Genomic DNA, 144,179 nt, shown 5'->3' on the forward strand with positions numbered 1-144,179 from the left:
GTGCCTGTGCCATCAACAAGTTACCAGAATCAATTAACCCTCCATCGGGCGCTAAACGGAGTTTTCCTCCGTGTATTTTTTATTATTAAAAATAGTACTACTTTTCTGATGTTGACAGTCGTGTCCCGCAGTGTACTTCACGAGCATCTTTCGGGGAAGCGAAACAATAGCCTCCCGCTTATCTTTGTCAAAATCTGACAGTATGAGGTCTACTTCCGTGCAAGACTGGACGATTCCTCCGTGAGCGCCCGATGTCGTGTTTGTAGTCCTTGGACGAAATCTCCGTGAGCGCCTTATAGTGTTTAATTTTTATGGAGTAATAATCCGTGTGCGTCTAAATGTGTGACCTGTGATTGTTTCTTTTTAAGTTTTACAATATATTTTATTTGAATTTTGTGAAATGGAGAATGAAGACGAGAGACTGTCAGTACAGTACCCGTGTGCTAGGGAACATTTCAGTACTGTTTATGGAGTGAACATTGTCGTTATAAGAACCAGAAGGAAAATGTTTTGAAACTTTGTGTAGTGTTAAAAAATTTTTAGTAAAGAATAAATTTTTGATTTTAGAATAATAATTGACATCACAATTGTATAATATCTCAAGAATTGAAGTAAGTTGTTTTTGTAAGAAGTTAAAAACTAAGTTAATTTCCATATATTATTACAGAAGGTTAAACATTTTTACAATTAATTGCATTATTCCTTAAAATAAATCATGTTGTTGTAACTATACAATAACATTTTTTGAAATTTCGAAATTCTTATTTGGAAAATTCATTACATAAGAGAGTAATTTTTATTTAAATTCTAAAAATGAATATATATTACATTGTAATTAAATCAGTATGAATATTTAAACAAATAAAAACAGTTTAAACGACTATAATATCCATTATTCACTAACCTGGAGGAAACCTCCGTGAGCGCCTGATGGTGTTTCTAATTTTAAGCGCCCGATGGAGGGTTAAAAATGCCTCAACCCCCTTGGTGTTAAAAGTTTTTAGGGTCCAAAGCATTTAATAGTGCTCACGAATTAATGGCATATATCTGAGTTACTGTATAATCAAGACTGGTAACTAGCACTGGAAGTAGGAAAATTGGCTAGAATTAATGTGTTATGAGTGAAAGTGCATTACGTTTCATTGGTGTTTTAAAATTTTGAATTGTGAACTGGGCAATTGCTATACATTTTATAATGTTCTAGCAATGGTTTGATTAGTTGGTCCACTTCACCGTGGTTAAAATCACGCTTGTGTTTGCTTTGCCACATTGTAGTTCTTTAACAAATGCATGCAATCAAAAGTTCCAGATCCATTTTACAAGAGCCATAAATAACGAGACAGGATGTAGACAATGATAGCGTTTTGGCAATACTGGATCCCCCATCTCGAAAAATAAACTGGTTTGTCTCAAAATAAATGCTAGTCTATGCTCCCACATGGTAGCTGTGTGTGCTCATGCTAAGTCGATAACACGTATTTGATCGTGTCACCCCTCTTTGCTCTTTGCTATGCTTTGCTCCACTTGTCTCCGCTGTTTGTGTATTGGGAGTGTTGATGGCCGAGCGTTAAGAAATCAGACTTTGTAGGCGTTCAAAAGAGAAACAGTCTCTCTCTCTCTTGATAAAAATTGGAAAATCATTCTCAGAACATTTTTACTCCCACGGCCAGTGGTTTATGAGGATAGCAGAATAAGGCTTAAAAGAGGAACGGTTTCTCTCGTTTGATTACAATTGGAAAATCATTCTGGGAACCTTTCTACTCCCAAGCTCATTGGTTCATAAGAATGGGCAGAATAAGGCTTAAAAGAGCAACGGTCTCTCCCTTGAGAAAAATGGAAAAATCATTCTGGAAACTTTTTTATACTACCTTGTATACAGTCTACTACTTTCAAAATAGTTTTATGTAAAAGCCATAAAAACAAATTTAACACTAATAATTCAAATAACATAAAAAGTATTTACAAGTATAGAAGTTAGTATTTATAAGTTAATACAAAACCTAAACTATCAACACTAGACTTTCATGGTACATAAGAAAGTGGATTGTAATTATCTTCAAGAGCGCAGTCAAATGGTTGAGGTTCAAATAGCAGAAAAAGGGAAAGAAATTAACATTCAGGTCCAAGCCATCATTAGGGAGCAGAGGGGTGCCCCAGGGCTCAGTTTTGGGTCTCTTCTTTTTTCTAATGTTTACAAATGACCTCTCAATGTACCTTGGAAACAATAACATAGAGACCGTTATGTATGCAGATTACACAACACTTGTTCTGGTAAATGATAATACACAAGACCTGTACTCATAATTGCTATCCTCAACCAACAAAGCAATTCAGTACTGTCTGTAGAACAATGTAGCTATAACTCCTTTAAGACCCATGCATAAAGATTTTAGTAGAAAACATAATAACATAATCTTGTACTAGAAGGCATAGATACTCTCCCAGAGCAACAAGCAAACAATGAGCAACTGGGTATAACAATCGACAGCGAACTCACTTGGACAGCACACATACAGTACATAATCTGTACAGGAATTTATGTTGTCTGTAAATAAAACGAACAAAATTCTTGTCCTACAAAAAAAGGCCATCAGGATTCTAGCAGATCTGAATTTACAAGACAGCTGAAGAGGAGCCTTTAAGTCTCTAAATATGATAACCATTGTAGGTTTGTACGTCCTCTGAGTTGTAATAAATGGAGACAACCTGGCAAAAAAGAGATGTGAGAACATGCACACAACACCAGGAAGGCCATAGACTTCATTCTTCCTCCACACCACACTACAAAATTAGGCAAGAAGCCATTATACAAAGGATGCAAGATGTACAATGCGTTGCCGCAGGATCTGAAAAGACTCAGTGAGATGCAAGATGTACAATGCGTTGCCGCAGGATCTGAAAAAAACTCAGTGAGATGCAAGATGTACAATGCGTTGCCGCAGGATCTGAAAAGACTCAGTGAGATGCAAGATGTACAATGCGTTACCGCAGGATCTGAGAAGACTCAGTGAGATGAAAGATTTACAATGCGTTACCGCAGGATCTGAAAAGACTCAGTGAGATGCAAGATGTACAATGCGTTGCCGCAGGATCTGAAAAGACTCAGTGAGATGTAAGATGTACAATGCGTTGCCGCAGGATCTGAAAAGACTCAGTGAGATGCAAGATGTACAATGCGTTACCGCAGGATCTGGAAAGACTCAATGCGAAAAATGTCAAGAGAAGTATTCAGGACTAGTTAGTGTAACGACCTCTATATTCAGTGCAAGAGTTATTATTAACTTACAAAACCAAATTTTGTAAAGCAAGAGACATGAAGACGTACTTCCTTCTAAAATTCTCTTTGGACGCCACTACATGTCTAATGATACTGTAAATAAAGAGATTCTGATTCTGGCAAGTATACTAGAGTCAGGTTAATCAGAAATAAGAAATTAACGTTCAGTTTGTATTAAAAAACATTCCAGATGCATATCACAGCCAATTAATTGTGATTATCTTTAACTGAATAACAATAAAAAACCTTCAAAGATGAAATTTTCAAATTTTAAGGTATGGTATTTAATTTGGCTCTTTGTTACTGAAAATATAATGGATACTCCAAGACCCTTTTTCACTCCATTTTGTGATATATCTGTTCCCTTTAAAAAGGAGCACATCTTTAGTCATTAAATTGTAATAAATATTTTCCATATACAATTTTTTTACAGATAAATGTTTTTTGAAAAATATCTATAATACTTGAATAGGACCTCTTTGTGGTAATCAGTGGTTATCTGCCTAGAGAACAAGTGCTAACTCATTCACTTTTTTGTAAGTATTGATGATTGAAATATCGTTTGAAACTTGAGGAGATATCACTACGTTAGCTATCTTTTACTTCTTTTTTGGTTTTTTATATTGTGATGTCATTATCTGTTGAAATACGACTTTATTTTGCAAGTCCATCTATCAAAGCCACTTAAAGAGCTTCTTCTGGGATGCTTTTAAAAAGCCTCTAATGATCTCGTTATCCGACGACCATACTACGCCATTGGAAAATTCCTGAACCAAGAGTTAAGGCCGTGGGAAATCAAGGATCATTCATGAATTTTATGCAGAAATGGGTATTAGTATACTAACAAAGTTTATGTAATTTCTTGACTCTATTGCTGTTCTCGATGATTATGTAATAAAGAAGGTTGTCTATTCTCCTAGTCATCCATTTTGGCAGATTGTTTACTTGGCTAACAAATAAAAATTGCATTGTTTTTATTCAGTACTTTATGGTGTAATATCGTAATGTATTAGTGTTGAGGTCTATTACTTTTGATTAGTACTTTAGTGCTTGTGAATAAAAATTAACAGGTAAAATATTTGTTTTAATGAAATTTCAGTTATAATATTTTAATTTAGACTATTAATACTTTTTGTTTAGACTAGCCCATTGATTAAAATCATAGCATGTAAATTTCACTAAATGTCAAATATTAGTAATGTATGGCAATTCATTGAGAAAAAAAAAGAAAATATACATATACAGGGTATTCCGTAACTCTGGACAAAGGAGAGCTGCCGTTTATTCAGTTTTTGTATTGTTGGCTATTTGCTGAGAACTTCAACCTGGACCATGTCTTGTCACAGTAAATCTGCTCTAAATCAGTTATTTATTATTTGATTATTATTCGATAATTTTGGTGTCATTAGATTTGTGAAAAAACCCCTCTAAAAACTGCCATTCTTGAGAAAATGTTAATTTTTAAGATATTCAAAAGTTTAAAAGTTTTAATGGGCGCCATTTAAAAAAAGGTAATTTCATGGTATTCGTTTCAGTAACTGTCTTTGTTATTATAAACAATTTAGCCAAATTTGGCATAATTTAATTTATTGGTTTTTGAGATATTGTAATAAAAAACACATACAGACAGACAGCCAGATAGAAAACTAAGGATTGGAAACCCATGTTCATGTGGTGAAGTATGTTTGTCTTAACCTGAGCAATAATGTGGTATACCTTTGCCCAGAGAGTTACGGGACACTCTGTATTTAATAACATGATATGTACTTTATACAACTTGACCACATTTATATTTGTAACTTTTGCATCATTCTACAAAATGCAACGAATCATTTGCAAACCAATGGGTATCTCAGATTTTCTGTTTTTTCCAACATTAGTGCAATTTCAAAGCATAATCCCACTCTCTTTTTCATAAACTAATAAACAAACAATAAAAATTAATATACAAGTTTTTTATAAATAATTTATTTTTACATAGTAAAATTATCCATATTTTTCTGAAAAATATATATACAAAATTATGTATGTTAATATAAATTCATATTTTTTTGTAATTGTTCAATACAAAACAATCAAAAAGACCTGTCAATAAGGAGTCTAATGACTGCCACAAGGAGGGTTAAAAGGTTACTTTTATCACGATCTATGGCTGAGCAGTTAATTACGTTATCTCTGTGAAGGAGATAGTCTAACAGTCTTAACCACCAATGATCGTACTGGAGATTTATTCAATGGACTTTTGATTTGAAAACTGGTATTGCAGGATTTCTTGAGCAAATCTCCATTCCAGTTGCATCATGCTCTGCAATGTTTCTCTTCTCTTCCGCTCTGTTTTGGTTAATGTCATTGTTAAACATAAACCTTCTCTAGGTGTACCCCACTATATCCATCACTAATTAATATCAGTGAGTAAATCATTGTACAATTTTTTGTGTTAATACATTTTACTATTGATTATTTTACCATCTGAGGTATTTGAAGGTAAAATTAAATTAGGCCTAATTATGGGAATATGTGTTGCAATTCACTAGTGGTATTAAATCTGAGATATTTTTTATTCATAGTTAAGGGTATTTATTAACTTATTGAGCTGCTAGTGCTTTATGCTAAAAAATATTTTTGTTAAAATAAATTTTTAATCGTCATCATGATAATATGATGATAACACGGTCTTTGTCAATAAATTGTGATGTTAGAGTGAAGTTAGAACTGTAGTTATATTTTACCACTTAAAGTTGATAAAAATGTGATTGGGTAAACAACTGGTTTTTACCAAGTGAACAAATTGTAATTAAATTTGTAATTATCAATATATCTTGATTTGGTTTTAAACCATTTTTCATTGTTACCGTTTAGATAAAACATGTTGGAATTGGCTTTTTCACCCGTAGAAGAAGTAATAATTTGGACTAAAAGATGTAGTGTTTTGTTTTACAAGGGTTTGCAAAAACCAGTTCAGCTTAAAAAATCATACATGATTATTTACTCCTCGTATGTGTAAATTGTATTATTTCCAAAAGTGTGATTGTAGGATAGGGTTCTATTATGAGTTTTAATAAACTTTTTTTAATTATTTAGTTTTTTATTATATAATTAAAATATTGTAATATTTTCCTGAAATGTAAATCACTTAACAGAGTTTACTTCAAAATATATCTTTACTATAAATAATCCTTGTTTTTCATGCCTGTAAGCTTAGGCAGATTTCGATTTGCTGCTATCAAATAATTCGTGAAATCATAAAGCTAATGGGAGGAGATTTTAGAGTTCATAAAGATCTTTCCAATGGTATTCCATATATCTTGATTCTAACAATTGAGGTTCTCAGCGAATAGCCAACAATGCAAAACTAAATTAACGGCAGCTATCAATGTGGGACCTATCTTGTCACAGTAAAACTGCTTTAGATCAGTTATTTATTATTCAATTTAAATAATTTTGGTGTCGTTAGATTTGTGATAAAATCCTCTAATAAATTCTATTCATGTAATATTTTCATACAGACAGACAGATGGGGAACTAAACATTGGAGACCCATGTTCATATGGTGAAATATGTTTGTCTTGACCAGAGCAAGAACATGGTATACCTTTCAGAGAGTTTTGGTTTTTTCAGAGAGTTACGGACATCCTATATATAATACAAGGTGGTTAAAAAATATATTCACTGTTTTATAGTATATATTTTAAGAGTTATAAAATGTATAATTGTTACTTATTAAATTTTATCATTGTAGTATGTTTGAAATGACCAACAATAATATTTTTATGCACAATGTTAATGAAATTAAGTAAGTTTAAGCTTTTTATTTTTTTTTAATTATTGAGTTGTAGACAGTGAGAACATTTTTTTGAACTACTAAAAAACGCATACAAATAGATGAGTTACATGAATGGAAGATGGTAGAGTAATTCAAAACTTTAAAATGAAATATTAATAAAAGTAAATTAATATACTTTTATTATGAGCTGACAGGTCCTTCTTAAAACTGTGTTCTTATTTTTTCTTGTCTGTGAGTCTGTGTGATTACTCTTAGTAGAAAGACCCTAAAGATTTAAAATGGATAAATAGGTTCTGTGGTCTAATGAAGAACTCCATTGATTTTGGGATCAAAAGGTCAAAAAGCAGCTAAGTTAGTTACCTTTGGGAAGACAGCATATAACTTCGATATATTATTCTATATGTTTTAGCTGTATCTATATTTTACCATATGGATATAGTTACAATGTTTATATGTATACATCGGTTCAAGATTCAAAGGGTTGCAAAGTTGCCACTACAGTCAGTTTGAGAGAGACAATGTTCTGTCAGATTATTCAATACTTATTTGTATGGTTAGTCTTATTGGCTGAGCGTTAGTGAAGTCTATCACTCAAGGGACTAGAAAAATATAATATCTGTCTGTCTGTACGATATCTCGAAAATGAACTGAACTATATACTTCAAATTTTGCTTGAAACTATATTTCTATTTGGGTAACACTGAGTTCGATGATGGTGCATGTCACTCCATTGAATTCGCCTGAGCTTTAGTTAATATTTTAACATTGATCTTATAGGTAATCATGATTTAAATGAGAAAATAGCAGGGTAAATAAGTTTGTAAACTAACACAGTATAATGATATGAGATTTTAATATGTGGCTTTTATACATAGCGTAAAATAAAAAACATAATAGAATGGAAAGTCAAGGATAAAATTCGGTGACAAGATTTGATTTCTGAGCACTCTTGCATTGTTGTACCCTCCCTAGCTCACTAGAACTTTTCATTATTCGAACACTGCTATGAAACCTAATTTAAGGAAAAAATGTGAACGTATCATGCGGAAAGTTATCTTGAGAAAGATTTCATCTGTAGACTTTCAATTTTGTAGCAATATTCATTTCTAGATAGACAAGAACGGGTTCTAGAATGGTGCATGTCTAACCATGGGAATTTGGATGAGCATAATTGAGACCTATCACTCAGAAGCTTGATATAATTTTTCTTTTTGTTTGTTGGGGGAATGTAAAAGTTTCTTTTCTGTGCGAGTGTCTGTCTGTCAGTCTGTCTGCAGGACATCCCGAGAGGGAAATGAACTATAGCCTTGAAATTTTGCAAGGTTCCTCGGTGAAGCCTGTTATGCTACGTGTGGTGTGGCATACTCGTACTTTGTCACAAAGATCAATATGTCTATCTATATTCTAACACCTTAATCGGTGCAAAAATCATTGTCTACTACTTGAGAAAGGAAAATAATTTAATTTAATAATGCCTGTAATTTTATGTCCGGTTCAGTGAACCCAGAAACATGTTTCACTAAAACCATCCCAATTTCTCAGACTTGGTATGGCAATAAACATTATTCTTTATTTATACAATTATAGAGAACGGTATTGGCATCAAAACAGAACTAAATAAAAACGAAGTTGTCATGTCTCACTTAGTAATTATTTCTGTCCAGGAATTCTTTTTCAAAGCAAAAGAATTGATCTTCAATCTAACGAAGGAGTTAGTACTTAAAGATCATTCCTGTATATTGCTGAATGTGGTCTGACAGGTTGTTAAAATAAGCTCGTTTCTAAATTGGTTTCCATTCGAAAAACTTAGGTGATGGAAAGGAATTGGAAAGGATGAGGCGTTTTGCTGTCTTTTGATGAAAAGGAATTGGAAAAGATGAGGCATTTTGCTGTCTCTTGATGGAAAGGAATTAGAAAGGATGAGGCATTTTGCTGTCTTTTGATGGAAAGGAAATGGAAAGGATGAGGCATTTTACTGTCTTATTGTGGTAACCTGTAAGTTTTGGTTTGTTTGAAAAGATGTTTATTGCCGTGGTAATGTACAGTGTTGTTTAGTAAGTATTTTGTGTTTCTGGAACATTACTAAGCAGCTGCCTTAAGATCCAAAGCCCATTGAAGCTTTCTTCTGAAATAATAAGACTCCATGTTGGAGTTAGTTAATTCATACCAGGCTGCAATCTAAGACATTCCTCGATAAAGCAAATTAATAGTCAATTTGAGCAGCCGATGTTGATAAACTGACTTGTCTTTTTTTTACTTCACTGGATTGAAAATTGCTGTCATAGCTGTCAAAAGTACATGTCTTTTGTATTGAACCTTAATATGCATGTAAATTGATGGGACTATTTGTGTGTGTAATCAGGAGAAAATTGTAATAAAAACAATTGAAGAAAGTTTCAGTTAAATTGTTTATTATAAGTATACTACTCGATTAATGAACCTGTTTATCTAGTATCAGGTTTTTCAAGTAGGCTAAACATAATTTACATAATCTAAATGTGTCTATCCATTTAAATTAATGCTAAAATGTGGATGTTTCTTATTCTTATCATGTAATGTAAACATAGTTTAGATTATTTTGACGACAAAAAATCATTGTAAACATTGGACCCTTCCAATTAAAAGTTTGTACTGAAATCTGTTTTTAGAAATTAAATAACAGTAACGAAAATGATAATCTTTATTTTCTCCTTTTTAACACACTTTTACAATGTACAAGCACAACTTTTCACATAATGTAGGAATCGGGATACAAGTGTAGCCTTGAACTATGTAACTGAAACTTGAACTGGTATAGCAAACATATTTAAATAATCTAGTAACAATAATGTTTTTCTCAAAGAGTATTCCTCCAAGGCAAAGTCTGATAGGAGAAAACGTTCTTGAAATAAAAACAATCAGGGCTGACAAAGCTAAAATACTACAAGTGAAATAGTACAGAATTAACACTTTGACAATGTGCTTAAACTGTACAGTTAACAGATCCAGTAATTAAACAACACAACAATGCAAAGTTCACCTCTATTGACAGACCCAGCTTCAGATGCCAATACCCCTCCCACCCTCCCCCCCCCCCCACCTCTCAACAATGTTAACAGAGCTGTTCTAGACCGTAATGAGGGGAAAGTAGTAGATAGCATCCTTGAACCTGTCCACAACCAATCAGACCTGTCAGTAATTGTTTTGTGTTGTGCATTTTAAACAAGCGTTGGTTTAAACACAGGAGTAATGTTTTATTGTTACATGTGCGTTTATTATTTCTGAAAGTAAAAGGTAACTGTTACATAGAGGTGTGATTAAAAGGTTTAACTATATTAGGTTTAGTATTTTGTCAAAGTTAAATAACTTTGTAATTTAACTTTGTAATAATAGTGATATTAAATAATATCACTATTATCAATAATAATTGTTCTTATTAACCCTTTGTGTATTATATCGGACTAGTCACATTTTTCCAGCACTTACAACAATCTAAATGTTTTGAAATTCGGTAAAACAAATCTGTATTAAGTATATGCTACATGAGAAAATTAGTTATTAATTGATATATTTCATATGTATTGTTGGTGGTATATGAGCCTAGCTAATATAATAATTTTCTTATTACTAGAAATCCTATTTAATTATCTATACGTTAAAGAAAAAGATTATTTGACTTATTTTACTGTATGTGAAACTAGTGAGAGACAGAGAAAGATAATAACTTAGTTCAAAATCATTACCATTTGTAAGGCTTCAAAAAATACTAATCATCACATTTTTACAGGAAAAAAGGTACATTAAATATAAAATTTGTGGTTAAATATACCTTGGCAGTCTTAGCTAACTATCCAAATAAATTATGAGTACTAATAGTGGTTATATTAGATAATTCGTAAACTATCATACAGCCATTTTGTACTTAAGATGAAACCTCTGTAAAACCATTAAGAACGTAGTTTTTTAAACATGTTTTTTGCAGATTCTATGTACAATTTGTAAAAAAAAAATGATTGGCTAATTAATATGTAGTATAGCACTAATCTGGAATTACATAGTTGTGTTGTTAACAATTTATGTAACTTATAATTTTCAGTCACCTTCTTTATAGAGTTTTACTAATCCCCCCACGCAGGCCCACAGCAATTGGAGCACGTAAAAGGAAATGTAATGTGTTACAAGAAATAGTTGTCACCAGAAAGTTAGAAAATATGTTTAGACAACGTAACCTGTACAATTCAAATATTAGAAAGAGATCGTTTAAATCTTAATTGAAATAAGTAAAAGTTATCTTGTCACAAAGAGCTATTAAAAAAGGTGCAATGTAGGAAACGGACTAGGAAGGGATGTTACCAAAGTCACTTTAATGTGTCATCCAGATTTGAATCAACATATTAAATACAAGAATAACACATTTATTTCTAATATGTACATTTGTGTTCCTCCGATATATAGGCATGCATGTTTTCAATAAATTGTCAAAGATTAACAAAAGATTAACTGAACAGACATTCAACAACAAGTCACAATCAACAACAAGTCACATTCAACAACAAAGTCATTACAAACATATTTTAATGTTTGGTAAACAATGTTTGTCTTCTTTCAGTAGTATGAATAGAACAAAACAATCTATGGTTGAAGGAATCTGTACCACTAAGTTAGTTTACAGTGCAACATTTAAGAACAGTACGTGTGTAAAGCATGTTAAAGTCACATAGTTACTCTTGAAGAGTGTTTTAACGTTAAGTTATTTTGATATAGTGCATTAGTTGTGAAGTTGACTCATTTGAATGATTGGGTACATCACTGGACTTAGGTGCTTGTGTGTTTATTAAAATTAGTAATTAGCAATTTTTATACTAAGTGGATTAATAAGAAATGGCACAGCAAATACTTTTATAATTTTATGTTATGCCAATAAAATTTTCCACCAATTGCTGTCAATAGGTCAGTACTAACAATAATATAGGGTGAGGCAGACCATTCATCTGCGGTATATATAGTGGCGGAACTGAGAAACCTTCATTCTTCGGTTGAATGAAAACTCCTCATATTTTGACCCCAAAGAATTCGGGAAAATAGTTTTTAACACCCCGAAATTGCACTTGGGGATTGGGCAGGCAGCGACGTAACTAGGGGGGGGCAACGCGGGGCATGTGCCCCCGGGCGCAAGTTGTTGGGGGGGCCGCCAACACGGTCCCCACAGATTTTTCTAATAAAAATTGTTGAAAAATATTTTTTAATGCGAGGTGTGTTGCAAAAGAAAATCATTATATTTATTATTTTTATTTGATTTAAGTCTAAGAAAATGCAAAGTGAAATGATGAATGCTATCTGACTATTTACGAATCATGTTTACGGTCTGCATGAACTTGTACAGAACGAGTATGGGCACACTGTGTTATCTGTGGAATGACTCACTAGGACGGCGCGGCGTCAGACACTTCCTTCCCCTCCCGGCTCCCACCCGCAGCTCCCCCATCCCTCTCACCGCACCACACATGCCACATTGCCACAAACACAACACATCGATGCTCGCTGGCCTGACCTTGACTAACAGACTAACTGCGTATGTTGTGCAGTTGTGCACTACTATTGTTGACAAATAGTTTCATACTTCTACTTCATTATATACATCATCAGTGGTTTCGGTTTCACGTAAAGTGGTTGCGGGAGCTGTTTCTTTGAGTGTTTACTAGCAATAATATTTTCGTGTTTTGTGAATATTAGTCATGTCGAAAAAAACTGTCTGGTGCGGAAAATCGCAAAAGAGCTAAAGAGAGAAAAAAAGAAGCACATCAATCCTCGTCTCTTCTATCATCATGGCTAAATGAAACAAACAGTAAAGGTAGGTAAGATAGATATACAGTACTTTGTTACTTTGTATTTATTAACTAATACAGATTAATGATTAACTTATTGAAACCTTAAAAATATATCATAATTAACTTTTCTGTAACTGTAGCAGCGTACTATTGATATGAATCTGTGTTTAAAAAATATATAATTGAACACAGGGTTTAAGCTTTCTTCTTCTTAAGCTATTTCTTAGAAACGCTAACAAGCAGCAAATCTAGTCATCGTCACACTTGAAGACGACATTTCGCTTTAACCAAGAACTAAGAACGTCATAATTTATTTAAAAAAAAATAGTATAGTAGGAGATGCTTTGTCGGCAGTATTGTTTAATTTAGCGTTAAAACTATGTGCTTTTAGATAAATACGGCACAATTTAAACAGCTAAGTTCTACCACAAATTGACAAATATACCAATAATATTATTTTATCGAATGAAGGTAACTCTCGAATTTTTTATTTTTTCAGATGAAATCAGCTGTAGTACAAGTACGACTTTTGAAGATGGAGGGTCATCAGCTGATGCAGTCCAAGACGTGTTTTCAACTAATGCTAATCTTTGGTACGGAAAATCTTCAGCTGGAAGAACTTCCAGTTGTACCAACGGTCACCCCAGGATGACGTCGAGGGTGAAGAAGATCGAGATGTTTCAACCGGAGCAAAAGTATAATAATTGGTACGATCTACGGAGTTTGACAACTGATCCAACCCTCCATGGTGAGTCTACTAAATCTATTGATCTAAAAGATCCGGGGAAGTGGCCTAATACCATTTCGGATGCAGACAGATGTTTTCTCGTATCGAGATTATTGAATGAAGGGAAAATAGAACCTGATCTTAACAATACTTTAAGAGATGGGAGACAGTTGACTAAAAGGAGTGGTTTACAAAAAATTATGCCTAATGGCTTAAAAAGTACATCGAACATGGCTAGTCTATAGCAAAATCAAACAATTCCTTGTATTGTATCCCATGCAAACTTTTTTCGCACACTGAACATCAACATCCACATAAGATTTCTGCTTTAGCCAAAGATTGAAGGGTTCACTCAGTGGAAGAAATTGAGTGAACGGATTCCTGAGCATGAGAACTCCTTAAATCACAAACAGTGCTTTTGTGCTTGGAAAAATTTAGAATCTAGTTTAAGTAAACGTTCTGGCATTGACAAAGAACTACAAGACATGATTGCACTTGAAGAGGCACACTGGAAGGGTGTTTTGTATGCTATCATTGATGTAATCTTACACCTAGCAAAAGATGGCAGCCCATTACGAGGCTCCAATGAAAACCTGGATTTCAGTGACCCTAGATGCGGTAGGTTTTTGAACACTATTGAACTAGGTATCTCATTACCATGCACCTCTGAAAGAGCACATTCTTCGCCATATAAAAAGGCCAAGTCAGTTACTTTTCGCCGCTCATCCAGAATGAATTTTTTTTAGACATTATTGCAGGAAAAGTCAGAGAAAACATATTTTGTGACATCAAGGCTTCAAAAATACTTTTCAATTATGTTTGACTGTACTCCCGACGTAAGTCATTTGGAGCAAATGTCTCAAGTCCTTCGTTATGTGAAAATCACCGAACAGGGTCCGGAGGTAGTGGAGAGTTTTTATTGATTTTGTAAAAGTTGGTGAAAAAACTGGATTGGGTCCTTTCGCAAGAAATTTCAGAGAAAATCAAAAAAGATGGCTTAGATTTGAAGAACTGCCGGGGCCAGTTGCTATGACAATGGTTCGAATATGGCTGGCAAATACAAAGGCGTCCAATCTAGGATTCTTGCCGAAAAACAACCTGGCTTATTTTGTGCCTTGCGCGGGCTCATTCCTTAAATTTAGTAGGTGCAAATGCTGCTAGTAATGTCAGGGGAGGTACAGGTCATACTTTGGAACTCTTAACTGCTTGTACAATTTTTTTGCTTCCTCGACCAATAGATGGGAGGTTTTATTAAAACATGTCCCTCTATCTCTAAAACTACAAAGTAACACCAGATGGTCGACTAAGAGGGAAGCTGTACAAGTTATATACAAGCATCTAGGTAAAATTATAAATGCTTTAAATGACCTCAGAAACCAGCCTAACTACCTCAGATGAAACAAAAACTGAAGCAGCTAATCTTTTGAAAAATGTCAAGCAGTTTGAGTTTATAGTTCTCTCCTGTTTTTTGGTAACAAGCAATTGGACCCGCATTGACATTGTGAACAAGCTCCTACAAGTGGAGAATATCACCATACATAGATCGGCCAAACACAATCAGTCGATTGATTCTCTGAACTAGACTCGGAAAAGGGCAAACTATTCAAACGCTGCAATGAAAGAAGCCAAAGAAATGGCAACAAATCTTGGCCTTGATCCTCATTTCAAAGTAGTTCGAAAGAGAGAAGAAAAAAGCGCATGTTTGATGAGAATGCCGAAGATGAAGCACCTGAATTCTCAGAAGAGAAGAAATTTCAACAGCAGCTATTAGAAATCGTCGATCGCATTCTTTGTGAACTCAGAGAAAGATTCAACTCTATTCAAAACATAAATCATTTGTTTGGTTTTCTCAACGGAGCTAGCTTTGGAACAATGAGTGGGGATGACCTAAAGGCTAAAGCAATTGAATTAGCCTCCAAATATAAAGAAGACTTGGACAAAGACGAATTGGCAAACTGAAGTGGAAAGTTTCAAATACCATGGTTTGGATTTAGTACCAAATATCCAAACAGCCAATTCGATTGATCTTCTGAAATTGTTGTGTGTGAACAAAATGGAGGATGTATATCCAAAACATAATGACTGCCTTACGGAATCTTCTTGACAATTCCGGTTTCAGTGGCTTTCGAATGAAAGAAGTTTTAGTAAACTTAAAATAATAAAAAATTATTTACGGAATTTGACAGGGCAACAGAGGCTGACAAACCTAGGGATTATTTCCATTGAGCACCAGGTAGCCTCAAAACTATGCTTCAGTGAGATTGTCAGTACATTTGCTCCCCCCCCACCCCCCCCCCCCCCCACCCCCCCCCCCCCCCACCCCCCCCCCCCCCCACCCCCCCCCCCCCCCACCCCCCCCCCCCCCCACCCCCCCCCCATGCGTATATGACGATGACGTGTTCGCCGCGGCCCCGCTGTCCTAGAAACCCTCCTCCTCTTACAACCCCCCCCACTCTCCAACCACACCTGACCTCATTCCGCACTTACCACGCCATTGGTCTGCTGTTGTCTAAAGTGCGTCATCAACCCGGTGGTGACATTTTAAGTGCTGTATGCATATGTGCTTGTGATTGGTAGTGACTGTTATCTAGTGATATGTTTTGTTTTATGTTCGCGTTATTTTAAAACTTGATTATGATTACTTTATTAGTTGACAGTTTACGTCTAGTGAAGTACATAGGCTACAATATAACATTTAAATTGATAGAAGACAGAGTTCGATTCAAGCTTTTTTTTTCGTGAAGATAAAAAAACGTGTAGTTGCGTCTGAAGAGCGATCGACGAGCCAGACATCGTTTTGAAATAAAACCGAGTCCCTCACACATGTGCTACATCAACTGGCTGCGTTGTTAGAGTATCAAGGATCACACAGGTGAAATTGAATAACATAATCCTTAACGAGAGTAATCACACTTTGTTAGTTCACAATATCAATTGATATTGGTCATTACTGCTACCTCCAACTTCCTTTATCACTTACAAAATGAAGAGAGAATAATTTTTCAACTATTATTGAGACACTTGTTGGAAGCCTCAAACGTAGTTTAACGAATTTCCTATAAGTTGAAAATAACAGCCTAAGCTTTTCAATATAAGTGGGTTGGAAAAGACTTCAAGATGGTTAGCTTATTCGGGAAGACACAAAAGGAAGGGGCCCCCTGTTGTAAAATATTGTGGTTTTTTTTCTCCTCACACAACACAGGTGGGAAAGGAAAACCATCAGAGTTTAGGAGTAATAGTATCAAAAACACTTACCTACAAAGCTTAAGAAAGCTACGGAGGTTTTTCATGCATACATGAAAATAAACAATATCATAAAACTGCAAACAATGTGTTTAATGGCTGAATGGACCGTAAAATCCTTAGTACATGGAAAATAAACAGAGTAAAGTGTGATAAACAGTATCAACAATGCAGAGAAAAATGAATGTTCAGGAAATAACAAAAATAGAATCTATACCGATAATCCAGACAATTAGATTTTGTTGGAAGGGCAACAAAATTGCTCTTAGAGGGCCATCCGTGATGGTGGAAGAGTGGATCTTGACGAGCCTATACAAAATGATTGGTAATTTTCCCGCCTCTTTATTAAGGTACATGGCTAAATTACGCGCCGGTGACAATAAATCTTAAAAACACAGCTTAGAAAACTGGTGGTGGCATAAAACTATGTACTACTAGTTCTGTTATCCAAAATGGAAATTATAGGTATTTTTTGGTTCCCAAATTACAGTTCAAAAATTTCGTATCCAACGTGAGAAAATCTGTATTTTATTCATGTATTAGCAGATAGGGACAACCAGACATTAGCACAAATTGAACAATTTTCCCTCTGTGTCCGATATGTTGGGACGAGGAATTGTTTTAAAATTAGGGAAGATTTTTCGGCTTTTGTACCCGTGTATGATGTAACAGGTCAAGGTTTAGGACACAATTACATTAATGTTCAAGTTCCTAACCAGTCTCGGACTTGATTTAAACAATTTACGTGCGTCAAGGATATGGATGGGGGCTTCTGTCATGAGTGGCCAGTTCAGTGTGGTGACAAGCATACATAAGTGAAAAAAGTACCCTCAGCCATATACACACCATTGTTTCCTCTCACTCTACTTAACCTTTATGGTCCTATCTGGATGCATCAAAAATCCCTACTGATAAGCGAATTGTAATGGGGTGTCATTCCAGTGATGGAGGTGTGTAGTTTCTTGTTCACAACGTTCAGCTAAGAGAACTGCTGATACTTAAGTCAAAGTATTTCTTGAATGCTGCCCCTGAGATGAAGAAGAAAAAAAAAACTTATATGTCTGTGGAGGACTTCCGATGGGTGCAACGCCACCAGATTCAAGGGTGTATAATGTTTTAAAGAAGCTTTGGAGCCTATAATTACCGCTCTTATCAACTATTGAAGAAGAATAGATATCGAACTGCAGAAAGCTTTCTGTAAATAGCACACACACTAATTGCCTTCCGTGGACCAGTTTTTCCCAGTTTTGTTGCATGTCTTTTTTATTTTGAACAACTATTGCTTTTCTTTGGACTATCCGCCTTTCAGAGATGCTCCAAAAGAAAGATATAGATCTTGCTCAAGCCAACAAACAGATTTCCAATGTATTGGACATTGGAACTAGTAAAGGAAAGGCGAAGCAAAGCAGAAGAGACATTCCAGGCTTTGTTTCAGTGAGCTAAAAGTAAGCACTGACAAATTAGGTATCAAAGAGGAAACCCCCCGTACATGTCGCAAGCAAACTAATCGCTGCAATACTCTTATAACAAACGTGGAAGAATACTACCGGCGTGTAGTGTATATACCATACCTTGACGATTTCTGCTGTTCACTTCAGGAGCGTTTTAAAAACCACAGGGAAGTAATCGACTCACTACAGAATGTTCTTCCTGAGCACTGCATTTAAAACGGAATTTTCATCCCTGGAACCTGCCCTGACGTTTTATGAAAAAGATCTATCTTTCAGAGATGAGGTACGAAGTGAATTTCTACTGTGGAAACAAAAGTGGAATCGTGAAGAAAAAGAAAGTTTGCCAAAAACTGCAATTTCTGCTCTTGAAAAATGTGATAAAGACTATTTCCCAAACATGTTTAATATTTTGAAATTGTTAGCGGTTTTACCCGTTCCAGTGGCTTCTGCAGAAAGGAGCTTTTCATCTCTCCGAAGACTTAAAACGTATCTGAGAAACACAACTTCGGAAAACAGGTTGAATGGTCTTGCACTTTTATCTATTCATAGAGACATTACCATAACTGATGAGGAAGTTTTAAAACAATTTTCACTGAAGTCTAGAAATTTGGATTTTGTTTTGTAAAATGACAATAAACAGTGTTTCATGAATACTTTTAGCTATATTTCATTTTCTTCCCTTGTAACAGTTCATAAAGTAGGCCTACAATAACTGGTTATTGTAGCTTGGAAGGCTGTTTGAGATTTTAGTTTTTTAACGATATAAATATTTGAATTGTGTGCATACTGAAATTACTATTCTGATTTCATTAAGGTAAAATTAAAAAAAACTAAAATAACAATTCAATTGCTAAAATAAATATAGTATATAGTCAACATTTATTAGTTTCAAACTTATAATATTTGTGGTGTGTTGTGTTTTAGATACGTAGGACAATATATTTCTTTGTATAACAACTATTTTAAACCAAAGATTTTAAAAATAGGACTTTATAGCCTCTATTATTTTCTATTTTAACAACTGAAAACTACCAAACTAGCAGACACTTAAGTTTTGAATTTTAATTTTTATACAAAAATAATATACAAAGGATACAGGTCCTTCTATATAAACATAATAACGCTAAAATGGAAAAGTGAAAACCTGCTCGAAAAGAAGGAAACTCGCCATGGAAAAACTTAAAAATCTCTCCGAAAGAGTGATTTTCATTCTTTCCATTTTAGCGTTTATACATGCCAAAAACCTTAAACCTGTGTTTTTAAGACTTAAATTGGCAAAATTTTCCCGGGGGAGGACCCCCGGACCCCCCTTCTCATTCCATACCCCCCAGACCCCCCGGTATTTCAGCCCCCCAAAATATTTTTCTATATACGCCACTGGTCGGGCGTGGAATTAATACATAAAATTAACGTCCTAACATAATTCTAAGTACCACTTTTACCTCAACCACTCAACCAGTGAAATCCAAAATCGTCAAAACTTCTCTTATCAGTAGAGTTTTTCCGGTATTATTATCCAACCGGAAGTGATTTTTTCAAATTTTCTTCGATAATTATATAGGTATCAGTCGGCGTTCAATTGATATCTAAAATCAATGTTCTATCATAATTCTAAGTACCACTTTTACCTCAACCACTCAACCAGTGAAATCCAAAATCGTAAAAACTTTAATCTTTAGAGAGCTTTTCTTCGGTATTTACCGACCGGAAGTGATTTTTTTCTCGATAATTATATAGGTAGGGCCTACAGTGTACAGTTTAATGATAACAAAAATCGTCGTCCTAACTCAATCGAAAACACCACGTTTACCTCAAACACTGAAGTCCAAATTAGTTGAAGTTCTAATCAGTAGAGTTTTTCAAGTGTATTTTCCGACCGAAAGTGATTTTATATATTTTTTTTTCGATAATTATATACACGTCTACAGTTTAATGACACCTAAAATCTACGTCGTAACTTAATTCTAAGCTGTCATTTGACGTCCCAAGACGAATTTGAATGAAGTGATCGCTAATTTAAACTGTTCACCGTGTTACGGTTCGGGTTACTTTGCGACGTCACGTGACCGCTCCCTATAGAAATAACGTGATTACACTACACTATCCGAAAGGCCGACCCCAAAAGTATAGTTTGATATTTTATGATTTTAATGTATATTTTTAACAACGGTCACTTTAATCAATTAAATCAATCAATTTAATGTTTGTAGACAAGAGTAATGATAACTCTTCTTTTTTTCTCCTGCTCTATGCTTTATTTTTTAATGTCTTAAAATTTCGGGGGGGGGGTCCGGACCCCCTGGACCCCCCCATTCGCTACGCCACTGTGTGTATTGTAACAATGATAACAATAATTGTAAGTTTGTATTGTAAGTTTTAAGGGCAGACAAACCTCTGAGGTTTTTGCACTTTTGGTTAGTTTTGCATGTAAAAATATGTATTTATCTTGTGTAAACAAATAAAACAATTACCTACTAAAAAAATGTGTGATGTTCTCAGTTTCTATGCTGTATGATAGTAATTGGCTGGTTGTGAAGGTTGAGTAAAGCTCCAGTTCACCTTCCTCTTAATGCAGCATCTAGAATCTGCCGCTGTCACAGACCTGACTTCTAGAATCTGAAGTCATATTTGTCTGAAGAGATCTAAAAAGAGTCAGTGACAAAGAAGCTCGAAATGAACACTTCACATTGTTTCAACATCAGAGACACATAGACTACAAAATTTAAAAATATAGTTTGATCTAGACGAAGAGGTATTTTTATAGTGTCTCATCAGGTAGCACAATTTATTGCACTATAATGTTTATGACACAATCTCTAAGCACGGTGGAGCAACTGAGTTTTCTACACATAACGTAGCTATGATGGGAAAGGTTGATTCAATTGAATTTTGAATTTAGCTCCAGTTCACTTTCCTGCGTCTGGAATCTGATAATTGTAAACCTGATGAGATAATGAGAATACACCTTCATCTAGATTACACTATATTTTTAAATATTGTAGTCTAGGTGTCTCTGATGTCGAAAAAATGTAAAGAGTTTGTTTTCAGGTTCTTTGTCACCTTGGACTTTTTTTTGGATCTCTTTGGGACCAAATATGACTCCAGATTCCACATGCTGCACTAAAAAGAATGTGAACTGGAGCTAAATTCAACATTCAAATTGAATCACCCCTTCCCACCAAAGCTACATTGCGGAGTTGGATGGTTGTTTTGACTTCTGTAAGTCTCATAAATAAGTCACTAATATCGGTGACTATCTTGAGATTACTCATCTGATAACGACTAGGCTGATTGGAAAGTGAATGAATCTAAAACAGTTAAATATCATTTATCCATTTGCTAATATACAGAATAAATTGTAAAGCTTCATGTTTCAGGGAATTAACAAAGAAACTTGTCCAAAGAGCAGAAAGAAGTGGATTCAAAGCACTTGTACTTACTGTTGATGCGCCAATTTTTGGAATCAGATATGCAGATGAGAGAAACAGATTTAGTCTTCCTCCACATTTAAGGTAATTTATGTTTGTTTTATATGTATAGGTGTACAAGTTAGAGCCAGTTCTTATTATTGTTTTGTTATTTTGTGATAAAACTATCTTGAACAGTTTTAATATTTTAAACTTTAGTAATGAATAGTTCTGCTGTAATTTCTTTTTCTGGTGTATTTCTCTTGCTCATTTCCAAAAATGGGATTTGGGGGGGAAAGAGGTGGCTCAAAATGTTTATATGTACTTTTAAGTTTACAATTAAAAATTTTTAACTGCCATCCATAAAGCCCTTTTTGAGAAATTATTTGCTTTTGTTTCCTGAAGGGATGTTCTCATTTTTCTATCTTCATCAATTGAAAGTTGAGCAGCTTTTAATTGAATTAATTTTAATGAACTGAACATTTTGTACTGGATTGAGATAGAAAGCTCTATTTCCCACTGTTCTATCTTTTATCAAGACTTTTCAAATGAGGTTTCACTTAATAGTTCTTTACTTTTAAAAATTTTGAGCTGCCCCCCAAAATCCCATTTTGGGGAAATGGGCCAAAGTTGTATCAGTGACTAAAAAGTTCATTTATATTTCTTAGAAAGGTATAAAACTAAACAGAGTGTATCCATACTTTTAACTAACACTGTATATATATATATATATATATATATATATATATATATATATATATATATATATATGTATAATTTGCATATGTAAAATAAAAACTAAGTTCAAATATTTGCAGCTAAGAATAACTATTTTAAGACTGATTAGTTATTATTTCAATATTGTCTTGTCACTGCATTTTTTTACCAGGCTTGCAAACTTTTCTGACGACAAGGCAACCAAAGTTACAGAGGCAAGAGATGACCAGTCAAGTTTAAACGCGTATGTGTTTTCGTTACTGGACCAAAAACTGACCTGGAAAGATATAAAGTGGCTGAAAAGGTACGAAATAAATAATTATGTGGATATTGTAATAAATAATAGTATACATCAATGATGCGACAATATTAGTGTTTAGTGGAAAAATTAATCTTATATTCACCCGAACTATGAATAGTTGTAAATTACAATTTTGTTATCATATTTCCATAGAGGAATTGTGCTTAACTTCATAGTAACACCCAAACCAAGAAGAGTGAAATTTTAGCCCCTAGAACAAAGATTATCTTTTCAAAACTTTATGTGTGTGTTTGCATGTGAACCACTTTACAATATATACTTTATCATGATTTTCATAAAATATGGCACTCAAGCTTCTTATTCTGTACTTACCTTGAATTTATTTTCCAACAAGGGCGAGAGTTTTTGACCTGGCCTTTTTTGTGGTGATAAAAATTTAATTGCATTAACATTTCAAAACAACTACTTCTTTTTTACAGCCTAACAAAACTTGATTTGAATCATTATTGCTTTGTTATCATGAAGTTTTGAGCATTTCTATCAATCACATTTTATTACTTCTACTTACTGCTTCATATTTTCTATCAGTTCCACTAGTGTTTCTGATTTGCAAGGCGTGTTGGATTTATCAAAATGTCAATGTATGCAGTGTGTTAAGCGGAAATTTCCGTTTGCCAATAGCATCACAAGGTTACCAATCGTGCTGAAGGGGGGGGATACTTACAGCTGAAGATGCAATCATAGCAGCTGACCTGGGCGTAAGAAGCGATACAGGTGTCCAACCATGGAGCTCGTCAGTTGGACACTGTTCCTGCTGCGGTAAGTTCATATCTACAGAATGGTTACTCCTCATTCATAAATACGTTCCATGTACGTTGTTGTTTACGTTACTTCTCATTCATAAATACGTTCCATGTACGTTGTTGTTTACGTTACTTCTCATTGGTAAATACGTTCCATGTACGTTGTTGTTTACGTTACTTCTCATTTCATAAATACGTTCCATGAACGTTGTTGTTTACGTTTACTTCTCATTCATTAAATACGTTCCATGTACGTTGTTGTTTACGTTACTTCTCATTGGTAAATACGTTCCATGTACGTTGTTTTTTACGTTACTTCTCATTGGTAAATATGTTTCCATGTACGTTGTTGTTTACGTTACTTCTCATTGGTAAATCTTTCCATGTATGTTGTTCTTTACGTTACTTCTCATTCATAAATACGTTCCATGTACGTTGTTTACGTTACTTCTCATTGGTAAATACGTTCCATGTACGTTGTTGTTTACGTTACTTCTCATTCATAAATACGTTCCATGAACGTTGTTGTTTAACGTTACTTCTCATTGGTAAATACGTTCCATGTACGTTGTTTACGTTACTTCTCATTGATAAGTACGTTCCATGTACGTTGTTGTTTACGTTACTTCTCATTGATAAATACGTTCCTTGTACGTTGTTGTTTACGTTATTTCTCATTAGTAAATACGTTCCCTCTCACTATAGTGGCTGTTCCGTTGGAAAATTGGAAGGAAGTGACCCTAAACCTTCTACATAACTGGAATACTTGCAACTAGAAATGGTGAAAAATAATTTTTTTTTTTTAAACTAATTGGAAGGAAGTGACCCCAAACCTTCTACATAAACCGGAATACTGCAACTAGAAATGGTGCAAAATAATTTTTTTTTTTTTATTAAATTTGAGGATTTTGCAGCGTCCTGCTCTTACAGGGTGGAGGTTTTTACTGGATACATCTCTGTAAAAGTCGAACAGTCCAAGGTGTCATAATTGTGTCTGGTAGGAGGTTAGTGTAGATTGGAGCACAACTTTTAGGGGCCATGGCTACAACAATAGCCATCTTGGAATCAGCCAACTTGGAATTTAGTAGAATTTTTCATATGCGAAGGAGATCATATAGCACATCTTGATGAAACTGGGACTCATTCCTAAGAAATAAAGATATAAGTCTGCTTTTAAGACATCTTAATTTGTGTAGCAGTTTTGGCTTCTTTGTTCAAAGTTAGTTATTGACGATGGAAGGTTTGACAGGATAACAAGATTTTCGGACTTTTTGCCATCGTTAATGTGTTACATAAGATATAACAAACCGTTTTAAGGATTGGAATCTATACTCTTTGTCAGATGGAAGAGGTATTAGTATATACAAAAATAAAGATCAGAGAGAAGGAAAGAAAGGAAAGAAAATTGGTTTAAACACTAAAAAGCTGCTTGGAGTCTAGTCCAGGCACTGTCACTGTAGAGAAAGCAAGTTCCCGAGCAGAAATCACGAGTACGAGAAATACAATCACACATCACACCAGCACGGATGAAAGTGGGTTACTAGCACGAAAATCGATGTCAGCTTTTCCTTTGGCACCGTGTCAAAGTATAACAAGTATAACTATTTATGTAGTAGTTTAGCTGCTCTTGATTTCTCACATGCATTCAATTCAGTGAATTTTGATATGTTTTTGGCTAAGCTGCATTACTACGGTTTTGATCAGGTTTCAACAATGTGGTTTCGCTCTTATCTGATCGGACAGAACTCAGGTAACCAGGGTGAATGATTGTCTTTCAGGGATTGCTCTCAAGGAGTCAGGGGTTCCTCAGGGTAGCTGCTTAGGTCCTATTATGTTTCTATTGTATACTGCGGATCTTAATCTTGAGTTATCTCCTACGCTGATGACACTCAGCTTGTGTTGTCATATCCTCCATTACAGTCTTCCTTGGCAATGCAACAGATTAATATTTGTCGAGGGTCAGGCTCTGGGCTGACGATCACGGGCTTCAGTTGAATCCAAGAAAAGTGTTCACTTGTTAATTTTTACCCCTCTTCAAATGCAAGTCTTTCTTGGTAATGGGACCCTTGGGAGTTTCCTTGGGAGGTGTTCCTTTGCAGGTTTCGGACACAGTAAAAATCCTTGGCGTTACTTTTGACAAGCAGTTAACCTTCTTGAACCATGTTCAAAATATCCAATCGTGGTGTAATGAGTGTATGTTTAAGGGGTTACTCCAGAAGGAAGTGAAACTGAAGATTGTCAACGCTGTGGTTTTCCCAGTTTAATTGTTTATGCTCTTCCTGTATTTGGGGGAAGATTGACCCTTGAGGGTGCGGTCCTGATTGATAGGTTACAGAACTCTGCTGTAAGATTTGTGTACAGCCTGGAGAAAATTTGATCACGTTAGCCATTATCGCCGTAACAGCAAGGATCCTCCCGATAAAGTACATTTTCAAACTTCAGGTGGCTTGCCTTGTTCACAAGGTGTTGCTGACGGGAAGACCCGCTTACCTCAGGGAGATGCTTACAGACCCGGGCTGAGATTAGGGACTGTCACACTCGGCAGGACGCCATGCTGGAGGTGCCCAGGGTCAGGCTGGTTGATGGGGAGGAATGGATTTCGATACTTTGGCCCCCAGATATACAACAGCGTCCCTCACCAGTCTAAACGCTTATGGATATTCCTCGTTTAAGGACAATCTCAGACTGGCTTTGGAGGAGGAGTGTTTCACCCCTAAATAGCTGTTTAATGTATTAGAGGTTAGATTAGTTTAATTTTTGTATTTCTCGGATGATGATATAGATTTGTTATGTGCCTTGATTAAAAATTTATGACTTGAGTTATTTTGAAAAAACAACAATGTAATGTTGAAAATCGCTTGAAATAAAGACGTTGTTATTATTATTATTATAAATAATCAAAAAAATAGTATTCATCATATTTTTGTATTCTGCTTTCTTAATTATCCTATTTAAATTTATTCAAGAATATTATGTAATTGTTTGTAATTGTATAAATAGTAATTACTATCCCTACAGCCAAAGCTGAGACTTATTTAAATTCTTATGTTTTTTGTAACCCAATTTATATCAGTTCAACCGATTTGATGTGAACTGAAGCTCAAAAGTCTACAGTTCCTGCTCAGAATATAAAATTCACAATATTCTCAAAGTTCTTTTTTTCAAGATCATTTTTATAAACTGTATGTGATTATTGTAATTTTCAGATTGAAGCCTTACCGGGAAATTGTGAAAGCTGTAGGTGACAGATGTGAGATTTTCTTCGACGGAGGTGTGAGAAGTGGGCACTGATGTTTTTAAAGCTGTCGCTTTGGGTGCAAAAAATGGTATGTGAGATTGTTCTTTTCTTTATTAGTACATAATTCAGCAATTTATTCTTGCATGTTTGGTGTTTGAAAAAGTTCTGACTGAAAAATGAACCGTTTTGTACTATTTCGATTTATTTGCAGAAAACTATTGATGTAATTTATTTTTTTTGTCATAACCTCATTAAAATGATGTATTCTTATTGATTACTCCAAAAATTACTGTTATAAACGTGCCGAATTTGTATGCTCTGAAAGATTATTATTTTAATTGTACAAAAACTGAAACTGAAAACTGACTATTATTCCTGGTTCTTGCTTTGAAAATGACAGAAATAGTGAACAAAAAAATCATTATTTAGAATTTCAAAAAATAATTAATTTTTCAGGGTTCTGAGCTCATAGTTAGCCATTGGTAATGCCTTTTATCGGTGTATATAAGGGGGGGGGGCTTGAGCCCCCCCAAAATTTTGAATGTGGAACATTAAAATTCACAACCAGAAGTTAGTTTTAAGCTAAAACACATTTATAAGGTCTTAATTTTTCAGAGTTTTGAGCTCATAGTTAGCCATTGGTAATGCCTTTCATCGGTGTATATAAGGGTGGACTTGAGCCCCCCAAAATTTTGAATGTGGAACATTAAAATTCACAACCAGAAGTTAGTTTTAAGCTAAAACACATTTATGAGGTCTTACAGGTCAAACAGTTTCTCGAGTCCCTATTTTTGGAGGGTATTTGCTAGGTACCTCCTTAACAACCAATGTGTCAGCTCCCAAAATGACTTTCTATATGCCAGTGATGACTGTTACAGTTTAATCATTAGATACCTGCTGTTCATACCTACAAAATTCTAATCCAATATTCTGTGTTCTCTCTGTGAAGGGTATTTGTTGGTAGACCTGCTCTGTGGGGTCTAGCACACAGTGGACAACAGGGTGTGGAGCACATTTTAAAAATCCTCAAAAAAGAACTCATAACGTCAATGACTCTTACAGGTAATTAACGTGTTACGTATGATACGTTATAATTGTGACGTAAACGTCGTATCTATTTTGACATGCGAACAAGAACGTAGCAAGGAAAAACTTTTGGGGGTGTCCAGATAACTGATATTTTCTTGTAGTGGACAGAAAGTAAAGCCCCATTTTGTTCTTTAAAAAAAATTCTTGACCGTTTCTTTGTTGAGAACGATCTTTCAGCTGTACATGTCAGTAATACTTAATTATTTAAATAGTAATAAATAGTTTATTAAAAAAGTTATTGAAAAAATTGAAAATTTAATGGGGTCTGTATCTTGGACCCTCCCCCCCTGCTGGCCATGTCCTTATGTTTAAAGTGACTGACGAAGAATATTTTTCAAAAGTGTACTACTTAAGCAAAATATCAACATACAGTAATTATTTTTAAAAATAACAAAATTTTTTTCTCTTTACATAGGTTAAATTAAAATTAAAATTCCCCCCCCCCCCACCCCCCCCCCCCCCCACCCCCCCCCCCCCCCACCCCCCCCCCCCCCCACCCCCCCCCCCCCCCACCCCCCCCCCCCCCCACCCCCCAATTAATTAAAATTCATAACTAAAACTTTATAAATAAACATGACACATACAAACTAAGTACCTATAAATAGTAAATAAAAATTATAAAATAATTTAAAAATCAGGGTATTAATATCACGTGTTAAATATTCGTCAACAGAGTAGAAAGCATCATTTTTAACCATTTACTTAACACTAACTTAAATCTGTTCATTTCTACACTAAAAGCTCTCTGAGGTAGTTTATTAAATAATTTAATCTTCTTAAAACTACTACCTACTCTTTGATTTTTCCAACCTTACTGAAACTTGATTAAGTAAGTAGTTATTCCTTGTATTGAGAGTATGAATATCTTGCCTAAATTTAAAATGGTACAAATTTTCCACATTAACTAAACAAGAATAAATATACATACTATGAAATGTCATTATTTGAAGTTCTTTAAAAATGGGCAAACATGACTCTCTTTCTGGTATAGATTTAATTGTCCTTAGAGCTTTCTTTTGTCAAATAAAAATTCTATCTGCATGACTGCTATTACCCCAAAGTGTAATTTCATACAGAAGATGAGAATTAAAAAAGGCCATAGTAGGCTGTAATCAACATGGACAAGTTAACAAAATTTTTAGTTTTCTTAACAAGTAGATAACCCTAGATAACTTTTTACAGAGACTGTTAATATGTGAGCTCCAACTTAACCTGCTGTCTAGATGAATGCCAAGTAATTTAACAGGCTTACTACTTTGAACTACTTCCCAATTCAGAGAGAAAATTATTTTTTCAGTTTTACTATTATTTACCATCAATCCATTTGATCTAAACCATTCCAGAGCCATTATGTAATTAGTCTTCTGTAAAAGTAGCCAGAATATCACTTAGGAGGTATTGTTTCTTAAGTGATGATGTGGATCACTTTGAGTGTACTCTGCTTTTGAGGCCTTTCTTCTTCTTGGAATATATTAGTTTATTATGAATATCATATTAGACTTTTTATAAGGACAACCTCCACTAGCCATAAAGAGAAAAAAGCTGTCAAGTTAAAGGTAGGCAAGGATAACTTTATTAACATTGCTATATTAATAGATAATGTAGATATAAAAGTTGTAGTTGATGAAGAGGTATATAAAGCATTATGTTGTCAGTGCAGGAATGCATCAGGCTTTTCGGTGTGGTATCTACAGTTCAAGCGTTGGATTCACTCTCAAGATCGGAGACAACTCCAAGCAGTTGGTAGTCCTCTCTGGTGTTTTCATCGGCACAGGGGAACTGTTAGGTAAATATCTTAAGAAAAATGCAATAAAACTCTAGATTTTTGTGGTTGCTTTGGAGAAATAAAATGTGAAAAATGCAGTAATATTTTGGCAATACTTTGTATACGAGTGGTCGAAATGCAAAGTGGACCTACCCAAAAATGGTCACTTTTGTGACTATCCACTGCCTTTAAAAATAATATCCATCTAATGATAAAATAAACCAGTCTGTTGCAGTTCTGTATATTGATGAAAAACTATTTGTCTGAAACAGATGTATCAGTTATTTTCTATATCAAACTGCATTAACCCTATCAACTAAAGTGTCCAATTAGGATCAACTAAAGTATCCAAATGGATCAACTAAAGTGTACAAACGGATCAATCCATATGTAATAACATTATGCAAGACAAGTTTGGGATATGAAATGCAAAATGATCCAACCAGTATAATTTAAAAAATTTGTTAGTTGTTTACTGTTTTGGAGAGCTTTGCTGAAACATCAAATAAAATTTTGGATTTGGTTCACTTTGCATTTCAATCATTGCAAAGGTCGAAATTTAATTAATGAATTTACTATTCACTAAGTATGAAGAGTAGTATTCATATGTATACTTCTATACAGTGAACTCTTAAACGCACATGGACAATAATTTCTGATAGCTGAATTTTTAGTATGTACTTTACTACTAGCAGGATTATCTGAATACTGTAATATCTAGATTACAATAGTTTGATTTAATCTATAATTGAATGTTAAATTAAAAATACCAAAACAACTTACTAAGATGTTTTTAAAGAAAAAACATTATCCAATAATTTTTTAATTTCTTACACTAGACCTTTCGACATCCAAGAGGCTTATTATTGGAGAATTCTTCGTTTCTTTTAAAGATAATAATTTGTTTTCCAATAAGAGCTCCTCCTTCAATGAAAAATATTAAGAGATTGGACAGAAAAAGTAGGTGTATCTTCATTCATTTATCAAGTGAATCTGTTTCTTCTTGAGTCAAACGTGGTATTTAAGTTTCAATAAAGGTAATTTTGTAAATAACGCACACTGTAGTTTTTCAGTTATATCAGGAGAAAGTACCGATTTGGAAATTGAAATGCATATCCAATATTTTCAAAATTCATCTAGAATTTATGAGTCCTTGGCCATCATCTTTAAATTTGTATTATATAAACTATTTTATTATAGGATATCAGTAACTTTATGAAAAATGTAATTAAAATTAATCTGTAAAATATAATAATCTGTAATCTTATCAATCTGTAAAATTAATAAGCAATTCAGAAAAAACTGAAAAATAAATGCACTATTTTAACTTCTAATCCTGTTGGGCTTGAGAGGAGGCCTTTTCCAGATCACTCTGAGCGGATTCACAGAGCGGCGGAAGTACGGGAAGTGTGTGGTGCTAGGCACCGGGCTTGTATGCCAACTCATCACCTTTACAATCATCTGCCTCAACATCCCTGCCACTGCTGTCTTCGGCAACACACTTGATGAGTCCTTCATACACCCCAGGTGGGCTACACTAAACATTTCAGAAGCATAGTCTACGAGTTCAAATAAATGTTTTTCTTCCTTTCAACGCAACTCCACAAACATGTTTTTTGGGAACTGCAGATTTCCTTAGTTAACCTACAAAGAGCATTTTACTTTTACACTCTTTTAAACGTGTATATAATTGGCTTATTCAAAAATCAATTTTGTAATATAAACAATTTTTTTAATTGCAATTTCGATTTACAAATTTAGATTATTAACTCATAACTGTTGTGGCTAATTAGTTTCACATAAATACACAAATTCATTGATTTATGCTACTGTTTTATTTAGTAGCCTGTGCTTTAAAGTTTATGTTTTCAAACTGTATATGTTTAATAATAAGAATTGTATATTTTATTTTATTTTAAGTATATTTTAAACTGTATATTCATAAATTATCAAAGTGATTGAGCTAAGTTAACTATTCTGTAATAACTACTGAGTTTTGTTTTTATTTTAACAATGTTTGGAATCAATTAAGTTTGTTTAGTTTAGAAATCTAAATTGACTTTGCCAATTTAATGTACAATTGTCAATGACAATAAAATTCTTAGTCCTTACCAAAAGCAACAAAGCAAGTATATCAATTTTGTTGTTAAAAAAAATATATTTTGGCAATCACTTGAGTAATTTTGGAAGTACTTGAGCTTCTATGTTCGTTGGAAGAAAATATATCAACGTGACCTTTAATTAACTGATCCAACAAATTTATCGAAGTATCTATATCTTTTTGTCACTTAAAAACTTAACTTCGAAAATTGAAAAACTAGATTTTATTCTTCAGTTGTAATAATATTTGTACTTCTCCAAAAATGAATTGCAATTATTAACCTCTGCAAAATTAAATAATAAAGTCTTAGGGTTTTTTTTACGAGAAAAGCTGAAATTTGTGCAAGTTTTGGATGACATAATATCCTGACATTGGATGTTCCAGAGCCTCCCTAGCCATGTTGTGTAGCATCCTCATCGGCTTCTCTGACTGCTGTTGCCACACCCAGATGTATTCCATCATGGCTGTCATGTTCCCGGAGAACAGCTCTCAAACTTGTGCAATATACAAGTTTACCAAGGTAACTGCAATCCATTGAAATGTTAAGTGATGCCCTCCCCAATATTTTTTGGAGCCTTAACACCTTCACTGCAGCTTTGTACTGAAAAATCTTGAGTTTAATCTGAACTTTGAGTCCAGCTCAATTCATCTTCTTAGTGCAGTATCTAGAATCCAGCACGTCTTCGTCACCAACTTGTTGATCTTTTCAACGACATGACTCCAGATTCCAGGAGTCAAGTCTGTGGTGGTAGTGGTGGTCAGATTTCAGACGCTGTACTAAGAATTATTTAACGAGCCAACACATTTTATCATCTGTCATAGTCAACATGGTAGAACTTATTGGAAGCAGATTGTCAGCTGAAATCTGAGTTCACAATTGGATCTATATGAGATTTCCTTTTGTATGACAATTGAAACCTACAATATTTAATGCACAATTGTATAAATACTAATGATGAATGGTAATTAAGTTAATTACTTTATGTTACAAATAATTTCAAAATAAGCATTAAATTTTAAAATTTAAGTATAACTTTTAGTTTTGTAATATGAAAATATTATATAAGTTGAGTAATTCAACCATTTGATTAATAATAATGATAGCCAATCATTACATCATTTAGAATGCGTGACTTCAGGCTTACACATTTCTTAATAAGAGACAATTACACCGTAATTTTGTCTTTACTTGAGAATTCTATTATCTAATATTAATATTGTATTGGTGGAATTAGCAGACATTATGTAAGGGATTCTACAAACTCCAATTACTTTTTTTGAGTAGAAGGTAATAAACATATCTTCTATATATATAAAAATGAATGTTTGTATGTTTGTCCTTTATGGAATCGTGAACTATTGGACCGATCATGATGAAAATTTGTACGTATATGTATTTTTTCCACGGAGAAGGTTTATAAGCTATGCCCATCCCTTTCCCGATTCAGGATTCCGCCCCACTGGTTACAGAAATACCCATAAGAAATGCATTGCAGCAAACATATGTTAACGTCTTTTCAAATTTTTAATCAGCTGTTCTTTGTAAACATATATTACACTTATAGTTTTTAAAGCATAGACTAAGCTTAAGAGAAACGACAAATTTTGTTTAAACTGTTTTTGCAATCACTGTTAAACATAGACTTTACTATCCAGATAATACAATTCAAATTTGACGTAAAAATTCACCTTTAACTGCAATATTTATTTAATATAAACCATGCTCATGCTTGATCAGAAGAGTAATGCAGATATCATAATTACTATCTTACGTTGGCTACAAATATAAAGAATGTTATAAAATCAACCTTAGTTGTTTTTTTTGACAGAAGTATGGTTCTCAAAACTCCGTGTGTACATATTCTCTCGATCGAGACAACAAAGCAAGCTCAATCGTGGCATCGGAGATATAACTAATTTAATCTAAAATTTATTATAGTAAAAAAAAAAAATTTACTAAGTAATATAAGGACTTCGGTTCTTAAGATTTGCGTGCGAAGCCGTGGGTAACAGCTAGATAGAGGCAGGAATATGGTACATACCTTCATAATACGCCCAAGAGGCTCACGATGGAACGACTATCAATTATCTCAGCAATGTTTAGAATGTGATAGAAAAAGAATAAGTGAATATAGTGTACTGTTTTCAACGGGAAATTGCGTGCGAAGCCGCGGGCAACTTTTGCAAAAAATTATTGAAATGCGCAGCAAAGCGCGCCGGGCCCGCTAGTTATATATAAAAATGAATGTGTGTGTGTTTGTCCTTTATAGACTCAGAAACTATTTGACCGATCATTATGAAAATCTGTATGTATATGTATTTTTCCACGTAGAAGGTTTATATGCTATGCCCATTGATGTAACTCACCACCAGGAGGCGCTGCAAAATATATAAGTTATCAAAGCGCCTGCACATTGTATACTACAATTACGAGATAGTTGTGTATAATAACCACACTCTATGTGAAGGCGCTAAGTTTTTATGGATATTTGTCTTTCAAATGAATTTCTGTTTGGCCTTATAGCTTGAATGTTAGACCACTTCATTATGAAGTACATGTACGTGTACAATGGCTATAAACATACACTTTTGGCAGATTTTCTTAATAGTGTCAACAAGGTAAACTCTACATTGGCGTTGACAATATAATTCACTTGAATCAGAAGTGCTCATACACGAGCAAAGCTTACAAAAAGCGTGCGAAGCCGCGGGGAACAGCTAGTATATATATATATCAAACCTGGCTGTCAATGATACGCATTATTTAAATACAGGCCTTTTGGTTCACTGAGTTTGTAAGTATATCAAGGTTTAGGATTACATCTTAAAAACACCAAAAGATACTGTTAGACGTTCAGTTACACTTCTGCTACCCACAGCATCAGTCAACTTTGAGGTGGAATAGGATCCTTCCCCAATTTTCTAACCATCCCCAGATGGTACATGCCCCACAATGCTGTATGACATTTTAAGGTGAAATAGGCACTTCCCCAATTGTTATTACAAACATAAACATTAGAAGTGATTGTTTATTCTAAATGCAGAAATATACAAGCTACATTTTAATGTAACTCCCATTATTATAGCTATAATTTTTAGTTTGCGGTTAACTTTCAAATTCAAGTATCATACTTTTTTATCCAAGAATAAGTGCCTTTTTTTACTTTGATCTCAAAGTCTATTTCTGTATACATTATAGTCTAAGAGTTTTAATGTTAGATGGAAGTTAATCATTTGTTTAAAGATTATTCATATGTGAACATATATTTTTATTACCACCATAATTTCAGTGTTATGTCAAGTATATAATTATTTTCATTACATTTTAAGTTGTTTTAATAATTATTTTGTTATTTTAATTACATAGAAAATTATCTAGTTTTTTATAAATATTTTGCATAAAATTAGGTTTTATGTTTTTTTTACAAATAGGTCTCTTAAAGTTCCCGTTTTATATTTATTTACCTAAAAAGACCCTATATATATAAAAAAAACTAAAGTCAAAAACCCTACTATTGTAACAAGTTGGTTTTTTAGTGAATATTATTCTGATATGTTGGTTGAGTAATGTGGTTTTTGATACCCTGTGATATAGGAGTCGTGGTGGTTGGATTGAGTTTTATGTGTTTTGTTGAAATTGAAAAAATTGTTTACAGGGAATAATGGTGGCGGTTACGTTTTACTGCTCGAGCTACCTGAACCTCCATCAGCAGCTCGCAGTATTGGCTCCAATGGCTCTCATCGCAAATTTAACATTTTTCAAAGTCAACAAGACTGTCATGGAAGCTGCAGAACAAGCTAAAAACGATTATAATTTAGAAAAAATTAAATATGATCTTTCTAATTCATGACAGTCATCATTGTAAATCATAGACTAAGTGTAAATATGTTGTTTTATTTTCCATTCTTATTTCTAAGATTAATATCTGTGCGTTTTTATAACGGTTTTGTATTTTTTATCGATATATAAGTAATGTTATATCAGTGTTTAGTTGTTACTTTTCCTTCATAAATTGTAATGATTAACCTGAAAGCCCCAAGTAACAATCTAGAAGATGTAAAGCATACAATGTACTGTATATCAAATCATTGACTGGAGCTCAGATTTGTAGAATTTAAGACATATAGTTAGCATTTGTATCAATTTTGTTATGGTCAATAATTCGTATGGCAGTGTTAGGAAAACTGTGAAAATACAGTACCAAAATACCTCAAAATAAGAATATTTATGTAAAAGGCATATCAATAGTCCTGATTTAAGTATTAGCATGTTGTAGAACAAATTCTACTCTTGAATTAAATATCATATTCTGTAACGCTTAGGTTGTTGTTATCGTCCCCTTTGAAGAATATTAGATACATCAAGATATATCACATTTGTCTACATTATATAGATTCAGGACGATGTAGGACACTTCTATTCACTTTACACATGTTACTCAATCCAAGCATTTCAACAGTTCCATTTTAAACAGTCAATGGATAAAAAATAAAACCTATTCATGTATGTACTTTTTATAATTGTGTTAAACACTTTTGGAGGCTATATTACTAATATACCCTGTTATAGTGCAAGACTTCAGTTTGTGAAAATTTAACTTCAAAGTATATTCAAGTTTGTGGCTAAATTTTCTGTAAACTTTTTAAGTACATACAATAAAAAAGTCAATACGATTAAGTTTTGTGTAGAGGTAATCATCTTAGTTTTTCTATAACCACTTCTGTCTTGTTTGGATTAGAAAGTATTTTATTTTAGATAAGATTATTTTTAAGAAAACAATTAGCTTATTGAATAACTTTATTTGTACATTTATAGAGTATAATAAAATTTTCTATATAAATCACCATATGGTGTATTAACACGTTTTATTTACTTTCTTACCGGAAATGTTTAAGTCAAACCAACAGAAAACTTACTGGAAATGTTTAAGTTAAACCAACAGAAAAACTCGAACACTGCTCAATGCAGTTTCGGATTAAGACCTTGTTTATAACACAATCCCTAAATATGAACTTAGCATTATCAGTTCACAATTAGTAATGCAACTTCTTAGGATGGAATTACCTCACATATTTAATATATCTCAACCTCAAAATTCTCTCATGCACTTTCATGCCCTAATTCTGTGATTAAGTTAAATAAAAGTTTTTCTCATACTAATTTCATGTTAATTTAAAAGAAGAAAGCCATAGGATCCAGTAAAACAAAATAAAAGGCTACAAACAAAAACGTTACACTATAACAAAGACAGGTGGGAAAATCCCGTTAACCGACAACTGAAAGTTTATTTGTTGAATCCAAATGTTCAAGGTCAACTGAAACTGTAACGGTGTTGGTATGCTGAAGAGGTAGAGGAGAGGTGTTCTAGACAATAACTATGTATTCTGACACAGTACAAAAAAATACATTAAAAGGTGGGAGTCCCTACCTCACCCAGTGTTAAATAAGAGCCTTGTATTCTGAGTTCTCCAAATTTCACGTTTTTAATATAATTTTTTTGTCACATCCAAATCTTAAAAATGATATGTAATTTGACGTATAGTTTTTATTTGACATTTTTCAACTTCTACTGGACTGGCCTCTTAAGAGAAAAAGAATTGATGTTAAGAGAACCACCTTAAGGGCAGATGGTATTCTGGAACTACGAGAAAGGAGGAATAGGAAGTTGATTTGAAAAGTATTTGGATTGGGAGACTTAACATAACAATAATGATTATTGTCTTTTGAAAAATATTAAAACTGCAAAAGTTGTACCGAAAGGACGAAACACGTGGGGTTGGATACCGCTGAGATCATAGTAATGAATATTCAATTTTCAAAGTTTACTTATATGTTTAATAGTGGCAAATAAGCATACAAGCACCACTTCTAGATGTTCAAAATAAAATAATGTATTGCCAATTTGCTGCCAAAATATAGTGATAAAGAACTAAATGTTATCATACGAGTGAGCCTATTGGTTCCAATGTTCTATGGGAATTTTGCATACGAACTTAATAATTATTAAAACTTCAAAATTGACCTCCTTCACGTTGATGTCGACTCACAAGTGCGGGCATCAGCATCTTGGCTCGACATTGCAGCTGAAGTTGGAAAAAGTGAAGTTAGTATATTAGAAGTTGTACTCATAGTTAAAATCAAACTCAGAATTGAAGCTGAAATCATACTCGGTTGAACTCACCTAAAACAAAATCACAACGGTATTAGGCATTTATCGAGACAATTTAAGATTCATGACAACGTGGTCTCTTCAGAAGGAATCAACACACTATTATCCATATTAATCTGCCAAATAAAACATCGACCAAGGTAAGTTACTTTACTATTTACAACTTTACTTTAGATTACATTCAAAATTAGATGTCTCGCATGAAAGGGATAATTTATAATACGAAAATATAAATTTTACTTATGGACAAGGCGTGTGAGGTGTTGCTCAGCAGTAAGAACGGCAGCTACAAAGTTCACTAGAGAAAAAATTAATACACATGCCAATAAGGTTATTAATCTGCCAAGAATTTAGTCCCAAGAGCATTGGATGTAACTTACATTAACCAGTAACAGTAACGAGTAACAGGGTTGCGAAAATATGTATTATTAAAAATACAACTAAATAACGGTACAAAGTTCACTGAAGACATTCATAAATTAGATTAACAAATAATATAGTACAAATCATATTATCTCTTTGGTCTTTCTTTTGTAGTTTCTGTAACTGCATTTGACCCAAAATGAAAAGTCAATATGTTGTAACAATCGAAACAAGAATTTTTAAAGAAATGCATTTTTCTCATTTAAATATAAAAAAGTTACCGATAATGTATAAATAAATAGGAATACAACATTAGCAATTTAATGGTTTTTATTTTAAAAGTGTGAAAAAGCTTTACAAATTTAAACTTTAAAAACACTAAAAAAGGTAACCAAAGATGCCTGTGGTTACTCTCCATGTGTTGGTTATAACCCAATAGTCATAAATCGTCATTCATAGGCATAAAAAACTTGTTTGACCCAAAAACAAAATGCACGATGTAATAGTTTCATTTATACCCACAAATTCAATTGTATTGGCCAAGAAAAAAGAAAATGAATAAGGCATTTATAAAGTCCTTTTTTGGGTTAAGGTTTTTCCAAGGATATATGAGATCAAAAAGGTCATTATGACCCTCATCAGTATCTTTGAGTGCACCAGACCTGGAAATTCGAAAACTCACATAGAGGAATCATCAGTATACTTTTTTGTTCTTTAGCACAAGAAGGTGAGACATAGCACCTAGTCCTAAAAGGATAATACTTTGCCGTGCTTCCAGAGTGACAGGATATTTTGGATGAGTAAGGTTGGGGGTAGGGACCACCTACAGTCAAAATCCATGAGTAAGGATTTTGGGCATTACTCTGTCATGTCTCTGTAAGAATGGGAAGCCAGCTATGTACCAGCCTTTCTAGTCAAAGTAGGCAGAGGTTGGTACAACACCCTTATGTCTAGGGCAGCATCAGCCTTTAACACTTAGGAAGCCTCACCAACTCCAACAGTCATCTCTTGCAGTAGACTAAACCTATCGAATTACCCTTGCACCCCAGAATTTCGACATTTGCGGTCAGCGATGTGCCGCTCCTGGACATCCATGAGGTTGCCCAGATTTAAGTGACACATCAATTTTTGCTGTAACCAGCGTAACTTCAACTGGAAGGTATAAACCAGCCAGAAGTGAACCCTCCTGGGGTGCTTTATCCTTACTTGGACAAGATTGGATGTTGGCAAGTTGCATGACTATTTATTTACACAACATCCTGTCAACAGATTCCCATTAGAGACAAGTAGGAAGATCAGGCTATAAACTAGATGCTCCCTAATAGAAAATCATTAAATTAGTACTTCATGTTGTAATAATCAGAGAGCAATCTAAGATGAGGTCTGATAAACCTTATACCATTAGTTCATTATAATCTAGAAATTTTATCCAATGGATGATCACTGAAGTGTGTGTAATATGGTTTTCTATCAGTTTGTTGTTACTACTACGCTACAGCAATGGCCATTGCCCCTATCAATGAGTAGTGAATGGAATGTTATGCAATATTTAAATAGTTTTTTAGTAGCAGTTATGAGACAAGCAAGTGGAATCAGTATGACTATATTTATACCATGGACGCGGAACAGTGGACTACCATCTATCTGGGTTGCTGCTTCATGATTTTATTTTCTGCGGAATTCACCACTTTAAATTTACAAGTAGGTAGAATTTTCTGTGTTGTATACTTATTGCAAATGAGATGGCTTTAGTATAGAAAATATTTTTATTACTACCACAAAGTTCTTATTTCAAAACTTTCACTGGATAGGGTGCATCATCAGTTAATAAACGCAGAACACATCTGTAACATAAAATAAATAAACACACCAAAAGTAGGTTTTTTAATAGAATAAAATTATTTCCTCTGAAAAGTTTCTTAAATTCTATCCCAAATTTCAATCAATCAATCAATCATTTTCTTTATTTGGAATTTCGTAGAGAAATACAAAGGCGTCAATATGTTATAAATTACTAAAAGTAACAGTAAACAATATGTCAACATAAATTTTAAAGTCATATGGATAACAGTACAGTGAAGTGTCCGTATCAGTTATTGGGTTTTAGAAACTCTGCTAGACTGTAGAAGGGTCGGTCTGTAAGCCATCTGCTCAGCTCCCTCCTCAAGTCCTGCCCTTTAAGTCCTCTAATGTTGTCGGGAAGGTGATTATGAAGCTTGCAGCCAATGTAGAGTGGTTGTCTTTCATACAAGGTGAGTCTATGTTGAGGTGTCACGAAGAAGGATGCATGCCTGGTATTGTAGTTATGTATTTTGTCATTACGTAGAGGTTCATGTTTGTCAGCATACATAATTGCCTCTTGTATATATAGATTGACTACTGTCTTGATCTTGAGATCTTTGAAGGAGTTACGGCAGGTTTCCAATGGTTGTAGATCCGCAAGAATCCGTATGGCTCGTTTCTGTAAGATCAATACTCTTTCCATGTTGCCGTGAGAGGTTCCGCCCCAGACAATTAGTCCATACCTTATGTGTGGTTCACATAGGCCAAAATATGCTGTTCTTGCAGTATTGATGTCGGCAACTTGTTTAAGTCTTCTCATAGCATAAAGGCCAGATGACAGTGTTTTGCATAAGTTATCTACATGAGGGGTCCACGTAAGTTTTCTGTCAATGGTCATACCAAGCAGTTTCACCTTATCTTGAAGAACTATGTTTTCGAGTCCCACTGTTTCAGCGTTGCTCTTCCAAAAACAGATCTGCTTTGTTTTTGTTGTGTTTGCGACTAGGTCATTGTCTTTACAATATTTATAGGCCTTATGAAGGCTCTGAGCAGAGCGTTCTTTTAAGTTGGCAGTTGTGTCTCCACTTATTATCAGTGTGGTATCATCTGCAAACATTAAACATGTGCTCAAGTCACCAAGTTGTTGTGGCATGTCGTTGGTAAAAAGAATAAATAGGATTGGTCCTAAAACCGAGCCTTGTGGCACTCCCCGGGTTATTTCCTTTGGACTAGATTTCACAAACTGAACCATGTTGTTTGCTGTGTATTTTATCTCAACCACTTGGCTACGTCCAGTTAAGTAGGATTGGAACCATGATTTAGCTGATCCTTTTATACCAAGTGCATCAAGTTTTGAAAGAATGAGGTCGTGTCCCAAGGAGTCAAAGGCCTTGCTGAAGTCCAGTAGAAGTCCAGTAACTATCTTTCCATCTTCAAGTAGATCAATTACATTTTGTATAAGACTAGTTATTGCAGTTGTGGTAGATTTTCCTTTGACAAATCCATGCTGCTTGTCGGTTAACAGATTGTTGTCTTGTAAGTGTTTTAATTTGGTAAGAGGTTCGATCATTTGTATTTCTTTACACACCAATGTCATCAACAGGCAATTAAGTTGTAACCTAGAATAGAAAAATTCAAAATTTAGCTCAAAATTGTTTGGCTGCAAATCATTTGGTCTTAAATGAATTAAATAACAAGTACTTTTATACATGGCACAAAAGAAAAATCTAATACAAATTTTCCAAAATTTCTGTGCTAAACCCTTGATCCAACACTTTGTTGGAATTAACATATAATTGACCTCAAAAAGAAAATCTCCCTGTATTTTTGCTCTGAAGCGCCTTAGTTGTGAATTAGATAAGGACAATCTCTGTTTAACAAAAAATACAGTTTTTGTCATATAAAGATCCAAACAAAGTACCGGAAATGTAGAAATAAATAGCAATATAATAGTAAAGATGGAATGGTTTTGATTTAAATAAGTGTGAAGAAATTAAAAATATAAATTTTCAAAACATTAAAAAGGTACCCAAAAACGGTCATGGTTACTTTTCCATCTGTTGGTTATAGCCCAATGGTCACAAATTGTCAAACAGGCAGGCATTAGAAAAGGTTTTCTTACTCAGGTGACCCTAAAAACAAATTGGACATTATAATATTTTCACTGATAACTGAAATTCGATTCTTTTGGTCATCACGATGTGGTCCCTATATGAAGAAAGAAATAAGGGCTGTATGAAAGTCCTTTTTTGAGTTAAGATTTTGCCAAGCATTTCTGAAATCAAAAAGGTCATTATGATCCTCACCATTACCTGTGAATGCACCACATCTAGAAATTCAAGAACTCAAAGGAATCATCAGTGTCCTTTTTATGCTATTATTACTCTCCAGCAACAGCCAGTGCCTCTATCAAGGAGTTGCTTTAAGAGTACTGAATGGAATGTTTTATGCAATATTTAAATAGTTTTATGGTTTGTTTTTCTTTTTTTCTTTTTTTTTACAAAAAGGAGAAGCTGATCTCCTAACTCCACCACTAACCATCTACTAGCTAGTGATCTAGCTAGTAGATCTCTTGCTAGATCTTTGTCTTATCTCCTTTTTGGTAGTAGTAATAAGACAAGCAAGTGGAATCAGTATGACTATGTATATCATGGACTTGGAAACTATCTACCATCAATCTATATCTGGGTTGCTGCTTCATGATTTTATTTTCTGCAGTATTCACCACTTTAAACTAATAAGTAAGTAGAATTTTCTGTGTTGTAAACTAGATGGAAGTGGTATGGTTTTAGTACAGAAGACAATTTTATTACTACCAACATTTTTATTTCAAAAGTGCTTTCGCCAGTTAGAATGATTTTTTTTTAACTGGAAAGGTAGGAGTAGGAAAATGTCACTGAAATTTACTGAAGGTTGAGAACCTCCTAAACTAAATCTTTTAAAACCATTCACTCACTTTCTAATTCATGCACTTTTAATTTTGGTTGTTTTTGTTCATGAAGATTCTTTGAAAATTACACTCACAATTTATGTAACGATCTTCTTTTATAAAATGTTTTAATTTTTATGATTTAAATTTTTCAACGTCTTCTTGTTTACATGTATAAATATATTATTTTATTCTTGTTTCTAAAGGTATTGATATTGGTTCTATATACTTTTTTTGTATATACAGTTTTAATTTGGTTAATTAACTTCTTAGATGAGTTAAAAACATTACGGATGTTTAATTTTGAATGTATTTTAACATGTAAAAGACATGTAAAAACTGTAATACAACATCAGCATCCCTGATTCTACCCACTAAACGGGATCACATCAAAACAAATGGTCAGTCACCAGGGCCTGCACCTAAAATTGCTGAACATGGTCATCAACATCAGGAGAAAATCTCAACAACTTCCAGCTTGGCAGAGGAGCTAGAAATTGGTCAGACAAAGTGTCCAAAAATATGAAGATCTAGAAGAAAACAGACATGGAACCTCTTTGACCCATAGCGGCTGAAGCTGGCAACTTCCTACTGAAGGAGAACAATAATTCAAAAGAGACATTCAGATATTGTCAAAACAAAAATCCTCATTAGAAGATACTCTTGCAGGGTTGGAGTTGAAGCTGGAAGAAATGACTGAACAAGAAAACACATTTTTGCACAAAATAGAAACCCTGCAGGAAAAATTGCATGAAACATTGGCTCAACTGGAAAAGGAAAAAAACAGCACAGATTAGAATTACAAAACTTATTTGAAGAGAATGACAGAATGCAAACCTTTTTCACTAGATGAACAAAAAGAAAAAAATACTGGATCTTGAAAAATTAAATCAACATCTGACAAAAAAACTAAACGTGATAGAACACAATAATTATACAGATTTAAAACTAAGTTTTAACAAGATTGAAAAGTCAAGATCAATTTCAAGATACTAAAATGCTCAAAGACATAGGAACTCAAACAGTCCATGAAGAAACACCTGTCATAAACTCCAGCAGCCTCGCTCTGACAGAATTAGCTCAAGTGAAGACGAGGACAAGATCGAATGGAGGACGTTGTTTAAAGAACTACAAGAACAGCTTAAGACTCTAAATTTATCTAAACTCCCCAGCGCAAGTGAATTGACTGCACCAGGAATTAACACACATATATCTGGTCCAAGAACGTCAAAAACAAGACATTTTGTGCCAAAAAAAGTTTTTTCTGATAGGAAAAAGACTGCTTTTAGCATCTCGCTTCAGGCAGCCAAATACAACACTAAAATTGACACAGTTGGAGCCAGACAAACCACTCATAAAAAACTGAATTATAACAACACCCCTTCCAGAACAACCTGACTATTCTACAGAAATTGACATAGTTGGAGCCAGGACAAACCACTTATAAAAAACTGAATGATATAACACCCCTTCCAGAACAACCTAACTGTTCTACGGGAAATTGACACAGTTGGAGCCAGACAAACCACTCATAAAAAACTGAATTATACAACACCCCTTCCAGAACAACCTGACTATTCTACAGAAATTGACATAGTTGGAGCCAGACAAACCACTTATAAAAAACTGAATGATATAACACCCCTTCCAGAACAACCTAACTGTTCTATGGAAATTGACATAGTTGGAGCCCAGACAAACCACTTATACAAAACTGAATGATATAACACCCCTTCCAGAACAACCTAACTGTTCTACGGAAATTGACATAGTTGGAGCCAGACAAACCACTCAGAAAAAACTGAACTGCACTCTTCATTTAACACAGATACAATACCCACCATCAACTGCAAAGATCCGTCCCAATGGTGAAGACATAGAAGCATTTTTTAATAGACACATAGAGTTTTACAAAAACATAAATAACAACTACTTCTATACTCTCACCAGACCACACTCCGCTCCTGAGCAAATCTCCTCCTCCCACTCAGAAGCTGATCCTGCAAACACTCTTGAAAATTAGTTTTTTAGAAACCCTCACTCCCAAAAAAAGCAGAGAAAAAACTAATCACAACCTTATTGACCAAGGAAAATCAACTAAGGATATTTCATCAAAACATAGACTGCTTAGGTGGGAAAATTAACAGATTGACACACATTCTAGAACTTCATTCACCTGACCTGGTAATCTTGTCAGAGCATGGTCTTAAAGAGTACCAGCTCTCAAGTACTAGACTGCCAGGCTACAACTTAATAGGAGGCTTCTCTCGGCATACCTGCAGAAAAGGAGGTGTAGCAATTTTTTCCAGTGAAAACACTAGGAAACCAAGTACACAATTTAACAACTGAGCTTGCTTGTGAACTTACGTGTGAAACTCACGTAGTACATGTGACTATTGGCAAAACCACAATCTATGTAATTGGAGTCTACAGACCACCAAGTGGAAACCTTGACAATGCCCTTGACATTTTATCTAGTACTCTGGACCTTATTCCAACATGGAAATGTCCTACTATAATCATGGGTGACATTAATGTAGATGGGTTGAATCATGACTATAAAAACCAAAAACTTAAAGACATGTTGGCCAGTCATAACATTCACCAGGATAGATCTCCCACCCACTAGAGTAACTCTGAACTCTAAATCATCAATTGACTTTGTCTGCTCTAACCTTGACATACAGGTAGGTAAAATTGACGCTGATTTAATTATCACTGGCCTATCAGACCACAAAGCTCAGCTCTGATCAGCTAAGTATTCCGAACAAAAAATTACCTTTGCCCATTTTAACCAATAGACATTTCTCAAAGAAAAAAACCTAGATTACTTCAAAAACCTGCTTCATTTATAGACATGGCAAAATGTATATAACTCCCCTTCTGTGGAAGAATCCTATGAATATTTTCATGAAATACTCATTCAAACTCTTAATGCAACATGTCCACACAAAAAATCCCGCCCGAAAATAAAATCAAAATTCAAAGCAACCAATGAAGAATCTGAAAGGTTGAGAAAACATTTTCTAAGATCCCTGGAAATGGAATTAACAACTGGCAGTGAGGGTGATAAAATAGAAACAGCTATCAGAAAAAAGGAACTATGACCTCTACTTGAAAAAAACTGAGGAAACAGTCAACCTCAGACTTCATTAATAACTCACATAACAAACAAAGGGCTGTTTGGGAGGTTATTAACTACGAAAAATGCAATAACAGTAAAAAGGATGAACCACTTAAACTTATAATCAATGAAAAACTGATCCAGGACCCTTTGGAAATAACTGAACACTTCAACCATTACTTTACAAAAATAGCTGACATCACTCTCTGTAACGCTAACCAGGCCATAAATAGTCAGCTAACAACATGGAAAGACTATGGCGATGTACCTGACTTCATCCCACTCTCAACCACACCGGAAGAAGTCCTTCATATACTCACATCCCTTAAATCGAAACCAGCCGCAGGTGTCGATGAAGTCTCTTCCACACTCCTAAAACACTGTAAGGATGAAATAGCAAATCCCTTATGTCACATAATTAACCAGTCGTTTTCACAAGGTGTCTTTCCTATGAAACTGAAACTTGCAAAAGTATTTCCTAAACACAAGAAAGGCAATACAACATCAGTGGAAAACTATAGACCTATATCGATTCTTCCAACGATATCAAAAGTAATTGAAAAAATCTTTCTGAATCAATTGACAGCACATCTGACTACTCAAAACATCTTGACGCCTCAACAGCATGGCTTCTTACGAGGAAGATCCACCACCACGGCTATAGTTCAACTGACAGAGTTTATTATCGACAAACTTGAAGAAGGTACAACAGTAACCGCCATGCTACTAGACTTCAGCAAGGCTTTTGATTGCCTAAACCACTCTCTACTGCTTCAAAAAGTAGGAAATATGGGCATTAGGGGAGCATCACATGACTGGCTTGCTAGCTACCTGAAAGATCGACAGCAACTAGTGGAAGTAAATTATACCAGAAACAACACATCCCATAAAGCAAGATCAACCTTACTCCCAATCACTAGAGGTGTACCTCAGGGATCTATACTTGGACCAGTGCTCTTCATATTGCTGACAAATGACCTACCAAGCTATCTTCTTGACTGGGCCCAAGCTATGTTATATGCAGATGACACCGCTCTTCTTATTGCAAAAAAAGACACAGAATCTCTTGAAATAAATTCATTTATAGCCCTGAATATGACAAAGCAATACTGCCAACATAATGACCTAGTTCTTAATGAGAGCAAAACACAACAATTAATATGGAAAGGCCGAAGAACCAATGATTACTATGGCTTACCTGAAATAATCCAAGATAATGAAGCCAAGTATCTCGGCATAACAATAGATGACAATATCTCTTGGAACTCACACATTGATGGTCTTTGCAGCAAGCTCAACTCTAGTATCTATGCTCTTAAAAGAATAAAAAGTACTTGTAACAATGATACTACCAGGACAGCATACTTCTCTCTTTTTGAATCTCATCTAAGGTACGGACTACTTGTGTGGGGCAACTCCTCAGTAAGAAACAGGGAGCGGGTTCTGGTTCTACAAAAGAAAGTAATTCGAATTCTTGCGGGACTGACTCCTCAAGACTCATGCCGTCAGGCATTTGGAGAACTAGCGATCTTGACAGCTGTCTCACTCTACATCTGCGAGACCATCTGCTTCACAATAGCTCAGAAACCTGACCAGCTAGGTGACACACACAGCTATGACACCAGAAACGCCTGTGACTATGCCCTCCCCACACACCACCTGACCCTATTTGAAAAGAAACCTACATACATGGGGAGAAAACTTTTCAATCATCTTCCAGAGGACCTCAAGAGACGCAGAGATGAGAAGTACTTCAAGACAGCACTCAAGGCCTGGCTGCTGCAGAAACCATATTACACCCTAGAAGAATTTTTAAATACCTGATTGTACAACTAAATTATATTGACACAATTCTGTACTCCATGTATACGAATAAAGATTTCTGTATTCTGTATTCTGGTTTATTACTCCGATTTTTATAGGCCATGTCTTAAAAGTGGTCTATAAATATGTTGCTTATTATTGGGCTCAGAACAAAACCCATAGCCCTGCAACTTACCTAAAAAATAAATAGATAAAAAGAGTAAAATTATAAAAAATATTTAGTCTAAAATTTGTTTTATATCTGAAAATAGTTATGCTAACACATACAGTAAGTAGTTTCAATATGCAGTTAATATATAAGGTTGTTCTCATACTGAAGCTGTTATCATTTTTAAGTAGATGTCTAATCAAACATAAAGCTTTAGGGACAGTTAAATTAGTAAACACACTATGATTTGATGATTTATCTTATATTGCTATATTAATGTTAATTGAAGTTGAGTGTGTGTGCTTGCATGTGTGTTTAACAAATTATTATTACATGTATACGGTATTCCTAGTGCTATTGGTACTATAAATGATTTACCATGTTATTCTAAATGTAAAATGGTTTGTCCATTGATAAATAAATATCTAACAAAATATTCAAAAAATCTACACAATACAACCGACAGACAAAATTTTTCTAAGTATTTCACAACTTATTTTTGAAAATAAGTTATTGCTATATATCCAAGATTGATAGATTTAAGCATTTGACTGCATTAATCATGAATATTATTGTTGAGAAAATTCTGTTGTTGTGATATGAGAAATAAAGAACTTCAGTTGTTGTCATCTTTTTTGCTTCGGTGGAAATAAACGGTTGTTAAACGTATAACAAGTAAAATGTTAAGAAAAAACAATCACTAATCAATAACAAATTAGTACTCTTAAAGGACACTGCGTTATGTAATACAATTTACGTTTTCATAGTTTTTTTTTTTTTTTTTTTTTTTTTTTTTTTTAGGGAGAGGCAGGAAAAATGCTATTACGCACACAGGTGGCCAGCCTGTAGTGTGGGACTCCCCTAAAAACGGGTTTACCCACTAAAAAAACCTCCTCTACTCTTTAGGATTCTAACCTGGGATTGTTTATCACATTACTTCAGGCTAGGCCTAAATTTGGCTTAAGCCCGTGGGGCTCGCTCCTTATCCAGCCGCTCGGTCAAGGGATCTGGGCCACTTCGCGGTCCAGATCGGGTTTCTTTTCCAGGAGGATGCCCCGGACGAACTGTGACAAACAATCCCAGTTCCCCTTATCCTCCATTATCTTTTCGCAGACCGTATCCACCGAAAAAACCCCGAGTTTTCTTGTGGCCTCCAGGCGGGGCCTTTCCCAACGCGGACAGCGGAAGAAGGTGTGTTCCGCGTCGTCGGGAACGCCCGGGCAGTAGATGCAATCCGGTGAATCGGTCTTGCCCATCCGGTTCAGGTACGACTTGAAATAGCCGTGACCTGTCAGGAACTGCGTGAGGTAGTAATCCACCTCGCCATGCCGCCTTTCGACCCACGGTTGAATCTGCTCGATGAGTCGCGCAGTCCATCGTCCTCGGGTTTCGTGCTCCCAGCTGTGTTGCCACTGCTGGAAGGTTCGGGCACGCTCTTCGGATCTTGCTGCGTCCTTGCCGATCTCGCCTTGTCTCTGATAAATCGCCTTCCTCTCCCCTGCCAAGAGCTTGACAGGGATGACTCCGGCAACCACCAGGACGGCAGTCTCGGATACTGTCCGATAGGCGGAACACACCCGGAGCGCAGCTTGACGCTGAACCCGGGCGAGTCGCAACCTATAACATTCCTTGATAAGAGCGTCTGCCCACACCTCTGCCCCATAAAGGAGTACAGACTGGACTGCGGACATCAATAACCGTCTTTTGCTGGACCGAGGACCCCCAACATTGGCCATCAGCTTACTAAGATAAGAGACCACCTTAGCAGCCTTGTCCGCCGAACGGAAGATCTGGTCTCTCCAGCTTAACTTACGGTCCACCATGACTCCGAGGTACTTGGCGGCACGCGTTGACTGGACCACTTCCCTTCCCACTCAGCGGGACGACGGTGTCAATTCTCTTCTTTGTGAGAATCACGATCTCCGTCTTGCTCAGAGCAAGCGAAAGACCGTGATCGGACATCCAGGCGTTGATGTAATAAATATTTTATAATATATATATATTATATTTTATATTATAATTATATAAATTATATAAATATATAATAAAAAACGTTTTCATAGTAATAATAATATTGATTGATTAATAATAATTACTTCTCATGTCTAAATGTAAATTGTTATCAATATTGCCATACGTTTGAGTTTGTTTCCAGAAGACGATAATTTCTAGTATCCAAGATGAGAGGCCAGAGTTCCAAGTGGAGGGATACTCGGTACATGGAGTCACATACTCGGTCACGTGTCTCAGCTTCTGGTTGGCCCCATCTATCGTCAGCGTCACGGGTCCCATTTTGGGCATGACGCTTGCAGCTCTCGGATACTCGTGAGTATCCAGATTGTGACACTTCTCTGGAGTGTTGACACGTCTTTATGTTGTTGTAAATAAACAACTTTTGACTATTGACTAGTATCAGCATATTATATACTCTAGCAAGAACGTAGCCAGGAAACAATATTGGGGGGAGGGGGCTCAAGATGACTGATATTTTCCATAGTGGACAAAAAGTAAGGAAAGTGCATTCAACCACTCATTCCCCATTTCGTTCCTTATAAGGTTCTTGACCCGTTTCAATGTTGAGCACAATATTTCAGCAGTACACGTCAGCTTTACTGAATTATTTAAATAATAATAATCGTTTGCTAAAGAAAGTAATTGAAAATTTGGGTGAGGTCTGAACCCTTTGGAACCGCTCACTGGCTACACCCTTGTACTATAGCAAAGTAAAAACATTCATACTTAGCTTCATGTGGTGGTAAGGTAGGCCTGGTATTCGTTAGAGCCTGACATGAAATTGTGCTATTATAACGTAACTAATTTATAACAGATACACGACCAGATTTGGGCGACTTTATCATATAAAAACCATATCTATGTTTATTCTGTTTAAGACTAAACTAACGCACTAGATTTCTTAATTCTACGGTTACATAGGGTAATTCCTGAAAGTAAACAGTAAATTCTAATTTATTTTATGTAAAAATAAAACATTCAGTAATGTAGAATATTTAAAATTTGGATCTTAACTTAGTGAAAAGTAACATCTCACCACTACGACACGTCCTAATGCATATTCAAAAGCTGATAAATTAACACTAATATCATATTTTCACCAAGGTAATTAGTTCTTAAAATAAAATAGGCTGGGCGAGTTAAAATTTGATGTAGAAGAGTGTACAAAGATGATGAATCTCTATTTACCTAAAGGAGAATTCCCTGGCCCATGGAAAATGTCTCTTTGGTGCTTTTGAAAAACCTGGGAAAGAGGAACAGGAGATAGCCACTTACAAACCGCTTTGCCTACTTAATGTCCTGAGAAAGCTCTTAGAACATGTACTGAGTAGATTAATAGAAAAACCACCAGGATTCTTGAAATCTCCATTTGGCTTCTGAAAAGGCCGATGAATGGTAGATGCCATATTGAAAGTCATGGAGTATGGTAAAGCAGTGAAGGAAACAACACATAGGCATTGAAAACTTCGTGTTCTTGTAGCACTGCACGTGAACAATGCCTTTAATTCAGCTCCATTGAGAGGGTTTAAAGGCCTTGACCAGAATAGGAACACCTTTATATCTGCTCCATATTATCCAGAGATCTCTCTGATAGAGGGATGTATGTGGCAGATACCAGACAAGGTCACTTGTGGTGTACCTCAGGGATCCGTATTAGATTCATACTTCTGGAATGCATACTATGACCAGTTTTTATTGACCTGGATGCCACCTGATCTAAAGCTGGTTGCATATGTTAATTTAGCGGTATTTGTATCATCAAAATCTAGGGAAGGCCTTTGATTGCAGGCAGAATGGCACTGAAACAAATTAGTTCAATGATGACAAAAATGAAACTGAAGTTGGCCCCGGAAGAAACAGAAAAAGAGCTCCTTTTTTGAAAAAGGAGAATGCCAGAGATTACTATTTGGCTGTAAGGTATGTAAATCCAAACCAAAGAAGCTGACAAGTACCTTGGGGTGTGGATCTCAAAAGACATAAAGGCAGGAACACATGTAAAGTTATAAATTGTGTTCCTATAAGTTATAATAAAAGTTATAATGTGCTGCCACATGCCCTACAGCAATTACCTAAGAAGAACTTGAAGACTGCATAAACAACATGGCTCCTTGGCTGATACATATACACAGTCAACGAGTTCCTGGACTGGAGAAGCCAATTGAACACTACTGGACTTATTATTTACATTGATTTAAAACCTTATTTAAAACTTGTTATTTTGACTTAACACTATACTCAAAGTATAATTATGTGATTAAAGAATGATTTGATTTGATAAAGAAAGTTGGGTATACAGCCGATTGAACAGTACAATCTTCTTCTTCACAAAGCTGTTAAAAAATTGTTTATCATTTGCCACCATGCCGGATGTTGCACCTCTAGATATGACAGGTTTTACTGTATTCTAATTGCTGGAAGAGTGTATAGCTCAATCAAGAGTTATTGTCTCAGAAAAAACGACACCTGTTTTGTTCATATCTAAACCCTCTGTGTCTTGAAAGGATTTGACCAAATCAACTAAACATAGTAAAAAAGATTTCAAAATTAGGGCTTAACTGAGTTATAATAATCATACGGTACAGTATTAGTTTAAAAATAAATAATTAATTAATTTTGGACATACCTAAAAGTGATGTTTCTGGACTTTCAAAGAAGTTTTAACAAAGGCTCTTGTAAATCTAGGTACATTTCCACAATTTTTCTCACATTCTAATATGTTACTATTTGCGGAACGAGTTTTCTAAAAATGATTTTAAAAATGTTGTTTGAAAAGCAATTATTTAAGCTATGGGTAACTAGAATTTCCAGAACTCATTTGCAATATGGAAATCATTCATTTTGCTTATAGTTGTAATTCATTGAACACTTACCGTAACTAATTTTAGCAGATGTCATGAATATGATGTTGAAATAAACAATCATTTATGTGTTTAACACAAAAACCCTAACTAAAAATGAATTACTGTATCTTGTCCATAAGAGTTCCTTTCTGCGTGGTTTATATCTTCAATATGAATCGATCATATAGGATATTGTTTCATTCAATTGTAAATTATGTACAAAATAATTAAAATTTTAAGTATATGTCACAGGATGTACATGCTTGCTCTAAGCTTGGAACAAACATGGTCCATCTACTGTGGAGCTGTTGTGGTAGGAGTCTCGGGTTCTATTCTCTGGACAGCCGAGGGCAAGTACTTGGTGACTAGCTCCACACCCGAGCGGTTCCCCCGCAACATTTGCATATTTTGGATGTTGTTCATGTGTGCGTATGTATCTTCAATTAACTAATAGATATAACAAAGTTTAATACATATGTGATAATTATATTTTGGGTGATCCTTTACAAAATGTATCTGGATTGAAGCATCTAGATTATCTTACTAGTGGGATGTTTAAACCCATCATTGCAAAGGATGGCAATAAACAACCGTAACATTGTTGTAACACATTCTGAAAGATTAAGAGTCTTAGGAATAATATGAAATCTTCTCTATCATTTAATAACAACACCAAATTAATGAGGTATGGATCATAAGCTCCATACTTGAGCTTCTTAACACGTTGACTGCCAACATATATGTTCACAGGATGTTCTGTATTGCCAACTTTATTCCTGAATTTTTTGTTACTAATATTGATTTTATATTGATATTCAGGTCATTTTACAATATTTTTACAAATTAGTAGTTGGGGGAGAGTAGGGTTAGTTTTAGACTGATCATATTGGCAATTTATTTTTCTCTCCTTAATTTCTCGAAAATAAATGTGCCAACCAATTCGTACTTCGTTTGACACGAACTTTACTGTTGCTGAGGTTGGCAATCATACAAGACTCACCTGATAGGTGCTGTACTCCTTTCCACTGCTCACTCTTTATCCTCTAACAGTAATTTGGCATCTTTTCATTCATTCCCCAACACTAATTATTAAACCTGACAGTCGTAGGTGGTTGGTTGATGAATGCAGACGTATTGTGACCTGTATTCTGTAGTTCAGTTTTAATAATTAGTTTTTTATTAAGTGCATTTTTTAGAGTTAGTAAAGTTGACACACAACATGTGGGTTGTGATTCCTGACTTAGGCGTCACAACACTCTTGTATGATTTGTTTAATTTAACCTAGTTTGTAATTATGTGTTAGATTAGTTATTTACCTGAAGAAGAGATCGGATTGCAGATCTCGAAACGTAGTGTTACTGATATTTTTGTTTAACTGAATGATTGAAAATGTCTGGAAAAATTCTGTTTAGCTGTTACTTGAATCAAAAGTTGTTACAGCACTTGATTTTTCAGAATGTTTCCTGGGAATTTATACGCATATTTTCAACTGGAGGGGAAGAAATACTTGGACCGAGAGACTCGGCGTAGTATCATGTATGTTCTTGCGTCGATGGCAGGACTGGCTGGTGTCCTATTCTCAAGGCTGAGGAAAACTAAAAGTTCCTCTTCCCCAGACACTGGTCCGCTGGAAGCATTGGGGAAAACCTGGACTTTGTTCACAACAAAGAATATTCTTGTTTTATGCTTTACTTTCTGTTACACAGGTATGTATTTTCTACATTTTACTTTAAATGCTGACTCAAACAACAAAAATCAGATAAAGAGCATTTTGTAAATGTGGTCGATTTCTGTTGAACGTATGTGAGCGAATTGATGATAGGCTGCCACAAACAAGTCTTTTCTGGGAAAATTACAGAGTTCATAAAGGAAATTTTTTATTCAAAATATGCAAGTATGATCCGTCCCAATTTTAGGTTTATTCATAACTCGGAAGATGGTGAATTAACTCAAGATTTATTCACCATCATGTACATTAAATTATGGTACAACTCAACATTTACATTAAATAAACCCTTCCATATCTACGATCTTTTGTATAGAAAACAGTTGCTCCACTGTGCATGTATATGGAGATGCATATACACTCCACTCCACATGCATCTCTAAAGATCATGTCTAAAACATTGTAATAACTCTGCCTTTTAAGTGGAGTTATGTTAACCCTGTTGATATTCATAACACTGTATGTAGGCTAAGTAACTCTAAGTCTGAAGATATCTTTGGATTATCCGATTTTGTTTTAAAGAAAGTTACAAAGGAAATTTTGTATCCCTTGACAATTCTTATTAATTGGATGCTCAGTGTTGGTGTTTATCCTAGATGTTTAAAAACGACTGTAACTGTGCCGATATACAAAAAAGGCGATAAATTGAATGTTAATAACTACCGACCAATTGCTTTGGTGCCTGTTGTGTCCAAGATAATCGAAAGCATTATTAAATTCCAGGTTGAACATTATTTTGAGCAGAATTGCTTACTCTCATCGGAGCAATTTGGTTTTAGACAAAACCTCTCCACTGTTAAGGCTGTAGAAAACATTGTCTCCTATATTATTAATGGTTTTGAAAACAAAGAAGAGATATGCACTTTATTGATGGACCTTAGTAAAGCTTTTGACATTGTACCTTACTCAGAACTCATTAGAAAGCTTAACCATTATTTACTCGGAGATGTTGAACTATCTCTTTTTAGTTCTTACTTGTCTGATAGGTACCAGTTTGTCAAACTAAGTGGCCAGAACTCTGATCTCAAGAGAGTGACTAGGGGGGTTCCCCAGGGCTCTGTCCTGGGCCCCTTTTTGTTCGTCGTCTTCATTAATGACCTCCCAAAATTTCTACCAAACAAGAGTATCTTATATGCTGACGACACTACTTTGATGTGTTCTTGTAAACTTCCTGAGCTTAATCTTGTTATGATGGACTATATGAAAGAGAGATCCTACCTTTGGTTTACTGCAAATAGTCTAAGAGTTAATGAGGATAAGTCAGAGGAAATAATATTTAACCTAGGTGTCAACTCTGTAAATAAGAATAAGAATAAGAATACGTTTATTTTCTCCTTTTCTCAAAAGAACACATACATTAACAATTTAAGTATAGAATACAAAAACAACACTTGCCAGGCTGCCTCCTAAACAAAATAAACTTTTACACTTATATAATGCTTAGCAGCTAAAAAAAATAAATAAATAAAGAGTAAAAATTTAAGTATCTAAACTAACATTTTAAAACATAATAAATTTTTCGAGACAATTAACTAAGGAGAAAATAAATAGGGCCCCTAAGGTTTGAAAACCTGTTTTGGGGTTCCATCATAATATTAGACAAAATAACTAAGAGAAAATCCATAGCGGCAACTAAATTGTAACAACGTTGTTTCCCTAACATTACTAAAAATCATATGAATTATAACCACACCACTACTACATATAAAAACAAGAAATGTGTGCTTAGTTGTTAAAAAGAAAATATATAGAAAATTAAAAACTATTCTGCTATAGTAAATGTACTTATAACATAACGTTACAAGATATACCACTTAAAACTAACTTAAATTGCTACTGTTAAATACCCTTAGCAGTTTTATTTTAATGTCAAAAACAGATCTTCAATGTTTTTATAATTATATAGCCATTTTTTTGTTTCCTTCAAAAACTTATTTAAACCTTCTATCTGCCTAATGGTTTTCGGTAATTTGTTAAACAATTTTGGACCTATATAGTTATATGATTTGACATAAAATGTTGTTTTAGGCTTAGATATTTGGAATTCATTAGCATTTCGTAATCTTTGCTTAAAAATGTTTAAGTTCTTTAAGTTCCTATTCCCGATAAAAAAGTTTTTTAATACTGCAAAAACGTACAAATGTCGCAAAGGAAGAATTTTTAAGTTTACAAAACAAGGGTGAGAAGGTTCTCTAATACTTTTTTTCGAGATTAATCTAACAAAATGCTTCTGAATTACAATTAAAGAGTTTAGGGAAGTTTTATAAGTTCCACCCCAACAAACAACTCCATACTGCAGTCTACTTTGAACTAATGAAAAATATAAAGAGCGCAAAGTTTGCAAGGGACACATGTTTCGTAGAAAGTAAAACAGCCTAACACCTGATATTAATTTTGCCTTTAAATATAATATATGTTTTTTCCAGTTTAGCGCATTATCTAATGTAACACCTAAATATTTTATTTCATTTTTCTCCTCTATTTCTGAACATTCAGAACACGAGCTGCTACTTACTAAACAACTTAAACAGTTATAGGTTAGCCTTATCTTCGGAGAGTCCTTCCTTTTAAGTGAAAAATTCATGTAATTAGTTTTTTCGGTACTTAACACAAGATTATTTTTTGAAAACCACCACTTTATACATTTTAAATCAAGATTCATTTGGCTTTCGATATTATTTAATATGCTACTTGAATAAAAAAAGGCAGTATCATCCGCAAATGCTGTAACTTGTCCTTTAAAATTTGCTGTGCATAAATCATTTATATATATTATAAAGAGAATTGACCCAAGAACAGAGCCTTGTGGTACCCCATATACAATTTTGCCCATGCTACTTAAAACTCCATCAATTCTGTTTTCTATCTGTCAAATAACTTTTAAACCAATCATAAGCAACTCCACGTACACCACAATTATACAACTTTTTTAAAAGAATGTTGTGATCAACAGTGTCAAATGCTTTTTTTATATCTAAAAAAAGTGCACTAACAAATAAATTATTGTTAATCCCCTCTGTGACTGAGCTTACGAGTTTTAGTAACGCGTTTTCCGTACTCTTCCCACTTCTAAAACCAAATTGGTTAATACTAAAAAACTTTGTTTTCTCTAAGAACTTCAATAGTTTTTCTTTCATAATTTTCTCTATTATTTTTGAAAAGGTAGAAATTAAGGATATTGGTCTGAACTGACTACAAAGTAATGTTGAACCTTTCTTATGAATTGGTATAACAACCGCTTGCTTTAATTTTGACGGAAAAACTCCCGTAGAAAAACTAAGATTAATTATATAAGTAAAAACATTAACAATTGTATGAGAAATGTTTTTAAGCAAAAAAGAATAGATTCCATCAATTCCAGGAGATTTTCCATTTTGTAATGAATTAATTGCTTGTAGTACATCTTCTCTTAAAACTGGCCCTATCATAATAGAACATTTCTCTTGATAAAAATTAAATACATTCTTATATGCACTATTTTCAAAGCTGACTGGTTTTGGTTGCCTATCTATAACTTCATCTACTACAGATAAAAAATATTTGTTAAACTCATTAGCAACTTCTTCTGACTTAGTAATAACTTCATTGTTTACACTTAAACAAAAAGGCTTGTTTGTGCGCTTTTCTTGGCCAGTAACCTCACCAACTATTTTCCATGTTGCCTTACTATTACCCTTACTGCTTTCAAACTTATTACTATAATACTCGCGCTTAACAAGTTCTATATCTGTTTTTAATTTGTTTCGGAATCTAATATAATAATTTTTAAATGGATCGTTTACCGGTCTATTCCTTGTTTTTTTATAAAGCTCATTTCGTTTTTTTATTCTTTTACATATATTATCATTTATCCATGGTTTGAGTTTAGTAAATTTCGAACTAACCGCTACCTCTTTTTTACATTGTTTAATATACTGTAAAAGTTTACCTTCAAACAAGTCGTAGGCAGCAGAAGCATCCTGCTGATTGTAAACAGGAGCCCAGTCAGTGTCACCTAGCAGACCGATCAGCCGGTCATAGTCAAGGCGGGTCACAGTGCACTGGTCCCCCAGCTCACTGCTCGCACACACTCCACCACAACTCAACCTCACAGCCGTCATGTAGTGATCGGTGATCTGTCTCCTGATTACTATAGCTTCTACACTAGTCATGTCTTTACATTCTACTCTGGCAAAAACATGATCAATACATGTCCGTGTCTGGTCTGTTTCGCGTGTAACTTCATGTATAAGAGACTCAAGTCCGCAACTGGCCATTAATGCTTTGTAGCTATCAATATCGTTATCTACTTTAAAAAGATCTAAATTCATGTCACCAATAATTAAAAGATTTTTTGACTCTGTTTCTTTACAAGAATTGAGTAAATATCGTCTTAATTCGTAAACAAAATTTGTAATACTATATTCATGTAATCTGTAAACTGCAATTAAAACATATTCTAAATCATATATTCTTAATCTAACTTTCAAAGTCTGCTGACTGAAATTTAATTCTTTCATAATGAAAGCTATTAAAAAAAATTGCTTTTGAAAAATATAGCAACACCACCAGATCTGTAGCTCTCATTTGAGTGTACTATTAAATCATAGTTAGATATTTGATAAAAATCTGATTCATCTATACCTATCCAAATTTCAGTTAAAATAATGATTTCTGGTAACTTTTTCCAAGAAGAAATTTCCGCTATAAATTCATCAAAATTTTTTCGCATACTACGAATATTTTGCTGAATAATACTTACACTATTTTTCCCTCCTACATTGTCAGTAAAATAACTCTCATTTAGGTTGAAATTCTGCATTTTAAACTAAAAGAAAAAGGAAAACTGTGTCAAATGTATATTGTGTATTATCTAAAAATTTACTTTTTCTTATTAATAAAATTGTTACATTATAAAGTTTTACTTTAAACCAGTTCGAGAAAGGAAAAAAAAATGCTTAAATCTACAACTTATCAAGGTCAGCCTGGGTTTTAATTTGAATTACAGCAGATCCTTCTTCCTTACGCAGCAGGATGCTGCCGTTGCGCAGCCAGATGTACTTGTAGCCGCGGTCCCTCTTGAGCATCCTCGCCTTGGCCAGCAGCTTCCTCCTCATCGGTGACAGAGACTCGTTCAAGTACACGGGAACGTCCGACGGCCTGTCAAGACTAAGGTGACGAGTGGAAAAGTCCTTCTTCCTCTCACGTCTCTTCTGCAGGAGCGCCTCCCTGTCCAGACGACGGACGAACTTCACGATGATACCTCGTGATCCTCTATAACCGCTGTCTTTCTGGCCCAATCTGTGGCAAGTGTCTATCATCTCCTCGCTGACATCCATGCCCAGTGCGCGACCAACGTCCTTGACAATATCCAGAGCATTTTCATTTTTTTCTTCGGGAATTCCTTGGATCTCCAGACAGTTCCTTCGCGAGTACTGCTCCATGTCATCCACTCTGATTTCCAGTTCATCAACCTTTTTCTTTAAGTTACCATTCTCCAACTCCAAATCGACAACTCTCTTCGAAAACTCCTCTATTTTCTGTAAAGCGCTTTGAAGTGACTGAGCGTTTTCCTCAAGTTTGACATGTAGAGCCTCATAAGAAGTGTTGAAGTCTTGCTTGGTTGCTTTTTGGTCCTCTCGGATGTCATTAAGCACCTTCATCACGTCCTCAAGTGTAAGTTTGCCATCCTGCACACTCGTCTCCAACCTCATGCTTTTCCTGCGTTCGTTGTTGCAAGAGTTACACCTCCACACTGAGTTCAGCTCCTCCAAGCAATCTACATCCGCCTGACTCATGTTCACACACCTAGCGTGAAAACTCGACTGACAATCAGCACAAACGAGTTTTAACTGACTTCTCTTAATAGCACTCAAACAAACTTTACATGAAGCCATTTTCAAAACAAAGAAAAGAAGAAAGTTTTCAAAACTAAGTATTAAAATAAAGTATAGCAATTCGGCACTAGCAATCAAGCTTATACAAGTAAGCACACATGCAGTATAGCTACGGAACGGGAACACTGATAAGAGAGCTTAGCCGCGATACGTCCGCTCCGCTTGGACTCCGACTCATTACTGAGTCTGTTAAGTTGCTAGGTCTCCATCTTGAATCAAGGCTTACATGGAGAGCACATACTGATGCCTTGTGTGCTCGTCTATGTAGAGTTATCTTTTTACTTAAGAAACTTAAACTTTGTACTAGTTGTAATTTAGTTTTAAAGGCTTATTTTGCTCTTTTCCAATCTCACCTTCTGTATGGCACCCTTCTCTGGGGTGGATCTAGTGGTGCTAAAGAGGTTTTCTTGTGCCAAAAGAGGGCTGTGGGTACAATTTTTAATATTAGCTATAGTGACACCTGTAAACCATATTTTATAGAATATGGTATACTTACGTTTCCTTCAATTTTTATCTTACAAATTTTATCGTATGTAAAAGAAAACTTACAATTATTTAATTTAAGAAGCTCAGTCCACAATCATTATACTAGAAACCAACATTCTATTGATCAGACGTTTGCTAGACTATCTAAAACACACGGTGCATATCTTTATTTAGGCGTAAAACTCTTTAATAAGTTACAATTAGTTGTAAGAGACATTTCATGTAAAGATTTTAAGAATTCAATGACTAAATGGTTAAAAGAAAAAGCTTTTTATTCTGTAGAAGAATTTTATTCCTGTAGTATAAGTGATTGCATTTTCATGTAAATTGTGCTATGTTGATTTTTATGTGTCATGTAATTTATAAACTGTTTTGTTGTAGGCTATTTTAATTTTAATTTATGTGCTCCTATATGTTGGTCATATTTATATATTTATTTAGGCCTACTAGTGCTATTCTGACGTTGTCAATACATTGTTATGTGGGATGACAATAAAGATTCTTGAAAATCATGTTAAACAATAAAAAGTAATACTGAGGTATTTTCTGTTTACACACTTTATATAAATTTCATTTTTATCTAAATTTAAAAAAGTTATACCATTGTACATATTATTTCAGAGCAAACTTATTTTGAACATATAGTTGCATTACTCATTTGGATTTATTTTAGTAATTACCAAGTAGATTTCTTAGCCTATATGAGTTTTAGTGATGAGGAAGTTATGGAATCTCCTTTATATTTGCCAACAAGTCGAAGAAGGTCGAGCTTTGTGCTCCAGTCATAGGAACTTTCTAGCTCAAAGAGGGAACACAAATTGAGCACCAAAGAGTTTTGAAGTGCTTTGTAAGGATTGTTGGCAATGGTTCCGATCAGCAACCTAATGGCTTCCTTTAAATGTTTCATGAATAGCAAACACACAGCACAGTTATTCATCACCTTCACACTGGAAGGGTCAATCAGTGAAGCTCTTTCGAAGAGTTTGTAAGCATCCTGATAATTATTGTTAGTGACAGCCATTAGTGCTTCATTCACATAGTAATCGATGTCCAAGTCCTCGGGCATAGTACTCAATGACCTTGCCAACTTGAAGCACTTATCGGCTTCCTGGATGTCTCCCAGCCGCAAATAGATACGGCCCAGGACTGAATGCAAAACTTGCTTTGCTTCATTACTTTCCTCACTATCCAGTAGGTTGTTCATCACTTCAAATGCCAACAGATAATCTTGCATTTCCACAGCAACATTGACAACAGTGATGAGGATGCGTTTTTGTCGAGCTGTCCACAACTTAAATGATTCAGCACATTCATTTTCACTTCGCTCTGACTCACTCCCATCTTCATTGCAGCCTTTGGATAGGTTCTCTAAGATTTTCTTGACAATGGATAAAATAGAAAATAGCCTCTGGAGTGCCTCAGAATGTCTTCCACAATAACTAGGGAGCACAGCTAGAAGAAGTCGCATTTGAAAAGGAACCATGGTTCCTTTCCGACCGTTGTAGAGCTCTGGATAGAACTGATAGTATAGATTTGGTCGATCACAATCCCACCAATCATCCGCCTCAATGTCTGCTGCTTGGAATTCGCCCAGCTTGACTAGTAGAGTCAGTCTTGTAAACCATAGTTGAATGGAAGATTCTGTGTGCCTGCTATGAGCATTTGTCTTTCCAACTTCCTGCCCTAGTTTGGACAGCAATCTTACTACCAGATCCAAGGCAGCTTGGTAGCTTTCAACACGGATGAGCTCACGTAGACCATGTTCATCTTCAGTGACACTTTCAATCGAGAGATTCCTACCATAAGCCATGTTGACATTTTTCAATTTATGGAAAGCGCTTCCAGTTGTCGTACTTGCTTCTGTTTTACTAACAGAAAGGCTAGGGTTAGTGGAATGCTCCTTATTGGTCATGGATGAAATTTGTACAAATGCTAGTCTTGTGCTTTCTGATGGAATCCAAGCATCGCGGTAGTACCTATAATCATCTGCTACTTCTGTTGTGTGAAATTTCAATCCAAGAATATCTTTCTCCTGTCTGAAAGTTGTTACTGAATGATTTTCGACGGTAAAAGGCATTATGTTATGATCTATTCTTGTGTGAGACATATGCGATAATGTTACAGGCTCGTATAATGTATCACAAAAACTAGAGTCAATGCTGCCAATATTTTGGATTTGATAATTGGACGCATTTTCAGGCGAGGAAAATATGCGACAAAGAGCTGGTTCCTCATGAATTGCTTGTTTATTATCAACACCACTGTCATCTTGCATTGCTATCTTCCATGATTCGGTCTCATTATTTTTTGTTATCAAAAGATCTGAGTTAAACTTAGAGCTGTTGGTTGCTTCAAATCTACTATCTTGTAATGGACATTCTCTGGAATTAACAGCACTTTTTGTTAAAGTTGGTTCATAAACATTTCCAAAATGGTTACTTTCTCTACTTGCATCTTCAGAGTAACATTTTGGAGAAACTGGAGTATTCTCCATGTTGAAATTTAGATTAATAAAGTGCAGAACTTAGCCTTAAAACAAAATATGTATACGAAATTAAAGAAAGGGAGCTAGTTCTTCAATAAAACTAGAATATAAACATGCTATTTAAGGCAATGTTTTGACTTTGTAAGGTTAATTGTTCCTCATTTCGTTGCAATGACAAACACAACACTAGACCGCCAATAGTTAAATAAATGAATATGAGGTGTTTGTCAGCTGTGGTTTTGTAGGAAACAATAGAGACAGCGACATTTGCCGGATATAATTTCACTGGAAACGAAACCGCTTCACGTTATTTACACGGTTACGTTCTAGTAAACATAGTTTCTAATTCTAATACTATAACGAGTAGGTAACAAAAAAATTTTTTTTTGCTTCCTGTATTAAATCGGATCTTCTTTTTAAGCACAAAATACACAAAAGAAAAAATTTCTATAATAAACCCTGGAACTGAACAAAAACTAATTAAATAAGAAACACAATAGTGTTTCTGTAAGGAACGTAGCCTGTTGGTACTACGTATGTTAAAAAACGCCAGATAGCAGGGATACGGTTAGCATCTGAGAGACATTCGCCCCCTTCAACCAAGGATGGTATTATCAAAACGTGGTATAATTTAATACCACAACACAACAAATAATTATTATTAAGTTTCTGCAGTTAATTATAACTTGAATTAAATAACGAGACAATAGTTTTTCATGTAACGGAACACGACATAACAATCCTGAGCGTTTGCGGACCTACGTTTGAGCGTCTGGACAGTCATCTCTCGTCAAGTTAGCCTATTTCGTTGGGACGAAACTCACAGCCCATGCCTATTACCTTGTCCAAGCTTCCAGTAAAAAAAATGCTTTAGGATAATGCAAATTGAATTATATTTTTAGTTTTTTTTACAAGAGGGCGATTGCTGGTAAATTTTGTATAGACTTATAGCCCTGTCTGTATTTTAGTGAACACTTTCTAAACGTAATCTAAATAATTAAAACTATCTTTGAGTTAGCTATTTAAAGTTGGATCAAAATTCAACAGTGTAGGTATTTAACAAGGTATATTCCAAGGTAGGTACGGATCTTGCATTGATTCCCGCAACAGCCAGCAATGCAGCACGATAAAAATTGCTTATCCTCTTCCATATTATGTGATAGTTTCTCGGGCAACTTTATTCGCCAGTTTAAACGTAGTCTTATCTGATCTCTACTGCTGAAGCACCCTTATCTCTACGGCTGATGCAGCCTTATCTTATCTCTACGGCTGTTGAGTAGAGCGTTCCAGCAACGACGCGATGAGATGTAGAGTTACTATTTCAGTTCTTTCTATCTTAGGGTGCAAATATACAAACAGCGACTTCAACTTAGAGATGGTTTATTTGTCAATAACCTATTACCAAAATAACGTGGTAACGTGGTTAGTAGGTATTACGTTCCAGTAACCTGTTGCCGTAGTAACGTTACCAGCCGATCCACGCTCGTTATTAGTATTACCAAAATAACGTGGTTAGTTGGTATTACGTTCCAGTAACCTGTTACCTTGGTAACATGTTACCAGCCGACCAACGTTCGTTATTAGTTAGCATCATGCTGTTACTGAACGGACGTTATTAAGTTGCAAGTAAACTGAGTCAGACTAAATCTACATGCGCGGGGCTATTTAGATATAGTATACGAAAATTTAACTAAATCAATGCAATGTAATTTCAGATTGTTATACTACTTATTATAAACTGGTTATTTAAAATTTTCACTGCACAATATAATTATGGTTTAGTATCCAAAAACTTAACTAACTCACTACAATGTAGGCTAATATTTAAATTAGTAGACTATTTTTAAATAGACTACTTATAATTAATGATAACTGAGAACGAACAATTGAATGACGAATAAGTTGGGTCTGTTTTAATTTTCCCAGAAACAAGTCTACGTTTCTATTTCGATAAATATATTTTATTTATTTATTATTATTTATTTCAATCTGATATTTCATTCCCTGTCCCTCCCGTACCATCCAGCTCATTCCACTTCGTTATTGGTTTCTCAATAACGTAATATCAGAAAAGCGTTACCATAACTGGTCCATTCTTAGTCTCATTGTTTGCACCATAATAGCCTCGGCTGTTACTCAGTAACCGAGTTACTGACTAGTTACCTAATATCAGAAAGACGTTATGAGAACGCCAAGGCAGTCATTCAGCCCATTTGCTACTGAAATAACAGGGTGATACTGTTAAAACGTTATCCTGGTAGTAGGTTACCACTGAATAACAATGTTACCGACACTAATACGTTATATACCGCCCATATCTACTTCAAGTACTTTTAAGCCCTTATTATTGGTCGTAGAACAAGAGATGCCTAATTTTAAGAGCTCTTTTTTTGTAAAATGTATACTTTTTGAGTATTCAAGCAAAGAAAATAAGACTTTTCTAAATAACCAATTAAAATATTGAAAAAAAACCACAAAGATTTGGATGCGTATTAATTACATCTATAAAATGAGACACCTCCTATAATTCTACGATAAAAAATAAGATCATGAAATTTTTTGAATTTTAACATTGTTCTTATGAGTCCAAAACCAAGATGGGCGCCAGTACTGCCAACTCATAAGACCAGTTTATCTTATTTTTGTGTTTTAGTTGTTACTATACTTTTAACATTTTACTATTATTGTTTACTAATGCTTGATTATTACCTGGCTTTGTTGTTTGCTTATGATTATTAAAAAAAATACAGTTGATACTTATAATAAAATTATTTGAATGCTCTTTGGCATGTTGTTGTAACATATGATTTTAATTTATTGCATGTAAAATGTTGCTTCATAATTCAATATTCACCTATTTTGTCTAATATCAAATAAAATAAATAAAATGAAATTTTTAAATGTTGAATACTCAGATAATTATGTTTCGATGCCATAAATTTGAATTGCACCAAATGTTGATTTACAGGTCTACAACAAGCTTTCATAAGTGGAATTTATGGACCATCCATTGGGTTCACTATGCAGTTTGGATCCCAATCGAAGCAGCTTGTGCCTTTAAGTGGAATATTCGTGGGAATCGGGAACTTTCTAGGTATTTCAATCAAATGAATACAAAGAAACGATTTTGTCCATTTCATTTTATCTATTACTATTCTAAGTAATAAAATTAATTGTTTGGATCCCTGAACAATTTTTAAGTTTTACAAGTACATGTGACTACATTTTCAGGAGGAGCTGGTCAATTTATGTGGAGTAATCGTATCCATAAAATTACGTATTGTCGGAGTTGGTTAATGCTGCTTGCCTTCATCTCAGGATGCTCCGCCTACATTATAGTATTTTTCAACATCCCAGACAAGGCTGTATTTGGAAACACATATGATCATGCAACAATTGAAAGTAGGTGGGTAGATATTTCCAATGTCTAACATTTTCCTATGAGTAATTTTATTTTTATGTAGACTGGGTTTCTGAAAAAGAAGTCCTACTTCAAAAGTTTTTATTCACTGGAACGCATTTGTACTACTGCAAAAAATTATGCTGTAAAAGATTTAAAATATTTATGAATCCTATTACACTTTGCAATATTGGAGCGTTATTCAGATAGGGTCTACTTCTTTCCTATATGACTCTCAACTTCTCCTCGTCTTTTTTAATAATACAAGTGTTTCTGATACTTTTGCAGTTTACAATAATTCTTTTGGATGGATGTCAATTCCATGCTTTGCTCATAGCATAGGTCAAACATGCTTTTGAAGAAAAATTCCAGAGACGATATGCATGGGCATTTGGTTCGTCATACGATAAGTTCTTTAACATAAGTAATTCTATCCACAAAAAGGAATGATGAACATTACACTTACGCTATCATAGTGGAAAATCATCATATTATTAGAATTACATTTCCTTTATCAGAATCATTTTAATTGATGACCTTAAGATGAGACCACTCTAAGATGAATACTCTCTTAAGAAACCAAGTTATGATCAACCAAGTTTTCACTCCTGCATCCAAGCAGTCTATGCTGCAGTATATAATATAACAAAATTAGTTTAGCTTACTCTGGAATTCATTTGCTCATAAGTTCTACTCACCTAATAGCATAAAACTTTAACACCTCTTCTTGAATGATGGAGATAAACCTGGAAATTCTATGTAATACATAGGATCAATGTGAATTTTCAAAACCAAGGGGAGTTTATAGTTACCCTATACGTTTCTTAAGATAATTTTTTTACAGCTTTGTAATAAATTCCAGTTTAAACTAAAATTTTTGTATCTTTTTAATTTCTTATTCTATATAAAACTACAGAATGTTGTTTAGCAAATTTTGACAAGCCTGACAGTTTGTTAATGTTGCTTTACAAATTATAATATCTAATAAAATATTAAAAAATATTGAATTTATTTGTAACGCTAGTAGTATAATAATTGTACAGTTTATAATTATAAATACCAATCATACATGATGTAACAATAGGTTGAATTAATTTATTGGTTATATATGCGTCACTCACTATACTGTATTTAGAACCCGTTTACAGTAGATAATCTGTTCAGTAAAATGGAATTTTCAGTATCTGTTATGTACGACTATGTATAAGATTATAACTTCTGATAGTTTGATAAAAGGTATAATGACAATTTTTTCTTCAAAATGTTATGGATGTGAACTGTTAATAATATCGGTCTGTATGAAAATGTAATGTTATATATAAATTTTGTGTATGCATTGTATTCCTCATATTTTAAATGGCAAACCTAGCAGGGATCACTTCTGGCTAGTTTATAACTTCCAGTTGAATCTACCACTAGGCATAGCAAAAACCGATGCGTCACTTAAATCTGGGCAACCTTATTAATGTTCAGATTCAATTATCAAATTTAATTAGCAAGACCTATCAATTATCAGGGTAATTTGTCTACTGTACCTAATGCAGGAGATAGTGAGATTTATTCCCTAAGTGTCAGAGGTTCTTGCTAGTCAAGACAAGACAATTCTTTATTTTCACATTCATCAAGAAGGAAAATGGCGTCAAATACGTATTATCTTAAAAAATTTTCTCAGGTTTGTTGTCATTAGCTGCCTAGGTCTTCACATTCTCTGCGAGTCGGCTCTCCAATTCAAGAATTCTTTTACTGAGTAAAAGGGTCTCTCTTGGAACCAGGAGTGCAGGCTTTTCTTCAACTTCCTTCCTTCCATTTTCTTCAGCTCATCAGGGAGATTATTGAAGAATTTTGCCCCAGCATAGGTTGGTTTTGTTTCAGAGAGAGTTAACTTGTGGATTGGCAAAGTAAAGTTATTGGCATACCTAGTATTGTAAGAGTGATTGTCTTGGTGCTGTTGGACATTATGAGTTGTAGCTATCGCAATACATTCTACAATATAAAGGCTGACTACTGTTGATAACCTCCACTCTTTGAATACCCCTCTACAGCTCTCTCTACATCCCAAGCCGGCCATGATTCTTAGAGCCTTTTTTTGAAGAATGAGGATTCGTTGGAGATTTCTTTCAGTTGAACCACCCCAAACCGCTAAGCCATATCTCATATGGCTTTCAAACAGAGCATGATAGGCTGTTATTGTGGCTTTTGTCGTGCTTATAGCTTTCGTTCTTTTTATGGCATAGATTGCTGAGCTAAGTTTAAGGCATAAGTTATTAATATGATTTAGCCATGAGAGTTTGTCATCAACAATGATTCCAAGATAATTAGTTGAGCTGACAGATTGAAGATTTGGTAGATCTGAAATGTCATCCTTCTTGTTCCCAAATGAAATTTGTTTCGTCTTTGATTCATTGAAACCAGGTCATTGTTTCTCAACATAAGGGTTTGCCAACCCCTGCCTGCTTTGACTGGAGAGGCTGGTACAGAGCTGGTCTACCCTTATTTCAAGGAGAAACATGACTGATATTAAAATGCCCAAAATCCTGCCCTACGGATTTTGACAGGAGGCGGCCCTTGCCACCAATCTTAGCCATCCAGAATATCCTGTCACTCCAGAAGCAGCGCAAAGGTCCTTTCATGACTAAGTGCAATTTCTCACCTTCTTGACCTAATGAACAAATATAAAAAAAGAAAATAATAGTAACAAAAGAATAGTAAAAGTCTTGTTGAAACCTAAGCTATAAAATGCGATTCACTGTGTTCCATGTTTGATGCAGCAAATGTCTAGCTGTGCTTTGTAGTTTTCTCCTGGGTCTTGGCGACTCTCTTCTGAACACCCAAAACTTCTCCATCCTGGCAGTCTTGCATCCTGACAGCAGCTCTCAGACCACTGCCATCTACATGCTCAGCAAGGTAAACATATGTTACACATTCACACTAAATATAGTGTAGTTTTCTTTGTTTCAAATTAATACAAAGCAAGCGTTCATGAAAAAACCTAAGGAACACATATTTGGGGCAGGTCACACGATCACCTTTGAATCAAGTACACAGAATCCAGTCTTTGTTAAGCTCAACTTTTGATTATTATTTGTCTTTGACTTGGAGAAGTACACAGGTTCTGTGCTTATTGAATAGATTTTAACATATGATTGCATATTATGAAACTAGATTTAGTTTATATAGACAAAGTTTGCAAAATGGGTTTGTAGGTGATGAGTATATCTCCACAGGGAGGGTCAAATTTTCAAAAATCTAGGTACCTAATTGTGTATGTGTGTAGGTTTTGATATAATGTGAACTGAAAGCTTAAGAAGTGATTGTTATGACACCGGAATCATAAGCTAAGAACTAAGATTAAAAAATTCTCTAGGAGGATTCACTTCTCTGGCTGGTTTATACCTTCCAGTTAAACCTACCCTGGGTACATGAAAAATACGTAGCAGCTGCAATATGTCATTTAAATCTGGATAATCCTATGGATGTCCAGGAATGGCTCATCACTGACAGCAAATTGTGAGAGATTGGGATGCAAGGGTAATTCGATAGCTCTAGTCTGCGGGAAATGAGTGTTGAAGTTGATGGAGCTCTCTATGCGTTAAAGGCTGTGGCTAGCCTAGACATAAGAGCGTGCCATCCCTGCCTGCTTGGACTGGAGAGGTTATTACAAAGCTGGAATATTCCCCTTCTTTCAAGGAAATGGAGATGAATGTCCAAAATCCCTCCTCAAGAATCTTCACAGGACGTGGTTCCTAACCTCCAGCCTTACATATTTAGAATATCCTGTCACTCCTAAGAGAGAAAAAAAGTTAAGACGGTAGATTGTGATCTTTTGATCCTTTCACAGAGCTGATTCTCTTTCCAGAACTCTTTGGTAACAACACTAATTACATTTTAAGTGCGATTATTGGTGCCATATGTTTCGTATTCAATACTTCCATTTGAATGTTGAGTTCAGCTCCAGTTCACCTTCGTTTTATTGCAATGTCTGGTATCTGGCGCTATCTCAGACTAGACTTCTAGAATCTCGAGTCATGTTCATCCGAAGAGATCCAAAGATAGTTGGCAACAAAGAAACTCAAAACGAACCTATATATCATTTTGACATCAGAGACGCCTATAAATAGGAAGGATTGATTCAATTTGAATATTGGGTTTAGCTCCAGTTCACCTTCCTTTTATTGCAGCATCTGGTATCTGACACTGTCTCAGACTTATGTCCTAGCTGGAATCTTCAAATTGAATCAACCCTTCCTACCACAGCTATGTATGTGTTGAAAACTCGGTTGCTCCACCGTGGTTAGAGATCATGTCAGAAACATAGTGCACTCAGTTGTGCACGTAATGAGACAATGAGACTGCCACTTCACCAATTTACAGGTGTCTCTGATGTCAAAAATATGTAAATGATGTTCGTTTTGAGCTTCTTTGTCGCCGACTATTTTTGGATCTCTTCAGATGAACATGACTTCAGATTCCAGGAGTTAAGTCTGAGATAGCGTCATATACCAGATGATGCAATACAAGGAAGGTGAACTGGAGCTGAACTCAACATTCAAATTGAATCAACCCTCCTTACAATACTTTCATGTTAAGATTAACATACATAGATATATTCAGTTTTGCCACAGACAAAGAAATACTAATTTTCATAGATTTTATTTTTTCCATCAGGCGATGTGTGTGTCCCTGAGTTTCTTCTGCTCCAGTCACCTCGGACTTCACATTCTCCTGCCGACGCTGATGTCTGCAGCTCTACTCAGCGCTCTTGCATTCTGCTCTGTCGACAGAACAGCTGTTAAACTACAGTCAGAACGGAGACGTGCGAGTGTTGATTTAACTCCAAAACATTGATATTTCTTATCTCTCTGAAACTTTATAGCTTAGATATATCGACAGATTGTACCATTTCCTCTCAGTCTTTATTACACATCACACCATTAATGATTTTATGGAACCAATATTACTTTTTACATCAGGAGCTAAAATGTATTAAATACACTAGTATATTGTCTAAATTTTTATATATATACTAGCTGTTTCCCGCGGCTTCGCACGCTTTTCGTAAGTTTTGCCCGCGTATGAGCATTTCTGGTTGAAGTAAATTATATTTCCAACCCCGATGTAGATTTTACCTTGATGTCACGATCAAGAAAATATGTCAAAAATGTATTGTACATGCATAATGTATTTTATTACAAAGTGGTCTACCACTCAACCTTTAAGTTCAACCAAAAATTTAGTTTAGACAATTATACATCATAACTTAGCGCCTTCAAATAGTGTTTCACTGTTTAATATACGTATCTATCTCGTAATTGCAGGTTATAATGTGCAGGCGCTTTGAAAACTTTTCTTCATTTTATTCGTTTATATTCACGACATAAGCGAATAATTCAGATAATAACTATCCTATCTTCTAAGTTAGACTAAATTACGGATACATGTGAAATTTGATTGAAATTGGTTCAGTCGTTTTGGAGTTTATTGGCAACATACATCGTGACTCAAGATTTTTATATATATAAGATATATATATATATATATATATATATATATATATATATATATATATATAAATTGTTATATATATAATTTATATATATATATATATATATATATATATATATATATATATATATATAGACAATATACTAGTGTATTTAATACATTTTAGCTCCTGATGTAAAAAGTAAAAAAAAAGTAAAATTGTTATATATATAATTTTTATATATATATATATATATAAATTTCGGGAAAAACTTTTAAATAATTATACAGCTAATTTCATTTCTTTCTTAAATATAATAATAACAATTAGTTGTTGAAGGAATTAATATCTTATATTAAGTACCAAAAATAGTATATTATAGATCTAAGGAGTTTATTTTTTCCATATAAAATAGAAAAGTACAGTATTTAACATTTTTATATATTCAACTGGTTTTATAGTATGAATAAAATAAATATGAGTTAAAGAGAATGACTTACTCACTTATACGAAACATAGAAAATATTTCTAATTTAGTGCAACATAAAAAGTTTGTCAGAAATATTTAAACTTATTGAACCAAAGCTTTAATAAAAAAGAATAAAAACAAAACCATGAATAAATTTAATAAAGAGTTGAAAGATGTTAGGTAATAGGTATGCCATTTCATTAATTGTAAGAATTTGTGTATGCGTAATGAAAATAAATGTTAATAAAACAATATTTAAGGTCAATGTAGGATAAATTCATCCCTACATTGTTATTTGTTGTTTTATTATACAGTCTCATAAATTAATAATGATGTAAATATAACACTGTTTATGTACAGTGTTATGTGAATAAATGATATTTAATGTAAGTAGTGTTCTAATTAACATTGACTAGTTGTTTTTTTTTTTGCTGCAGGCAATGCACAAAAATAGAGTCATAGGGTCCCTATTAAAAAAATATATGGCAATGCTTGGCCGTCCACTTTTTTTGTCATCATGCACATTAGTTTGGCCATTTTTAAACCTAATACACCACTGACGCACTTCACCTTTAGTAATCACTTCGTTCCTATAAACTTCACAGAATTGGCGATAAATCTCAATTGTTTTATTGTGTTTAGCCAAGAAAAACCATATAACTGACCACTTTACAACTAGCTGGATTTTCAGTTGCGTCACACATTTTAAACTGCTATTGTAAAAGAACAAGGAATGACAGTAACTTCCCACTATCACGGCTGAATAGCCACTGAACAGAGAAACGCCCTGACATCAAATGGCCGTGATAGTCCCGTCTCAAACACAGAGCGAAATGTAATCTACTTTCTGGATAACCCTCGTATTTACATCATCTTGAATGCACTTACATGCAATGTTAGCCTGGACAACAGACTTGTTAAATGAGTGCTAAAGTACAACCTAAAAGCTGCGTTTACACCAGAGTTGCAGACGTGTTTACGACAGTTGTTGACAACTGTTCACAAAACAGCTTTTATTTTGTTGGCAACAATATGTGTTGCAGACAGACTTGGCTTGTCTGCAACACAATTTTTGTTTTCCACTGAGAGTCGGTAAAGATCAAAGAGTTGTGACTTATGTCGCCAACATTTGTCGTCGACAAAAGGTTGCAGTGCTGTTTCGGTGTTGCAGACATCCCCTCCCCGCTCCCTCCACCCATACAGAACCACTCAACATCCACTTTATAGTTCCTCTACTTATTATATTTGTGGTTTCTATATCAACAAGGCAGGTCCTTATAACTCGAATTGAAAATTGAAAATGTAACAGTCTATATAAAAACACAAATCTAAGTTGTAATATTAAATTGTATTTCTCTTTCAAATTTTATTTTTGAAAACAAAATTTTTTGGAAAACCAATGCAAATGATGAGTTAGCTAACTGATTATTGTCATGCAAGTTGTATTATGTGTCGTAGATAACTCTTTATAAAGTGATTTGATTTTTAACTATTTCCTATTTATGAAGTAGGCCTAATGTGGTTAAAATATTTCATTATATTTAAGTTCATGCAAATATCTTGATATAAAATATATGGCACACATTTACTGAAGTCATATTGTATTTATTATTGTGGAAAAAATATCACTGTAAATGTATTGAATTATTAATAAAAAGGATTTTAATTTTAGAAGGTTTTTATTGATAGAATACATATACAAAAATGAAACAAATAAGCAATGTACAATTAATTTTGAACTATCCAGCTGTACAAATATTCTTGCATTGTTGAATTAACCTTTCTTAGTTATTTATGTTCAACTTGAAATATTTGTGAATTTTATTTTGCAATGTTACTCGTCTGGAACTACAGTGATTTTTTTCCATTGTTTTTGATCTTGTATGATGAATATATTTTCAAGATTTTATCCTGGAACTGATGTGTCTCGAAAATGTGTATGTTTTGGAGTTCACTAAATTTGTAGGGAGGATTTTAATCTAAGATTTTACTATTGGGATAGCAAGAATTTGTCTCCTTCTGGTGTTTAATAGAACAAGAAATTTTATTTCTTGATTACATTCCTGGTACAGCAAAAACTTGTCTTGTTGTGGTGTACACTAAACTTGTAAGAGGAATTTCATTCCAAGATTTCGCTCTTGGAACAACAGAAATTTGTCTGCTTCTGGCGTTTATTGAACTAGCACAAGAAATTTGGTTCTTCAATTTAGTTCCTGGTACAGCAAATACTTTTCTTGTTGTGGTGGTACTACACTTATACAATGAATTTCATTCCAGGATTTCGCTCTTGGAACAACATAAATTTGTCTCCTTCTGGCACGTTTATTGAACAAGCACAGGAAATTTGGTTTATCGATTTAGTTCCTGGTACAGCAAAAACTTGTCTTGTTGTGGTGTGCACTAAACTTGTACGAGGGATTTAATTCCAAGATTTCGCTCTTGGAACAACAGAAATTTGTCTGCTTCTGGCGTTTATTGAACTAGCACAAGAAATTTGGTTCTTCAATTTAGTTCCTGGTACAGCAAAAACTTGTCTTGTTGTGGTGGTACTAAACTTGTACAAGGAATTTCATTCCAAGATTTCGCTCTTGGAACAACAGAAATTTGTCTGCTTCTGGTGTTTATTGAACTAGCACAAGAAATTTTGGTTCATCGATTTTGTTCCTGGTACAGCAAAAACTTGTCTTGTTGTGGTGTGCACTAAACTTGTACGAGGGATTTAATTCCAAGATTTCGCTCCTGGAACAACAGAAATTTGTCTCCTTCTGGCACGTTTATTGAACAAGCACAAGGAAATTTGGTTTATCGATTTAGTTCCTGGTACAGCAAATACTTGTCTTATTGTGGTATGCACTAAACTTGTACAAAGAATTTCATTCCAAGATTTCGCTCCTGGAACAACAGAAATTTGTCTGCTTCTGGTGATTATTGAACTAGCACAAGAAATTTGGTTTTTCAATTTAGTTCCTGGTACATCAAATACTCGTCTTGTTGTGGTGTGTACCAAACTTGTACGGGGAATTTAATTCCAAGATTTCACACAACTAGCACAAGAAATTTAATTCCTGGAACAGCAGAAACTGGTCTGCTTATTGTGATTATTGAGTAGTACAAAAAATATTATTCCATAATTTCGCTCCTGGAAAAAAACTATTTCTGTGTTAACTAACCTTTTATGAGGAATTTCATCATGGCACCTCAAAACATTGTCTTCGTCTGATACAATCTTGATATTGGAACTTTGACTTCAGTTGTGTGCTTCAGTTGAACTATGTATATTTCATGTATCACTCTTGATCCTGCAAATTAAGTTCAGATTGAAAAATAGGAGAATTTACTATGGTGGATGGCTTCACCTTTTCTCTACTCCACTTTTAATTTGTTTTATAGTTTAAAACTGTGTATTGCAGAATAAGGGACAGCTGGATTATCCAATGTTACTACTGACAAACCTAAAAATGTTGCTTCTTTAAATTTTGAATTTGGAATGATTTTTCATAATGTATTACCATGGAAACAAAGTGTATAGTTATTGTGCTGTCAATAAAATTGTAATAATGAAATATTTGAATTATTACATTTAATTAATTATGACATCCCTGATATCATCCTAGTTTTAATTTTAATTGGGTGTGTTTAAACTAATTTTTTGGACTCAACTTCTGTTTCTTCTCCTACAGACCATCGATACAGAGTTGTGTTATATAAGTAAAGTTGGACGTAGCCCAAATTTATATTTTACTTACCATAAATAGTATTTTGGCAAGTGAAAAACCCTTTTTCTGGTTCAGATGTTTTTTTTTGAACAAATTTGGTGAGATAATGTAAATCTATTATGTAATTTGCGATTTTTGTTCGTATAAAGAGGAATATATTATAAACTTTGATAATTGACAATCTGAATTAATTAAAGATTACTATTAATCTATATATATAAATCTTCTGACATGTATTAATAGTGGAACCTAAAACAAATACAAATAATTTCAGTGTAATAAGATCTTTTGTTTGAGATTTCAAATAGTTTGTACATTACGGTAATATTTATTACAAATTTGATATATTCAAAATTTAAATACCTATGTTAGATACATGTTATGAGTACCACTTAACCATTTGAAAATTAGCAAAGTTGAGAACAAATATTAAAAGGGCCAATTAAATGTTTAAATACAAATTGAATAAACACTACCATTTCACTCAATTTAATTTTCTTACTTGGGGGAAAAGAGTGTCAATTGCATGAGTTTATATAAAAAGTTAAATTATTTTGGAATTACTCTGAATTATGGCGTTTTTACTGCAGTTATGGATTTATTGATGGTTATATAAGTAGAGTAAATCTATGGAGCATTTAAGTTTGGTTGTATGAAAACATCTGGTGAATTCAATAAAAAATCTGGAGCGAATTAAAATGCAAAAACTTTAAAAAGTAGCTAATAACCTCGAAATAAAATAAAACAGGCCAGGACTCTTAAAAAAGGAAGGTTGAGGATATATTTCATAAACAAGAGGATCCAGACAACTAAACACTGTCCTCAACATTACTAAACGGTTACATAGCTTTACTTTTGTTTCTTTTTGTAATTTCCGAAACTTGCGTTTTAAAGATTTTGATGCCATTTTTTTCAGCTCAGGAAGATTCTACAGTACTACAATGTTTACTACATATCTTTTGTAATATAAGCTAATCATAGAAATAGGGGTTTAAACAATTTTAATTGTAAGTGTGGGAAATATTTTTTATTTTTTTTGGACAGTTTATTTACATAGTAAAAATTTTGTTGTTTGTAAAAAATGTCTGATAAATTCTGTTTATCTTGTGTGTGTGTGTCTAAATAAAAGTACGAAGAATGAGCAGAAAAAAATTCAGTGTATTAGCTTAATTATGTATCGAGATAAATGGGATAAAATTAACATTATGGAAGATTTATAGCATATATCTTACAACTTATTTTTTTTTTAAATGAAATGAAATTATATCAATGAATACAAAACTTATAAGGTTTGTATTCATTGATTATATCCAATAAAGTATCTAAAGCAGGCTTCATCAATATCGCTGAGTCTAGTTATAAAGTTAAATACATCCACTTTAACTTTTTCTGTTACTGTTTAGTAGTTTTTCTTTATCGACCTTAACAGTAAATAAAAAAGTTTAAATATCATTTTGGTATAAAAATGAACTGCGTTTTAACAAATTTTATAACTAGTGTATAACATGACAACAATGAGCTACTAATTTGATTGTATTAGAGGTAGTGATGGTGCTCAGTAAAATCTTTACTATTCAGTCATTATTTTTTTTAGTGAAAAATATTTTGGTATCAAAATGTTCACCTTAAAATAACCTATATTTCATTATTCTTATAAACTTTTAATAAAATCTACAATTATATATATATATATATATATATATATATTGCTGCGAACTATTTTTTTTAATCAAAGAACAAATATGTTGATTTATTAAATGTTAATGTCCTGTTTAGTTTTTACTAAAATAAAACAATACTTAGTAAATTTATTTAATCATGTATTAGGATTTTATTGTTTCCCTCCTGAGTTCATCAAGATGCAACCGTTATCCTAGTTAGTTTTCAAAGAAACGTAACACAACGTCCAATATTACTTTTATTTGACTTCTGTTCCATAATTTATTGTTTAACACTGTCACTTAACATTTTTATCTGAAATTCCAGTGTTATATTTATTCCATGAACATTTGAAACCACCAGATCTGGAACAAAACTAGCTCATGTTACTTTGACTTGTTTATGGTACAATTTGATCATACCCATCTCATCAATCGTGACAACCATTGAATCATCTAATGTGGTAGCCATTACGCAGCTGGACATGTTCATACAAGTCATTCCTTGTTTGAACTGATACTGATTACATGTTACGAAAGATCTTTGTTTGTAATGGCCAAATCACAGTTAGCTTATACACATTTTCTTTGAATAATGGCTTTCCTATTCTATTTTTTCAGTCAGACAAATTTGGAAATAGTACAATAAAATAATATCCTGACCTGCTATCTACAAAACGTTTGAGTGAAATTAATTTTTTATCTGGATGAAATCAAGTTGTGAATGGCTTTTTAGAGTGCTGAGTGATTGTGTAGCATTATTTGTGTAAACATTTGGATGGTTGAATGCAATCATACGTTAGATAGTATATAGTAAATGTTTCCCAACCTCAGAAGGATTCATTTCTGGCTTGTTAATACCTAATCTAGTAGGATCTTTTCTAAGGTTATAGCAAACATTGATGGTGTCATTTACATATATATGGATGGATCCTTAGGATGTATATGGATCCTCCTTTAAAATAATAATAGATGTGATAGGCTATGGTAATCCTAACCCATGACCTATTCCATTCTTTATGCTTCACATTCAAAGAATTCAGAGCATTCTACAGGGTGTTCAGTAAAAGTGTTCCAGTACTTTTGGATTTTGTTCTACACATAAACATAAAAATGAGCAAAGAAGTTCATATGAAGGTATATGAACCTAAAACCTTTAGTTTTCTGTCAATATGTCTGTATGTTAGTTTTATTTGAAAAACTATGTCTTATGAATCAGTTAAGATAAAATTATGAAAATTGAAAATTGTATTAACCTTTGGTAGACCTTTTTGAAAATAAAATCTTAACAAAATCCTTTACCTGTTCCAAAATGGCGGACCGTTTAAATTATTCCATGAAAATAACTCAAAACGGAAAAACATCCACCATTTTGTTTGTGTAAAAGGATTTTGTGTTAATATTTTATTTACAAAAGGTCTCCCAAACTTTAATAAAATTCTCTAGCTTCATAAATTTCTCTTTATTGGTTCAAAAGATATAACTTTTTCTTAATAAAAAACACATACAGACAGGTAGACGGAAAACTAAAGGTTTTAGGGCATACCATCATATGAAATTTTTTGCTCATTTTTATGTGTAGAACAAAATACCAGAGTATTGGAACACGTTTACCAAATACCCTGTATAATAATTGGATCCAATGCATAGATCTATAACCTATTCCTATTGTCACCTTGCATACAAACAAAATTATTTATATCTAGTTCGTTCAGTACAGAAGAACTTTAGAGAGTACTTATCTAATTACAAAAAGAATTCTGGCAAAGATTTTATTCATAATTTAGTTTTATTATATATTTTGTCCTTAAGAGCTTGTAATTTATCATAGGTAGTTGATTAGGAATAAATTGTTCTCTTCTGATGTTAATCCTTACGCTTGGTAGGAATATATTATCGTATCAATTGAGTAAATGAAGACCTCAGCAAATTCTTATCCTCTACATTTTATACTTCAGCAACAAGAATATAGTCAGGAAAAATTTTTTAGGGGTCCAGACAACTAATATTTTCCCGTAAAGACAAAGAGTAAGGCCCCATTTTGTTCCTTAAGAAGTTCTTGAACCGTTTCTTTGTTGAGAATGATCTTTCAGCAGTACATGTCAGTAATACTGAATTATTTAAATAATAATAATCGTTTACTAAAAAAGTAATTGACAATTTGTGGGGGGCAGACCACTTGGATCCCCTCACTGGCTACGTTCTTGTTAAGCAAAGAGTGTGAATTAATGTTGAATGGGATACAATATAGTCTGCCTAAGACTTTCAACACCTTGTAACATAATAGATATTGAAGCTTTTGTCATGCCATTAAATATTAGGAGGTTATTTTTAGGTAACAGTTATTTATTAAAGTATTTGACGAGCAGAACTCATTCAATTGGTAGAAACCTTGAAAAAATTGCATCTTTTTTGCCAAAAAAGTATGTATTGGATAAATATACGCCTTTATTTATTATTAGTAAGATTAATCCTTCAAATTGGAATTGTTCTAATGGAACTTAATATCCAAGCTGCTATCATACTCTAGATTGTAATCATTATCTTGTTCAGACTGAATCTTGTTCAGTGTTTACTACAAATTCTAAATTGGGCCATCCAATGCAAACTAAGGCGTTTCCAGTTTATTCACTCATAGTGGTCCTCATATATCCAAAAATATCCAGATGCTTTAAAAATAACGAGACTTTGTAAACCTCAATTGTTAATTTTGACTCTAAAGCGAAATTCTCTCAAGGCTTAAAAGTTGATTCAACTGTCATTATTTTTTCCAGCATAGGGTGTTACAATTGTTCATGCATTACATTATAAAAATATTTGCACAGGAAACCAATTTATTTTGTTATCGGACTCAAAAAGTATGTTGATGGCTTTGAAAACACTAATATCAATTTGAACACACGGTTTGTTATTCTCAAGATAGAGACCAAATATGTTTATCTTGCTTCCATTTAACATTGTATACAGTTTTTTTGGGTTCTAGCTTGTAGAGGGGTTGTAGACTACGAAAAGGGAGATATTGTAGCCAAATATACGTACCATATATAAATTTAAATTCCAAACCATATTATTTTGACTTCAGAAGTTATTAAAAGTTTTGGGTTAAAAATTGTGGCAGTAGCAATCAAATCAAAATCTTTTTTGTTGCCATAAAAATCACAATGTGTTATTGACAAATTCACTTTTTTAGATATAGCCAAGATGTCTCTATTTTAAAAGATTAGCTAGAAACTTAAATAAAATGAATTTTGGTAAGTACAAATTTAGGTTCCAATCAAACTGATATTCATTGGATAGAATTTGTCGATCTCTTAGTATTTTGGTCAATAAAATTTAGAGAGTTATAAATTTTGTGCAACAGAATTCTTCAAGTGAATAAAAAGGATTGTCTTGAAGCCACAATAAAATTTTTTTTCAAGAAAACATTTTGGATATATTTTTGAACCGATGATAACAAATGATTCTTTTTTTAGAGAGATTACAGAGTGACTGATTGCTTTGTTTTTGGTTAGTCTATTCATGAATACTATTGACTCTTATGCCTTGTGTTGTATGAGTGATTTCATTGTAAAGTTGTAATAGTTCTAGAGTTTGAAAATTATATTTCATTAAATAAAGAAATACAGATTTATGGCAGTTTGAACTTTTAAAGTTTTAAACTGAGGTTTAAAATATTATAAACTATGTGAATTGGTAATTAGTCATATGGCCTTATTTTGGAGAAGAAGAACATTATGAATTTTTTCCATCCAATCAGCTCATACCAAAAAATTGACTGAGAGAAGGCATAATGAACAGTTTTGACATATTCATGGAAATGGTCCACCCTGGTAAGAAGGGATAGTAAGGATTCATATTCTTATAGTCATTTAAATAAAATTGAGATTTTCCAGAACCCAAGTGGTGAGTGTTCAGAAGAAGGTCATAACATTGATTAACCTATTACCAATACATTGGATGTAAATGCATAACTTTGAATGTAAATTGGCAATGTAGAAAGTTCTTATTTTCTATGTTAGTTACTCTAAAAGTTCTATTTCTATTTCCATTGCCTATTTTATCGATATTACACTCAAATAACTTAGTAGGTGTTGAACCTACCTATATTTATTGTTTACAACAATATTACGTTATAATTTACTTTTTAAGAATTGGTTGTTACATTAAGTGCAGTTGAGTAACATATAAAATAAGTTGTATGTTGTTATTTTACATACCAATTTTGTTTATGATTTTTATGCTGTTTACATGGTTTCAAACCAATAGTTGAAATAAAGAATTTAAAAAATCAAATCACACAACCATATAGATGTTCTAGGCTGTAAGATAAAACTAAGGAGTAGAACTCCCCCAAAGCACTAAAAATTAAAAAATATATGTAAAAAGCAATTCAACCGGTTTGAAATATGTAACTTTGAGTTAGACCCATATATTGTAATTAAATTTAAATTTATGCAGATTTATTCCATAAGGTTAATGTACTCTTCAATCAGATTCAACCCCCAAAAGCCAAATCCTAGTTACGCCACTGGAGTGAGTATAGGATGATGTAAAAACGTGGTGTGTTTACGCACATATAAGTAAATGATTGTATAACAGTGATAAAGAAAGTCTGTGTATTTTGAGTTGTGACTAATAATCAACTACATCAATAAATAATGGAAATTTAATCATTTGTATTGTAACTTAGTGAAGTTTGTGATATGCAGAGGATGAAGTTTAGCCAAGAAAGAGTTCTATGAAGGAGACTGACCTCATTTGAACTCATTATTACCGTAATGGTATGTAATATATTAATTTTTATGAAGTAATTTCTTTAATGACCAAATTAGAATTGCAAATTAAATAAGCAAACCTCTTATATCGATTTCATGCAAACTGTGTGATATAGCTAATTAAAATAATAACACTTTAATAAGAGAATTACATTGAAACCATTCATATAATCGTTATTTGAAATTAATTATACCTTTAAAAGCTGCTAAATAATTAATTTTATTTTAAATTTTGACTTAATTTGTAAGTATTTTAAACCATGTAATGTGTTAATTTTTTATCAATATCATGTCACATGTAAATTTATTAAACATATATTAAAAAAAAAAATAATATTGTTGAAAATGTTAAAATAGGTATATTTAAAAACTTTCAATGGAAAGTAACTTTAATGACTGAGAAAGAAATTTGTTCATAACATTTAAACCATGTTTCCTGTAATTACACTAAAATAAACTACATTTTGCTGTTAATTTTATAAAATATGTTTACTATTATAAATGTTCAAACCTTAAGGTCCCATTTATTAGATATGCAAAAACACAAAAAAGTCAAGATTAGCTTGTACTGTACATATCTTTATTGTATAATAAACCATTAGATGACTTAATATTTTCACTTTTTACAAATCCTTAAAAAAAAAAAACAAAATAAAATCTATGAATATACTTACTGATATTGTTAGTGTTTATGAAGTTTTAAATCTCATGGTTGAAAATGATAAAGCTTGTTTCGAAATTATTCAATCTAACCTATTTATAAGGTCATCATTTGTAATCTCATTTTGAGTAAAATTCATTTATTGACAAATGAGTCCCTCTGTTAAAAATTGTAAATATTATCTGTAACTAAGTGTGGAATGAACTGATTATAATGGCCTTGATACCACCAAACATGTAGAGGGAGAAGGAGGGGGGTACTAATTGAAGGTCAATGTGCAAAATAAACCATTCTGCCTTCAACCTGTGTAGACTGAAGATGTGAGTAAGAAATCCTTCATTGGGCTAAGAATTAATTTACTGTTTCCTGTGCATTAAACAATTTAAAAATTTGATATTTAATACAAGTATTATGTTGATTAGTTCATACAACTTAAATGATTAACCAACTCTTTTGTGAATATTTCAAAGTTAACCTTAATAATACCGTTATTTACAAACATTATATCATTTTAACAAGTTTAAATTTACGAATCAGTTATATCAATTTGGAAAATAACTGAATAAACAAATCATATGTCTTATTTTTGTAATTTTCTTAATAGCGCAACAATTAAAGAGATAATAAGAATGACATGGAATGAAGAACAAACTTGGATATTTCCTCAGTTACTTTGACTATTTCATTATGTAGAAATATCACACATTAATTAAGGCTCTACATACTTATCAAAACTGAACTGAAACTATTAAATTATCAATTTAACTGATAACTTGAATATGCAATGACAAAATCACGACTTTTACTACTTCCAACCATTAAATAGTTTTTAATAACACTGTTATTTACAAACATATTATTTTAATGCTAGTTTTAATTTACAAATTAGGTATACTGATATAGGAAATAATAGACTAAACAAAATAAATTGTTCTTATTGTTGGAATTAATTTAATAAACAGTATTTAAAAAAGTTACTGTAATGTTAAGTTTTATAATTTGAAAGATGTTGCTGTTCTTTACTTAAATATTATCAATTTATATGTGGAAATTTAAAAAAATGGTAATGGTTGCTGTGGTCTTTGCAAATTATAACTTATTAGCAACAAGGATAACATTAAAAAAAAACTGCAAGTTTGACCAAAATTCCATTAAAAATGCAATCTTGTTCCAACATTTTAAAATACTAAGTTACAGTTGCACAGCTGTCAATTTAATGCTGATTTCAAACACATTCAGACTTTGAATAAAGAAAATTAAAAGGTTTTCTATTTTAATGCTATTACTATATAAAAATAATTTGAGACAATGTCTAACATAACTGAGCAGGTACAGTTGTTTTAAGCTATCTGAGCTTTGCTAGATAAGAGTGTTATCTTTGATAAACATAAACTAACTTGTAAGATAAACAACACTGTAAACATTGCCTGCCAGCTGACTGAGAGTAAAGTACAAGTTATTGTGTGACATAATTCCATTAAATGCTATTGCCATTACAGACACATTATCTTATGGCATTCTTAACATTGAGATTGATTGAACTGTTAAGTTTTAATTGTGACTATTGGTACTCTTGACCTCCAGTGAGACAAAGAAAACAACAGAACTTGGACAAAATTTAAGGTTAGTTATGTTATTCAGCTACTTATTGCAGGAAGGTTGGTGTTAGTAGGTAAAGTTAAGAGGATTAATTTAGTGTGTTGAATGTCCTTCCTATTTTTACGAAGTTGTTATGTTTTAAACATTATGAATGAGTCCATGAGTGAACTTAGTTATTCCCTTGATTATATAGACTAATCAAGGGTTTTACCAAACCTGAATGGGAGACCTACTGGAAATAAAATTTAACAAAAAACTCAAGCGCCTTCTAGATTTGTTCATTCACAGTATTAACCCAGAAACCAACCGCCAGATTGTTTTTTTTTACACTATAAGCACATAACCTGGTTTTTTTTTAAATCAATAGAGAAATTTCTTCTAAGAAAGAAATCGATTGTCAGCCATGTTAGAATTGGTGGAGGTCGAAATTAGACGGTACCAATATGGTTAAAAATATGAAATGGTACATTTTTTCAAATAATATTTTTCTTAGCTTGACATATTTTAAACTAACCAACCGTCAGACATGTAAATAAATTTTTAATTAGCATCATCTAACCATATAAGACCATTAAAATGGTGATTTTCAGTCATTTTATGTACATTGGATCAGCCAAAACTAGCTTGGCTGGTGATTTGTTTTTTTTTAAGGAAAAATTTCTTCTATTGATTTCAAAATAGATGAGGTTGTGTGCTTATACAGTGCATATTGTGTAACTACCTTCTGTATTTTTGGCTTGCTAGATACATATTGTATAAATACAAATCAATGGCTCTAACATAGCAACTAGCTTGGGAATCTCTTTCCCCAAAATTCTCAAAGAGTAATCAATTATAACAACAGAAACAAACTAATTGTCTGATGAAAATTCTTACGTAACATCTACATGTACTGGACCTTTCCCATTGACCATCATTCATGATTAATTGCATTTATGTACTATTTAAAATTTCTAAACTAGGTAATTAATGTGATATTTACACTATCAGTTTTGTTACACAATCAAACACAAAACTGACAAATGTAATTATTAATTTATGACTTTTTTCTTATACATTTATAATGGCAATCTAACTTGATTCCTAAAGTTAATCAAAATTAGATCAGCCATATAGTCTGCATCGTAAGTTGAACTGCATTTTGCCCAAAATTAAGTTTTAATTTTACAAATAACCATTGAACACCTTATTTAAATGTGCAAGTTGTGCCGTCATGTATTATACATCTAATGTGCTATACATACAAAAAATTAAAGAAAATTCTCTTAAGGACTGTTCCACAAATTTCTTTTTTTTATATTTAAATATTGTCTTTTAGATTGAAGTTAAAACAGAACTAGACATTTTATTAATAAGGTAAAAAACGTATATCCTGGTGCTTACAACAAATTAGGTACAAATGTGTTCATTTCTTTCATCACAGTTGGTAATTAATTAAATATACACTGATGAAAAATTTTACAAACATAATATTTTTAACTTTAGGGGGACCTAAGTATAAGGTGTAAATATTTTCATTCAAAATTAATTCTAAAATTTTTTGATAATGGAATAGTTTCTTTTGTGTGACGTGTGAGAATGTAATATAAACAACTGACCAGATCATGTGCATTTATAAATAGGTTAAATAGATACAATTATTTTAAAAATGTAGACTACCATCAGTTTACTTAATTTTTTACCACAATATGATGTCTCTCCTGAGTGCCTGAAATTATTTGGCACCGACTGGTTAATGCTAACATCATGTCATGTTTCGTATTGTATTGGATAATTAAAAAAAAATATTTTTGCTATTGTTATTAATGTTGTATATCAATTGATGTAAACACTTCAGTCAATGAATGATGTCACGTGATGTCAATTTTTCAATCAAGTCAAATCATGTTATTGCCGTAAGACTTCCACAGTGTCTAGATGACCAAGTCAAAAGTACATGCAACAGTGTGCTATTCTAAAGACTGAATAAAATAAAAATAATACAGAGGTCCAACTGTAGCATTTACAACAACATTATAAAAGCTTAATGGCTTGAGACAGTTTTTTTTAGTTCTTTTTGTTTTTTTTTCAGCGGGCTGCATTAAAACTAGTCAGAAGAAGGCATTAACAATTGTAAAAAGCAACAAGGTTGTAATGAAATGTATGAATTTTACAAAAGTCTCCAATAAATATAAAAATCAACAATAGTTATAAAATTCTTCAATAAATATAAAAGTCAAAGACAAATATGCAATTTAACAATCAATATATAACATTATATAAAATATATAAAATTTAACAATCAATATATAAAATTGTAAATATAAAATTACATACAAAGACCTAAAATTTTGTAGTGATGCTTGACTATAACAAATTTAGGATTATTTTCTCAGTCTGTTAACATTTATGCATGATTATTCTTGTATTTTGCTGTCCGAAGACAAGAACAACTACAATACCTCATAATATTTTATTGCAGTAGTTGTTGCACGTCAAAAATCTGTAATGAAATGTTGGAAATGAACTTTAAACAAAAAAATGTTTAGTGACTTTAACCCTTTGGTACTCATAAATGATGCAGCCATAGTTATAGAAACACTTATTCATAACATAAAGTCGACACAAGCTGTAAAAACTGAAAGCTAAAATGTAATTGTTTTACAGACTGTCATTTACAATTATATGGAGTACAAGTATACACTATCTACAACATACACTATGTGTATTTTTTATGTTCTCTAAAATCTGTTAACTAATTAAAATTATTACTGGATTAATGAACTAATCCAATCCACATTTCATCTCTTTGGTTGAATTTCCATTCTAAAAAAGAAAACGGTTTTCCTCGTGATTCAATTCAAAATCTATTTATTTACATGGTGCACCGAAGGCGGTCACCTGAGGAATACCACATGTTTTAATTTAGTAGATTGTAGAGATATATCAGTACTACTGAAGAATAAAAAAAGTTAAAGTGGTACATACATATTAAATGCGAATACACTTTCCAATTTGGTTTTAATATGTCTTATTCAATGTTGCAACACATGTATGTACAGAGGAAGTTATGAGAATGTTATATTTTTCATTGGTGAACAGTAGAATGGAATATGGAATATTTTGCTGGAGTGGAACCTTTGAAACAAATTTAAAGCCTCTTTTAATCATAAAAAAAAGAAATTAATTTGATAGAAGTTAAAAGAAAATGTTAACACGAGTTATCTCATCCATTATTTATAAGTTTACCAATTTTTCCAGTAACATATTTGTTTGTATATAAGGTTTTAAAAATGTTTTTTTTTCACTAGTGGTAATTTGCCTGTATTAATTAATATCTACAAAAATAAATTAAGGCAAAAAGACAAAATAGAAGTTCTTAAACCCAATTTAACCATTTTTAGAAAAAGCTACTGTTTTTGGGACCAAAAATGTTTAATACAATACCAAAAGAAATATGTGATTAAAAAAGTATACACATTTTTTAAAACTATTGAAATTATGGCTATTAAGTAAACAAAACATAAATTTTCTTCTGCATATTATTAGTTAAAACGTTTTATTTGGATCAGAGTTACACATAAGTATAGATTTAGAAGTAATGCAGACATTTGATAAATGGGAGTTATTCTAATCAAAATTAATTTATAATATAAAATAATAAAACAACATTCTATCTGAGCTATCACGAATTTAATTTAACATGAAGGAACCTCTGCACAGGCTTTGCCTTTAGAGGCCCTATACATTTATAAAAGTATGTTTAATTAAAATATTGGTTAGTATGATCATATAAGTAAAATGTTTCCTTTTTGTTCATTTTAGTTTATTTTTATGTAAGATTCCTCATGCAAGTGGTATATTGAAATGTGTGTTAAGTGCTAAATACAGTTAATGTGATTCTTAAATTATTACTTTAAAATTCTTGTAACTTTTTAAAAATATGTAAGTTACATAACACTTTTATGAATAAAGATATTCTTATTTTATATGCCTTTTGTATTGTTTCCAGTGAGAAAATGTCCAAAGGACCGATGTGTAATGTGTCCGATTATGAAGAGTTTGCTCTGTCAGTGCTGCCCAAGTCCACGGCCGACTACTACAAGAGTGGGGCGGAGAATGAGTATTCATTAAACCAGAATCGGCAGGCTTTCCAGAGGTATGTACAATGGTGACCTGGATGATTATTTATGGAGACATAATGGATGGATTCGTAGAAATGTACATAAAATCACTAAGTAGATGTATCTCAAAACTATTAAGCCGAACTCGAAGATTTTATTTTTGTGTGTTTTCTATTATGATAGGAAATAAATCAGAAATCAGAAATTCTTTATTCATAATCATCAAGATTAGAATACATGTCAAGTTTAAAGACAAAAAATATCTTCTTCCTCATGAGTTGGGTCTTCATGCATTGTCCCTCCAATTGAAGAACTCTTCCATGCTGTAGAAGGGTCTTTCCTGGAGCCAGGTCCGGAGTTCCTTCTTCAGGTTCTGTGGGCTGTTAGTCTTCAAGTCTTCAGGCAGTGTGTTATATATCTTGATTCCAGCATAAGATGATTTTTTTTGCATAGGTGGCTGTTCTGTGTGCCGGAAGGTGGAAGTTGCCTGCATGTCTTGTGTTGTGTCCATGCAGACCTCTATGCCTTGTTAGGTCTCTAGTAACACAAAAGAGAACCGTTTCCAATATGTAAATGGAAATAACTGTAAGAATCTTCAAATCCTTGAATGTATTTCTACAACTTTCTCTTGGGCCTTGACCAGTCATTATTCTGAGAGCCCTCTTTTGCAATTTCAGTAGGCGCTGCAGGTTGGCATTTGAAGTTCCCCCCAAACAACTATTCCATATTGTAGGTGGCTTTGGAAAAGGGCATGGTATGCTATTTTTGAAGCTTCTGGTGAACTGACTGCTGAGGTTCTTTTTATGGCAAATATGGCAGAGCTTAGTTTTTTGCACAGATTGTCTACATGATTTTTCCATGATAAATCACTATCAAGTGTTACACCTAGGTGTTTCAGCATGTTTACATTCTGAAGATCAGGGAGTGCTGTTGAGTCCTTTCTATTTCTTCCAAAATACATCTGTTTAGTTTTATTTTGATTAAAAACAAGGTCATTACTCATGCAGTATTGTTGTGCCATGTTGACAGATATGTATGTGTCAATTTCCAAATGTTCGTTATTATTACTGGCTAATAAGAGCACAGTGTCATCAGCATACATAATTGTTTCACTGTATGGTGTCATGTACTTTGGTAGGTCATTTGTAAATAAAATAAATAGTACTGGCCCTAAGACTGATCCTTGTGGTACGCCTCTTCTTGTTGGTATTGGATCTGATCGCTCAGTACTTGTTAATATATATATATATATATATATATATATATATATATATATATAATAATAATAATAAAAAGTTATTTAACAATATTAAAATAAACAATTATTACAAAATACAGTGTTTGTTAATGTTTCATGAAGTAATTTGTCAATAAACACATATAAAAGAACTATAAAACATTTTTGTTCATAAATGAAATTTTAATAAGCATATGTAAATGAAAATTCGTGTCAAAAATTTGTTTTCTATAAAAACCAAATAAGGCTATTTTAATGTGTGGGGGATGTATAGGAATGAACATTACTTCTTAAGCTGCACTTAAAAAGATGGTGGGTTGCTGATTTGTATTATCATTAATAGTACATATATAGTTCTCAAAATCATGTTTTTTTGGATATAGCCAAATTAAACTTCTGACTTCTACAATCAATTTTGCTCTCTCCTTGACGTCATTAATGTAAATTAACGATTCCATTAGTCATAAAACTATAAGTAATAGTAGTAGCCAGATTGGAAATATGTAGTGAAAATTTAAAAAAACATTTCAGGTTGCGTTTGCGTCCGCGTATGCTGGTGGATGTGTCGCAACTGTCATGCAGCACCAAAGTGTTTGGGGAGGAGGTCGCCATACCCATCGGGATCGCTCCGACTGCGATGCAAAAAATGGCACATCCCTCCGGAGAGTGTGCTAATGCTAAAGGTACAATATTTTCTTAGTTGAATGTTAAGAAAGAGGATGCAATCAATATACACTTTTCTCAAATGGGTTATGATTGTTGAAATGGGTGTTCATTTCTAATTTTTGTTAAAAGTTGGATATGGTCTTCAAAAAGTCTTATTTGATCAAAATGTGTACCACTTGCATCTAGATTAGGATTTGAGGGTAGGGTTTATTAACTCAATTATTACACTCAACTAAGATTTAAAAAAGAGTTTTTCGGTTGATCTTGGATCTTAATAAGAATTTGATTGAAATTGGATCAAAGTTCACTGAAGAACAATTCCAATCTAAAAAATAATCCAAATTTAAATAAAATTATGATTAAAAATTGTCATATATTGGTAGCAAAACAGTTTTTCACTACTCACATTATGAAGGAAATAGAATTTTGCCTTCACAATTCTTTCATTGTCAAACTTTAAACAAAGAATACACATTACTGTATATCTATATCATACTATTCCAATTACTATAATGGACTTTGTTATTCTATAATTTGTTTGATACCAAATCTGACTAGATATCTCTATATCTTTGACTAATACTATCTCTATCATTGTTGCTCTATCTGAAACATGGCTGTCATATGACCATATTCTTTCAGTCTTCCAGATAAATACAATGCTTATACAGTTGTATCATTGAAAATGTTTATACCTTGTGGATAATCGTTTGTTTTAAAAGATATATTTAAAATAACTTGTTCAATAGTAACTTAAGTCAATAACCTGGTAGAAGTGTAAAAATTATCAATAGTTGGATTTCAATACAAAACTACTCTTAGCGTACTGAGAACCTGGTCTAGTTTGCGGGTCTAGTGTTTTTGAGTGATGATGAGAGGATCATGTATGTCCTTGGAAGTTCTGTATCATGTATGTCCTTGGAAGACTTGTATCGTACAAGTCCTTTTTGAACCAGCAGGGGTCACCTCTGGGTGGTTTATACCTTCCAGTTGAACCCACCACTGGGCACAGCAAAAACCGACGTGTCACTTAAATCTGGGCAACCTTATGGATGTCCAGGAGCGGCACATCACTAACTGCAAATGTTGAAATTCTGGGGTGCAAGAGTAATTCGATAGGTCTAGTCTACTGTGGGAGATGACTGTTGGAGTTGGTGTAGTTCGTTCCTTAAGTGTCAAAGGTTCTTGCTAGCCTCTAGACATAAGGGTGTGCCACCCCTGCCTGCTTTGACTGGAGAGGCTGGTTTAGAGGTGACTTCCTCTTCTTCCGAGGGGACATGACTTGAGATTAGTGCCCTAAATCTTTCCTCATGGATCACAATAGGATATGGCCCCTACCCCAAACCTTACCCATCCAGGATATCCTGTCACTCTAGAAGCATAGCAAAGGTCCTTATAGGACTATGTGCAATTTCAAAGCTTGTCCTAAGATTAAAAAAAAAAAATTCGTTGGAAATTTGTATCATTGATTCAAGCAGAGTACAGTATCTCATATAATATTTCATTTTTCTGTTTTTTTGATGTGCACTTCACACTTTTTTGTAGTTTATATTACTTGATTAATCCTATTACATTATCATATAAAGAATAACACCTTTTGTTCAGCTAGAACTTTTAAAGTTGTGTATTAATTATCAATTTTGTATAATAACTTCCATTTTGAGCGCTGATATAGTTTTTTTTAACATGATGTTCATATACTGGAACCAAAAATCAGGTATTCTTCAATTTTAAAGAAATATTTGTTAATTTTTATAAATAGATGATTTTTAACATTTAGCCTAGTCATTGTTAAAGTAATGTACAATAATCTGATGTGTGACATATTAAAACTATTATCTTTTTATTGTGTTGGAGTGAGAAAATAAATTTTTTTCTTTCTTTCATGCGTGTCCTTGGAAGTTCGTATCATGTATGTTCTTGGATGTTCGTATCATGTATGTCTTTGGATGTTCATATCATGTATGTCTTTGAAAGTTCGTATCATGTATGTTCTTGGATGTTCGTATCATGTATGTCCTTGATGTTTCATGTATGTCTTTGGAAGTTTGTATCATGTATGTTCTTGGATGTTTGTATCATGTATGTTCTTGGAAGATCGTATCATGCATGTCCTTGGAAGTTTGTCAGGTGGCTTTATAGTAATTTTTATTTAGCTTGAGGAGTTTGTTGCAGCGGCTGGTGCCATGGGTACCATCTTCACCCTGTCCACTATCTCTACAAGCAGCATAGAGGAGGTGGCTGAGGCAGCTCCTGATACTGTCAAATGGTTTCAGTTGTACATCTACAAGGACAGGTCTGTAATACTATAACGTCACATATGTTCTTGTATACTATGTACGTATGATGAGTACGTTTGTATACGAGTGTTTAGCTCAGATCCATTTCACCTTCTGCTTAGTGCAGCGTGTGAAACCTGAGACCTGAAACTTATAGACGTAGCTATGATGGGAAAGGTTGATTCAATTGAATTTTGAATTTAGCTCCAGTTCACTTTCCTTTTAGTGCAGCATCTGGAATCTGATAATTATAAACCTGATGAGACAATGAGAATACCTCTTCATCTAGATTACACTATATTTTTAAATATTGTAGTCTAGGTGTCTCTGATGTCGAAAAAATGTAAAGAGTTTGTTTTCAGGTTCTTTGTCACCGACTTTTTTTTATCTCTTTGGGACCAATATGACTCCAGATTCCACATGCTGCACTAAAAAGAATGTGAACTGGGGCTAAAGTCAACATTCAAATTGAATCACCCCTTTCCACCAAAGCTACATTGCGGAGTTGGATGGTTGTTTTGACTTCTGTAAGTCTCATTAACAAGTCACATATGTCGGTGACCATCATGAGATTACACATCTGATAGTGAGTTAGGCTAATTGGAAAGTGAATGAATCAGTTAAATATCACATACCCCATTTGCTAATATACCGAATAAATTTTTAAGCTTCATGTTTCAGGGAAGTAACAAAAAAACTTGTCCAAAGAGCAGAAAGAAGTGGATTCAAAGCACTCGTACTTACTGTTGATGCACCAATTTTTGGAATCAGATACGCAGATGAGAGAAATAGATTTAGTCTTCCTCCACATTTAAGGTAATTTATATTCGTTTTACATGTATAAGTGTAAAACCTAGAGCTATTTCTATTATTGTTTTGTTATTTTGTTTCTAATAAGACAGAAACACAGAACTGTTTGTTGTGTGGTGAACTGTTATAATACAGTTATATAGTATTTAATCGTAAAAAGTAAGGGCTCTGTGGTGTAATGGTAGCACATTCACCCGGCAAGTGAGAGATCCGGGTTTGAGTCCCTGCAGAGCAAGTACTTTTTGTGATTCAATGTTTATTGAAAAATTAAATAAGGCTATTGCCATTTATACAAATTTTATATATATATATATTTGTATAATTTGCATATGTAAAATGTAAACTAAGTTAAAATATTTGCAGCTAAGAATATTTTTTTGAGACTGATTAGTTATTATTTCAATATTTATTGTTTTGTTGCTGTATTTTTTTACCAGGCTTGCCAACTTTTCTGACGACAAGGCAACCAAAGTTACAGAGGCAAGAGATGACCAGTCAAGTTTAAACGCGTATGTGTTCTCGTTACTGGACCAAAAACTGACCTGGAAAGATATCAAGTGGCTGAAAAGGTACGAAATAAATAATTATGTGGATATTGTAATAAATAATAGTATACATCAATGATGCGACAATATTAGTGTTTAGTGGAAAAATTAATCTTATATTCACCGAACTATGAATAGTTGTTAATTATAATTTTGTTATCATATTTCCATAGAGGAATTGTGCTTAACCTCATAGTAACACCCAAGCCAAGAAGAGTGAAATTTAGCCCCTAGAACAAAGATTATCTTTTCAAAACTTTATGTGTGTGTTTGCATGTGAACACTTTACAATATATACTCTATCATGATTTTCATAAAATATGGCACTCAAGCTTCTTATTATGTACTACCTTGAATTTATTTGTCAATCCAACAAGGGCGAGAGTTTTTGACCTGGCCTTTTTTGTGGTGATAAAAATTTAATTGCATTACATTTCAAAACAACTACTTCTTTTTTACAGCCTAACAAAACTTGATTGGAATCATTATTGCTTGTTATCATGAAGTTTTGAGCATTTCTATCAATCACATTTTATTACTTCTAATTTACAAAGCATGTTGTTGATTTTATGGCATTTTCTATCAGTTCCACTAGTGTTTCTGATTTGCAAGACTTGCTGTTGGATTTATCAAAATGTCAATGTATGCAGTGTGTTAAGCGGAAATTTCCATTTGCCAATAGCATCACAAGGTTACCAATCGTGCTGAAGGGGATACTTACAGCTGAAGATGCAATCATAGCAGCTGACCTGGGCGTAGAAGCGATACAGGTGTCCAACCATGGAGCTCGGCAGTTGGACACTGTTCCTGCTGCGGTAAGTTCATATCTCCAAAATGGTTACTTCTCATTCATAAATACGTTCCATGTACGTTGTTGTTTACGTTACTTCTCATTGGTAAATACGTTCCATGTACGTTGTTGTTTACGTTACTTCTCATTCATAAATACGTTCCATGTACGTTGTTGTATACGTTACTTCTCATTCATAAATACGTTCCTCGTACGTTGTTGTTTACATTACTTCTCATTGGTAAATACGTTCCATGTACGTTGTTGTTTACGTTACTTCTCATTGGTAAATACGTTCCTTGTACGTTGTTGTTTACGTTACTTCTCATTAGTAAATATGCTCCCTCTCACTATAGTGGCTGTTCCGTGGAAAATTGGAAGGAAGTGACCCCAAACCTTCTACATAACCGGAATACTGCAACAACTAGAAATGGTGCAAAATAATTTTTCTTTTAACTAAAATTGAGGATTTTGCAGCGTCCTGCTCTTACAGGGTGAGTTCTTTACTGGATACATCCCTGTAAAAGTCGAACAGTGCAAGGTGTCATAATTGTGTCTGGTACGAGGTGACTGTAGATTGGAGCACAACTTTTAGGGGCCATGGCTACAACAATAGCCATCTTGAAATCAGCCAACTTGGATTTAGTAGAATTTTTCATATGCGAAGGAGATCATATGGCACATCTTGATGAACTGACTCATTCCCAAGAATCAGATGTTAAGTCTGCTTTAAGACATCTTAATTTGTGTAGCAGTTTTGGCTTCTTTGTTTGAAGTTAGTTATTGACGATGGAAGGTTTGACAGGATAACAGGATTTCTGACTTTTGCCATCATTATATGTTACATAAGATAAAAAAAAACTGCTTTAAGGATTGGAATCTACACTCTTTGTCAGATGGGAGAGGTATTAGTATATACAAAAATAAAGATCAGAAAGAAGGAAAGAAGGGAAAGAAAAGGGTTTAAACACTCAAAAGCTGCTTGGAGTCTAGTCCAGGCATTGTCACTGTAGAGAATGCAAGTTCCGAGCAGAAATCATGAGTACGAGAAACGCAATCACACATCACACCAGCACAGATGAAAGGATACTAGCACGAAAATCGATGTCAGCTCTTCCTTTGGGACCGCGTCAAAGTATATATATATATAAAAAAAAAATAGTTGTTCATCATATTTTTGTATTCTGCTTTCTTAATTATCCTATTTAAATTTATTCAAGAATATTATGTATTGTTTTAAAATTGTATAAATAGTGATTACTATCCACACAGCAAAGTTTAGACTCAAGAGACTTTTTTACTTTCTTAATTTTTGTTGCAAACCCAATTGATATAGGCTAAGTTTAAACGATTTGAAGTGAACTGAATCTCAAAAGTCTAACTACAGTTCCTACTCAGAACATAAACATTCACAAGGTTCTCATAGTTTCTATATCTTGAGATCATTTTTATAAATTGTAAGTGATCATTGTAATTTTCAGATTGAAGCCTTACCGGAAATTGTGAAAGCTGTAGGTGACAGATGTGAGATTTTCTTTGACGGAGGTGTGAGAAGTGGCACTGATGTTTTTAAAGCTGTCGCTTTGGGTGCAAAAATGGTATGTGAGATAGTTCTTTTTTTATTAATATGCAATTCAGCACAATATTCTTGCATGTTTGATAAAAGTTCTGACTGAAAAAAATGAACCGCTTTGTACTATTTTGATTTATTTGCAGAAAACCATTGATGTAATTTATTTTTTTTTGTCATAACCTCATTAAAATGATGTATTCATTTTGATTACTCCAAAAATTACTGTTATAAACGTGGCAAATTTGTGTGCTCTGAAAGATATATTAATTGTACAAAAAACAAAAAACTGAAACTGAATAATATTCCTGGTTCTCATTTTGAAAATGACTGAAAATAGTGTGCAAAAAAATCATTATTTAGAATTTCAAAAATAATTAATTTTTCAGGGTTTTGAGCTCATAGTTAGCCATTGGTAATGCCTTTCATCGGTGTATATAAGGGTGGGGCTTGAGCCCCCCCCAAAATTTTGAATGTGGAACATTAAAATTCACAACCAGAAGTTTGGTTTAAGCTAGAACACATTTATGAGGTCTTACAGGTCAACAGTTTCTCGAGTCCCTATTTTTGGAGGGTATTTGATAGGTACCTCCTTAACTACCAATGTGTCAGCTCCCAAAATGACTTTTCTATATGCCAGTGATGACTGTTACGGTTTAATCATTAGATACCTGCTGTTCATACCTACAAATTCTAATCCAATATTCTGTGTTCTCTCTGTGAAGGTATTTGTTGGTAGACCTGCTCTGTGGGGTCTAGCACACAGTGGACAACAGGGTGTGGAGCACATTTTAAAAATCCTCAAAAAAGAACTCATAACGTCAATGACTCTTACAGGTAATTAACGTGTTACATATGATACGTTAGAATTGTGACGTAAACGTCGTATCTTGTTTGACATGCTCAAACAAGAACGTAGCAAGGAAAAATTTTGGGTGTACAGACAACTGATATTTTCCCGTAGTGGACAGAAAGTAAAGCCCCATTTTGTTCTTTAAAAAAAAGTTCTTGACCTATTTCTTTGTTCAGAACGATCTTTCAGCTGTACATGTCAGTAATACTGAACTATTTAAATAATATTATAATAGTTTATTAAAAAAGTAATAAAAAAATTTAAGATTTAATGGGTCTGTATCCTTGGACCCTGTAATCCTTGGGGTCCCCCGCTGGCTATGTCCTTATGTTTAAAGTGACTGACAAAGAATATTTTCAAAAGTGTACTACTTAAGCAAAATATCAACATACGGTAATTATCTTTAAAAATAACAAAATTGTTCTCTTTAACATAGGTTAAATTAAAATTTAAAATTCCTCTTTTAATAAAGGATTGGACTATGAGACTTTTCATAAGAGTAAAGATTATATAAGTGGTACTAATTTTCTCAGATCATTCTTATAAGGAGTTTATATGTACTGAAATGTTTCTTTGTTTGATTTTCTTAAACAGTGTGTTTCCTATTATTTGTTTTGCACTTATTTATGACAGAGGGCTCTAATTTTGTATAAGATGAGATTCAACATTTTTTAATTTATTTTATTAACCCATTTTTGTCCGAGCATAATGTCTTTGCTCTGTCAAACAGAGTATACATCTCTTTCTTTGACAGATTTCTGATTGTTTTATTAAACACTAGCTGTTTCCCGCGGCTTTGCACACTTTTCGTAAGCTTTGCCCTTGTATGTGAAGTTCTGGTTTAATTGAATTATATTTACAACGCCGATGTAGAGTTTGCCTTGTTGCCACGATCAAGAAAATATGTTTATGTTTATAGCCATTGTGCACGTACATGTACTTTATTATAAAGTGGTCTAACACTCAAACTTTAAGTTTAATCAGAAATGTATCTTAAAGACAAATATACATAATAACTTAGCGCCTTCAAATAGTGTTTGGCTATGTAATATACGTCACTGTCTCGTAATTGCAGTTTATAATGTGCAGGCGCTTTGAAACCTTTTATCTTTTGCAGCGCCCCCTCGTGGTGAGTTACATCAATGGGCATAGCTTATAAACCTTCTCTGTGGAAAAATACGTTTACATACAAATTTTCATAATGGTCTGTCTAATATTTTTGCGATTCTATAAAGGACAAACACACAAACATTCATTTATATATATATATATATATATATATATATATATATATATATATAGATTTAGATGTTGTTAATAAACTGTTGTATTCTTAAGGACTAACTGTTATCATCCCTTACTAAACATGCATCGAGGAAGGTTATAATAACTGTCTGTTTTTTATTTGAGAATCAAAACTGAAACTACTATAACTCAAACTGTTTGCTAATTATTACATTTTTTAACATTAAATCACTATTTTATAAAGGTATTTTATCCTTTATACGTGTACGTTTTTTTGTAATACATTTTTTAAATGTGTCCATTACTGGTAGAAAAATAATTAACTCTGGAATATTTGAAACCTAGCAGTGTAATTATGATAATTATCACCTGGATTGATTAACACTGTTAATTGCTTTAGGCACAAACAGGCAGAGCAATTAACTACAAACGAATAACTAATTATACTCTGATTTGATTGGAAAGTGCTGCGATTTTAATGATTACCTTATTTTTTTCAGGTTGCACTTCATTAGCTACCATATCGAAATCTATGGTAGTGCACGAAAACTACTACAGCCGTCTGTGATCATCTTCGTCTCATCCAGCAATCGTTCAGTGGAATTACAGTTATTTTTATTTAAATTATAGGAATATATGATAGAATTTTCTATGAAAAATAAAGTTTTCTTGTATGTATACTAGGGTAAGTTGAGATAAAATGAATCTCAAGTTTCATTTTATTAGTTAGTTATAAAACGATCTGAAAGATTTATAATTCTCTCGAGTCATATTTTTTGTTATTAAAGACTCATATTAATAGTTATAGGGTTCTCAAAGTCTACTTAGTTGTAGTGTTACTATTTGTTATCTAATGTAATAAAATTAAAATTTATTGTTTTAAACAAATACATTTTTCTACTGTGTAAATAAACATATTTGAAATTTTTAAAGATATTATGTATACTGTATTTGAAATAAAACATTTTTATATATTGTATTGTTCTTATTTAAGTATTCAATCACTGGAATAATCTATTCTTGTCGCTTTTTCTTTCGCTTTCGTTGAATTTGCACTACAAAACCACATTTCCTTGACCACGGATCTTAGCTTGCTGAAAAGCTTCCTTTGTTTTGCTAATTTAGCTTGCACCAGTTGTAGTTGTAGGGCTTAGATATAATGACTGCAGGGTTTTAACCCCTGTTTGATGTCTCCTTTTTGACCTATGGAATGGGAGGGATGTCAAATGGGTCCGTTTTCTTTAAATGTGAAGGTAGAAGAATGAACCACCTGTGGAGTTGAAGATGTTGATGGTTTGTTAAGGTCAGCACCAACTGAAACTGTGGAAGTCTGAAGATCTAACATAGAAGAAGGTGGAGGAGTATTCTACAGAATGTTGAAGCCATTGGATAAATAGGTTAGTTTGGATCCATCCTGAGGGATGAGTCTTGAAGATCACGTTTTTAGCTGTTCAGTCACGTTTTTTCTTAGAAAAATCACTAAAGGTGGTACATAAGAACTATTAGCATTCATATGCACAACAATCATTATGAGGACTCACCGTTCTCTGGATTTTAAAGCTGTTATTTACTTTTTGCCCTTAAGGGTTATTACCTTAGCTACTTTTGATTAGAATATGATAATTCCGCTTTCTTCCATATTATAAATTTTATCTGGGGTGAACTTTTCTTTTTCATAAACTTCATCTAAAATATTCTAGAATGTCTCTGTGTTTTCTTTGCTAAACTCAAGAGTACTGCTGTAAGAAGTTGCAGAAGGCTTCCTCTCAGACAGTTTTGCCTTGAGTTGAAGAGAAAACGTAATCCGTTTCTTCCCAGCCATCTTATTTATGTTATGTTATTTCTCTCTGCTAATGGTACAGCCATTCTCTAAAATTCAGCTCAAGTAAGCCCAAAAAAGAAGCTTCTATTGTTAGAAAACTGTTTTATTTTTGCTTAGGTTTACAAAATAATTATATAATATGAGTTACCGGTACTTAATAAATTTCATGACCTAAATCTAATACCGTACTCAAAACTTATTATTCATATCCAATGAAACGTAATATTACTAAAACTCACTAAAATCATTTGTTCGGAGTTTTATTTGCTCTACAAAGTGCATTTATTTATTTAAGGTTGCCCAGTATCCGTATGGTGTAAGGACTGATATGAATGGTGTTGGGACTGATATGAATGGTGTTAGAATGGTAGGAATGGTGTCAAGATGATATGAAAGGACTTCAAATGAATGGCCCTGACGTAAGCATGTAAATTTGTATAAAATAAAAATAAAGAGAAATAAATCGGTAATCTATGGTGACATATTATAACATACATCCCAGAACATCATTTTGTTTGATTTAGCTCTTGGAAGTGTATACATAATATGAAAATACTTTAATATTATACAAAAACGAAAGAGTGATTCAAATTCCTCTGCTCTTTGCGTGTATAAAGCATTTTCGGAGCATTTCACTGCTATAAAAAAAATTAAAGCATACGTTATCAACATGTCATTACTTGTTAAGAGGCATATGGATCTTTTCGTTAATTACCTTTATTTATACAGTAGTATAACAGCGAACGATAATATTATAAAGCTTGAGATGGCACCTAGCGCTACCTATGAGGTATAAACGTAACTTACTGCCATTCACGCGCGCTGTCTTGTGGGCAATTCTGAAACTTTTTCTTTCTGAGCGGCTACTGAGAGAACTTTGTCTGACAATTCCATCTGTGGACTAAAGTTAATTGTTTTAAACCTTTCCAAGATTTTTTAGATCAATGCTTCAAATGTGATAAAAATTGCACATGACATGCCATATTTAAATGTGCTTCACTCAGATCGATCCTAAACCAATTTAAGATCCATTGAATGTAACAGATCTGACACAGGTAACCTCAAACTACTTCATGAAAAGTTGATCGTACATATTTCGTATACAGGTTTAGTTATTAATGTAATACTCCATCCAATGTATAAATGCTGAATGCGACATTAATTTCATAATAAAGGAGGGTACATCCACAATATATACAGGGTGTTTACAAACTTCTGTGAGTGATAGTACACACAATTTCAAACAAAAAAATGTCATATATAAACATAGGTCGAGAAATGTCTCGTTTAGCCACTAGCTGCCATTTTGTGTTTTTTTTATTAAAAATTTACTATCTCTAGAACTTGTAAAGCTACAGATAACCAAACTTCGTATATGGATAGTAATCCATAAGAAAATAATAAAATAAAATAATGGTGTGATTTACTTTAATACTAACAAAATGGCGCTTGTTGAAATGTTTAAAGTAAAATAACAAAAACACGAGTATAGTTATAAAAAATGCACTATAAACCAAACTGTTTATTACTTATTATAAAAATTCTAACGGTACCTTTTGTGACGAAATCCGTGAATGCTTAAGCGAGCATGAGTAGTTTACAGGTATTCTTACACACGCTGGGAGCAACAGACATTTAATAATTGAAAGGTATCTGCTGTTTTGGAGGTTGTAACATTTTTTTTACATATTTATTTTTATATATTACCTGATTTTAAATTTCGTGTCTGTTTTCAGGACTTCCGTTTCAATGTTGGAAAAATATTTTCTTCCCATTTAAACCACGTAGCTGTGACTTATGAATATAAACTAACTCTTGGAAAAATACGTTGATTAAATAACAATTCTGCATAAACCTTAGAAATGTACTCTCAGCATAACAGATTTTAACGTGAAAATACTTATTTTAATACGAGTATTATATTTGTAGTAAATTATATAGTGTGTATTGTTACATAGCCCATGTATAATTTCATGTGCATTCTAATCTGCTGAAATGGGCGCAAAACTAACCAATAAAAATATAAACTTTACACTATTTTAAAATCAAAATCAACGGATTTCAAAAACTAAAGAACCCTAAGGTAAAAATATTTATTATTTGAAAAATGCAATTAAATTACTTTTATGATAATGGAGATACAATACCTGTATTTTTTATTCATACCTTCTTGGAGGACACTACCAAGAAGTCCCAAGAAGTGTATTGTATTTTTATCTTATACATAAAAATATAATATAGCAGTTAATGTAATTGTACATTCACTTCATAATGGTTAATGCAGTGTACTTATCAAAATCCAACTATACAATTGGTTATCACTATAATGTAAAATGTTAAACCAGGTAAATATTCCCTTTTAATTTTAAATTTAGAAATACTGCAATAAGGGGGAAATGTCTATATAAAGTATCATTTTGGTATTAATTGTATGATACATATATTTCTTACAATTTGGCGCCGAATGTTTTGGAGTCAGATTTGATTGTTCGTTTCCTCAAATTAAAATAATTTTCAACATTTAAATCCTTGATTTTTAGTAATTTTGTATTACAAATTTTATTATTTTGAGTGTGTTGTATGCAAATATTTGTTGTTGTAATACCCAAATGCATTTTGAAGTAAATGAATTAACTAATGAAGTTTACAGGATCATACGATCAAATTATTACTGGCACAGCAGCATAATATTAATTTGTTTGGAACAGTTTAATTTTGATTTTACAGTATTACGATAAAAGTCATAGGTTTTAAATTCTGTGTTAATTAATCCAGCCAAAATATATATTGATTTGCGATAAGTATTCTCCTTATAGTAAACTCTTGTTTTAGTACACTGGTTGTCCGCTAGGTGGCAGGCGCTGCAGTAAAACCACTATTGCCAGTTGCAAGTGTGTTCGCAGTGCATATCACCCATAATATCTTGATAATTTCCTACATTCGTACAACATGTGTCTCATACTGTATTTGCGACACTAAAACAACCAAAATTATATAACACGTAATGGCATTGTTTCGTTGGCACCTAAAATAATAACACCATCTTCTCCAAGGAAACATGGAACAAATTATACAAGCTTTATGACAATTGGCAACACTGACTTCGATGCAATATAACCTATTAATTTATTGTATTATAAATAACAAGTACGTCGCTTAGGTTAATTTTAGTAGAAGTCTAAATGCATTATAGTGGAAAAATGGCAAATGATATATTTGCATCTATAGCCTACTATCATACAAGTAAATACAGTGATAGTTATATCGTTAAATCAACGAGATATATTCAGTAAACTGATATGTGCAACTTGGAATAGCCTACACTGTATAGTTCAATATATTATATCATGTGTGGTTGTATTAAAAAAAATACTGTTAAGCGAGTGACACTCTGTATATTTATATTGTTATTGAACAATTTGAAATCTATCAATTACATTTTAATTTAATTTAAATGAAAAAAAACCATAAAAATCCAATGTGCTCGGCCAAATAGGAAGATATTTAGTCATGTAAATATTTGTTTCTTAAAACTGCTTATTTAAGTTATATAGCCTATCTTTTGCTCTAATCGGGTAGGGTACGATTAGCGGACCCGGTTTTTATATCGAAATTGGCAAACGATATTACTTAATCATAACCATCGATATAATCAATCGATACTGATTAATTATTTTGAACTATTAACTTAAATAATCTATATCAACAGCAGCTGTAAACACTTTCAAATAATACTCGTACTGTAATATTTCAATTTTATATAAGTACTTAACATTTGATTATTAAAAATGGCAGTCAGTTTTAGAAAACTGCACGACATTGCTTTGAAAGATGATAAGGTATTTTTTTCGTGGTTTCAACATGTGGGACTCGTACCGAAAAACCCGTTATGTGAAATTTGTGGGAAAGAAACAATTGTAACTGTGAGAGGAGCAAATATGGTCGTCTTAAGTTTTCCTAATTTTGGTTATAATAATTTGTTTGGTTGCTGTAAATATTAAATTCATATTTTAATTTAAAACATATGATTGTTATTGAGTACTCTATATACTTTTACATCCATTGATAGTCTAGGATTTAAGATGCGAATATTAGGTATCGATGATTACATTCTTCGATGTGAAAAAACCGGGTCCGCTTATCGTACCCTGCCCTGCTAATCTACCAATGAATATACACAGCTAGTCATAAATACAACAGGCAATAAAAACCTATTCGGAATTTAATTCAACTTTAATAAAGTGTTTTTGTAGTAAGCAAGTAAATCCAAGGACTACGCTGTACCCTGATCCAGTAGAGCTGCGAAAGGTCATGGATTTCAAACACCAACAAACGCTTTTATGGTTAAGTTGCGTATGTCGCTGTAGATTTGCACGATTTTATAATTACATAATTTATTATGTATAGAACTCACTATTTTTTATTCAGCGTAGAATGTAAATGGTTGACTTTCAGCTTATGGTTCTTCCAATACGCCACTTGGAAAAGAGCACGATTGTGCTGATAAAAACCACAAAGGTGTAAAATTTACCAAATATTTGAGCAATTATGCAGGATGTTCAGAAAAGGATGTCAAAAATTGTGCCATTTGGCCGCCAGTCACTATTTTTTGTTACAAAATGTATAACAAATAACGGAAGAATTCAATCGTCCTCCAAGTTGTTAAATAACTTTATTACCCGTGTTCTTTGAAAGTTTAAGCCACTAATTTTAATTAATTTGACTTGTGTCAGCTATTACAAGGTAAGAACTATACCTTATTTAGATTTTTAAACGAATACAATAACTTATATAAAGTTACTATTTCGCTATAAATAATTGATGATAAATTTAGGATATTAAAGACTTCCATTATAATCTGTTTGGTTATCTATGCCATATAGTAGATACTCCACGGCGGCTGCCAACCATAGTATCACAGGCCGGCCCAAAACACATGTTCCCTTGTCCGTAATAAACTCCCAGTCCACGCGGGCGGTCCGCCCCGTGATACATATTTTCCTTCACGTCAAGTGTCTCGGAAGTGAGTTGATCCTCTCCTACATAAATCCCAGCTAAAATGTGGCCGGCCGGCCGATATTTTGACAGCAGAGGTGGTGAACCGGTTCCGAAAACCGCCCAAAACACTTGGAACCGCGTAATTTACGGTTTCGAACAGCGACGTCCGCTTGAAGCACCTCTTTTACCGCTTGTTGCGCTGCCAAATCACCCTTTTATGTCCGGTTTTTTTGCAGCCCCCTCCGTGTGAATTACTCTATCCCGCCTGAGTGTACACATTGAGGCTGGTGTTGTTTTAATCGACTAAGTTTTATTAATGGCATCAATAAAATTCTTGACTTTGTATCAAACTGCAACAAACGACTCTGAGGGTTTCACTGTTTCCCTAGAAATTAAGGGACGTACCCATAATTTTAGTTTGGGGTGAATAATTTTGATGGTCGGAAGGGAGGGGGAGGGGTAAAAAACAGAAGAGGCCGGTCCTATGCCTTCTTCTGCCCAGTGCAATTCCTCATGGGCCAATGACCTGCGCGAGGATCTTATCAAACAGAATAAGGGGGGAGTCATTACAGAACAAGGTCGATGATACTGATAAAAAGTGCTACGGTGAAAAATATTTTGTATACTTCCATGATTCCAGAAGTACTTCGCAGCAGTTTGGGCGACCAACTGTAGAAGCGCGCGCGCGCGCGCGCGCGTGTTTTGAATCTTTTAGTTCCCATGGTTCTCCTTACAACTTGCATCTGACCGAAAATTATCATAAATCAAGTCAGAATTATATAGGTGGAAAGTTGACCCACCATACACTCCCTACTAGGTAGGCTACGCCCCTGGAACCAAGCACCCCTAACTCACCATCGGAGTATTACTGACGGAAAGCTAGTCATATTTGTAAATTTAGGAGAAAGATAAAGAGCGGAGGGGTTTTCAATGAACCTTTACAACTGTAGTTACAATAGGTAACTTTTGGTCCGAAGACGCTACTCATAGTTATTATTAAAAAACCTGTATTAAATTGGACAAATTTAAATATTCACATATCGTTTTGATATTTTTCAAATAAATATTAAAAAAAAAATAAAGTTCTGCGTTTTAGGAATGAATGATTAAACTGTCGTTTTACAATTCTCACCACGTTTTAGACAAAAACATGGTCTTACGACTCCCACTTATGTTTATACCAATGGTTTTTTACTTTGGTTGCGTAAATCTTATGAAGCGCAAAGACTACTTTTCAAATAGCGCGTAGTATCCCTCATGTTCTCTTCAAGAACGTAGCCAGGAAAAACATTGATGGGGGGTCCAGTCAACTAATATTTTCCCGTAGTGGACATAGAGCAAGGCCCCATTGTGTTCCTTAAAAAGTTCTTGACCCGTTTCTTTACTGAGAACGATCTTTCAGCAGTACATGTCAGTAATAATGAATTATTTAAAATGATAATAATCGTCTACTAAAACATTAAATGAAAAAATTTAAAATTTGAGGGGGATTCCGGACTCCTTGGACCCCGTTGCTGGCTACGCTCTTGATTCTCTTTATACGACGCCTTTTACAACAACAGTGTACTATTTAAAAGGAAAACTAAGGAGCACATTTGAAATACAATTATGTTATTAATATTACTTTTGTTTCTATTTTTGTATGTATATTTGTTTTTAGCCAGTGTAACACTGTACAAAAATTGAATGTTGATTATACACTTTTTATCTAACGTAATGGTAGCTAGTAACTTCAATTTAATGAAAATGTAGAATGACGAGTGAGTAATTGTTTTGCATTTTCTTTGAGGAAGAGAACACTTTAAAATGGGTAAAAATAAGACTTGGTTTAGGTCTATTGCAAAATTTAGTATTTTATTGAACAAATAAATGGTTTACTGTGATGAGAGATGATCTGAGGATTCCGATCAGAAAATGCACAATTATTGTTAATTACTCCATAGTGATCTATTAGGAATAGTTATGATTCTGATCCAAAGGTTAAACCCCTATGGTGTTTGTAGGTAGACGGTACATAACTGTTTTAGAATATTGGAGTAAATAATCCGATAGAACATACAGAACAACACAGAACGTAGCGATGTATTTAAAGTCCCGGCTACCATTTGACCTTTTGATCCCAAAATCAATAGAGTCCTTCCTTGGTCCAAGTCCTTTCTACGTACCAAATTCCATGTACGTAAGACCTTTCTATCAATGGTTATCGTACAGCGGACAAACAGACAGGCAACGACATGACTTAACAGGACTTGGTCCTCAATAAGATTATATTTTAGACTTTAATTTCCATAGAAACCACTACAATTTCGTTCCACCAAATGCCATACATTTTTCAATAGAGGTGAATCTTACCTCATGGATTTTTAATAAGCAATTGTCACTCTTTGTTATTTCTGGTAAGGCTTTAGCGTAATAAACTTCTACATTCTTCTAGTGATCATAACGAATCTCAGGATTACTTGTAGCGACTTATAAAAATATTTTTGAAGTGAAAACTTCTTTAGGCGCGTTGAGCGTTTTGGTAGAGGGTAAAATACTCGGTTCGCGTCACCGACACGCTAAAGTGGTTTCCATGGAAACGTTAATAATCTTTGGAAAATTTGTTTATTCTATTTTAGTCACTTTGTGCTATTTATGATATATTAAACGCCTAATACTAATATGCTAATGATAATAGTATATCTATAGCTATGGAGAGCCAGACTAGCGCACGCGCAGTAGCCTGTGTACACGTATACACTAATACATCGACTATTTCAGACTGTATTATGTGCGCGTTGGACGCTTTTTGGATAAGTATAATTTTGTGAGTCACGTCAACAATACGTTATAGTAGTAGTACATCTGTAATTGTAAATGTGACGCGTTGTACATTAAGTATTAGAGTGTAGAATACATAAGTAAAGTTAAATTGACAACGTGGGAAGTTCAACTTGTGTGTACTGGATTTTGTTTATTTAAGTGAATTTTTAATTTGACTACGGTATTATTGTAATTATTTAATTGAAGGATTACTGTTTATTTATTGAATTTAAATTCATTGACTTCAGTATAAAAGTGAGTATGAAACATATTAATATTTTTATACAGATAAATGAATAATGAAAACAACGAATATATTTTTAAACATTGATATTAAGCGGAGACTTTAATATTAACTTCGCAGATGACAAAAATTTATCATTAGCCTAATTGAATTTTTGAATGAAACATTAGGTTTGACTATGTCTAATGATCGAAAAGTCAGTACAACAAAGTATAAAACGACTATCGATGCTGTTTTTATACGATATTTAGATAAATTTCAATCAAACATTTTTATTTCTTATTTCAGTTACCATAAACCTACTGTATCTTTTTTAGAATACAATGAAATGATTGAACGAACAGATAATCTAAGTATTGTCGAAATTAATGATGACAATGATGTAAATAATGAAAATAATGTTCAAACTTGAATTCATTGAAATTCGTGTAAATATAAATACTATGTATAATTAAGATAATTGTATATTAATTATTTTTTCAACCACTTTGTATTTATATTTTGTTCATGATTTGTTTAACCCATCATATGTAACTAATAAATAAAACATAAAACATTTCATATAATTTTTGCATATAGTTTTAATTACTCTCAACTTAATAGTTCCGTTTTCACTTCTATCGGCAGTCCCACGACTGCTATTTTTTTATTTTGAAGACATTTTAAATTGAGGAAAATGTAAGAGAAGCCGTGGGTAACAGTTAATAATAATCATCCTTTGGTATTATCTCTTAAGTGTTTTAACGCTTATGAGTTGCAAAGCGGATATTTACAATATTTAATCTTTAAGGTCTAAATAAACATTATGAATATTTACTCAGTTTATCAACGAATCGAATTTTATTATGAATCTGATTTTTATAATATTTATCAGCATTAATGTAACTAATCTTTATTAGTCTTATTCGGTTTCTCAATCAGTCAGTTTATTCAACGAATCGAGTTTTTCTACGAATTTGATTATTATAATATTTATTAGTATAAATGTAACTAATTCTTATCAGTCTTCTTCAGAGAATATTTAGTCAGTATTTTCAATAAATTGAAGAATTTCGCTGCGGAAACTTTAGAAACATAAATTTGTAAAATATCTGCTGTGATTTAGTAATTAAACTCAAATGTGGTATAGTGTAAATCTAATATAAGCTTTAAAATAAAATCACTCAATGATTTAATGTGTTAATTTACTTCTTTTAATTGTTTAGGAAGTTTGTTTGTGTTAGGAAGTTTAAGTACTGTCTTTTAATTGTTCGATTCACACGGTATCGAAATATTATAACAGAATCATAGTCTAAAGATACATAGGCTTTACTGTAAATAACGATTAACATATTTATCGTTTTAAAATACTCTGTGTACAATATTTCGGCGCAATGTGAATCCAGTATGTTATTGATATTTTATATGATTGTGAAGAAACATCCAAACACTTCAAGGATAAAGCCCATTTTGTGTCGGGCAAAATAATCAATCTGTCGACGTTCGGAATATTCAACAATTCAATCTCGGTTCGTCAGTATATTCAAGCAATCATTGAACGAGTCCACTGCCACTGTCTTCGCTAGCCCCGCGAGTGTAAAGCAGTACAATGATCTCGTCTAGACCGAGAACTAGTGGTGAGGCTGGCTCGAACAGGAACAAAAACGAGTGTGGGAGAGTATAAACGATGGACGACGATATGGCTTTTCCAACTACAGTAGTTGACGGTGCAAGGTTTATGTGGAAGGTGACAACAGTGTTGTGGTCTCGGTCAGGTGAGGTTATGTGTCTGAGGTCGCGCTGTGGCCGGCCCTAGCCTGGGAAATGACTGCAGCAGCTGAATGTGTCTCTAGACTGTGTTACTGTTTATTTAATTTAAAAGCATTTGGAGTTTAACCTCAGCCAAACAAGGCAAGAATGGTTAGCAAGTTTCTAAAAATGTGCAGACAACAATTTTGTGGGTAAGTTCAATTCCAGTTCACCTTCCACTTAGTGCAGCGTCAAAATTTGGAATCAACGTCCATCTGAGGGATCCAAAAACTCTGAAGAAACTCAAAACGGACTCTCTACATCGTTTTCGGCCCCAGAGACGCCTAGACTACAAACAAATGTACTCTAGATGAAGTGGCGTTATCTTTGTCTCGTCAATTGAGTGCACTATGATGTTTCTGAGACGATCCCAAATATTGAATCAACCCTTCCCACCATTGCTCTACGTTATGTGTTTGTGGGTAAGTTTATCCTAAAAAATATGATGTGATGGTGTACGCTTCCATTGAAATTAAAATATGAAGATTACATTTCAGCTATAAAGGATAATTTATGATTGCATTACGCTATAATGAACTAACGTGATTACTTATATTGAGCTAATACAGCAATAATAGGAAACCAATCTTCACCACCCAGAAATAGCAAGAGAATCTGTGACATACGGATAAATAATGGTGAAAGAAGTTTGGATGCTATCCAGCTGGAAATGAATTTAAAAAAAACACACAAAAAAAAACGATCGCATACCAAAACTGTATCCTAATTTAATTGATTAATTACTCATTTTTGTTTCTTTAGAACGATTATAATTTATCCATACCCATTGAACACATCAATCTTCGTTTACTTACACAGGTTAAAATATAATGTAAACGTTAAGTTTGACTCCTGGAATTTGCACTGATGTTCGTCTGAAGAGATAAAACTCGGAGATGAAGAAGGTTAAAATTAACTCTGTATATCGTTTCAGAGACACCCAGACTACAAAATACAGAGTAATGTGGGTGAAGGGGCGCCCCTTTCCACTCTAAGTGAATTTAACCTTTCCCACCATAGCTACGTTAAAGTAGAAGCACTACACAAACAATAGAAAACGTTGTCATTTGAGAATAGGCAGTTTTACATTTTTACAGCGACAAAGGAGAAATTAAACTTATCGGAAACGGAATGATCAAATCTTAAAAGAAGCCCAGGTTCATTAAAAATCTTCTTTAGCCGTGACACATTTTACAGCTATTGCAACAGGCAGTCTGTGTTTACACGACGACTAGATTACACTATAATGTGTGGGCATACACTTATTGACAAGCAAAATCGTCATCATTTGGATTTTTGGTCGAAGTATGCCCGAATAAAAAGATTATGGTTGTACCCTCACAATTTTGAGCATGAATCTTTCACACCGAAAATCCAAAAACACTCATAATTATTCGTTCTATAAAGGATTGATGCCAATATATCCAAAGTGAAATTAGGTGTATCTGTGGGATTTTGAGAAATGAAGAGATTTTATTCAGGACAGTATTCTTATTTGTGATACGTGAAGACAACACATGGAGATTCTTTTATCAGGAGCAAATAAAGCTATACTTAAATCCGATGATTGTATAGAGTTTTAAGTAGCTAAAGGGATCTCAATAGTTACACCAAACCTACCACTCCGTCACTGAAAATCTCAAACTTCCTATTATTTATGAAAGGCTTCTGCCTTGATTGTGAAAGTTTATAATGACTTAGTATATAGGTCGTTATAGTCAAAATGAGAAGGGTTGGTGAGATACTTTACCTGGATTTCGTGCATAAAATAAACGTCAGAACATTAGTTTAACTACTACAAAAACAAGATAAATATAAATAAAAGAAACTATATGTATATTTGGAAACTAAATTCTATGTTATGTTTTGACCTTCTTAATAATCGGCGGTTAAGAGCTGTGACTCACAAAAATAAAGGTCACAGGTTCGATTTCCGGGAGGGTCAATAACAGAATTATAATAGTCTGCGAATGGGATTGGACAATTTCCCTTAAAAACGTTTGTACATCCAATTAAAAACCACATTGGCGTAGAAAGAATGTGGCAATTTTATTATAGATCCCAACACATTTTTATGGGTTTTAAACTATGAAAAAAACAATCCTCATAATATTGGTTGAACAATATTATCAAGTATTCCTAGTTTCCGAGCGGTTAGAGATTGGTACACGGCAAGAGTTGCGACAGAGGGAACGAAAGGAAAAAATCCCTCGAGATAGTAGTAGTCATGCATCGTAATAAAATTCTAGAAGGTATGATTGCGATTGCCTGAGAGAGGGAGAGAGAGCTATAATGTTATGAACTCATTTGTATAAACGTATCCTATAGGAAAAGGTTGGGGTATTAAGCCCAACTGACTAGTTGTAAGTCCGTTATCATAGCGATAACATGTTTGATAGTTTCACTTATAACGCCGTTAAACTTATTTTCAGTAAAGTAAAGTAAATATATATATATTATTTTACCAGGCGAAGTTAGGACTAAGAAGCCCACTCTAACACAACCTGGAGACCAACGGTTTAAAGGTTACTTCCGAACCACCACCAACGGCCGGGCGGCGGCTGCTTGTAAGGACAGGATCGCTCAGCGGTCACCTATCCAAGCAGCAGCCACACTCGACGTTGCTTGATCTGGTTATCTTGCGATAACCGTTGTACCCGCTACACTGCGACTTAGTGGTAGTTAAAATTGTTTTAGATCTTTATTTGTCTGTAGATAAATGTTGAGAATTTGGTAAAACAACGGAATTTGATTGAGACCCTCCTTTTAAAAGAATTGTGGGGGAAAAGTTTCCACATGAAAGATGTTGGCAACGTTTTCCAACATAAACACTGAACCTTCAAGTTCTTTAATGAACCACTCGACACTGGTGTTGCCTCCCCATACCACCATGATCGCCAAGAGAGGGCCTAATTGAGGAATAACTTCAGGGAGGCTCTGAAAGGGAAGTGGCCTGGTTCTCTTTTCATCGAGTATCGAATTTGATGCTATCAGAGGCTTTCGGAGGTACTTAAGAGTGCAAGATTAAAAGAGCCACCAGCCCAGCGGGCTGGCAAAGAACTGCCCGGCGGGGGGGGGGGGGCATAGGCGCGGCGTGAGTTGTGAACAAGAGAACATTAGGAGACAATATGCTCATGTGAGGGGAGAAGTGTAGGGTGGTCATGGGATAGGATCGGTCTGTTTATTTATACAACCAGAGAGTAATATATATATGGAGTATTGCAAGGTTCCGGATTGGGTTCCCAAATTTTTATTTGCAGCAATATTAGCTGATATTTAAAAAAAAATATTTTGAATAGCAAGATTTTTTATCGACTTATAATAGAGATTTATAAACAACATTTTAATAGATAAAATATCGTAGTTTTCGAAAATAATGTTGCCTTAATGATAGATTTTGTTAGGTTTTTACACCCTTAAATATGGTGTTCATTGTACTGTACTTGATAGTTAAGTACACTCAGATATAATTTGATTGTTTTATCCTGAGGGTTGTTTGACAGAATTTCTAAAGTAAATCCTTTGAACTGACAAAAGAACTGAGTTTATTAAGGTTAATATTTATTAAAAACATTTTTATTATTGGATATTGAATTTGTTATATCATTTTATACTAGGTTCCTAAAAATTAACTACACATCAGTATGCTTAATTTATGAATAAACACTCCAATAATTAAGAAATTTGATTTTTGTGAGGCCTTTCGAGTTCAATGAACCATGAGACCCACGTAACTGAAATAAAATTACTTTACTACTGTAGTGTTTGTTCATAAATTAAGCATTTGAATTCAATAAGAAGAAGCTGGTAGAATGTAAACATTAGTACATTATTAACTGGACTAAGAAATTAAACATCAAAAGTGGGATTCTTTTGAAAAAGTTAAGTCTACCTGCAAATCTTCCCCTCTACTTTAAAGATTGTAAATATATGTGTAAGTATATATATAAAGGAGGGCCCAAACTGCTGGAGCACAGCAGCTTATAAAGCTTTGTTAAACAAAAATAAATTAATGATTAATCTCATCGTTTTTACTGCTTACAATGTACGCTCAAGTTTTAGGACGTAACAATTTAAAGTAGGCGCATTACAGATAACTCCATAACACGAATTATATATGTCTTAGTCCTTATCTCTCAGGTTTCGTTCATCCGATCTCTTTTTCAGCATTGCTTTCTTTCGAAGTTACCACATGAAGTAAGTCATGTAGCTAGCTTACACTTGTCAGCTAGTTTCATAGTTTCCTCCATTATGTTTTCCATATTGACTCCCAACTTTCTATGTACTGAGCACATGACAATTAACCAGACAATAGTGACAAAAATAAAGTTAAGTGCGGCATCATACACTCCCGAATAGTTTTAAACCAGACAAAACCAGTTCAGGCAGCTGCAACCAAATCACATGTGGGCGCTTTCACTGGGATTTGGGTCTGCCCACGAGAGCACTTTTCCAGTTACACAGTTTCTGACAAAGTCCTAGTTACAGGTTTAAAAACTCTAGGATACAACTGGGTCGACTATAGCAAATCCAGAGTACGATACACTGTGCTGAGCCAGGAGAGGTTCGCTGATTTTGCCAATTTCATTCATATGCTTACTTTCAAAAAGTTGTAAAAATTTTCACAAAAAGTAATCTATATAAAAATAAAACTTGATAAAGTTCCCATTGTTAACTGCTACAATTCCCTTCATGTATGCATTATTTTTCCAAAAATAATGCATACATCTTGAGTTACAACCTCGAGTTACATTTAAATCTTCCGGTTTGTTTCATTCCTAAAACGACCTTAAGAAAAACCCCATGCACATTGCCGTGCACCTCCTCGCACGGGGCTAAAGCATGATGAAGGATCGATACTGAAGGAAGTCCTTTCCTCTTTACCACTCACCACTTATCAGCATTACCACCTTGGATGTAAGTTACACGACAGATGTTTGAGAAATACGGATTAACCTATAGCGATACTAGGAACCGGCGACTTGCGTATGTCAATAAGAGGATATGTTAGTAAACCCGTGTGAGTTATGGGTATTAGCTCACACAAAGGTGTCCGTACATAAATGCTGAATAAGTATCAAACAATGTGTGATTTACTATTGTTACATCATAAATCATGTTTTACAGACTCTCATATGATGCGTTCCGTGCAATTTGTCATGATTAAGTCTGCACAATGTAATCTGTAGGCGATATTGCACGCAATATGCGGATCTCCGCTTGGGAAAGTATTAGGAGGGATTTAAACCGCTATTATTTGTCTTAATGAATATTAGATCTTTTAGATTGCTATTTGCACTGTAAAAGCTGCAAGAACACAGCCTGGTTTTCTAGGAATCGATAGGGGAATTTTGAAGTTGAGTAATATTGAGGATTTCTTTGTTTAAAGTTTGTTATTGACGATGGAAGATTTGAAAGGATAACAGGGTTAAGTACATTTGCCATCATTACAGGTTACAGAAAGTATAACACAACGTTTCGAAGATTGCAATCTATCCTCTTCGTCAGGTGGGGAAGGTATTAATACACACACAAAATAAAGAACAGAAAGAAATAAAGAAGGGAAAGAAAAGGGTTCAAACATACCAAAAAGCTGCTTGGAGTCCAGTCCAGGCGTTGTCACTGCACAGGATGCAAGTCCCGAGCACAAAGTCCTGTAACGATAGAGGATTTCATAACCTCCAAATTAAAAATTACCCCAAAAAATATCCTAATCGTCAGCCAAATTAGGTTTTGTGGAAGTCAAAATGGAAGCGTATCAAAAGAGCTAGAAACGGTGAAATATAATTCTCAGACCATATTTTTTCGAAGCCGCACTAAAAAACCTACCGTCGAACTAAATTAAATTAAACCGGCGAACCATATTCGTAAACTGGCAACTTTTAGTCTCGTTATCTATTTATCTGGATGCAATACAACTATTATAATATATATATATATATATATATATATATATATATATATATATATATATATATATATGTCTGAAGGTAGGTTTTAACTGTATAAATTTAAGAAAAACATACTGGGATAAAGATTAGGGATAAAATATATGATAAAGATTCATATACTTTAACCCGTTCGATACCCTTCCATTTAGACCTCTACCAAAACTAGCGCGGCTGATGATTTTAAGAAAACCCAGTTGTGCGCATTTTTTCTAACTTGATAGAGGATGTGAATACAAACATTTTTTGTCCAGTACACATGGGGTTGCAAATATTTCATTCCCGAGAAAATTGAGAATTTGTGAAACGCCTCCTTGTAGGCAAAACTAATTTCTCCGTAAGTACACAGAAAATAACCACATAATGTGAACAAGAATCTAAAACAAATTGTTATGACAACAAATGTTCAACATTTCTCCCGTTTATGTCGATACAAAGATGAGCTCTTCGTAACATCGAATTTGAAAGAGTATGGGGTTTTCTCCCACATCATACTTTTTTATTGATATTTCATCAGATTTTTGTTTACATTAAGTGGGTTTTTAATTTGTTATTAAGAAGAAAACACATTTAGTTTCAGTAGCTTTGCGTTTTTCAGGCCGAATCTCAAAGGGAACACTAAGTTGTCTACAATGAGGCGTTTCACAAATTTTGAATTTTCTCGGGAATGAAACATTCCGGACCCCATTTGTATTGGACAAAAAATGTTTCCTTCACATCCTCTATCAACCCTCCAAAATGCTCACTCTTAAAGGAATCACTCGGTATAACCTATAAAACCTATCCGTGAAATTGGATTTTTGGATTCACGTATTCTTTTCTTACTGTGACAAGAGAAGAAAAATATTAAAACTTTAAATACTGTGCATCCATAACACAATTTCAAGATTGCCGTAGAGGTTCCTCATCATTTAGAAAAATCCAATACATTTTTAGTCATTAGCCTCAGTGATGGAATTGGATCTAAGTTGGAAAGGTTGGAAATGGTTACCAATTACGGATATTGGTAAGTATGACGTTTTACATCGATTTCAGTAATTCCAGATGTTTCTTCCACCACACACTTCAGCCGCTCCCCGAGCAACCCCCATGTGACAAGAGTGCCGCCACCGCTCGCGCGTTTGTTTTGTTTCCGATAAAACCTCCTTGACGGCTTTGACCGACATGCAACAAATAGCGCAACAGCCCCCTGGAGGGTTCCCACATGAGCTGGCCGCCCCTCGCACCCCCAACAACCCCCGGGGACCCCCGGAGCGGTCAATTTCTCCAGTTTACCGTACGATTTGTTGTGATATTATCTTGTTGGTGTCGAGTCAACCCAATGGCCAGCCAAGTGGAGTGGACAATCCCACGACTATTGACTGGGGGGGGGAGGGGGTGGTCAGTAAAAGCCACGAATGCTGCTACTACTCCACCTAATCTAGCCAATCTCCGCCCGGGGGTGCCTTTTGGTCAATTTTGATTGCCCTTTGATAAGTTTTTGGACACAATGAGTCATCTGAAACCACAGTTTCTGCTGATTGTCTGGCAGCAACGGAAACCCATGAGAACGCAGCGTGACAAAGCTAAATCTTCGGACTGAAAGTAATTCAGTTGACTTAAAATTGACTTTCATTTGGGGTAGTTCCCAGTTTGATACAAACAAAAATCTTGGTCCGTTAAACAAAAATCAAAATTTAACGTTTTTCTATCCGTAATTCCTACACTTTAAACTCATCTTTTTGTTGAGGTTATACCTCATAGTTGTGATTGTTTCTTTTGTCACATAAAATATTCAAAACATAACGTTGCTATGTTACGGAGGGTTGATTTAATTTTAATGTTGAATTTAGCTCCAGTTCACCTTCCTTTTATTGCAGCGTCTGGTACCTGACGCTGTCACAGACTTGTCTCCTGGATTCTTCCTACCACAGCTACGTCATGTGTAGAAACTCGGTTGCTCCACCGTTCTTAGAGATCGTATCAGAAACTTCGTAGTGCACCTGGTGAGACGATGAGACTGCCGCTTCACATATGTATAGGTGTCTCTGATGTCAAAAAGATGGAAAGGTTCATTTTGGGCACCTTCGTCGCCGACTTTCTTTGGATCTCTGCAGACGAACATCACTCCAGATTCCAGGAGTCAAGTCTGAGAAAGCGTCAGATACCAGACGCTGCGATACGAGGAAGGTGAATTGGAGCTTAACTCAAAATTCAAATTCAAACCACATCAGACCTTTAATTTTAAACTACAAAGACTATTCGTCTACAAAGGACTCACTGATGTACCGCATATAATGATGATTGTATTGAAAATAATTATTTATTAGTGAATATTAGTATAATTTTAGTCTTAAATAAATTAATCGTTTTTTAGTTACTTTAATCTAATTTGTAATACGCGTGTTTAATGTTAGTTTATATAATATTTGTTTTGGTTACAAAAGATATATAAATATTTTTTTACCTCAAGTAAGCTGATATGAACAGGACCAAATGTAAAACAAAATGTCAACTTTTTTATACATACAGCTGGCAGTATTACTAACGCTCTTTTAGAAATAATTGTGTAAACGCCAAAATCAAGCCTAAGGTTTTATTAAACACTATTTTTTAAGTGTTATTGCAGGGGCAGTCATGCCAAAAAATAACTGAGATAACAAATTATAATTCATGGACGACGTGATAGTTGATTTAAGAGAACAAAAATATTGTAAATGTCTCAATCAATCCGACTATTTAGTAACACAAATTATTAGTAACACATTTTACTTGTTTAGCTTAGAGAAATATAAATTATATTATTTCTGAGTGCCCAATTATTATCAGTAAACTTAAACCTAACTGCTAATTAGGCACTCAGAATTAATATAATTTTATTTTAATGTTATTATTTGAGTGTATATTGCATATACTTATTTATTGATTAATATAAGAATAATTTTAGTGTTATATAAATTAATCTATCTTTTATTTAGCATGATATAATTTATAATACGCGTTTAATGTTAATTTTTACAATACTTGTTTCGGTCAATATAATTACTCTAAAAGATATTTTACTCTATTTATGTTTCATTTCTTTGCTTTTTTAGATTAGCCGTTAGATAGGAAGATGGTGTTCCTCTAGATTTTTAAAGATTTTACGCTTATAGGTCTAGTTTAGGCCATACATTTACAAGGCGTCGCAATTATATGCATAGCCTAACAGGCTACCTTCTCTTATTTTTAATAAGTTGGCCAGAGTCCTGTTGCCTATTTCTGGATCATTTGCTGTGGATTTCCTGCAGACAGGATTTCCTCTAGAGAAGAAGACTACATTGAGCAGTAACCTTTGTTTGTGTAGAAGTTTCATTGGTCTATTTAATTATTTTAGTGACCAATTCAGCACTATTTAACGCCAGTGCTCATATTGCCTGCGCTGTACAGACACAGTCAAGTCTCACTGAAACTTTCAAGGCGCGATCTGGTGGCCTGGCCTAGTATAACCACTGATCAATACCACCGATTATATCTAACGTATTACTAACTTCAACGACTAGAGTTGGGTTCGTTTGGATAATTTTGTACATACGTCCGTCAATACCGAATACAATTTAAATATCCTATAAGGCCGATCCATAGGATATCATTAAAAACTTTTGAACTTTGTCCAGAGGTCCAATGATTGTGCACGCGCATACAAAACGTGGGCGAGGACGTTCCAACGTCAAGGTGCAGCTTTGAACAGCAGATCTAGTGATGTCCAATTAGCAGTTAATTAATCATAGCAAACATGGCTAATTAATTAAACCGCTTTGTGGTAAAGGGGACTGATTACAATCAACAGCCCGCCTGTTGATTGTAGCTGACACTGATTGTTGATTACTGATTGCTGATGAGACGCTGATGGAGCCCCTAACACACCGCTTCTAGTGTAGCTTTTACTACTTTTCTAGCTGTTATCCGCGGCTTCACAACATGTCCTACCAGCTGTTGAAGGTCCATGTGGCAAGAAATCTAGAGAATATTTCTTCTGTAGAGTTTGCATGAAACTTAATTTATTCATAGACAAGAATGAATTGCATGATGGTGCATCTCCACCAATGGGGTTTGACCGAGAGTCAAAGTAACACTCAGTAGGCTGGCGTGACAATAATTTCTCTTTCGCGCGACATACGGTGTGTGGTGCACTGCTACTTTATATTACAAGGTATGGAGTACATGGAGTACACCATGTGTCGCGCAAAGAGGCTTCGTTAAGGTTCGATGCAAAATGTCAAGTCTATGGCTCATTTCATTTTTGACAGACAGAACAGCAGATAGAACAATCATACGTGAAACAAATTTTTACGTCCCCCAGCAAACAACATATATTTCATCAGTCTATTGAGTGATACGCTTCAACGACATTGAGCAAAATTCCATAGTTAGACATGCACCATCATCAAACTCATATTTCACCATATATAAATAAAGCTTCGTGCACAATTTCAAGCCTATTGGTCAGTTCGTTTTCGAGTTATCAAGCGGACCGACAGAAAGACAAAAATTTAATTTTTTATCCCCTAAAGTGGTAGGCTTCACTAACGCTCAGCCTATTGGCATGCAGCAGTTAATTTGTCATATATTTTTATCTATAAATAGATATTAAAACCCATTGAAGCTAGTTTAAACCTAATTATTGCCTACCAAACTATTGCGACATGAGCAACAGCATTGACAAACTGTCAATGGGCAATCAACAGCTTACCCTTGCCTGTGGGGAGCTGCGTACTCGAGGTGACAATAGCCGGCACCTCTCGTAAAGGAGTGGGAAGGGGTTTGGTGCTCTGGGATAGAAAACAATGCGGGTAATAACTTCAAACACTGTTTACCAATTGTTAGTCTGCAATAATGGGGTCATTGAGTTAGTAACAATGCCTTTAAATAAAGCAATTCTAGTAGAATTTCAACATATTCTAAATAACGTAGTTATGGTGGTGTAGTCATTATCAATGTGAATGAAGAGTTTAGCTCCAGTTCACCATTCTTGTACTACCTGTTCAGTTCAGCTTCCTTGTTCTAACTGTTCAGTTCACCATACTTTTTGTAACTGTTCAGTTCACCATTCTTTTTGTAACTGTTCAGTTCACCATTCTTGTTCTAACTGTTCAGTTCACCATACTTATTGTAACTGTTCAGTTCAGCTTCCTTGTTCTAACTGTTCAGTTCACCATACTTTTTGTAACTGTTCAGTTCACCATTCTTGTTCTAACTGTTCAGTTCACCATACTTATTGTAACTGTTCAGTTCAGCTTCCTTGTTCTAACTGTTCAGTTCACCATACTTTTTGTAACTGTTCAGTTCACCATTCTTGTTCTAACTGTTCAGTTCAACCATTCCTTGTTCTAACTGTTCAGTTCACCATTCTTGTTCTAACTGTTCAGTTCACCATACTTTTTGTAACTGTTCAGTTCACCATTCTTGTTCTAACTGTTCAGTTCACCATACTATTATTCTAACTGTTCAGTTCAGCTTCCTTGTTCTAACTGTTCAGTTCACCATACTTTTTGTAACTGTTCAGTTCAGCTTCCTTGTTCTAACTGTTCAGTTCACCATACTTATTGTAACTGTTCAGTTCAACATTCTTGTTCTAACTGTTCAGTTCAGCTTCCTTGTTCTAACTGTTCAGTTCACCATACTTTTTGTAACTGTTCAGTTCACCATTCTTGTTCTAACTGTTCAGTTCACCATACTTTTTGTAACTGTTCAGTTTAGCTTCCTTGTTCTAACTGTTCAGTTCACCATACTTATTGTAACTGTTCAGTTCAACCATTCCTTGTTCTAACTGTTCAGTTCACCATTCTTGTTCTAACTGTTCAGTTCACCATACTTTTTGTAAACTGTTAAGTTCAGCTTCCTTGTTCTAACTGTTCAGTTCACCATACTTTTTGTAACTGTTAAGTTAAGCTTCCTTGATCTAACTGTTCAGTTCACCATTCTTGTTCTAACTTTTCAGTTCAGTTTCCTTGTTCTAACCGTTCCGTTAACCAATCTTGTTCTAACTGTTTAGTCCATCTTCCTTGTTGTAACTCTTCAGTTGTACCGTTGGACGATAACACATGGGGTGGTGACTTCTGAGGTCGTAGTAATAAATACTCGAATTGCAAAGTTTACTTATAAGTTCAATTTAATCCGTGAAACTTACAAGCACCACTTTTAGATGGTAAATTAAATGCATGCCTTGCCACGTTGCTGCCAATTAGAGTACAAGAACTAAAATGTATATCTGATAGGTGGGCCTAAAATATCCAATGTTCTATGGAATCATGCCTACGATGTTTTACTTTATAAAACATTAAGATTTTACTTCCCTTCGCAATGTGTAGACTCACAACCCGGTTGTCGGCGTCTTGGCACGAGACATTGAAGCTGTAGTCTAGGAACGGTTATTTCTAGTCGGTGATTACTAGAAGAGGAGTAGAAGTTATGAAACTGGCAGCCATCTACTCAAATAATACGTGAGATACGTGAGACACATGAGATCCGTGAGCTCGCCTAAAACAAATTCGCGACGGTATTAGCCATTTAATGATACAAAAACTTATTACAACAACGTGCTCCTCAGAAGGACGACGCCACAACTTCTATCCATTTCAATCAAGCAAATAAAAGATATTCAAGGGTAAGTTACTTTCCTATTTACAACTTTACTTTACGTTACATTCATTTTTATATGTTTGGCATCAAAGGGCTAATTTAATAATACGAAAAGATAAATTTTACTTACGGATAAGGCGCGCGAGGTCAGATCGGTCACGTAGTTGGGCTGCTACAAAGGGTTAGAATAAAATATTCATACGCGTGCCAATTAGGTAGTTACTCCGCCGATAATTTAGTTCCGGAACATTGGATAAAAAAAAATAATATTAAATTATACTGGCTGACTAGGTTGTGAAATGTTACATTATATAAAATCTAACTAATTAACGGTACACAGTTCACCATTCTTATTCTAACTCTTCAGTTCACCATTCTTGTTCTAACTCTTCAGTTCACCATTCCGTTCTAACTTTTCAGTTCAGTTTCCTTGTTCTAACTGTTCAGTTAACCATTCTTGTTCTAATTGTTCAGTTCGCGATTCTTGTTCAAAATGTGATGTTCACCTTTCAGTTTTGGAATTTTCCTCGCCATCTTTTTTTAATCTCTTTAGAAATCAAGAATCAAGAATGTGACAGCGTCAAATTTTTGACAAGCACTAACTGGTGCTAAACTCAACATCCAAAAATTCTCGATAGTTATGTTGGAAAAATAATGCATACATGAAGGGAATTCTAGCAGTTAACAATGGGAACTTTATCAAGTTTTATTTGTATTTGAAACTTTTTTACTGTCAAGATTTCTTTCGACCAATTTCGTGCTCTGGCAGTTTTCCGGTCCAGTGGCGTAACTAGGACTTGTCTTGGGGGGGGGGGGGGTTGATCCTGAAGAAAACTCCACAACAGATAGTATGGAATAAATCTGAATACATCTGAGTTTTTTATCAATTAAATGACCCTAATTTGAGGTAAAACATTTAAGTGCTGCATTTCAGAAAAGTTGGAATAGTTTATCTATTTTTATTACTCTTGAAGGGAGGGCCTAATTCCCTCCCCCCCTCCTGTTACGTCCTGATTCCATCTATTGAAGTTTACGTAATCAGCTTTAAATGACAAATAGATACACTTGTCTCTTACTTACGGCATTCACGCAAACCATTAAAAAAAATGAAAAGTCAACTTGGGAGATACAGGGTGTCTTGAAAATCCCCCCCCGTTGAAAATTCTTATGAAAAGTAGATGGAGTGATTTACTTTGGCGGTGTTTATATGACCAACTGAGGAGTTTTTCCATGTGTGTTATGTTTCAGGGCCCACCCACGAAATTATGACATTCAAATAATAATGAAAAAATAGAAAACTATCTAAAAAGTGTCGGGAATGGCTGAACTTATGGAACACTAACGATTGGCATGTAACTTGCCCAACGTGATGTACGGGTGGGCTATAATGAAGCTGTCCCGCTCACGAAATTTGGAATATCTCGTAGGCCTATTAAAAATAGAAAACGATCTAAAAATATACAAAAATTACAAAAATTACGATTGGCATGTAGCTTGTCAAAATGTGACGTATGGGTTGTTACAGTGAAGTTGGTCCATCCAAAATGTTATGCCAGAACTAACGGAAGGAGATAGACACACACACGTTAAAAATGTGTAAACAAACTTTAAAAAAGTAACGATCAACTAATGATTCCAACCAGTTTTAAGGGACATTTTCGGTTGGCCAACATGTATATGTAGTCCGTTATATGTTTAGCGATAAACATCGGATATGGAATTTTTACTAATAACGCCTTAAGACGTAACAGATTAGCGTACCCCAAGAACGTAGAACACATTTTGGGGGGGGGAGGGGTCCAGACAACTACTGATATTTCCCGTAATGGACAGAGAGTAACGCCCCATTTTGTTCCTTAAAAAGTTATTGACTACGTTGAGAACGATCTTTCATCAGTACATGTCAGTAATACTGAATTATTTAAATAATAAAAATTATTTACTAAACAAGTACTTGGAAAAATTAAAATTTAGGGGGCGAGTCCGGATCCCTTGGACTCCCCTCCTATCTACGCCCTTGGTGTATCTATGTGGACGCAGGGATATTTTTTACTTCTGACAGAGTGTTTTCTTCTCACTTTATTATCTGGACTGATGCAAGATAATAGATCCTTATAAGTCGTTACATAACATTGTGTATGACAATGTTCCATAGTGTGCAAAAAACGGCGTTTGATTCAGAGAAATGTATACATTACATTTTTGGTTAAAGATTGAGAGGAATGTGGAAAATAATGCCTTAGTGACCTTCAAGTCCTAATTTGATACTACTCCCAATGCTCAATTTCAAACTCCTGATCAATAACAATATTATTTAAATGATTTTCCTATAATTGTCCAATTACATTTTTCCGATTTCATAGGTTTGAGTTACACACGTAACGAAAACGGCACATTTGCGTATGCAAATAGGCTGACATCGGTGTATAATTAGTTATATCGATCCACTCTTTGCCAATAATTGGTCAATTAGGCACACGCCGCACCCTGTACATATTGCAGCTGTGCAATTTTGTCCTGGCCACCTTTTCCCTGCGTTTGGCTGTCAAGGACCACCACCTGGTCCTAAAAGGATAATAGGTTTAAAACGATGGTCGAGATTTATCGATTGTTAATAGCTGCCCTCAATAGCTCCGAGATTAAAGGGTAATCGATGTTTTCATGGAACCCGTAATTTTTAGCAATTTTAGAGCAGATATGGGCTACGCTCTGTTGCTAATGTCTTTCAGCACATCTTCCATCACTTATTACAACAGGCTAAAGCATAATCAAATGAAGCTAAAGCTAATTTGAGACAAATTATTAAGTATAAAATTGCATAGAGAGTATTTAGCCCATGAAACGAGCTAATTTGACTTGTATACTAAAATAGAATATAATTTTAAAACAGATTTTGAGTATTTAAGTCGTAATAAATTAAAGTTATCAAGAATTTATGTTTCCCTAATACTTGTCGCAGACCTGTTTCTTTTTCAGTACTGCTTCGTTGTTCTGCTCTCCGGATATTGCACTTATTGTGATCTTTTTACTTCATTTTCGTAATGTTTCAGAGGCGCAGGTAAACATCTACTACAATTTCATGAGTTGCATAAGATGTGACAAAAGCTGCCCTTCATTTTGTAAATCAGATATAAAGCAAATTTGGATTATTCCGGAATCAACTAGAGTAACACATGTTATCCTTGGTGGGGCTTACATCGCTGATAAACTAGTATAGAAATTAAGTTAATCTACTTTAAATTTCATATAAGATGTACTCATTAATTGTATCAATACCAGGAAAGGTAAATGCGTCTAGTTTTAAATCCGGCAAAATCCGTTATCTTTATAGCGATAAGACTTTTTTCACTTTACACATTTCCAATAGGCTATTTATTGCATAAAAGTTCAAAAATAGGTTGAAAAATTATTCGTACAACATCGCAAACAATTTCAAGTTGACATTATGTACAAGTTCGATATTACAATTTGGGTAAAAAGTAATACAGATAAAACTATGAATGTTGATAACAATAGGCAGCAATGGGAAAACAAGCTATAGTGAAGTTCGAATTGCGGACATACTTTGTTAGAGATGCGAATAGCAAACAATCTGCCAACAGTTGGCTGTGAGAGTGCACAGGTGTCCAAGAAATTCCCGGGGGCGAGGTTTGCTCCCAGACGGGCGCTAGACAGAAAACAACCATCAGCTGATCTGGTCAGGATCAGCTGTTGCCGTAATATCTGCGCACGCGCAGAGGAGACGGCGATCATTGCGCAGTCGCAGTCAGAGGCTCGCGGCCGGGCAGGTCACTCATTACGGTAATGCGGGAGAATGCGTACTCCCACAAGTTCAAAAAGGAATTTGATTAACCCAAAGTACATGCAACACTGATTGATCTCTCGAGATTACATGTGATTTGCCCCCAATAACGCCATAATGTGAGGGAATATTGGAGCACCAACAACCCAGAGTACGATAGGCCAGGTGTGATCACCAATTTCGTCTTTGAAGGACACACCTAAGGCAAGCAGGAAAGTGGCTTAATATAAAAATAGCTGAACTCTAAAAAAGCGCTTCTTTTTCGTAAACAAAGCTCCACCGTTTATTAGTGAAACTAAAATTGTGCTTATATAATTATACGCATTAAACGATTACGATACGCTAAAGAAAATGAGAAACAGGAATTTCGGTAAAATCTGTACAAACATATAAAAACAACTACAGTAAAACATGTAAAACCTCTTCACAATAATATAATAATAATAATTCTTTTTATTGCATGTTGGCAATAAAACACTGCATTGCAAAAGTCGGTTTTTTATGATTAATTAAACTCCCTACTATACACATCCTTACTTACAATACTCATTCAAACATACACCTCTTGCACATTCACGCCAACATTCATTCAACATGAGACTCGGGGCTCTAACTAAATAATTTTCATTTACATTTTGGTTCTCCCAGCAGCCAGCCATGACCTCTTGGACAGAACGCATTTGACACCAGTAGGCGCTTCAGAAGAGCTTTAAACTGGTTTAAACTATCCGAATGGATAAAACCCTCAGGGAGGCGATTAAGAAATTTGACTGCAGCCTGTGCCTCCAATATAGAGGCAGGACAGTACCAGCAATAATAAATTGCTGATTTATTCAAGCTCCCTGAAAGCATCCCTACACGACTCTTTGATGTTTAATTGGGAAATTATTCTGACAGCTTTTTTATAGTCTAAATACTCTTTTATAGTCTTTGACTCAGCTGCCCCAAAGTCTTAAACCATATGTCAAGCGTGGATAAATCAGGCCAAAATAAGCCATTTGATAAGCCTTTTTGTGAACAATAATTGCCAAGGTTACGCAGAGCGTAGATGCCTGAATATAAATATTCCGCATGTGAACTAAAATTTATACGTTTCTTAAAAGGAATGTCAATAAAATATTCTCCTTTTTACAGACACAACTACAAAACCCAGCAACTGTCTAGGGATGCAAATTGCTCATCCATTTTTGGACCGGGAATTGTTACTGTTATTCTGATTCTCGGCTACTGCGCACATTCTCTTGTCTCTAGCCAGCATTGTTTTCTGATGGTCGCTCTCTTGTTTCTTCTCCTCTGCCTTGGCTGACAAATGGTAGGAAATAATCGAAAGAGACGTCTTGACAAGATGCACTCGGTTACTTCTATTTTTCTTTATACAACGTGTACACGAATCGTGTTTTCTTAACTTAGCACTTTCGTATTCTTCCGTCTTTTATACAATTCTTATTTCCGGTTTTCAGAAAACTCCGTTCCCTTGCTTTATGACGTTTGTCAACGAGCATGTTTTTCATTTCAATATTTTTTTATTCACCATATATATATATATATATATATATATATATATATATACTGGCTGAAATTGGACCATTGGGTTTTAACCGCTACAAGGGTTTCGCAATATTTACAATTTTACTTCAGCTGGTGATAGGCCAAATGCTGGAAAAGAGGAAGTTAAGAGTAGTTTTTCAGCCGCTCTTTCATCTAATAGATTATAATATCGAAATTAAAAACTGCATGTCATGATGATAAACTCCATTTACTTTGAATAAATTGTTGTATTTCTTATGACGCTCTTGAAATTTTCCAAACGTATTGGGTTTTAAACCGTTAAACGTTTTGCGCAGTTTTCATGATTTATTTATTTATAAAATTTTACTTCAACTGGCGATCGGCTAAATTCAGAAAAAGAATTGCAGAATAGTTTTTTCAGCAGTTCTAATAGAATATAACATCGGACATGAAAACTGCACGTAATAAAGACAAATCTATGTTACTTTGAATTTTTGCATTTCTTATGACACTGTTGCATATTTATAGTGTCTCGTTTGGATAGGGCAATATTTGTGAATAAGTTCTTTTTATATCTCAAATATTTTTGCGTTCGAATAAACCATACTCGATAACAGCGTATAAAAATGTATTAAAAGTCTACTGCAACTATTGATGATGGATGACGAACATCATCAATGTCTCTGGCCGGGTCTTATTTTATTTTCTATAGACTTGGACAGTTCTCTAGAAATCGCTATATATCTAGTGTTACTAATTTTTTCTATTGTACTATTCAAACACTTGTTGACTCCTATATGTTCGTATTTACATCTTAAAAGTCTACTGCAACTATTGATGATAGATAATGAACATCATCATTGTCTCTGGCCAGGTCTTATTTTATTTTCTATAGACTTGGACAGTTCTCTAGAAATCGATATATATCTAGTGTTACTACTTTTTTCTATTGTACTATTCAAACACTTGTTGACTCCTATATGTTCGTATTTACATCTTAAAAGTCTACTGCAACTATTGATGATAGATGATGAACATTATAAATGTCTCTGGCCAGGTCTTATTTTATTTTCTATAGACTTGGACAGTTCTCTAGAAATCGATATATATCCAGTGGTACTACTTTTTTCTATTGCACTAGTCAAACACTTGTTGACTCATATATGTCCATTATGAATATGATCCAAAATATCTTTCATAATTTCTTATATACAACATATTTTGTACTGAAATTAACTACTAAACGTTAATCACATTCAACTTTCAGTGCAATAATCAAATACCACCAAGTATAAATAGAGCGATGCGTTTATTTTTATTCTATCAGTTTGTCAAATCCGAAGAGCAAGGTCGACATTCTTGTTTTCCAGCAATGGCCAAGCCTAGAGTGAATCTTACGTTTTATTTTTTCATAATATTTTTTATGTGCATAGCCATCATTATTTTCAACAAATATATTTGTCAAACCGTCTTACAAGTTGAGAGTTAATAGGTGTTAACTTTCAACTAATTATGGTAAATTGGATTAAAAAAGTATTATCTTCATCACATGGTTAACAGCGTCAAAAAAGATCCAATTCCACGAGTACAAATCCACTTTTCACATTTCCATCTCCGTAACCATTATCTACTCACTGTCATTCCTCCGCTCTTATAAAAGTTTCTAGGTTGGGATGAGTTTCTTATTTCTATTTCAACGAATTTCTTAATTTTATTTTGTACGGCACAAAGCTTCTAGCACTTTTTTGGCACTGCTCCCAAAGGATCACACCATGCTGACTGATTCTTTTTGGTGTGACAATTAATTTTTGTAATTCTTGATTTTCGAGTTCAAGACTTACTTAAAAAGTAAGTATTAACTTAACTCGCCTCTTAAGATTTGCATAACTTACTTGACTTAATAAACCCTCTATATTTGAGTATGGATTTAATTATGTGGGTTTGAGCCACCTTTCAACCTTACAGCATAAGTCTTTTCCGTTCAGAGAATTTTGGAACGCATTTATTACGTACTATGAGCTAATTGATGATTTCAAATTAACTTAGCTTTGTTCTAGGAAAGGTTCCTTGAGCCTTCAACAATCACATTTATTAATTTTGTAAAAATTCCTGTTTTCACAAAAGTACATAACATTTATATACAACGCTAATAATTTCAAAAACCTTCCGAACTCCTAAGGCTATTCCATATGCGTTCAATTGTCAATCTAAATTGCTGAGATTCCATGCAACTTACGTCAACTTAAAAGTTCTCTTATTGGTTTTAATTAAATTTTAAAATACTCTCAGAGTGTTTAATTAAAAACCCCACAACCTGTTCAGACCAAGATTCCTCGACTTTCCTGTCTTCTCTTACATAAACTTACATTCTCTACTAAAATTTGTTTCCATATTTAAACCAAAATATATCTTTAGTTCGAGAGTCATGTTTCCCATGATATGTACTTCTAAACTTTAATAGAATGTTTTAGACAACTTGGTGCCTAACCGAACACGTTCAATTCATCAAAAACTTCTTGTATTTCTGATTCATATATTTCACTGTTTTGTTGTTCATCCAATAGATTCTGTACGTTACACCATATTTATCACATTATCACGAGTTAATTAGTTATTAGTTTTAACTTTTATATGTTTTCCATTTAGTTCATTATTTGCTCACATAACTTCCTTACAACTGCAACACTCCCATTCACATTTTCAGGCGTATTGTAACATTCATTCAACAGCGTAACAGAAACTGATGTCAACTATTTTCTAGCGATAACGTTTGGACGTTATCTCCAAACGTCTTGCTTGTTTTTACAAAGCTTCTTGTAAAAAGATTTTCTGTAAAAAATAAATCTATAAATATTTTCAGAAATGGATTTTCATCTGCTGCCTCACTTGTTTATTTAGTTTATGTTACTTACCACTTTCTTTAACTACAAATGTATTCAGTACAATATCCATGTCGTGTTGTGGTTGTGAATCACCATCGTCAATCAAATAATGAAATATAAAAAAAAAACAACAAACAAAAAAACAACAAACAACAACAACAACAAACAACAACAACAAAAATAACAACAAATACAATACTACTACTAATACTATTACTTTAATTGTTTGTTGTTAGCAACAAACAATAATTAAATACTACTGACTTATGTTATGTATTTTCTTGAACACAGTTTGAAATTTCAAATTTAAGCAAACTGAGATGTAAGATTTCATCTAACCGAACCTGTATCAAGTAGTCTTTTTAGGCAGGTCCAAATAATTTGCTTGTGATGGATGGTATAAAGAAGTTCGCTGGTCAAAAATCCGGTCAAATCTGAAAGAATGTTTACACTCCATCAATCCACCAGAATTACATTTCTAATCCGAGAGCTCTGACAAGTGCTGATTACGCTCTCAGATTTCAAGCGCTCGCCGCTCCACGGCCGGCCGTATAAAGATGTTGCCGTATTCGGTAGGGAGGCGATATATCGTCAGATTACGGCCGGAGATCTCGCGACAAACAAGGAAATATTTATTCACGGTTGGAGATTTATCGGCCGCACTTTAACACCTTGCTCATCAGTACCCCTTAGCTAATAGCCCAGTTTGGGTTAGTAGCGCTTCGGCCTGGACCGTCGTAAATTGAGCAGACAGATTCCTTCGGGTTCGGGTGTAAAACTACTGTTTGTAGTTTATAAAAAACTAGCAGTTACCCGCGGCTTCGCACGTAATTTCTTAGGTTTCGCACCTATACGAGCACTTCTGGTTCGAGTTAATTATTTTTCCGTCGCCAATGTTGACTTTGTCTTCTTTCTTCTTCCCACGATAAATAAAATATATTAAAAAGTGTATATGGTTCTTATGGTTCTTTTAATTTACTCCGATCTTAGTACGTTTCGCTACAAAGTTGCTTTTGCCTTTCTCCCGATCAAGAATATATATATACATAAACAGTTCTGAGAAGCCTACTATTGTCAAAAGACAACTTATGTAGGTTTCATAACATTCCAAATGTATAGTACAAGTTAGACTACATTGTATATTATATTTGTACTATAACTAGCTCCTTATAGTTATCCGCTCCTTGCACGTAATTTAGTAGGCGTTGCACGTTTTTGACAATTGCTTTTCTAGTGAATTATATTTCCGACGCCAGTGTTGAAATTTCCTTCTTCCAACGATCAAGACAATACGTTAAAATGTATATTTGTGGCCATTTAAATTTACTCCGGTATTATTATTTTTTGTTCGAAGGCTGATTTTGCCTCTTTTCCGATCAAGAATATATATATTTTAAGCCTACTTTTTGCTCCTTTGCACGCAATTGGTAGGCGTTGGACGTATATGACCACTGCTGGTTCGAGTGAATTATATGTCCGATGCCAATTTTGAGTTTGCCTTGTTAGCTAGATCAAGAAAATACGTCAACAAGTTTATAAATATGGTCATTGTAATTTACTTCGTTCTTAGTATGTTTTACCCCATAGCTGACTTTGTTTTGTTTCCTACCTCAAACTTTCATATGGAGTAACGTTCTGGGGCGCGTGTGCAAATGCAGATTTTATGAGATTATTTCGACTCCAAAAAAGGCTGTCAGAGTAGTCACCAAACTAAAAAGAAGAGAGTCGTACAGACCTTTGTTTAAAGAGTTGCAGATACAGTATTGACTTTACCCTGCCTCTACACCCTTGATACTGTTTCATTTTGCTTGTCTAAATGTACCTTAACACAATGGCCGAGACATTCACAGTCACCTCAAAATTCAAGAAATGCCTAAGACTCGCCTCAAACGAATTCTAGCCTCAATGGCTTTTTATAGCGTGGGCGATTTCCTGGTATATAACTGTGAGACCAATGGTTTCAGAGAAAGACCTGGTGTCGAAGAGGGAAATAATTGGCGAAATAATGTGGAAGCTGAATAAATGCGCATTTGTATGTTTGACTGTACGAGTGAGTGATAAATTTTAGCTTATTTTAAATTAATAATTAAACCTGTAAATTAATTGTAATTGTCTTTTATTTTCTTTTATTTTTGTTATTTGTGCTCGGGACTTGCATCCTATGCAGTGACAACGTCTGGACTAGACTCCAAGCAGCTTTTGGGTATGTTTGAAACCTTTTCTTTCCCTTCTTTCCTTCTTTATGTTCTTTATTTTTATACGTATCAATACCTCCCCCACCTGACGAAGAGGATAGATTCCAATCCTCGAAACGTTTTGTTTTGCCTTTTATAACCTAGAACGGACGACACGTCCTGTTATCCTTTTTATACCATTATTAAAATCCTTAATTTATAGATTGCTGAGGATCACAGTTTTTTGTGAATCACACTAAACTAGTATTAATGACACCATGTTATCAGTACACATAACCATCTTATTTTATCACAATACTGTTTTCACTACTACAAGTCCCTAGGGCCTGATTTCAGATAAGTTTGCTCACTCACGCCCTTCTTTGGCGCCATGAAATCGCCTATTAATCAGCGCACGTGCTCATTAAACGCTATTAAGCTATCGGCAGTCAAATCACGTATGACGGAACGCTACCGCTCAATTCGACATGTGTTTTGAGGACATTTAATTATCATTTATATGAGACGCCGCGACCGCGCCGGCCGCCGTGCGCTGCGCAGTAATGTGGCGTGATTAGTACGCATGCGCACTGTAGGCTAACTGGTCTCGAACGCAGTAATTGCACCCTTGACTCCGACCATCGTTGCCTTGTTTCAGTACCCCACTTGCCGCACGCCAAAGGCTTATATAAATCAGTTCTTAACTTCTCATTTCACACGCCGTGTGGTGAACGAGTTCTATAAATACTGTTGTCATCTCGTTTTGTAATTGAGCACACCTGGTTGGTTTTTCATTTGTGAATTAAAATTCAATTTCATTTTTAATATTTATAAACGTATAGTGGAATCCAGACTGTAATAAATATGTCGCGTTGATTTGATAGATCGCCCAAATTATGCAGAGCAATTACATGTAAGCAATCTAAGTGTTCAGGTTGTAGTAAAAAGAAGCATTGTACAAGAGACCAAAGACATTTTTTTAAGGAAAAGCCGATCCTCTTTTAAGCCTTACTCTGCCCGTCCTCATGCGGTCAATGGTCTGTGCGAGTATCTTATCAAACAGAATAAGGGGGAGTCGATACAGTACAAGGTCGAAGGTACTGATAAAAAGTGCAACGGCCTCAGACAGGATTCGAACCTGCGCTATCTCTAACTCACACCCAAAATCCAACGTCTTAGACCGCTCGGCATCGGCACTCCCATTCGATGTTTATGTCTTAAAACGAGAGGGGTCTCTTAGAGTACTTTGTGTTTTGAGTCACTTTATTGGGATCCAATGGAGATGCTTCGTATTCATGGTGAAGGTAAAAAGACTTTTAGATAATAAAAATATATTGGTTTGTATTTTCACTTTTACATGGCTGTATCCACGTGTTAATCCCTATTAAACCAATTCTATCTGTGTAAAACTGTGACCCCAGTCTCTGATTTATCCTAGTCTTGTTCTTATGCATAGGAACAGCATTTTCTCTGGAACTGCTAAAATGGTCATCTCTAGAGATCCTAATATTTGCACACTATCTCGTCTCATACTGTACAATGACATACAGTGTGTCCAGAAATTACTCTTTCAAACTTCACCAATACCTTTGGGTTCCAGCACCTCGAAACGTTTCAAGTTGCTGCGTTAACCAGAACTAAAGGTCTATATATTGTGTAGCCTATTAGGAGACGGTATGGAAGTCAGACCTTTCCGAGCAAACAATATATTATAAAATAAAAATATGTTGAATTGTTTATTTTCCTTATTTTTTACGTGCGAACATGAAATATACTAATTCGAAAAAAATACACATAATTTTTCTGCAGTACATAAAATCTGAAGATTTCCTAATACGAGGGTCTATTTTTTACAGTTAAGAGTTTTAGTTCTAGTTTTATATGTAAACTCTTTTTTTGACTGGCCAAACAGTCTGAATCTCAAAGAAACATAAATATTTTCGGAAATCAAACCCATGATGTCTTGGTTAGAATTATACTAATAGAAACGTAAGAGGGAAAAGATCACTGTTCATTGATAGAATACTACGTAGGATACATTGACTGAGCTACCTTTTTATGTATACTATTCTAAATAATTTACAGTACAACAAAATTGTTATTGGGTTAAGGGTCCAAAGTATGCCAAAGGAGCTGTACATAAAATAACAACCGGAACTGTGAAGGAAACGGGATTTTCCCCGACGTTTTCCATCATTCAGTGAGATAAAAAATCAGCAACACTACGTTTCGAGATCTGCAATCTGATCTCTTCTTCTTCAGGTAAATATATAACCTAACAAATAATTACAAACTAGGTTAAAATAAACAAATCATACCAGAGCGTTGTGACACGCCTAAGTCAGGAATCACAAATACCATGTTGTGTGTCAACTTCACTAACTCTAAAACATGCACTTAATACAATACTATACACAACACTAACTATTAAAAAACTGAACTGCAGAATACAGGTCACAATATGTCTGCATTCATCGACCAACCACCTGCGACTTACGTCGGCCAACCAACCACCATCAGATTGGAGATCTCGAAACGTAGTTATTGATTTTTTGATTCACTGAACGATGGCAAATATCCGAAAAAATCCTGTTTCCTCCACAATCCTTCCATCGTCAAAAATAAACTTCAAACAAAGAACCGGAACTGTAAGAACTGTCTTCCTGATGCAACAATTCTTCAAACAGACACCCGAATTGACATTATTTCCCTCCCTCCCCGGTTCACCCCGTGTCAATAAGCGATTGATAGGACTAGGACCGACGGTATCCTAGATCAATTGGCTGAATCAGACGAGAATTAGCCACAATTTAAGCTTGTTTATTAATACTCAGCATTAACCGTCGGAGGGTGGCTCGGCCCTTTCATGAGGTCGCATTGTGCCCTAACTAACCATAGAGTTGCCCTACGCCCTCGCGGCCGCCCATAAACTGCCGCCAAGGGTGAGTCGATCCCTCAATTGTACGATCACCTCCGGAAGTTTTGTAACAAATGACAATATGGTTAGTTATTTCACCCGTAATCCGCGTCACACCCGTTTTATTTCCTATCTAGGGCGTTATGGGATCTGTTGGGGTGCTTTTGACAGAGAACAGCTTCCGTTATGAAGGGTGTAAAGTGAAGTGGAGTTTTTCACATGGTGATGAAATTGGTGGTTAATGGAGAATATTGTAGATATTACGGAACATCTCCTAGACAAAGTCTTTAACCCTTCAATAAATGATGCAAGCAGAAAAGAGAACGATTCGACTAACTACACCCTTTATTACGTACTACAGAACTTAGTGAAATGATTGTTCCAACTATTAAAAAATTATGTTTTTTTTTTATTAGTTTGACCAATCATATAACTATTTGTTTAAAGTTTGTTATTGACGATTGAAGGTTTTAAAGGATAACATAATTTCGGATATTTGCCATCGTTATAGGTTATAAAAGGTATAATACAACGTTTCGAGGATTGGAATCTATCCTCTTCGTCAGGTGGGAGAGGTATTAATACATACAAAAATAACGAATAGAAAGAAGTCAAGTTTTTTCCCTTCTTTACTTTTTCCAATTCGTTATTTTTATACCTCTCCCACCTGATGAAGAGGATAGATTCCAACCTCGAAACGTTGTGTTATACCTTTTATAACCTATAACGATGGCAAATGTCCGAAATCCTGTTGTCCTTTCAAACATATAAGTCTGATCGAATAATCATGATTTCAACATAAAACTTGGCTTACTACCTTTATGGTTGTATTAATTTTCTTCTGCTCTGAGTAAACAATGGTCCTTTTTTCAACTGGGTGAAATACTGAGACAGTACACAAACATACTAGTAGAACAATTTATTTATCTTTTGTCAGTATTTGCGGGCATTAGATTATAGATTACTAGGTACTCAGGTAATCTAACGAGCGAGTTAACAAACGAGATTAACTGTCTGTAAACGTATAATCTGCTACAATGATTAAATTATGAGCTCACCTATAGACACTATCTCAAAATTGTAAAGGTCTAATCTAATCTATTGAAAAAGTATACTCTAACGTTAAACACATAACAAGTTTCACTGAGGCCCAAATATATCCAAAATATCTGTTTAAGACCATTTTTGGCTTTTGAGTTGCTCGTAAATAAAGGTAAAAACACATTAAGGAAACAATACAAAATTCGAATAAAAAACTGTTAAAATTCAGTTTTATCATAAAATTGGGAAAAATGTTATACTGTAGAGATAAAACGATTATTCTTATTACTTATTTGCAAAATGATTATAATGGCCGATTTATGGAGACTCTCCTTCTAAAAGTTATTTAACTCGATTGAATACTAAATTAATACGCGCCCTTAATTAATTTAAATCAGACAAACAAGTTCACAAAATTTCAAAGAACTATTTTGTATAGCTTCATACTAGTGATATGCAAAGATATCAATGTAATTTTATCTGGTGAGATGTTCAGAGCCAAAATATTGACAACACCAAATTAGAATGATTTTCAAACAAGACTGTTTTATATATTGGATTTTTATACGACTGTGATAGGTTACGAATTATTTTCCTTTATCGATGAAATCACAAACTGTAATGTGTTTCAAAAGCGTTTGAACAAGAATTAGATGATTTTTCCCACTAACAAATACTATTGTACTATAATTATATTTTTGATATGATTGTCTCATTTTGATGAGAACTGAAAAAGGTAAATTGAGTTGTATTTTATGATGTGAAGTTAGGGCTAAGAAGTTCTCTGTAACACATCACCTCCGAACCACCATCAACGGTTGGGTAGGCGCGCTGCTTGTAAGAATAAGAGCGCTCAACGGTCACCCATAGAAGAACCAATCATGCTTGTCGTTGCTTCAATCGGTTATTCAAGTACCGTACCCGATAAACTGCGTTATTGGCAGGCAGTCGGTCTAAATCGTGTAAAGGCCTATATCCGATTTAAACTAACGTGCTAAAATTGGATAAGCATCAACTTTATTTTATCCAAAAAACGTTTTGAGCATCCCTTACAATAAAATCATCACCTATCAAATCAACTGACATCGATGTTGGCATACATCTCAGATATTCGAGTCGTGTGAACAAAATGAACTTCTCGCTACAAACCGATTCGATTATCGCGATCACAATCAGTCGATAGTCGACAGTAGTTCGGTCAATCGTCCGTTCTCACCGGCCGGACGATAGATACGTCTTGTATGTACGGCCGGTATCGCTAGAAATTACCGATGCGATCATTACGATCAAACCAATCGATAGTCGATAGTAGATCGGTTACTCGGTTGTTCTCACAGGCTGAACTACGGATACACGGTTGTACGACAGGTATAGGTAAACATGACCGATGCGGTTATCACGATCACAACCACTCGATAGTCGATGGTAGCTCGGTCAATCGGCCGTTCTCACCGGCCCGGACGACAGATCCCCGTGTGTACGCCGGTATCGCGGGACATGACCGATGTCCAGATAAGAACGCCTGAATAATTCATCGAGTCGCTCACTGGGTTTGTTTGAGGTGCTAATAATTTACCGCGACAACCGAGACCGGACCCGTTCAATCAGATCTTAAATTAATTCCTGCCGCTACCAGAGTTAACACCGTTTATCGGCTGTAATAGTTGCGGAACTCGTCGGGTCGGCCAGTTTACAACCTTCTGTTGCTGACATGTGTTTGCTCCTTGCCGTGTTTACCTTATTTTTATCTCCTACCCTCCAGCGAGCCTGTTATTATGTTAAAGTCGGTTTGGTGATGTTATCTCAAGCAGGTCGAGTGACAACGGGATTTTCTTGTTCGGTACTCGCTTGAGTAACGGATTCTACCATATGTTGAAACTAAAACTATGTCATTATCTAATCCTTGGGGTGTTCAATCATATACCGTAACATCTTTCTCTACTTCGGAAGTACACTACATGGTACTGACATGGTATTGATATTTCATGGTGTTTTATTCTCTATTGACCCAAAAACAGCAGTGGCCCTAAATTAAAAATATCTAGAGACTCCAATATAGATCATCAATTATTATATTTTGTAACTGATTTATAATATCCATGGTGTTTAGCGTACATAGAAAGCAAAAAGAAATGCATTCGGGAATCCGTATAAAAAACTACCGAAATTTAAAGAGAAAATGATTCTTAAATAGTGGAATATTATATTTACTTCACAGACATAACATTAAAAAAAATAGTAATATATTTATATTTAAATCCCCTAGCTAGCAACTCGACTAGCATGCTTTTAGAGCATCGTGACAAATGGCGTAGCATGTCTGTCAGAATAGTTTTGGAAAGAGACTTGTAAATTTCTTCAAGATATCCAAGATCTTGATTGATTGACTGCTAAAATTAATATTCTTAGATGCTTTTCGGTATGGCAATGTTATTTTAGGACTATATCTAAGAGTTCTAGATTTGACAGTAACTAAATCCCTAGTTTTGTTTGATAAAAAAAAACTTTTGTGATAGAAAAATACTAAGTAATAGGATTTTCTCGCGACAAATTAATAAAAATACTGCAGTGATAATTTATTGTTTTATAATCACAAATGCTCACTAAATAAATGTTACGTCTTGTGTAAAAAATTATCTCTGGTAGCTCACTTATTAAGGTATCACTCATGGCGCCCAGGTTCGAATCTTGCTTGGGTACCACATTTTCGCACCTCAATCTGAGCCTGAAGTAATGTAATAAACGCTTTAGGTTTAGATATATAGGTCATCTAGAAAAATAATGTTTTGGTGAGATTACATAATATATACAGTACGATAGAAGGCTCAAAGATGTAACGGAACGTTCCCACGAATGCATTACATATTTATAGAAAATTTGTGACATTTTATTGGCATAAGACATTGATATTAGATCAAACCTTTCTGATGATGTTACGAAATCTGTTTGTAGAAAACATTCTGACACGAACTTCCAAAACCCAATATTTTAAAAATTTCTGAAAAAGCTGTTAACATTACGATTGGGCGGTAATTGCATTTAATATACTTTTCGCCTTTCTCTAAAACCAGGTGTAACTAAACATTTTCTTGTTACTTCTAAAACCAGTTAGAAAATAGCGATCTCGTTTGAAATTTATCTGGTCTCCCGATTGTGTTAAATCAATTCGTTGGATTTGCGAATCCGTGTGAAGTGGACTTGCAGCTACATAAAATAAGGTGACGCATGACCTTATACAGGATGTCAACACCACGAGGCTAGACACAGGTGATTAGCATACTTTAGCATACAGACGAGCACACTGTATCATTAGGCACTGTGGATTACAGGCATAATCAGTCGATTCGGGAATCGCAGCAGCGCACGGCGCTCAGTTCTGTCTCTAATCCCATTAGATCCTCGGAAACATAAATAAGACAACACGGCTTTCCAAAACTAACATAAATACAGGACCGATAAATTCTGGGTTTCTCCCAGTAAACAAGTCCAAATCATATTTCAGAGATCACCGATTCAGATAAACAAGATCATAAATAATAAATTATGATTTGGGGAAATTTTAACGAATCCACTTATTTGCATGGGTCCAGTCTCCGGATCGTTTAAACGGGTCCGTATTTAAAAAAGCGATGAAGTAACTCGTTCGAAAAGGCAATAGATACATTACAATCAATTATTTAAATTTAGTATTTTTCTTCCTCCTGACAACTAACATTTTGACATTATTCTTTCGTAGTATCTTCATTAGTGTTTTCTAAACAACTGTTTCAACCTGTCCCAGTACTTTGCTTATTTCTTAATTTATAAAAGTGTACAAGAATTCGGGTGGTTGTGACCAATTATGAAACACTCCTTACGGAATCTTTGTTTTCTGAAACGTTTCTTTTATAACTAAGATAATTATCGTCCAGAAGCCAAATTACATAACAATTTCGAAATTATTTAAAGTTTTTTTTACATTTATTGAGTTTAGTAACACGATTTTTTTTTTATTAACAGAGGGCCAGGTTTCCTAGGCCTGGTAGTTGCCTCTCAGCCATCCGGCTTATTGTGCACCCTCTCCCAGGTTTAAGCTGTATCAAATCCCAGGCCTTTACAAAACCATGAGATCTTCTGAACAATGCTTTCCTGTTCCAACCCCTCTTCCGTATGCATAAGAACACCTAGGGATCTTGAGCGTTTGCTCTGTAATGCCGGACATTCAAATATGACGTGCTTGGCTGTTTCGTCAGCCTCGCCACATTTCCTGCACAGTGTTTCCTGAACTGGAATACCTATTCTGTTCAGGTGACTTCGGAATATCCAATGACCTGTAATAAAACCAGTCACCTTTCTGATCTCCGTTCTACTCATTCTAAGGGCATCTGCTGCAATGTTCCTTGATGGTCCCTTGAGCATCCGCTTTGCCTGTACATTCCCCTCAGTGTTTCTCCAATGTTGTAGGTGTTTGTTAGCCATCCACTTGGTAACTGATCTACGTGCTAAGTTATATGAGACCCCACACGTTGGTTCAGGACCGGTAAGAAGACGGTTGGCTCCCAAGTTAGCGCAACCGTCTGCCCCTTCATTTCCTGTGATTCCTCTATGTCCAGGCACCCAAGTTAGAATAACTTTATTGGTTTTCGCCAGCAATTTCAAGACCTTATGGCATTCCCAGACTGCCTTCGAATTACAGTCATGGTTGGCCAAGGCCTGCAGAGCAGCCCTGCTGTCCGAGTTAATGTAGATGTTTTTTTGCCTTTGTAGCCCCTTTCCACATTAACTCTTGCACATTTCTGCAAGGGCTGTAACTTCAGCCTGAAAGACAGTTGCCAGTTTACCTAGGCTAAAGCTTAAGTTAACCATCGGTCTGGCTCCCCAGACCCCTGCCCCAATACCCTTCAGAGTCTTTGACCCGTCTCGTGTACCAGGTTTAGAGCCTTCTTCATGTAGTCAGGCTCACCTTTTGACCCCTTCCTCTCAACAATGTTAACTTGAAATGGTTTTTCCCAGTCCGTAACCTTTGCCTTTCTGTCAGACATCATTTCTAGAATATCCAGTTTGAGAATGTCAACGATCTTGGAGTGCTTACTAGCATGGTGATAATGCCAGTTCCCATTGCACTTCAGTCTGTAGGCAGCCATCCTAGCCTCTCCTATTACGTAATATGTCTAGGGGTGGGAGATTTAGCACTACTTCCATAGCAGCGGTTGGTGTTCCTCTCATGGCACCCGTTGTCCCCAAGCATGCCAACCGCTGTACCTTTGACAGGTTTTTTGCAGCAGTCACCTGTTGGACTTTTGGCCACCATACCACTGAGCCATACACCATCATTGGCCTAATGACTCTCTGGTGTACAGCCAGTGTGACATGTCGGGTCTAAGCCCCCATGTGCATCCTACTGCACGTCTCACCATCATCAATGTAGTCTGAGATCGTCTGATTATGTATTCCAGATGACAATTCCAGGTGAGTTTATCATCCAGTTTGACACCTAGATATTTGAACTCCCTGCTTAACTGTATCTGGCCCCCACATAGGACTGGCTGTGTGATTTCCAGTTTCCTTCTTCTTGTAAATGGTATCATGACGGTCTTCGAAGGATTTACTACAAGTCCTTCTTCGTCACACCATCGCTCCACAATGGCCAGTTGCTCTCTGCCATCATTTCCAGACACGTTTACCATATGCTTACCTCTTATGAGTATAACAACATCATCTGCATAGCCTTGAGCATACATACCCTGTTCATTCAGAGTCCAGAGTAAGTCATCCACAACTATGTTCCACAGGCTTGGTGATAATACACCTCCTTGTGGACATCCTCGCTGCGTTTTGACCTCTCTTGTGATTCCGCACAGAGATGCCTGTGCTCTTCTGCTCTTAAGCATGTTACTTATCCACCTAACAACAGTTTTCTCCGTCCGTACCCCTGGATGTAAGCTTAGACCACTATAGAGTGAGTACTCGTATTATCAAAAGCTCCTTCTATGTCCAGGAACACTGCTAAAAGCTATTTCCTTTTGTTCAATAGCTTGCTCAATCTTGCCAACCAGACAGTGTAGGGCTGTTTTCACAAGATTTACCTTTATGATAGGCATGTTGATTTGGATGTAAGGGGCGATTGATGAGGACTGTGTCCCTTAAAATGCTATCCAGAACCTTCTCCATGGTCTTGACAAAGAAGGATGTTAGGCTTATTGGTCTATAAGCCTTTGCAACCTCATAGGAGGGTTTGCCTGGCTTCGGGATAAATATAAACCCTAGAGGTCCTCCAAGATGAGGGTATGACTCCTGTCGCTAGACTAGTTCTAAACATTCGTAGGAGCAGGGGTATCACCAAGTCCCCACTCTCTGCAGTAAAGCGGGAAAAATGCC

The 144,179-nt window shown here is 34.2% G+C and overlaps 3 protein-coding genes, 1 long non-coding RNA gene and 1 pseudogene across 6 annotated transcripts; 4 read left to right on the forward strand and 1 right to left on the reverse strand.

Moving 5' to 3' along the window:
• The first annotated feature begins 17,120 nt into the window (after positions 1-17,120).
• On the forward strand, positions 17,121-27,863 carry LOC124365338 (annotated as a pseudogene).
• A 1,604-nt stretch (positions 27,864-29,467) lies between these two features.
• On the forward strand, positions 29,468-36,408 carry LOC124364208 (UNC93-like protein MFSD11). The gene is made up of 4 exons (XM_046819520.1): positions 29,468-29,591; positions 30,923-31,097; positions 32,056-32,191; positions 35,328-36,408. The coding sequence occupies exons 1-4, from the start codon at positions 29,468-29,470 to the stop codon at positions 35,520-35,522; spliced, it is 630 nt and encodes a 209-aa protein (XP_046675476.1). The 3' UTR covers positions 35,523-36,408.
• Positions 36,409-39,722: 3,314 nt separating this feature from the next.
• On the forward strand, positions 39,723-71,840 carry LOC124364205 (UNC93-like protein MFSD11). Its single transcript, XM_046819516.1, has 8 exons — positions 39,723-39,905; positions 50,167-50,336; positions 53,117-53,293; positions 54,320-54,570; positions 66,406-66,531; positions 66,669-66,843; positions 69,606-69,741; positions 71,503-71,840. The coding sequence occupies exons 1-8, from the start codon at positions 39,819-39,821 to the stop codon at positions 71,680-71,682; spliced, it is 1,302 nt and encodes a 433-aa protein (XP_046675472.1). The 5' UTR covers positions 39,723-39,818; the 3' UTR covers positions 71,683-71,840.
• On the reverse strand, positions 71,450-83,781 carry LOC124364209. The gene is made up of 3 exons (XR_006922588.1): positions 83,612-83,781; positions 75,959-76,087; positions 71,450-71,608 (listed from the first exon to the last, which is right to left on the reverse strand). It is a non-coding gene; the product is annotated as an uncharacterized LOC124364209 (long non-coding RNA).
• LOC124364206 (peroxisomal (S)-2-hydroxy-acid oxidase GLO3) lies at positions 82,925-100,269 on the forward strand. 3 transcript variants are annotated; one of them, XM_046819519.1, is made up of 10 exons: positions 82,925-82,943; positions 89,189-89,335; positions 91,069-91,220; positions 93,379-93,499; positions 94,164-94,298; positions 94,730-94,861; positions 95,520-95,652; positions 97,109-97,225; positions 97,923-98,034; positions 99,796-100,269. In XM_046819519.1, exons 2-10 carry the CDS (start codon positions 89,196-89,198, stop codon positions 99,861-99,863), a joined length of 1,110 nt encoding a protein of 369 aa, XP_046675475.1. In that variant the 5' UTR covers positions 82,925-82,943; positions 89,189-89,195; the 3' UTR covers positions 99,864-100,269. The 3 variants fall into 3 exon arrangements, with proteins under 3 accessions (XP_046675475.1, XP_046675473.1, XP_046675474.1); XM_046819517.1 differs by lacking the exon at positions 82,925-82,943 and adding an exon at positions 83,845-83,918; XM_046819518.1 differs by lacking the exon at positions 82,925-82,943 and adding an exon at positions 85,055-85,221.
• The last annotated feature ends 43,910 nt before the right edge of the window (positions 100,270-144,179 follow it).

The sequence above is a fragment of the Homalodisca vitripennis genome, chromosome 6, assembly GCF_021130785.1.
Source record: "Homalodisca vitripennis isolate AUS2020 chromosome 6, UT_GWSS_2.1, whole genome shotgun sequence".
NCBI lineage: Eukaryota > Metazoa > Arthropoda > Insecta > Hemiptera > Cicadellidae > Homalodisca > Homalodisca vitripennis.

Bases quoted from the DNA above. Each gene is read 5' to 3' on its own strand.
- LOC124364205 (XM_046819516.1), top strand. From the start codon at position 39,819: ATGGACGCGGAACAGTGGACTACCATCTATCTGGGTTGCTGCTTCATG. The intron at 39,906-50,166 runs GTAGGTAGAATT...GTTTGTTTCCAG, and splicing joins TCACCACTTTAAATTTACAA to AAGACGATAATTTCTAGTAT. The intron at 66,844-69,605 runs GTGGGTAGATAT...TGTTTGATGCAG, and splicing joins CATGCAACAATTGAAAGTAG to CAAATGTCTAGCTGTGCTTT.
- LOC124364206 (XM_046819517.1), top strand. From the start codon at position 83,872: ATGTGCAAAATAAACCATTCTGCCTTCAACCTGTGTAGACTGAAGAT. The intron at 89,336-91,068 runs GTATGTACAATG...AAAACATTTCAG, and splicing joins AATCGGCAGGCTTTCCAGAG to GTTGCGTTTGCGTCCGCGTA. The intron at 93,500-94,163 runs GTCTGTAATACT...TTCATGTTTCAG, and splicing joins TTGTACATCTACAAGGACAG to GGAAGTAACAAAAAAACTTG.
- LOC124364208 (XM_046819520.1), top strand. From the start codon at position 29,468: ATGCATCAGGCTTTTCGGTGTGGTATCTACAGTTCAAGCGTTGGATTC. The intron at 29,592-30,922 runs GTAAATATCTTA...TGGGCTTGAGAG, and splicing joins CGGCACAGGGGAACTGTTAG to GAGGCCTTTTCCAGATCACT. The intron at 32,192-35,327 runs GTAACTGCAATC...AATTGTTTACAG, and splicing joins CAATATACAAGTTTACCAAG to GGAATAATGGTGGCGGTTAC.